Below are 144179 nucleotides of genomic sequence, written 5' to 3'. Positions count from 1 at the left end.
AAAAAGACCTTGGCGCCCACAGAAGGCAACAGTGGTGGATGATCGCAGAATAATCTCCATGGTGAAGAGAAACCCCTTCACAACAGCCAACCATTTGAACAACACTCTCCAGGAGGTCGGCGTATCAATATCCAAATCTACCATAAAGAGAAGACTGCATGAAAGTAAATTCAGAGAGTTCACTGCACGATGCGAGCCACTCATAAGCATCAAGAATAAAAAGGCTAGACTGGACTTTGCTAAAAAAACATCTAAAAAGGCCAGCACAGTTCTGGAAGAACATTCTTTGGACAGATGAAACCAACATCAAGCTCTACCAGAATGATGGAAAGAGAAAAGTATGGCAAAGGCGTGGTACAGCTCATGATCCAAAGCATACCACATCATCTGTAACACACGGCGGAGGCAGTGTGATGGCTTGGGCATGCATGGCTGCCAGTGGCACTGGGTCACTTGTGTTTATTGATGATGTGACACAGAACAGAAGCAGCCGAATGAATTCTGAGGTATTCAGAGACATACTGTGTGCTCAGATCCAGCCAAATGCAGCAAAACTGATTGGTAGTTGTTTCATACTACAGATGGACAATGACCCAAAACATAAAGCCAAAGCAACCCAGGAGTTTATTAAAGCAAAGAAGTGGAATATTCTTGAATGGCCAAGTCAGTCACCTGATCTCAACCCAATTGAGCATGCATTTCACTCGTTAAAGACTAAACTTCAGACAGAAAGGCCCACGAACAAACAGCAACCGAAAACCACCGCAGTGAAGGCCTGGCAGAGCATCAAAAAGGATGAAACACAGCATCTGGTGATGTCCATGAGTGCAACACTTCAGGCAGTCATTGCCAACAAAGGGTTTTCAACCAAGTACTAAAAATGAACATGAACATTTTATTTAACCCTGCTGTTCTGCTGGTCAAAAATGACCGACTTTGAACTTCAATATTCTTTAAAATATTCAAGATGCGGCTCTGAAACCCGTGGCCGACCGACCCATCCTCATTTAAGTCAATCAACCACAAGTTTCAGAACCACATCTTGAACACCCCAAAAAATACCAAAGTTCAAAATTGGTCTCCCCAGACCAAACAGAACAGCAGGGTTAAAATTATTTAATCTGTCCAATTACTTTTGGTCCCTTTAAAAACAGGGTGGCACAGGTTAAGGAGCTGAAACTCCTAAACCCTTCATCCAATTTTAATGTGGATACCCTCAAATGAAAGCTGAAAGTCTGAACTTCAACTGCATCTGAATTGTTTTGTTTAAAATTCATTGTGGTAATTTCAATAACCAAAATTAGAAAAATGTTGTTTCTGTCCAAATATATATGGACCTAACTGTATGTGGAATGTATGTATATAAAGGACGACCACTGGAAAAGTAGAGTAGAAGAGATGATGCAAAGTAGAATAGAAAGCTCACTGAAATATTAAAGCAGTCCAGAGGTGTAGCAGAGTCCAGAGATGTGTCAGAGTTGAATATGTCAAATTACATTAACCCCTTTCTGACCTCGGACGGGATAGTACGTCCGAGGTCAGATCCCCTGCTTTGATGCAGGGCTCCGCGGTGAGCCTGCATCAAAGGCGGGACATGTCAGCTGTTTTGAACAGCTGACATGTGCCCGTAATAGACACGGGCAGAATCGCGATGTGCCCGCACCTATTAACTAGTTAAATGCCGCTGTCAAACGCAAACAGCGGCATTTAACTACCGCTTCCGGCCGGGCGGCCGGAAATGATGTCATCGCCGACCCCCGTCACATGATCGGGGGTCGGCGATGAGTCAGGATGGTAACCATAGAGGTCCTAGAGACCTCTATGGTTACTGATCACCGGTGGCTGTGAGCGCCACCCTGTGGTCGGCGCTCACAGCACACCTCCATTTCTGCTACATAGCAGCGATGAGCAGATCGCTGCTATGTAGCAGAGGCGATCGTGCTGTGCCTGCTTCTAGCCTCCCATGGAGGCTATTGAAGCATGGCAAAAGTAAAAAAATAAAAGTGAAAAAAAATGTGAAAAAAATAAAAAAAAATATAAAAGTTTAAATCACACCCCTTTTGCCCCAATCAAAATAAATCAATAAAAAAAAATCAAATCTACACATATTTGGTATCGCCGCGCTCAGAATCGCCCGATCAATTAAAAAAAAGCATTAACCTGATCGCTAAACGGCATAGCAAGAAAAAAATTCGAAGCACCAGAATTACGTTTTTTAGGTCGCCGCGACATTGCATTAAAATGCAATAACGGGCGATCAAAAGAACGTATCTGCACCAAAATGCTATCATTAAAACATCATCTTGGCACGCAAAAAATAAGCCCTCAACTGACCCCAGATCACGAAAAATGGAGACGCTACGAGTATCGGAAAATGGCGCAATTTTTTTTTTTTTTTTTTAGCAAAGTTTGGAATTTTTTTTCACCACTTACATAAAAAATAACCTAGTCATGTTAGGTGTCTATGAACTCGTACTGACCTGGAGAATCATAATGTCAGGTCAGTTTTAGCATTTAGTGAACCTAGCAAAAAAGCCAAACAAAAAACAAGTGTGAGATTGCACTTTTTTAGCAATTTCACTGCACTTGGAATATTTTTCCTGTTTTCTAGTACATGACATGCTAAAACCAATGATGTCGTTCAAAAGTACAACTCGTCCCGCAAAAAATAAGCCCTCACATGGCCAAATTGACGGAAAAATAAAAAAGTTATGGCTCTGGGAAGGAGGGGAGTGAAAAACAAACACGGAAAAACGAAAAATCCCAAGGTCATGAAGGGGTTAAGGAAAGCTGTAGCAAAGTTGAGAGTAAAAGCAAAGCTGAGGACATCAAGAGGTCTGTTGTCGAAATGTTGTTGAACTGTAAATGTTTAGAGGCACATAGTAACAAGAAAGAGAATCAGGCAGTGTAGAAGAGCTAATTATGTTTGATTAGAGCCAGCTGTCAGTCATAGTAAACATAGTAACATAGTTAGTAAGGCCGAAAAAAGACATTTGTTCATCCAGTTCAGCTTATATTCCATCATAATAAATCCCCAGATCTACGTCCTTCTACAGAACCTAATAATTGTATGATACAATATTGTTCTGCTCCAGGAAGACATCCAGGCCTCTCTTGAACCCCTCGACTGAGTTCGCCATCACCACCTCCTCAGGCAAGCAATTCCAGATTCTCACTGCCCTAACAGTAAAGAATCCTCTTCTATGTGGGTGGAAAAACCTTCTCTCCTCCAGACGCAAAGAGTGCCCCCTTGTGCCCGTCACCTTCCTTGGTATAAACAGATCCTCAGCGAGATATTTGTATTGTCCCCTTATATACTTATACATGGTTATTAGATCGCCCCTCAGTCGTCTTTTTTCTAGACTAAATAATCCTAATTTCGCTAATCTATCTGGGTATTGTAGTTCTCCCATCCCCTTTATTAATTTTGTTGCCCTCCTTTGTACTCTCTCTAGTTCCATTATATCCTTCCTGAGCACCGGTGCCCAAAACTGGACACAGTACTCCATGTGCGGTCTAACTAGGGATTTGTACAGAGGCAGTATAATGCTCTCATCATGTGTATCCATACCTCTTTTAATGCACCCCATGATCCTGTTTGCCCTGGCAGCTGCTGCCTGGCACTGGCTGCTCCAGGTAAGTTTATCATTAACTAGGATCCCCAAGTCCTTCTCCCTGTCAGATTTACCCAGAGGTTTCCCATTCAGTGTGTAATGGTGATATTGATTCCTTCTTCCCATGTGTATAACCTTACATTTATCATTGTTAAACCTCATCTGCCACCTTTCAGCCCAAGTTTCCAACTTATCCAGATCCATCTGTAGCAGAATACTATCTTCTCTTGTATTAACTGATTTACATAGTTTTGTATCATCTGCAAATATCGATATTTTACTGTGTAAACCTACTACCAGATCATTAATGAATATGTTGAAGAGAACAGGTCCCAATACTGACCCCTGCGGTACCCCACTGGTCACAGCAACCCAGTTAGAGACTATACCATTTATAACCACCCTCTGCTTTCTATCACTAAGCCAGTTGCTAACCCATTTACACACATTTTCCCCCAGACCAAGCATTCTCATTTTGTGTACCAACCTCTTGTGCGGCACGGTATCAAACGCTTTGGAAAAATCGAGATAGACCACGTCCAATGACTCACCGTGGTCCAGCCTATAGCTTACCTCTTCATAAAAACTGATTAGATTGGTTTGACAGGAGCGATTTCTCATAAACCCATGCTGATATGGAGTTAAACAGTTATTCTCATTGAGATAATCCAGAATAACATCCCTCAGAAACCCTTCAAATATTTTACCAACAATAGAGGTTAGACTTACTGGCCTATAATTTCCATGTTCACTTTTAGAGCCCTTTTTGAATATTGGCACCACATTTGCTATGCGCCAGTCCTGCGGAACAGACCCTGTCGCTATAGAGTCCCTAAAAATAAGAAATAATGGTTTATCTATTACATTACTTAGTTCTCTTAGTACTCGTGGGTGTATTCCATCCGGACCCGGAGATTTATCTATTTTATTCTTATTTAGCCGGTTTCGCACCTCTTCTTGGGTTAGATTGGTGACCCTTAATATAGGGTTTTCATTGTTTTTTGGGATTTCACCTAGCATTTCATTTTCCAACGTGAATACCGTGGAGAAGAAGGTGTTTAATATGTTAGCTTTTTCCTCGTCATCTACAACCATTCTTTCCTCACTATTTTTTAAGGGGCCTACATTTTCAGTTTTTATTCTTTTACTATTGATATAGTTGAAGAACAGTTTGGGATTAGTCAGTGCCAGGGGCGTGGTTACAGACACCACTTACTATACACTGAGCAGTGACTGAAGTCACTCTGGCCGACCCCTATGACTGACAGCGTGAGACTGAAGGGAGAACTAAAGTTAATTTCCTCCAGGCAGTGTGGGCACTGGGTAGCTTCAGAATGCTATTAAACTGCAGATTAATAACATATCCGCAGGTTCATAGCTTTTTTTACATGACAGGTTCCCTTTAAAGAGATGTAGAGGTTATTGCCAGAAGACCTTTAGGTTCAATGACATGGGAAGGCATAACCACTGAGATGCCTCATGGAACAAAGGATTTAGAGAGAGTGTCTGCCCTGTTATTGTTTCATGCTGGTTGGTAGGTGAAGATAATTCAATCCTTGAAAAACAGAGCAATTATCAAGCCTTATCATCTTTGAGAAATTTGTAAATATTCAAGATTAAAAGTATTCAAGATGCTTGTGCTCACCGGATACTTAACTACCTCCAGAAGAGGACAACTGTTGTGAATTCTGTTATCGAACTCCCTCCTGTGGTCATGAATGGTACTTCGGCGAGTTCTGTCCATGGACTCCCTCTGGTGGTTGTGAGTGGAGCTGCTGCTTCTGAGGTTCCTTCCACAGGTGACGTAGTTTAGTCTTTGGCTGACTGCTCTATTTAACTCCACTCAGATCGTTACTCCATGCCAGCTGTCAATGTTCTTGTACTGGTTCAGTTCGCTCTTGGATCTTTCTGGTGACCTGTCTACTACAGCAGAAGCTAAGTCCCTGCTAGTTAATTATTTGTTCATTGTTTCCTTGTCCAGCTTGCTATCATGATTTTACTTTGCTAGCTGGAAGCTCTGGGATGCAGAGTGGCACCTCCGCACCGTGAGTCGGTGCGGAGGTCTTTTTGCACACTCTGCGTGGTCTTTTTGTAGTTTTTTGTGCTGACAGCAAAGATACCTTTCCTATCCTCAGTCTGTTTAGTAAGTCTGGCCTCCCTTTGCTGAAACCTGTTTCATTTCTGTGTTTGTGACTTTCATCTTTACTCACAGTCAATATGTGGGGGGCTGCCTTTTCCTTTGGGGAATTTCTCTGAGGCAAGGTAGGCTTTATTTTCTATCTTTAGGGCTAGTTAGCTCTTAGGCTGTGAAGAGGCATCTAGGGAGTGTTAGGTACGCTCCACGGCTATTTCTAGTTGTGTGATAGGATTAGGGGTTGCGGTCAGCAGAGCTCCCACTTCCCAGAGCTTGTCCTGTGTGAGTTTAACCATCAGGTCGTTCCGGGTGCTCCTAACCACCAGGTCCATAACAGACAACATTTTTCCCAAACTAAGTTATTGGTTAATAGTTCCCAGTATCTACTAGAATAGTTCTCGCACAGAGAAGACTGTCAAAAAAGAGCTTTTACCCATATAGAGAGGTGGTAACCTGGGTCAAGAATGGCTTTAAGAAGCAGGCACAGGAAAAAAAAGTTGACCTGTGAGAGATTTGGGTGTGGACCCACTGTGCCATTTGCCGGACTTACCTTGGAGGGGCTTAACTAAGTGGCTACCTGGTGTTCGATAGAACCTCTGATGGTGAGGATAGGCTTGGGCCATTAGGGTAACCAACAGGTGCCACTCCAAGGGAGTCCCAAACCTGCACCAGCTAACTGAAGGGTCAGAGGCAGAACACAAAATACAGAGGGCAAAGACAGAGATGTGGTCAGACAGTCCAAGGTCTGGGCAGGCAGCACAGAATTAGAATATGAAGCCGGGCTCAAGAGTGGAGAGGTCAAGCAAAACGAGAGAACAAGCTGGATTGTTATCAGGAGAATCCAAACAAACAAACATGCACCTTAACAGATTTCTAAAGAAAGACTGCAACTAGGAACCTAAGTTCAGGCAAGGTGTGGACAGAGAATGCCTACTATATCCCTTGCTGGTAGGGGATAGACCAGTATAGAAAAACTCTGCAGGACACAACAGGGTTAAATACCTGCAGAATCCTCCTTATAGCCAGGAGGAAGCAGCAGTGTGGGGAGTACTGCAAGAAGTGGCTCAACAAAACTGCCTGACATCGAGAAGGAGCAGAGCTATTGGAGGAGACTCTCACATGGATCCTTGACTTCCTAATTCACTGATTTACCTTGATAAAGGCATGAATGGCCGAAACGTTGGCTTGTTTGTTTATCTCTGAACACATGAATCTTTTTTTAAATAAATCGCATATAATTATTTTACTTGCTATCTTTGTGTGCTGAAGTATTTTTTGGATATAATTGAGAGTAAAGTTCTTTCCTAATGACACAAAACTGTACTAGTAATGGTTCATGTAAATAACATAGGGTACTTAAGTAACACTATCATGCTAAAAAAACATAAAAGTCATCCCACCACCTCACGGTGTACCCAATGGGATGGACCTAACCTATCTAGTATTAAAACCTTACCATGTGTCATATGATGTCAATATGAATAAGGGCAGAGCAGGATAGAGCCCTGAATATAACACCCATCCATCGGAAGCTATGCAGATGAAATTGTTAGCTCAGAAACAGGAGCCATGCCCTGTGCTTTTACAGAGTACAAAAAATTACAACAAAATCAAAAACCTTAGTCAGACTATAAGCTGGTATACCTGCAAAGGATAACAGCATGATCACACTGTGGCCATTTCACAGACAACACCCAAGAAAAAAAAATGAGCATAGAACCTACAACAAGTGAATGAGTAAATAGTATCAGTACATGTCAATAACATAGGGTACTTATGATCAAATAACATAGGGTACTTTGATCAAAACAGCATAAAAGCCATCCAACCATGTCACAGTGTACCCAACAGGACAATCCTAGCCTGTCTAGTATTAAAACCTTACCATGTGTCATAAGACATCAATGTGAATAAGGGCAGAGCAGGATAGAGCCCCGAATAAGACACCCATCCATGGGAAGCTATGCAGATGGAATAATTATCTCAGAAAGGGGGCCATGCCCCGTGTTTTTTGCTGCATTTTAATTTGAAAGGGTTGCAGGGATACTGTGGAATGCTCTACCATATCAGGTAGTAATGGCAGATATCATAACAGCATTTAAAAAAGGGCTAGATGCTTTTCTCACAGCAAATGGCATTGTGGGTTATAAATAATCCAGTGGCAAAAAATTTGTAATTTTAGAAAGGTTGAGCTTAATGGATCTGTGTTTTTTTAATCAACTTATCTAATTATGTATCTATATGTAACTATGTATGTATGACATCAGAATGAGGCAGAATAGTGACAGATTAAAAGTGAGTTTTGAAAAGTCTGAAACTTGGATTGCAGTATCTTGCCAGTTCTGAGAATTTGTGCCATTCCGAGTTAGGGTGGTGACAGGAGAAACTACTTTGTAGTAGTTCTTGATTAATTAGCTGGTAGAAATTGGTAAAAACAAAAAAAAACTTTATGGGGCTTTGAGGCCTGTCGGCTGTGTCTAGTCCAGGAAACCTCCATAGGAGTTAATATATCCTAGAAATGGTAACTCGTAATGTTCAAAGTTCAGAGTTTTGCAAATAGAAAATTTTGTGGAAATCTCAGTAACACAGAGCAGACATGCTGGGTGATTAAAGAAGATCTTGCAAGAAGATTAGAATATCATCTGGATATATTAGAATATATCTGTTCAGTATGTTGTGAAAAATCTCATTGATGAAATGCTGCAACACAGTAGAAGCATTATGCAGTATGAAGGGAATGACCAGATATTCATAATGACCATAATGAGTAATGAATGTTGTTTGCCACTCATCACCTTCTTTAATATGGATCAAATCTTCGACTCCAGTGAGATCCCGCTTAGACAAAATAATCTAGTCGAAGAGCTTGGAAATGAAAGGCAAAGGATTGTGATTTTTTTTTGTCATGATCTTGTTCAGACCTTACTAATCAATACAAGGGCTAAGTGAACTATCCTTTTTCTTCATTAAAGAACAATCCTGCTCCAGCAGGTGAAGTTGATTTTCAAATAAAACCTATTTCCAGATTCTCTTAAATATAGAGAGACATGACTTCAGTCTTCAGTTGCTCGGTAATTGGAAGGAGAGGATTAGCTCAGACATACAAACAATGATGAGGCAGACCCTGCTTTTTGTTTAGAAAAGACATTGCTAAATCACAACATTCAAGTGGAATATTGGAAATTAATTAGATGGATTGGAGAGACACAAGAAAATGGCAAATATATTTAGTATGTCACTTAAAGCAAGAAGAAACTCAATGAGTTAACTGGCTAGAACAATCAAAAATAGGTGAGTGCTGTTTCTACCATAGCAGCCCAAAAATTATAAGAGCAACCATCAATAGAAGAACCAGAAAATAAAGGCCTGCAAAATGAAAAAATCCCCCTTGAAGTCTCACCATCTTGGTGTGAAAATGAACTCTGCAGGACAGCCCATACACAGGTAGAGCAAAAGAGATGGTTAAAATAGAAAGCAAGAGGTTCACTGATTCAATGAAGGCAGAGATATAGCAGATTTGAGCAAGTCAAATGACACACAGTATAGCTGTAAGAGTCCAGAATAACAACAGAATTGAGGATGTTTGGAGGCAAGCTGTGGCAATGTAGAAAAGCTGGAAATGTCTGAAGGGACAAGATAAGGAAAGATATTTATCTTGGTACCGTGATAGCCAGTGGATAGAAAAATATGTAAAATTGAGAGTCCTCAGTGGTTGATACCTTTTAATCGCTAACCGAAAAGATGGTAACAAATCGCAAGATTTCAAGACTACTCAGGTCTCTTCATCAGGCATAGACTAAAAGAAATTCTGAAGAATCACATATTTATGCACAACACTGCGCAGAAAAATGCCATAGACAAGACAGCTGACATGAAGCAGAATTACCATTATGTGAGTGATAAAGTTATGTCCATAAATATTGGAGGCGTTCATAGATAAGGAATGTTTTTTTGTCCTCTGATTGGGGTCTGGTTCTGTTATGATGACCCCACATGGTCTGAGGAGCAAATTCCTTAGTTAATGTACTAAAAAGACATGTATCCATGAGACACATTCATTCCTGCTCTGAGAGTGTCAAAGGTCATCATCTGCTTATATTCCCATAGTCTTCTGTCTCTCTGAGATTTGAAGTTAACTTTTAATACAAGTAATTTCTGTTATGATCTGGTGGTTTAGGAGCAACATGGAACGAGCTCTGAAGGAAGTGGTATCTGTACTGACCGCAGTCCCTAAGCTCAACACAACACTAGAAGTAGCCGTGGGATGCTCCTAACTCTCCCTAGGCATCTCGTCACAGCCTAAGAGCTAACTACCCCTAAAGATAGAAGCAGGAAAACTATCTTGCCTCAGAGAAAATCCCCAAAGGATAGATTAGCCCCCCACAAATAATGACTGTGAGTGGAGAGGGAAAGGACATACACAGAATGAAACCAGGATGAGCACAGGAGGCCAGTCTAGCTAGATAGATAGGACAGGATGGAATACTGTGCGGTCAGTATAAAACACTACAAAAATCCACGCAGAGATTACAAAAATCTCCACACCTGACTAAAGGTGTGGAGGGTAAATCTGCTTCCCAGAGCTTCCAGAAACACAGAGTTAATTCATACTGATAAGCTGGACAAACATAAAAAGCACAGAACGGATAAGTCCACAATCTGTGGACAGAAAAGAGCAAGCAATAACTTAGCTTTGCTGAACTGGTCAGGAAAACAGGGAAATCCAAAGAGATGTGAATCCAACCAGGAACCATTTACAAGTGGCACTGGCTGAAGGAAAAAGCCAGGCATAAATAGCCGACCAGAAAAGACAATCAGTAGAAGCAGCTGCTGACAGCTAAATCCAAGGAGCAGCCATACCACTTGAAACCACAAGAGGGAGCCCAAGAGCAGAACTCACAAAAGTGCCACTTAGAACCACCGGAGGGAGCCCAAGAGCGGAATTCACAACAAATTTCATGTCCATAATGTTATGATTGGGGAGACAAAAATGTATTGCCACAGGTAGATCCATTCTTTTTTCTCTTATTGTATGGATGATGTGAGTTCATCCTTGTTCTCAGTTTTTGCCCTGTCTCCATACATACACACCCACAGTTTGACATTTAGTACAAATAATTAGGTACACCACATTAGAAGTGACGCAGCTGAAAGTACCTGGCATCTTGTACTCCTGATGTGAATTGGGGATCTTTATCTTGTCCGTGGTCATTATAAATGGATAGGTTTTACATTTTTTCTGGTTGCAAGGAAAGGTTCCTGCAGCTGTTGGGGAGAACAGCGAGCTTCTGACAATGATGCTTCTTAGATTTGGGGGCTGCCTAAAACACAGTAGTGGGGGGTCTGGAAAAATGGATTGTTGTCGGGCATCTTTTTGTAGTAAAGGTTGTAATTTCCATGCAGCTCCCCTTAGCCCTTGTTTTCTTCTTTAGCTTTGTAATGTAGCAGGTGAATCCTTAATATTCTGGTTGCTCTTGTAATCTGGTTTTCAATTATTTTTGGATGGTAGCCCTGATTCAAAAAGGTCTTTCTGAGGCGACCAAGGTGTTCATCTCTATCCATGGGGTTGGAACATATATGATTGTATCTGATGGCTTGGCTGTAGACAATAGAATTTTTTATGTGTTTTGGATGGAAACTGTCCTATTTAGTGTATGTTGGACGGTCGATTAGATTCTGATAAAGGGATGTTTCTATTTTATTGTTCTGCAGCTTAATGATGGTGTCCAAAAAGTTAATTTCAGTGCAGGAGTAGTTGAGTGTTAAATTGATGGTAGGATGAAATTGATTAAACTGTTCATGGAACGTCTTTAGCTGTGGCTCAGACTCCGTCCAGATGATTAAAATATCATCAATGTAGCGGTAGTAGGCCAGAGGCCTGATGGGACATGAGGACAAATAGTCGCTTTCAAGCTTGGCCACGAAAAGATTTGCATACGGCTCGGACATTTTACTTCCCATTACTGTGCCAGTCTTCTGTAGATACTGTATATGTTGTTGTCAAATTCAATGTAATTGCAGGTGAGGATGAATTTTATGAAGGGACAAGAAGCAGAGTCTGTCAGCATGGCAAATTTGAGTATGGATATATCTAGTGGCTACTTTTTACAGAATAGCAGAGTGAGATTTATTTGAAGGATCAATGTGGTGAAAATGCAGGGCTGGGTATGTTGTTGGAAGGTTCATCGTGGAAGAGCAGCAGAGTTGGCTTTTGGTGGCAGGAGGGTACAGCTGAAAATATGTGGAGGCATTGAAGGAACAACACTCAGAGGGGCAGCGAAAAAACTGAAAAAGGACAGAGTACTCGGAAATGCATCCAGGAGCACTCTGTTCTTTGACATAAGAAAATTTATAATCCAAAAGATCACAAAACTTTAACCCCTTTCCCCCCGAAGGTGGTTTGCACGTTAGTCACCAGGCCAATTTTTACAATTCTGACTATTGTCAGTTTATGTGTTAATAACTCTGGAATGCTTCAAAGGATCCTGTTAATTCTGAGACTGTTTTAATGTGACATATTGTACTTCATGATAGTGGTAAAATTTCTTTGATAAGACTTACGTTTATTTGTGGAAAAAATGGAAATTAGACGAAGATTTTGAAAATTTTACAATTTTTCCAACTTTGAATTTTCATGCCCTTAAATCACAGAGATATGTCACAAAAAATTCTTAATAAGTAACATTTCCCACATGTCTACTTTACATCAGCACAATTTTGGAAACAATTTTTTTTTTGCTAGGAAGTTATAAGGGTTAAAATTTGACCAGCGATTTCTCATTTTTACGACAAAATTTACCAAACCATTCTTTTTAAGGACCACATCACATTTGCAGTCTAAGTCTTTGAAGAAGTTTATTAACCCTTCAGGTGCTTCACAGGAATTTTTGGAATATGAAAAAATTTAATCATTAGCGGACGTCATGTCCCATTTGGAGAGCCCCTGATGTGCCTAAACAGTGGAACCCCTCATTTGTGACCCCATTTTATAAACTAGACCCCTTCAGGAATGTATTTAGATACTAGCTCAGTATCTAGGCAAGGAAAGACCTACCGACAATCTGCAAAGACTTTGAAGAGTTGGGGAAGAAAGTAAAGGAACTGGATGCACAGGTAGTTTTTTCTTCTATCCTTCCAGTAGACGGGCATGGCACCAGGAGATGGAACAGGATCCTTGATGCAAACAACTGGCTAAGACGATGGTGCAGACAACAAGGATTCGGATTCCTGGACCATGGTGTGAATTACTGGTACGATGGACTCCTCGCCAGAGATGGACTACACCTCAACAAACCTGGGAAACACACATTTGCCAGAAGACTCGCTACACTCATCATGAGGGCGTTAAACTAGAAGAAGAGGGGACGGGAAGAAAAACATTAGACTTGAACAAAGAAGACCCAGGAAAACATACTCAGATGGGAGGTAAGAACATTTCTAAAGCAATCCACAGCGAGGAGATTGGAACAAAACAAAATCCTCTAAACTGCATGCTCGCAAACGCCAGAAGCCTGACAAACAAGATGGAAGAACTAGAAGCAGAAATATCTACAGGTAACTTTGACATAGTGGGAATAACCGAGACATGGTTAGATGAAAGCTATGACTGGGCAGTTAACTTACAGGGTTACAGTCTGTTTAGAAAGGATCGTAAAAATCGGAGAGGAGGAGGGGTTTGTCTCTATGTAAAGTCTTGTCTAAAGTCCACTTTAAGGGAGGATATTAGCGAAGGAAATGAGGATGTCGAGTCCATATGGGTCGAAATTCATGGAGGGAAAAATGGTAACAAAATTCTCATTGGAGTCTGTTACAAACCCCCAAATATAACAGAAACCATGGAAAGTCTACTTCTAAAGCAGATAGATGAAGCTCCAACCCATAATGAGGTCCTGGTTATGGGGGACTTTAACTACCCGGATATTAACTGGGAAAGTGAAACCTGTGAAACCCATAAAGGCAACAGGTTTCTGCTAATAACCAAGAAAAATTATCTTTCACAATTGGTGCAGAATCCAACCAGAGGAGCAGCACTTTTAGACCTAATACTATCTAATAGACCTGACAGAATAACAAATCTGCAGGTGGTTGGGCATCTAGGAAATAGCGACCACAATATTGTACAGTTTCACCTGTCTTTCACTAGGGGGACTTGTCAGGGAGTCACAAAAACACTGAACTTTAGGAAGGCAAAGTTTGACCAGCTTAGAGATGCCCTTAATCTGGTAGACTGGGACAATATCCTCAGAAATAAGAATACAGATAATAAATGGGAAATGTTTAAGAACATCCTAAATAGGCAGTGTAAGCGGTTTATACCTTGTGGGAATAAAAGGACTAGAAATAGGAAAAACCCAATGTGGCTAAACAAAGAAGTAAGACAGGCAATTAACAGTAAAAAGAAAGCATTTGCACTACTAAAGCAGGATGGCACCATTGAAGCTCTAAAAAACTATAGGGAGAAAAATACTTTATCTAAAAAACTAATTAAAGCTGCCAAAAAGGAAACAGAGAAGCACATTGCTAAGGAGAGTAAAACTAATCCCAAACTGTTCTTCAACTATATCAATAGTAAAAGAATAAAAACTGAAAATGTAGGCCCCTTAAAAAATAGTGAAGAAAGAATGGTTGTAGATGACGAGGAAAAAGCTAACATATTAAACACCTTCTTCTCCACGGTATTCACGGTGGAAAATGAAATGCTAGGTGAAATCCCAAGAAACAATGAAAACCCTATATTAAGGGTCACCAATCTAACCCAAGAAGAGGTGCGAAACCGGCTAAATAAGATTAAAATAGATAAATCTCCGGGTCCGGATGGCATACACCCACGAGTACTAAGAGAACTAAGTAATGTAATAGATAAACCATTATTTCTTATTTTTAGGGACTCTATAGCGACAGGGTCTGTTCCGCAGGATTGGCGCATAGCAAATGTGGTGCCAATATTCAAAAAGGGCTCTAAAAGTGAACCTGGAAATTATAGGCCAGTAAGTCTAACCTCTATTGTTGGTAAAATATTTGAAGGGTTTCTGAGGGATGTTATTCTGGATTATCTCAATGAGAATAACTGTTTAACTCCATATCAGCATGGGTTTATGAGAAATCGCTCCTGTCAAACCAATCTAATCAGTTTTTATGAAGAGGTAAGCTATAGGCTGGACCACGGTGAGTCATTGGACGTGGTATATCTCGATTTTTCCAAAGCGTTTGATACCGTGCCGCACAAGAGGTTGGTACACAAAATGAGAATGCTTGGTCTGGGGGAAAATGTGTGTAAATGGGTTAGTAACTGGCTTAGTGATAGAAAGCAGAGGGTGGTTATAAATGGTATAGTCTCTAACTGGGTCGCTGTGACCAGTGGGGTACCGCAGGGGTCAGTATTGGGACCTGTTCTCTTCAACATATTCATTAATGATCTGGTAGAAGGTTTACACAGTAAAATATCGATATTTGCAGATGATACAAAACTATGTAAAGCAGTTAATACAAGAGAAGATAGTATTCTGCTACAGATGGATCTGGATAAGTTGGAAACTTGGGCTGAAAGGTGGCAGATGAGGTTTAACAATGATAAATGTAAGGTTATACACATGGGAAGAAGGAATCAATATCACCATTACACACTGAATGGGAAACCACTGGGTAAATCTGACAGGGAGAAGGACTTGGGGATCCTAGTTAATGATAAACTTACCTGGAGCAGCCAGTGCCAGGCAGCAGCTGCCAAGGCAAACAGGATCATGGGGTGCATTAAAAGAGGTCTGGATACACATGATGAGAGCATTATACTGCCTCTGTACAAATCCCTAGTTAGACCGCACATGGAGTACTGTGTCCAGTTTTGGGCACCGGTGCTCATGAAGGATATAATGGAACTAGAGAGAGTACAAAGGAGGGCAACAAAATTAATAAAGGGGATGGGAGAACTACAATACCCAGATAGATTAGCAAAATTAGGATTATTTAGTCTAGAAAAAAGACGACTGAGGGGCGATCTAATAACCATGTATAAGTATATAAGGGGACAATACAAATATCTCGCTGAGGATCTGTTTATACCAAGGAAGGTGACGGGCACAAGGGGGCATTCTTTGCGTCTGGAGGAGAGAAGGTTTTTCCACCAACATAGAAGAGGATTCTTTACTGTTAGGGCAGTGAGAATCTGGAATTGCTTGCCTGAGGAGGTGGTGATGGCGAACTCAGTCGAGGGGTTCAAGAGAGGCCTGGATGTCTTCCTGGAGCAGAACAATATTGTATCATACAATTATTAGGTTTTGTAGAAGGACGTAGATTTGGGGATTTATTATGATGGAATATAGGCTGAACTGGATGGACAAATGTCTTTTTTCGGCCTTACTAACTATGTTACTATGTAGGTGAGCACCTTGAATCCCCAGGTGCTTCAGAGAAGTTTATAACGTTGATTCATGCAAATATAAAAATCAAATTTTCCTACAAAAATGTTATTTTGACCCAGATTTTGCACTTTCATAAGGGTAACAGGAGAAGTTGCACCATACAATTTGTTGTGCAATTTCTCCTGAGTACACCGATACCCCATATGTGGGAGAATACTACTTTTGAGACACAGTGCAAAGCTCAGAAATGAAGAGGCGCCATATTGGAGTTCAAATTTTGCTGGAATAGATTGAGGGTGCTATGTCACACTGGTAGAGCCTCGGAGGTGCCAGAAAAACCCTATATGTGAATTCATTTTACAAACTACACTCCCCAATTAATTCATCTAGGGGTGCAGAGATCATATTGACACCACATGTGCACCACAGAATTTTATACCACTGAGCGGTGAAGAAAGAATAAATTACATTTTTAACACTAATATGTTGTTTTAGCCCCAAGTTTTTAATTTTTCTAAGGGCTAATAGGTATTTTTTTACAACAAACTAAAGTCCATTTTTCCTGAGTGCACCAATACCCTACATGTAATCGGGAAATATTTTTCAGGCACAGTGCAAAGCTCAGAAGGCAAGGAGCGTCAGATTTTACTGCTATGGTTTGCAGGTACCATGACCCACTGGGTGAGCCCATGAGGTCCCAGAACAGTATAACCCCCCATAAGTGACCCCATTTTACAAACTGAACATCTCAATTAATTTATATAGGGGATCAATTTAATAATTTATCTACAGGTGTAGTGATGATTTTGACTCCATGGGTATTTTTCAGAAACAAGCAGCAATGAATGTTGCCAAGTGAGAATTGCAAACTGCCGTTGAAGCGACCAGTACATTGCAGTCACCAGTACGTTATGCCCAACCCATGATTCTAGAGGCATGAACCCATAAGTTAGGTGGATTCTCCTTGCTTTAGAAATGACAAGTGCGGAAGCAAAATGTGGTTTACATATACTGTGGGGCTCAGAAGGGAGGGGGCATTTGGATTTTGGAGTGGAGAATTTGCTGAATTTCTTTTGGTGGGTGAGGTGCCATTTAGCTTTTCCAGAGCCTTTTTGCTACCAGTAACGTGGAAGCCCCCTACATTTCCATTAACATATGACAGACCTGAATGAGGGATTGCTTTTTTGTGGTTTGAGTTGAAGCTCTTATTGGGAACATTTTACATAACATTTGGGATCACATTTATCAAGCTTTCTATGCTGAGCACTTACTTTGGGGCTTCCATCTAAATATACGAGTGACATGACAGATGAAACTCCCGAGGGATCCATTCGCTATAATGAAGCAGGAGAATTATTCTGGACTACATCTGGCTTCTGTTTAACGGGGTACTTCATTTCAGAAGTGCACAAAATTGTGGCCGATGGCACTTTTATGCAATACTAAAAAGACGGACACCACTGGATCACAGGTCCTATGACGTCCACAGTGCCTCCATCTGCCTCATTATAGGGAATCTTTCACCAGAGGTTCTGTCTGAATCATGTATTTCAGAGATTTACACAGAAACCCCAGTGCAAGCGCTCAGTACAGAGCGCAGGATAAATGTTCTCCAAGCCTTAGGCTACTTTCACACTAGCATTGGTACGGGCCCGTCGCAGTGCGTCGGGCCGACGTACCGACGCATGCTGTGAAGTAAAATCACAACGGGGCAGCGGATGCAGTTTTACAACGCATCCACTGCCCCATTGTAAGGTCCGGGGAGGAGGGGGCGGAGTTCCGGCCGCGCATGCGTGGTCGGAAAAAGCGGACCCGACGGACAAAAAAACATTGCAAGCAACGTTTTTTTGTCCAGAAGGACTGCAAAAACACGTCGCATCCGTCGCACGACGGATGCAACGTGTGGCAATCCGTCGCAATGCGTCGCTAATGAAAGTCTATGGAGAAAAAAATGCATCCTGCAGGCAACTTTGCAGGATGCGTTTTTTCTTCAAAAGACACATTGTGACGTTACTGCGATCTTTAGGAGGCAGAATGAAAAAATCAACAGCAAATGAAGAATTGGTTTTATTTATTTTTTACGCCGTTCCTCGAGCAGTATAAGTGATTAGGCATCTTTTTTCTTCTGGTCGGTGTAATTACAGCAATACCAGATTTATATCGGGTTTTGATGTTTGGCTGCTGTCACACACTAAAAGATGCTTTTTATTAAAAAAAAAAAGGTTTTGCATCACCACATTTTGAGACCTATAATATTTCCATGTTCTGGCCCACCATGTGATGGCTTGCTTCTGAGTGACGATTTGATGTTTTTATTGGTACTATTTTTGGCACGTGGCATTTTCTGATAACATTCTATTCCAATTTTTGGGAACAAAAAACAGCAATTTAGGATTTATTTTTTTTGGGGGGGGGGGATTTATACCTTTCTATCTGTGGTAAAATTGATAAGGCAGTTTTATTCTTAGGGTCAGCACTATTACAGCGATGCCTCATTTATATCGTTTTGGCGCTTTTACACAATAAAGACTATTTTATAGAAAAAATAATGTTTTTTGCATCGCTTTATTCTGAGAGCTATAACTTTTATATTTTTCCACTGTTGGAGCTGTATGATGGCTTGTTTTTTGCGGGACAAGATAAAGTTTTCAGTGGTACCATGTTTATCTGTCTTTTTAATCGCAATTTATTCCACTTTTTTTGGCAGTATGATGATAAAGCATTGTTTTTTGCCTCTTTTTTATTTATGTTTTATAGTGTTCACTAAAGAGGTTAAATAGTAGGACAGTTTTACAGGTCGGGTCGTTGCTGATGCGGCAATACCAAATATGTGTATTTTTATTGTTTATATTTTTTCCTACACAATTATTTATAGATACAATATCTTTTTTTTTAAATTTTACAATTGTTTAAAAAAAATTACTTTTTTCTTTACTTTTTTTACTTTGTCCCACTATGGGACTATCAATCTTTGCAGGCTGATTGTTTCTACAGCATGGGGATGCAGCAGCATCCCCTTGCTGTAGAAACTGTCAGCTCTGCACTGACAAAGAAACTTGCTGATCATGCATTGTGCATGATCAGCAAATTTCCTAGCTCTGGTGAACCGGATGTCATCATGACAACATCGGGTCACGATGGCAACAATAGGGACCGCGCATCACCCTGCCGGGGTCGCCGATCCAAGGCAGAGGGGCTGTCAGCCCTCTGCCTTTCAACTCATGAGTTAAAGTGCCAGGAGCTGGGTGTGCCCACTCCTGACACTTAGTGCTGGATGTCAGCTGTCAGAATCAGCTGACACCTGCAGCGATCGCCCACGCATCCTTTATGTGCATGAGTGATCGTGATGATGTAATAATCCTTACCTGATCAAATATGCCCAGGGCACATGGAGATTACTACACCTAATGTCAGAAAGATGTTAAATGAAGTCTGTGAGCACAAAATTACTGTTCAAACCAAGTGCAAAATAACTCTGGAATGCATCACACAAGTGATTCTGATTTTTTTTCATGACACATTGTACTTTACGTTAGCGGTATATTTAGGCTGATTTTTTTTGCATTTATTTGTAAAAAAAAAATGGATTTTGGAGAAAAGTTCAAGAATGTATTAATTTTCAAATTTAATTTGTATGCCCGTAAACAAGATAGTTATATCACACAAAATTGTTAATCAATTTGCCACATGTCTACATTACATGAGTATAATATTTTAAATTATTTTATTTAAAAAAATAATAATTTTTTTGTTAGGAAGCTAAAAAGGGTAAAAGTTGTCCAGCACTTTCTCAATTTTCCAACAAAATTTACAAAACCAATTTTTGTAGGGACCACATCACATTTGAAGTGACTTTGAGGGGCCTATGTGACAGAAAATACCTCCAAAAATGCATCCCTCAAAGTATTCAAAGCCACATTCAATAAGTTTATTAACCCTTTAGGCGCTTCACAAGAGTTAAAGAAATGTTGAAGGAAAAAAATATAAATTTTACTTTTTCCCTCAAAAATGTTGGTTTTGCTCCAAAATTTTCATTTTCACAAGGGTAACAGGAGATAGTGGAGCATAGAGTTTGCTGTGCAATTTCTCCTGAGTACGCTGATACCAATATGTGGTGAAAAACTGCTGTTTGGGCAAATGACAGGGCTTGAAACAAAAGGAGTTCCATTTGACTTTTGGAGAGCAAAATTGGCTGGAATAGATAGCGAATACCATGTTGCATTTGTAGAGCCCCTGATGTGCCTAACAGAGGAATCTCCCCACAAGTGACCCACTTTTGGAAACTGCACCACTCAAGGAACTTACAGTATCTAGAGATGTAGTGAGCACCTTGAACCCATGTCACATTTGAAGATGTGCCAAAACAGCAAAAACACACACAATTGGAAACTACACCTCTTGAGGAATTCATCTAGCATTGTAATACAGGAAAGAAATATATCTTGGTACCGTGTTAGCGAGTAGATAGAAAAATATTTAGAATTGAGAGTCCTCAGTGGTTGATACCTTTTAATGGCTAACTGAAAAGATGGTAACAAATTGCAAGCTTTCGGGACTACACAGGTCTCTTCATCAGGCAAAGACTAAAACAAATTCTGAAAAATTACATATTTATGCACAACATGGCATAGATAAAAAAGGGGGGAAAAAACCATGGATAAGACAGGTGACATGAAGCAGAATTACCTGTCTTATCCATGGTTTTCCCCCCTTTTTTTTCTATGCTATGTTGTGCATAAATATGTGATTCTTCAGAATTTGTTTTAGTCTTTGCCTGATGAAGAGACCTGTGTAGTCTTGAAAGCTTGCAATTTGTTACCATCTTTTCAGTTAGCCATTAAAAGGTATCAACCACTGAGGACTCTCAATTCTAAATATTTTTCTAGCATTGTAGTGAGCATTTTTAACCCTCAGCGGTGATTCATAGAACTGTATAACATTGGTCTGAGTCAATGGAATATTATAATTTTTTCCACTATAATGTTACTTTTGCCCCAGATTTTCAATTTTCAAAAGGATAATAGGAGAAAATGGATGATACCATTTCCCCTGAGCACACCAACACCTCATATGTGGTGGAAAACAACTTTTGAGGCACAATGCAAAGCTCAGAAGGGAAGAAACACCATATTATAGTGAACACGTTGCTGAAATGGTTTAAGGGTACCGTGTCACATTGCCAGAGAACCTGAGGTGCGAGAACAGCAGAACCCCTTCATAATTGACCTCATTTTACAAACTACACCTCTCAATTAATTCATCTAGGGGTGCCGTGATCATATTGACACCACATGTGTGAAACAAAATTTTATGTCATTGGGTGGTGAAGAAAAATAATTACACTTTTCCCACAAAAATTTTGTTCTAGCCCCAGATTTTGCATAATCAAACAGGGAAATGGGAAAAATGACAGCAATATTTGTCACACAATTTCTGAATTTCTGCTGAATGTGACAATATCCCATATGTGGCTTTACAGTACTGCTTAGCCAGACGGTGATACAAGGAGAGGGGGAAAAGTACTATTAAACACTTGAAGAAAAAATAATTGTAGAATAAAAAGGAAAAGATGAGCACTAGCGCTAATATACTGTATACTCACTTCATTTAAAGTCGCGTACTCAGAAGCACCCTTTGCCCTGGTGTACACTGGACAATATCCAATGAAAAAATGAGAATAAAACTAAATCTGAGATGCTCACCAGAATTATCAAAGAATATAATATAGGAAAGGATAGCCTGAGTGGCTTCCTTACCTGTTTGCATTATGCTGCGGGGATGAGCCGTCCTAAATGCTTTAACGTCCAGTTAGCTACAAGGGATCCTGCACCACCATTATGGCGAAAAATTCTATTGATCGGGAGAACCCACACTGGGTTTGTGGAACGGTTCCAAATGCCTTGAATGATGTTGCCAATAATGAACTGTGCTGGTATAGTGCCGGCCGGTCACTGTTCTACCAGCACATGTTCAAACAAACTGCCAACTTGGAGGCATGTGATGTCACTGTGAAGTACGAATTCTCTCTGGAAAGAGTGTTCGCTCATACAACGCGTTTCTGCGGTTGTGACTAGAGTTGAGCGACCTTGACCTTTTTAGAGTCGAGCCGGGTTTTGCGAAACCCGACTATGTCCAAAGTCGGGTCGAGTGAAATCGGCCGATTATGACGTAAAGTCGGGATCGACCGAAACACGAAACCCAATGCAAGTCAATGGGGCAGCATAGTCGGCAGTGAGTGGGGGCCAGGAAAACACCTAGAGTGGCCATTTTAATGTCAAAACCATCCATTCTTCTTAATGAAGCTTGTCAAGCGTAATTTACCTTATAATAATTGGAAGGCATTTGAAATTGGGGGTCATTTGGCTAAAGTTGTGGGGGGTAGGGCTGGTTCAAGTAATTAGTGGGCCCAGGAAATCTGGACCACGTCACGGCAGTGGAGCAGGGAGAGGTAAGTATTTCAACTTTGCAAGTGCTGTGAACCTGAGCAAGCAGGGGGGGCCCACTCGTTGGCATTGGCACTGGCACAGGGCCCCTCAAAGTACAGCGGTGTGTTTGCACGGCGGGGGCGCCTCCCACCGGCAGCAACACTTTTGCGTACTATGAGAGGCCCTGTGCCAGTGACGTCGCCAACTAGTATTCCTCCCCCCACCTGATGAAGGAACCTGCACTTTCATCTGCACCTTCCTCTTTGTCCCCGTGTAAGGTGGTATGGTATGCGGGAAGAGCAACCTGACTTTCAGCAGGGTCACAATGTTGTTGTGTAGCGTGCACGGGGAATGTTGCGTTATGGGTCAATGTACCAGCAGACTCATCTATCACTGGCTGGGCAATGGGCACGATGAAGTGGAAACACAGATATAGGCCCAAAGAAGAAAGTGGGCTAAATGCAGTTCAAAATTGGTAACACAGGAATAACCAGGGGGCATTGCAGTGGAGGACAACTGGAATGAGAGGCTGACACAGAGAGTAGGGCCAAATCAGTAAGTAGTCGAAATGCAGTTCAAAATTGGCAACCGTAGTAAACAGGCGGCACAGCTTTGTTCAGTGGAGGAGAACAGCAAGGAGTGGCAGACACCGATAGTAGGCCCCAAACCAACTAGTACGCCAAATGCAGTTGTTCCATTTAACCACAATTTAATGAGAGCCTGAAGATAGAAGCTCAGGAAAGGCAACCTGGGGAACACCTTGGAGTGTAACACACCATCTCTCTCCACCCCATACCCATTTTGTATGGCCTAATGCAGTGTACTTTTCTACAACTACTAAACGAGAGTCGGAAGACCGAAGCAATGGCAAGGAAACCTGGGGAACACCTTAGAGTGTAACACACCCTCTCTCTACACCCCATACCCAATTTGAAGGCCTAATGCAGTGTAGTTTCCAAGAACTACTAAACGAGAGCCGGAAGATCGAAGCTCAGGAAAGGCAACCTGGGGAACACCTTGGAGTGTAACACACCCTCTCGCTACACCCCATACCCAATTTGAAGGCCAAATGCAGCGTAGTTTCCAACAACTACTAAACGAGAGCCGGAAGATCGAAGCTCAGGAAAGGCAACCTGGGGAACACCTTGGAGTGTAACAAACCCTCTCTCTACACCCCATACCCAATTTGTAGGCCTAATGCAGCGTAGTTTCCGACAACTACTAAACGAGAGCCGGAATATCGAAGCTCAGGAAAGGCAACCTGGGGAACACCTTGGAGTGTAACACACCCTCTCTCTACGCCCCATACCCAATTTGTAGGCCTAATGCAGCGTAGTTTCCGACAACTACTAAACGAGAGCCGGAATATCGAAGCTCAGGAAAGGCAACCTGGGGAACACCTTGGAGTGTAACACACCCTCTCTCTACACCCCATACCCAATTTGAAGGCCTAATGCAGTGTAGTTTCCAAGAACTACTAAACGAGAGCCGGAAGATCGAAGCTCAGGAAAGGCAACCTGGGGAACACCTTGGAGTGTAACACACCCTCTCGCTACACCCCATACCCAATTTGAAGGCCTAATGCAGCGTAGTTTCCAACAACTACTAAACGAGAGCCGGAAGATCGAAGCTCAGGAAAGGCAACCTGGGGAACACCTTGGAGTGGAACACACCATCTCTCTACACCCCATACCCAATTTGAAGGCCTAATGCAGAGTAGTTTCCAAGAACTACTAAACGAGAGCCGGAAGATCGAAGCTCAGGAAAGGCAACCTGGGGAACACCTTGGAGTGTAACACAACGTCTCTCTACACGACGGAAGGGCTGATTCTTAGGAAGGAAGGCTGTTGGAAATAAGCATTGCGCGTCCGAGGGTGATTATATTCTTATTAGGTATATACTCACCCTCGGACGCGCCCTGCTTCTTTATTTGGAATGAATGTTTATTTGCAATGTGGTGTTGACTTTCTCTATTATTTTGGTAATTAATGATTTTATTATTTTCATTATTTTGCATCTTCTCGGCAATAATATAAAGAAGACGCGACAGGACAACACTCGGTGGATGCCATATGTGTGTTTTCAATTTAAAAAAACTTTCAGTTAACTACTTGCAGGAGAAAGTAATTGTAGCTGGTGGCCATTTTTAGTACTGTACCAGATTAGAGTTGTGTGTTTGTTTTTAATGTTAAAATGTCTGCATTTGATATCTCACCAGTATTTTCTTTTTTATAAGCAAAATACTTATTTTTATATTTTCTGATGTTGGTTCCAGGGGTACACGGCCAGCAGTGCCCTGGTCAGTGTAGTAGTAGTTGAAAGAATGGACCGCAGACAGGCATCGAAGGCCTAAAATAATAACACATGGCTGTAGGCAATTTTAAATTGGTTCCAGGGGTACACGGACAGCAGTGGTGTGGTCAGTGGAGGCCTAGTGGAAGGAGTGACCGCAGACAGGCATCGAAGGCCTAAAATAATAACACATGGCTGTAGGCAATTTTAAATTGGTTCCAGGGGTACACGGGCAGCAGTGACCTGGTCAGTGTAGTAGTAGTTGAAAGAATGGACCGCAGACAGGCATCGAAGGCCTAAAATAAAAAAATTGGGCTGGCTGTAGGCAATTTTAAATTGGTTCCAGGGGTACACGGGCAGCAGTGGTGTGGTCAGTGGAGGCCTAGTGGAAGGAGTGACCGCAGACAGGCATCGAAGGCCTAAAATAATAACACATGGCTGTAGGCAATTTTAAATTGGTTCCAGGGGTACACGGGCAGCAGTGACCTGGTCAGTGTAGTAGTAGTTGAAAAAATGGACCGCAGACAGGCATCGAATGCCTAAAATAATAACACATGGCTGTAGGCAATTTTAAATTGGTTACAGGGGTACACGGACAGCAGTGACCTGGTCAGTGTAGTAGTAGTTGAAAGAATGGACCGCAGACAGGCATCGAAGGCCTAAAATAAAAAAATTGGGCTGGCTGTAGGCAATTTTAAATTGGTTCCAGGGGTACACGGGCAGCAGTGGTGTGGTCAGTGGAGGCCTAGTGGAAGGAGTGACCGCAGACAGGCATCGAAGGCCTAAAATAATAACACATGGCTGTAGGCAATTTTAAATTGGTTCCAGGGGTACACGGGCAGCAGTGGTCTGGTCAGTGGAAGTCTAGTGGAAGGAGTGACCGCAGACAGGCTTCCAAGGCCTAACATAACAAACTTGGGCTGGCTGTAGGCACTTTTAAATTGGTTCCAGGGGTACACGGGCAGCAGTGGTCTGGTCAGTGGAAGTCTAGTGGAAGGAGTGACCGCAGACAGGCTTCCAAGGCCTAACATAACAAACTTGGGCTGGCTGTAGGCACTTTTAAATTGGTTCCAGGGGTACACGGGCAGCAGTGGTCTGGTCAGTGGAAGTCTAGTGGAAGGAGTGACCGCAGACAGGCTTCCAAGGCCTAACATAACAAACTTGGGCTGGCTGTAGGCACTTTTAAATTGGTTCCAGGGGTACACGGGCAGCAGTGGTCTGGTCAGTGGAAGTCTAGTGGAAGGAGTGACCGCAGACAGGCTTCCAAGGCCTAACATAACAAAATTGGGCTGGCTGTAGGCACTTTAAATTGGTTCCAGGGGTACATGGGCAGCAGTGTATGGTCAGTGGAAGTCTAGTGGAAGGAGTGACGGCAGACAGTCTTCGAAGGCCTAACATAACAAAATTGGGCTGACTGTAGGCACTTTTAAATTGGTTCCAGGGTAACACGGCCAGCAGTGGCCTGGTCAGTGTAGTAGTTGTAGAAAGAAGGGACCGCAGACAGGCTTCGAAGGCCTAACATAACAAAAATGTCAAAACAATGGTATTGTCAGTGCCAGGCATTGAAGGATGTCAGCGGCTAGACTACACATTGGTGAAGCTGTGAGAGATAATTTTGCTAGTGGTAGAGCACTGTTTGAGCTGGGGGGGGGAACTGTCTTGTGGCCGGCGGTACAGGCACAGGGCCCCTCATATTACAACGGTGTGTCTGACGTTGGGTGCGCACCACCACCGCCAGAGACACTTTATTGTACTATGAGGGACCCAGTGGCAGTGCCGTCGACCAAAAGCGGCCACACCCACCTCTTCAGACAAACAGCACTCTCAAGGGTCCAATCGCAAAGTGGCGATAGCACGGCCCCGTGTGGGGAGTTTGGCCATTTCGTGAGGTGGAAACATGTCGTATGCTGGACAATCAGGTGAAGAAAATTACGAGATTGGAAAAGTCATTCAGAATAGTCCACAGGCAAGACCTTTTCATAGGAAAGCTAGGTGTCAGCCGGGCAGGGTGGGGCAAAAGATTTTGAAATCCAGTTGTGGTTCATTTTAATGAAGGTTAGATCATCTACATTTTGGGTAGCCAGACGAGTCCTTTTTTCTGTTAGTATTGAACCTGCAGCACTGAATACTCTTTCTGATAGGACACTAGCTGCCGGGCAAGCAAGCTCCTGCAATGCATATTCTGCCAATTCTGGCCAGGTGTCTAATTTGGATGCCCAGTAATCAAATGGGAATGACGGTTGAGGGAGAACGTCGATAAGGGATGAAAAATAGTTTGTAACCATACTGGACAAATGTTGTCTCCTGTCACTTTGAATTGATGCTGCAGTACCTGTCCTGTCTGCGGTCATAGAAAAATCACTCCACAACCTGGTCAGAAAACCCCTCTGTCCAACGCCACTTCTGATTTCTGCCCCTCTAACACCTCTGGTCTGCTGGCCCCTGGAGCTCGTGTGAGAACGATCACGGGCGCTGTGTGCAGGGAATGCCAGAAGCAAACGGTCAACAAGAGTTGATTGTTTTGTTGCTAATATTAGTTCCAAGTTCTCATGTGGCATAATATTTTGCAATTTGCCTTTATAGCGAGGATCAAGGAGGCAGGCCAACCAGTAATCGTCATCGTTCATCATTTTTGTAATGCGTGTGTCCCTTTTGAGGATACGCAAGGCATAATCCGCCATGTGGGCCAAAGTTCCCGTTGTCAAATCTGCGGTTGTGCTTGGTTGAGGGGCAGTTGCAGGAAAATCTACGTCACTTGTGTCCCTCAAAAAACCAGAACCCGGCCTTGCCACGCCACCAATTTCCCGTGCCCCCGGGAAAGCTTCCTCATTAAAAATATACTCATCCCCATCATCCTCCTCATCCTCCACCTCCTCTTCGCCCGGTACCTCGTCATGTACACTGCCCTGACCAGACAATCGCTGACTGTCATCAAGGCTTTCCTCTTCCTCTGGTGCAGACGCCTGATCCTTTATGTGCGTCAAACTTTGCATCAGCAGACGCATTAGGGGGATGCTCATGCTTATTATGGCGTTGTCTGCACTAACCAGCCGTGTGCATTCCTCAAAACACTGAAGGACTTGACACATGTCTTGAATCTTCGACCACTGCACACCTGACAACTCCATGTCTGCCATCCTACTGCCTGCCCGTGTATGTGTATCCTCCCACAAAAACATAACAGCCCGCCTCTGTTCGCACAGTCTCTGAAGCATGTGCAGTGTTGAGTTCCACCTTGTTGCAACGTCTATGATTAGGCGATGCTGGGGAAGGTTCAAAGAACGCTGATAGGTCTGCATACGGCTGGAGTGTACAGGCGAACGGCGGATATGTGCGCAAAGTCCACGCACTTTGAGGAGCAGGTCGGATAACCCCGGATAACTTTTCAGGAAGCACTGCACCACCAGGTTTAAGGTGTGAGCCAGGCAAGGAATGTGTTTCAGTTGGGAAAGGGAGATGGCAGCCATGAAATTCCTTCCGTTATCACTCACTACCTTGCCTGCCTCAAGATCTACAGTGCCCAGCCACGACTGCGTTTCTTGCTGCAAGAACTCGGACAGAACTTCCGCGGTGTGTCTATTGTCGCCCAAACACTTCATAGCCAATACAGCCTGCTGACGTATGCCAGTAGCTGCCCCATAATGGGAGACCTGGTGTGCAACAGTGGCAGGTGCGGATGGAGTGTTTGTGCGACTGCGGTCTGTGGACGAGCTCTTGCTTCTGCAGGAGGACGAGGAGGAGGAGGAGGAGGGGGTGCGAACGGCTACAGACAACTGTTTACTAGACCGTGGGCTAGGCAGAACTGTCCCAAACTTGCTGTCCCCTGTGGACCCTGAATCCACCACATTTACCCAGTGTGCCGTGATGGACACGTAACGTCCCTGGCCATGCCTACTGGTCCATGCATCTGTTGTCAGGTGCACCTTTGTGCTCACAGATTGCCTGAGTGCATGGACGATGCGCTCTTTAACATGCTGGTGGAGGGCTGGGATGGCTTTTCTGGAAAAAAAGTGTCGACTGGGTAGCTCGTAGCGTGGTACAGCGTAGTCCATCAGGTCTTTGAAAGCTTCGCTTTCAACTAACCGGTAGGGCATCATCTCTAACGAGATTAGTCTAGCTATGTGGGCGTTCAAACCCTGTGTACGCGGATGCGAGGCTAAGTATTTCCTTTTTCTAACCATAGTCTCATGTAGGGTGAGCTGGACTGGAGAGCTGGAGATCGTGGAACTAGCGGGGGTGCCGGTGGACATGGCAGACTGAGAGACGGTGGGAGATGGTATTGTTGCCGCCGGTGCCCTAGATGCAGTGTTTCCTACTACGAAACTGGTGATTCCCTGACCCTGACTGCTTTGGCCTGGCAAAGATACCTGCACAGATACAGCAGGTGGTGCGCTAAATGGTGGTCCTACACTGCCGGAAGGGATGTTGCGTTGATGACTAGCTTCATTGGCCGAGGGTGCAACAACCTTAAGGGACGTTTGGTAGTTAGTCCAAGCTTTCAAATGCATGGTGGTTAAATGTCTATGCATGCAACTAGTATTGAGACTTTTCAGATTCTGACCTCTGCTTAAGGAAGTAGAACATTTTTGACAGATGACTTTGCGCTGATCAATTGGATGTTGTTTAAAAAAATGCCAGACTGCACTCTTTCTAGCATCGGATACCTTTTCAGGCATTGCAGACTGAGCTTTAACCGGATGGCCACGCTGTCCTCCACCAGGTTTTGGCTTTGCCACGCGTTTTGGGCAAGATACGGGCCCGGCAGATGGAACCTGTGGCGATGTTGATGCCTGCTGCGGCCCCTCCTCCTCCTCTGCTTCAGAACTGCTGCCGCCTGCACCCTGTTCCCCCAATGGCTGCCAATCGGGGTCAAGAACTGGGTCATCTAATAACTCTTCTTGTACCTCCTGCGCAACTTCGTCTGTGTCACCGTGTCGTTCGGTGGTATAGCGTTCGTGATGGGGCAACATAGTCTCATCAGGGTCTGATTCTTGATCAGCACCCTGCGAGGGCAATGTTGTGGTCTGAGTCAAAGGACCAGCATAGTAGTCTGGCTGTGGCTGTGCGTCAGTGCACTCCATGTCAGATTCAATTTGTAATGGGCATGGACTGTTAACTGCTTCACTTTCTAAGCCAGGGACGGTATGTGTAAAGAGCTCCATGGAGTAACCCGTTGTGTCGCCTGCTGCATTCTTCTCTGTTGTTGTTTTTGCTGAAGAGGACAAGGAAGTGACTTGTCCCTGACCGTGAACATCCACTAACGACGCGCTGCTTTTACTTTTACCAGTTTCACGAGATGAGGCAAAAGAGCTAGAGGCTGAGTCAGCAAGATAAGCCAAAACTTGCTCTTGCTGCTCCGGCTTTAAAAGCGGTTTTCCTAATCCCAGAAAAGGGAGCGTTCGAGGCCTTGTGTAGCCGGACGACGAACCTGGCTCCACAGCTCCAGACTTAGGTGCAATATTTTTTCCCCCACGACCACCTGATGCTCCACCACTACCACTACCCTCATTACCAGCTGACAATGAACGCCCCCGGCCACGACCTCTTCCACTAGACTTCCTCATTGTTTTAAAAACGTAACCAAACTAACGTTATTTGTTGCAGTCACACAACTTACACGGTGAGCTATAACTTCAGTATGATTTAGCTACCCCTTTACAGGTTGGTGAGACCACAGCGAAAATCAGGCCCAATGTTACACACTCTTTTTTTGGTGGCTGCAAATTAGAGAGATGCCCCACACGCAGGACTGTCACTGAAGCACAAATGTTAATATTAATGTCACACTATTATTTTTTTTTTATTTTTATTTTTTTCAGGAACACTTTAGAAACCCCCCAAAAAAAAAAAATAGATTTTTGCAGGGAGAATTTAGAAAACAAATGTAACAAACTATATGCTTTCTATGGGCCACTGAGTGAGAGATGACGCACACAGGAATCAGGAGTGGCACACAAGCCCAGAGGCCAATATTTTTCTACCAATGATTGATGGAGTTATTTTCTCTGGTAGATTTTGGAACCCAAATCAAGGAAAAAAAATGTAGGCTTTCTATGGACCACAATTGGAGAGAGAGAGAGAGAGAGAGATGGCACACCCAGGAGTCAAGACTGGCACACAAGCAGAAAGGCCAATATTAATCTCCCACTGTTTTTTTTTTGTTTTTTTTTTTTTTTTTTTTTTTCAGGGAGACTTTAGAAAAAAAAATAATAAAAAAAATATGATTTTATCAGGAAGAATTTAGAAACCAAATAAAATAAAATGATTTTTTCAGGGAGAATTTATAAAACAAATAAAAACAAAAATAGGCGTTCTATGGCCCACTGACTGAGAGATGACGCACACAGGAGTCAGGAGTGGCACACAAACCCAGAGGCCAATATTTTTCTACCAATGATTGATGTAGTTATTTTCTCTGGTAGATTTTAGAACCCAAATCAAGGAAAAAAAATATAGGCTTTCTATGGACCACAATTGGAGAGAGAGAGAGAGAGAGAGAGAGAGAGAGAGAGAGAGAGAGAGAGAGAGAGAGAGAGAGAGAGATGGCACACCCAGGAGTCAAGACTGGCACACAAGCAGAAAGGCCAATATTAATCTCCCACTGTTTTTTTTGGTTGTTTTTTTTTTTTTTTTTTTCAGGGAGACTTTAGAAAAAAAAATAATAAAAAAAATATGATTTTATCAGGAAGAATTTAGAAACCAAATAAAATAAAATGATTTTTTCAGGGAGAATTTATAAAACAAATAAAACCAAAAATAGGCGTTCTATGGCCCACTGACTGAGAGATGACGCACCCAGGAGTCAAGACTGGCACACAAGCAGAAAGGCCAATATTAATCTCCCACTGTTTTTTTTGGTTGTTTTTTTTTTTTTTTTTTCAGGGAGACTTTAGAAAAAAAAATAATAAAAAAAATATGATTTTATCAGGAAGAATTTAGAAACCAAATAAAATAAAATGATTTTTTCAGGGAGAATTTATAAAACAAATAAAACCAAAAATAGGCGTTCTATGGCCCACTGACTGAGAGATGACGCACCCAGGAGTCAAGACTGGCACACAAGCAGAAAGGCCAATATTAATCTCCCACTGTTTTTTTTTTTTTTTTTCAGGGAGACTTTAGAAAAAAAAATAATAAAAAAAATATGATTTTATCAGGAAGAATTTAGAAACCAAATAAAATAAAATGATTTTTTCAGGGAGAATTTAGAAAACAAATAAAACCAAAAATAGGCGTTCTATGGCCCACTGACTGAGAGATGACGCACACAGGAGTCAGGAGTGGCACACAAACCCAGAGGCCAATATTTTTCTACCAATGATTGATGTAGTTATTTTCTCTGGTAGATTTTAGAACCCAAATCAAGGAAAAAAAATATAGGCTTTCTATGGACCACAATTGGAGAGAGAGAGAGAGAGAGAGAGAGAGAGAGAGAGATGGCACACCCAGGAGTCAAGACTGGCACACAAGCAGAAAGGCCAATATTAATCTCCCACTGTTTTTTTGGTTGTTTTTTTTTTTTTTTTTTCAGGGAGACTTTAGAAATAAAAATAATAAAAAAAATATGATTTTATCAGGAAGAATTTAGAAACCAAATAAAATAAAATGATTTTTTCAGGGAGAATTTAGAAAACAAATAAAACCAAAAATATGCGTTCTATGGCCCACTGACTGAGAGAGAGAGAGAGATGGAACGCTTAGTACTGGCACACAAGCCCAAAGGGCAATATTAATCTCCCTTTTTTTTTCCAGGGAGAATTTCTGAAACCCAAAAAAAAATAAAATAGGCTTTCTATGGCCCACTATTTGTGAGAGAGATGGGACGCTCAGGACTGGCACAGATGGCACGCTCAGGACTGGCACAGAAGCCCAGAGGCCAATATTAATCTCCCTTTTTTTCTGGGAGAATTTATAAAACCAAAAAAATATTTAAATAGGCTTTCTATGGCCCACTATTTGTGAGAGAGATGGCACGCTCAGGACTGGCACAGATGGCACGCTCACAACTGGCACACAAGCCCAGAGGCCAATATTAATCTCCCTTTTTTCAGGGAGAATTTCTAAAACCCAAAAAAAAAATAAAATAGGCTTTCTATGGCCCACTATTTGTGAGAGAGATGGGACGCTCAGGACTGGCACAGATGGCACGCTCAGGACTGGCACAGAAGCCCAGAGGCCAATATTAATCTCCCTTTTTTTCTGGGAGAATTTATAAAACCAAAAAAATATTTAAATAGGCTTTCTATGGCCCACTATTTGTGAGAGAGATGGCACGCTCAGGACTGGCACAGATGGCACGCTCACAACTGGCACACAAGCCCAGAGGCCAATATTAATCTCCCTTTTTTCAGGGAAAATTGATAAAACAAAAAAAAAAATTAAATAGGCTTTCTATGGCCCACTATTTGTGAGAGAGATGGCACGCTCAGGGCTGGCTGGCACAGATGGCACGCTCAGGACTGGCACACAAGCCCAGAGGCCAATATTAATCTCCCTTTTTTTCTGGGAGAATTTATAAAACCAAAAAAATATTTAAATAGGCTTTCTATGGCCCACTATTTGTGAGAGAGATGGCACGCTCAGGACTGGCACAGATGGCACGCTCACAACTGGCACACAAGCCCAGAGGCCAATATTAATCTCCCTTTTTTCAGGGAAAATTTATAAAACAAAAAAAAAAATTAAATAGGCTTTCTATGGCCCACTATTTGTGAGAGAGATGGCACGCTCAGGGCTGGCACAGATGGCACGCTCAGGACTGGCACACAAGCCCAGAGGCCAATATTAATCTCCCTTTTTTTCAGGGAGAATTTATAAAACCAAAAAAAAAAATAAATAGGCTTTCTATGGCCCACTATTTGTGAGAGAGATGGCACACTCAGGACTGGCACACAAGCCCAAAGGCCAATATTAATCTCCCACTGTATTTTTATCAGGGAGAATTTATACACCCCACAAAAAAAAATACAGAAAAATGAAAAGGCTTTCTATGGCCCACTATGTGAGAGAGATGGCACACACAGGGATGGCACTCTAGCAGAAATGCCAAATTGCCAATCTTAATCTCCCACCAAAAAAAAAAAAAAAAAAAAAACAGGGAATGTCCTACAATTACTATCTCCCTGCCTGCAGTAATCTCAGCCAGGTATGGCAGGCAGCTACTATCTCCCTGCCTGCAGTAATCTCAGCCAGGTATGGCAGGCAGCAATAAGGAGTGGACTGATGCACAAATGAAATAAAAAGTGTGGACAAACAAAAAAGATAGCTGTGCAGAAAGGAAGGAACAAGAGGATTTGTGCTTTGAAAAAAGCAGTTGGTTTGCACAGCGGCGTACACACAGCAATGCAGCTATCAGGGAGCCTTCTAGGGCAGCCCAATGAGCTACAGCGCTGAGGGGAAAAAAAAAAAAAAAAAAACTTCCACTGTCCCTGCACACCGAGGGTGGTGTTGGACAGTGCAAATCGCTGCAGCACAAGCGGTTTTGTGGTTAATGGACCCTGCCTAACGCTATCCCTGCTTCTGACAAAGCGGCAGCAACCTCTCCCTAAGCTCAGATCAGCAGCAGTAAGATGGCGGTCGGCGGGAACGCCTCTTTATAGCCCCTGTGACGTCGCAGACAGCAAGCCAATCACTGCAATGCCCTTCTCTAAGATGGTGGGGACCAGGACCTATGTCATCACGCTGCCCACACTCTGCGTTTACCTTCATTGGCTGAGAAATGGCGCTTTTCGCGTCATTGAAACGCGACTTTGGCGCGAAAGTCGCGTACCGCATGGCCGACCCCGCACAGGGGTCGGATCGGGTTTCATGAAACCCCGACTTAGCCAAAAGTCGGCGACTTTTGAAAATGTTCGACCCGTTTCGCTCAACCCTAGTTGTGACCGCCTTCATCGGTAATTATATCGGGAGTCCATGGCAGTGTTTGTATACGTAAGTGTCTCTTCTCAGGAATTGATCTTACTTCTTTGTTTTTTAATTATGGTGATGACAAGGCAGATTTAGTTTTATTATCGTAGAGTAGTTTGCGGACTCCATACAAAGAGACCCTAAGTGCAAGAAGAGAGGAATTCCCCATCAAGTGACCACGTTTTGTAAATTATACCTCTTTGGGAATTATTTCTGCAGGTGCAGTGACGATTTTGACTCCTTAACTGTTTGACCGGAAACAAGCAGCATTGAATGTTGCTGAGTGAATATTGTAAATTTGCCATTGTAGTATCCATGCAATGTTCCCAGCTTGTGCTTCTGGACACATGCACCCAAAAATATAGTGGGCTTTCATCGCTACAGAAATGCCAAAAATGTTCTTGGTTTAGGCACATTGTGGTCTCAAAATGTAAGGGACATTTTGATTTGGGAGCACAGAATTTTCTGGATATCTTTTGAGGGACGAGGAGCCTCAGCGATTTTCCAGAGCCTTTGTACTAGCAGTAATGTGGAAAATTCCAATATGTCCATTGAGAGATGATGTATCTGAGTAGGGACTTGTTTTTTTGTGGATTTAGTTGAAGCTTTTATTGGGAACATTTTACATAACATTCTGGATCACGTTTGTCCTGTGCTCTACGCTGTGCATTTAAGCCTCATTCACACTTCCATCTTTCAGCTTCCATCACAATCCATCGATTTTTGAGAATGCAGGATCCTGCAAAAAAATATGCAGGATCCTGCATTTTCCCATATACTTGTATTAGCGACAGATTGTGACGGATGGCCATCCGTTTCATCCTTCGTGCACTGTATCCGTCGGAAAATGGCGGTCCGTCGTGCGGAGAAACCGTTCTGAAGAACGCTTTTTCTGCACGTCGGAAAATCGGTCAGCGACGCATCCTGAACTGCCCGTCATCGGCTATACTGGAAGCCTATGGACGCAGGATCCGTCGCTGACCATCATACACAGGAATCCAGCAATTTATCATGGTTTTCCCCTCTGAGCTTGCCCGGAAGGATTTTCAAATCCGGGAAAAAGTCAGTCTCTTTCTCTCCGGACATTTGATTCCCTGAAATTTCTCCATTGAAATTGTGGAAACAACACAAATAACGCATCCGTCATTACACTGAATGCATCACACACATTTTTCACTATTTTCATAACGTCCGTCGAGACGTCATTTTACTGCAAAACGACGCACAGCAGAAGATGGAAGTGTGAAAGAAGTCTTACATCAAAGTTTCCATTTAAATCTCCAAATCACATTATTCAAATGAAATCCCCAAGGGATTCATTCACTGCAATGAGGCAGCAGAGTTACTCTGGACTCTTGTCTGGCCTCTTGGTAACCTTCTTTTTCAGAGGTGCACAAAACTCTGGTCGACTACACTTTTATGTACGCTTAAAAAGATGGACACTGCTGGGTCATAGACCAAAATGTATCCACAGTGCCTCCATTTGACTCATTATAGGGAATTTTCCGTCTGGCGTTCCATCTGAATCACGTATGACAGAGATTTGCACAGAAACCCAGGTGTCAGCAGTCAGCATAGAGTACAGGATAAATGTGAGCCAAGCCTTGTTGCGATGTTTGGGAGGCAGAATGAACAAATCAACAGCAGGTGAAGAATTGGTTTTACTTATTTTTTTACACCGTTCCTCATGTGATGCAAGTGATAATGGCTTTATTCTTTGAGTAGCTGGGATTACAGTACCAGATATATATTTTTTTATGATTGGCTGCTGTCACACACTAAAAGATGCTATTTATTGCAAAAACATGTTTTTGCATAGCCATATTGTGATAGCTATAATTTTTCCATATTTCAACTGACAGAGTAATGTGAGGGCTTGTTTATTACTCTATGAGTCAGTCACATAGCGCTTTTTATTCTAATTTTTGGGAGGCAGAATGAACACAAACCTGCAATTCAAGAATTGTTTTGGGGGCAGTTGTTATGCCATTTAACGTGTGGTAAAAGTGATAAGACAATTTAATTCTTCTGGTCAGCACTAGTGTTGAGCATTCCGATACCGCAAGTATCGGGTATCGGCCGATATTTGCGGTATCGGAATTCCGATACCGAATTCCGATACTTCCCGCGTATCGGATACCGGAATCGGAAGTTCCCAGAATTCAAACTGAACGCAGCAGCCAATGAGGAATGATTGGAAGTGTGGGCACATCCTGTTTAGCATGGTGGGCATGTAACTACTGGCAAGGCTGTGATGGGCTGCTGAAATGATGTCACTCTGCACTATAAAAAACGCTGCCGCCATTTTGCGCTCACTCTGCTGTGATTTCAGTTAGGGACAGGACGCTGTGTTCTAACTGAGGGCCAGTTGAGATAGCTAATTGCTTTATTTTCCTTTCCAAAGGCTAATTTAGCAAAACGCTTTGTGTTCTTCACTGTTCACCTTGCTCTTGCCTTGCAGCGCTGTTTTAACAGTTCTGCAAGGTCTCTGTGTGTGTGTGTGTGTGTGTGCAGCTCACTCTGTAGTCTGTGTGCAGCCATATACCAGGTTGTATTCAGCTCAGGGGGGTTCACACTGCCTCACAGTTGTCCTTTTTTGCTTATAGTGCAGCCTGCTGCACATTTTTTCTCAAATTTCCTATTAGTGTTTTTCCACCCGTCTCCAGCTAAATTGTGGAAAAACACTACATAGGATAACCTAGAGGGTGGTTTTTGGGCCTTGCAGCGCCGTTTACGGCTGTCTGCACGGTCTCCGTGTGAGCCCAGCTCGCCCTGTAGTCTGTGTGCAGCCAAAGGCGGTTGGATTCAGCTCAGGGTTCGTTACTGCCTCATACCTTGAAAAAAATTTTCCTTTTTTTCAAATAGTGCAGCCTGTTTAAAATTAAAAAAAAAAAATTCCTATTAGTGTTTTTCCACCCGTCTCCAGCTAAATTGTGGAAAAACACTACATAGGATAACCTAGAGGGGTTTTTTTTGGCCTTGCAGCGCCGTTTACGGCTGTCTGCATGGTCTCTGTGTGAGCGCAGCTCGCCCTGTAGTCTGTGTGCAGCCATAGCCGGTTGGATTCAGCTCAGGGTGCGTTACTGCCTCATACCTTGAAAAAACATTTCCTTTTTTTCAAATAGTGCAGCCTGTTTAAAATTTAAAAAAAAAAAATTCCTATTAGTGTTTTTCCACCCGTCTCCAGCTAAATTGTGGAAAAACACTACATAGGATAACCTAGAGGGGTTTTTTTGGGCCTTGCAGCGCCGTTTACGGCTGTCTGCACGGTCTCTGTGTGAGCGCAGCTCGCCCTGTAGTCTGTGTGCAGCCATAGCCGGTTGGATTCAGCTCAGGGTGCGTTACTGCCTCATACCTTGAAAAACAATTTCCTTTTTTTTCAAATAGTGCAGCCTGTTTAAAATTTAAAAAAATAATTTCCTATTAGTGTCTTTCCACCCGTCTCCAGCTAAATAGTGGAAAAACACTACATAGGATAACCTAGAGGAGGGTTTTTGGGTCTTGCAGCGCCGTTTACGGCTGTCTGCACGGTCCCCGTGTGAGTTAAACTTGCTCTGTAGTCCGATCTGCAGAAAAAAAAAAAAGTAAAGTTCACCAAACACAACTTAACACTTGTGTAGGCCACATTTGAAAAATAATAAAGTTTAGTCCACACTTTACAACATTAGTGTTTCTTACACCTGTTAGGAGGAGCATTTCAGGAATAAGCACACTAAGGCCTTAGTACTTTTCTGCTTATCTTTATCTGTCAAGCAAGATGAAGAGGGCAGGGAGTAAGGCACGTGGGCGTGGGCGCGGAGCAGGGAGAGGAGCAGGGAGAGGACGTGGTGATTCTGTGCCTGCTGCGGGCACCGGTGACTCGTCGTCACTCAGTTTCAGCAGGGAACAGTCCTTCATGCGCAGCTTTGTCGGAGAGCGCCGTGCACCGCTGCTGCGTGAAGACCAAATTGAAGCCGTTGTCGGGTGGATGGCAGCTAACGCCTCGGCATCGACTTCAGTTAGTGCCACATCCTCTCAGGCACAGAGCACTGGAGAGCAGCCATATGTCTCTTCACCACCTGCCATATTGGCCAGGCAGTCAGAGAGCCCAGGACAGGAGCCGTCTCTACTTTTGTTCTCTGAATCTCTTGGCTTGGAAACAGGGGGCCAGCCAAGCAGCATTGGAAAAATGGAAGAAGAGGCAGTGTGCAGTGATGCCCAACAGCTTTGTCTCTCTGACTCTGAAGAGGCGTGTGGGCCAGTGCCTCCGGTGACCACAGCGCAGTACGCATCTGATGATGAAACTCAGGTGCCGCTTTCTGGTGCGTACTGTGCTGCCGAGACTACCCAGGAGGAGCAGTTGGTGGCAGAGGGTAGTGGAGATGATGAGGTCGTTGACCCATCGTGGCGTGAGGAACAGGAAGGTGGTGGGAGCAGCTCTGAGATAGAGATTCCCCTTACGGGCCAAAGAGGGAGAGGGAGGGGGAAGACTGCGGAGCCTGTAGCCTCCACTTTGGCACCCGTTAGGAGCCTGTCTCTTTCCAAAGCCAAAAAGGGCGCTCCCAAGACTTGCAGTGCCTGGTCCTTTTTTGACACAGTTGCAGATGACATTTGTTTTGTCAAATGCAAGCTGTGTCATCAGAAAGTAAAAAGAGGGAAAAATGTCAGCAACCTCAATACCACAAATATGTGGAAACATGTGCGAACCAGGCACGCGGTGGAGTTACAGAAACACACTGAAGATGTAGGCCAACCAACAGCGGCAGGTACCACCTCTTCAGCTCGTGTTGCCTCTTCTTCCAGCTCACGCACAGCTGGTTTGGCTTCCTCCCAGGATCGCCATGGAAGAACCTCTGGCACTGTTGTCCAGAGACCTTATGTAATTCCACCCACAGCACCACCTTCCCAGTCATCCTCACACTCCCAGTCTACTCTACAGCCATCGGTAGTACAGGCATGGGAGAAAAGGCGGGCATTCTCGGCCAACCACCCCCGAGCAGGCTCTAAATGCAGGCATTGCCAAACTGTTGTCCCTGGAAATGCTCTCATTCAGGCTGTTGGAGACTGACAGCTTCCGTGACTTGATGGCATTGGCAGTCCCACAGTACAAGGTGCCCAGCCGCTTTTACTTCAGCAGGCAAGCTATCCCTGCCCTGCACAGGCATGTTGAGGGAAACATAAAACATGCGCTACTGAACGCCGTCAGTAGCAAGGTCCACCTCACCACCGATGCGTGGACCAGTCAGCATGGACAGGGGCGATACGTTTCCCTCACTGCCCATTGGGTTAATGTTGTTGAGCCAGGTACAGATCGTGCGAGTGGCGCAGGACGTGTCCTGCCCACTCCAAGGATTGCAGGAATCCAGTCTGTACGCATTGACTCCTCCTCTTACACAAGTTCCTCAGAATCATCTCTGCAGGAGCCGTCACAGTCCACCTCCACATGGACCCGTGAACGTTTACCTATGACCGACATGAGCACAGCCGTGGCCAAATGTCAGCAGGCCGTCTTGAAACTAGTTTCATTGGGGAATCAAAGCCACACAGCGCAGGAGCTCTGGAATGCCATCAAGCAGGAGAGCGATGTGTGGTTACTGCCATCGAATCTCCAGCCAGGCATGGTAGTGTGTGACAATGGCCGAAATCTGGTGGCAGCTTTGGCCCTTGGCAACCTCACTCACATCCCATGTCTGGCACATGTGCTCAATTTGGTTGTGCAGAGTTTTCTGAGGGACTATCCGGATCTTGATGCCCTGCTGCACAAGGTCCGCCTAGAGTGTGCTCACTTGCGGCGTTCCAGCTTGGCAAGATCCCGCATTGCTGCTCTGCAGCGCCGATTCCGCCTTCCGGAACACTGCATCATATGTGACCTACCTACCCGGTGGAATTCCACGTTACATATGTTGGAGCGGTTGTGTGAGCAGCAGCAAGCAGTTATGGAGTACCAGCTGCATCAGGCGCAAAGAAGTCGCAGTCAGCGCCGATCAGACTTCACAACCACAGAGTGGGCCACTATGAAGGACGTCTGCCAGGTTTTGCGTCCTTTTGATTATTCCACGCGGATGGCAAGTGCAGATGATGCACTAGTCAGCATGACTGTCCCCCTTATCTGCCTGCTTCAGCAAACTTTGCAAGGGTTAAGGGATGAAGTTGTGGAAGAGGTGGAGGATGAGGAGTCACCTTTTCCATCAGCTTCTGGAGAGTCAGCGCCATGTGGTTCCTCACAAAGGGGTACGCAGGGGCCACTTTGTGAGGAGGATGAGGAGGAGTCAATGGAGGAGGAAGAGCTCCGTCCAGAGGAGGGAGCGACACAATTGTCCAGTGGTCAGTGTGTACAGCGAGGGTGGAGTGATGACGAGCGGGCAGAGATCATGTCTCAAGCAGGGGACAGCGTTTCTGGGCCAGTTGGCAGTCTGCAGCACATGGTGGATTTCATGCTGCAGTGCCTGAGAAACGACCGCCGCATCGACCACATTCTCAACATGCCTGATTATTGGGAGTTCACCCTCCTCGATCCTCGCTAACGGGACAACGTCCAAAACCTCATCCCAGCGTTGACCCGGGAGCGTAAATTGCGGGAGTACCACGACACACTGGTGAATTCCATCATCTTCTCCTGTTCAACTGAGAGGAGTGCTGCTAGTGCTTTACAAAGCAGCTCAGTGCGTCGAGGCAGTGGGGGAGGCTCTGCCCAAAGGGGGAGCAGAAGCAGTGCCTCTGCCCAAGGCAAGCCCAGTATGGCACAACTCTGGCACACTTTTGTGTGCCCGCCCCAAATGTCTACACCATCACCGGCGGCTCCAGTCAGCAGGAGGCAACGGTTCCGTCAGATGGTGACAGACTACATGGCTTGCCCTCTTACTGTACTCCCAGACGGCTCTTCCCCGTTCAAGTTTTGGGTCTCTAAGCTGGATACATGGCCAGAGCTAAGCCAGTATGCATTGGAGGTGCTGGCTTGCCCTGCGGCTAGTGTCTTATCGGAACGTGTCTTTAGTGCCGCAGGTGGTGTACTAACAGACCGTCGCATGCGACTATCCTCCGATAACGTTGACCGGCTTACTTTCCTGAAAATGAACCAGGCCTGGATCTCGCAGGAATTTGCCACTCCTCTGCCTGATTAAGTAATTGGGTGTCATCCAGGTCTCCTGCTGTGCTCATCTTTCTACCACCTGAACTGCTATTCCTGGGCTCCAACACCGCCAGTTGCGGCTCAGAAGTGCAGGCTGCACAGTAAAAACATACGACCCAGTGTTATTGGGTTTCAGTAACGTCAGCTGATCCCCAGCTGTGTAGCCGGCAATGTGTCCTGCGACCGCTACGCTGGCACAACAACCTAAATGTAAGGGAACCTGTCCCCCCCCCATCGTTTGTTACTGAAAGAGCCATCTTGTGCAGCAGTAATGCTGCACAAGGAAAAGGTAGCTCTTTTAGTTTAGCTCCTTGCACACGCAGAACTTAACACTTATAAAATATGTTCACTGATACCGTTATACCGTCCCGGAGCTGGGACTTTCCTTCGTAATGTGACGCAGCACAGCCGTCATTCCTACCCCCTTGGTGCCATGCGCTGCCTCCTCAGCGTTGTTTTAAGCTGTCACGGAGCCTGCGCTGTTCTGTTATCCCTTGGGCATGCCCTATTTGCGCTGCCTGTCTTCTGACATAATTTGGTGTCAGGCTGGCTGCGCCTGTGCGGCCGCGCTGCCCGAGATCCCGCCTCGCAGTGTCTTCTGATTGAATCACACTGCGGGCCTGGGATCCATGGGCATGCGCAGTGCATATCTTCCCCTCGGGCTCTCGCTCATCTCCCTCCGCCTTCTTTAGACTGTGCGCCGTCAGCTGATCCCTAATAGCATGCCACGGCCGTGACACCGCACAGTCTGAAGAAGAGGGAAGGAGGGGAGTGAGAGTCGAGGATATGCACTGTGCATGCCCATGGATCCAAGGCCCGCAGTGGGATTTCATTAGACGACACTGCGAGGTGGGATCTGGAGCAGCGTGGACGCACAGGCACTGACAGCCTGACACCAAATTATGTCAGAAGACAGTCAGCGCTAATTGGGCATGGCCAAGGGATAACAGAACAGCGCAGGCTCCAAGACAGCTTAAAACAACGCTGAGGAGGCAGCGCACGGCACCAAGAGGATAGGAATGACAACTGTGCTGTGTCCCATTACGAAGGAAATTTGCACCTCCGTGACGGTTTAACGGTATAAGGGGACACATTTTTAGTGTTTACTTCTGTGTTTGCAAGGAGCATAATTAAAAGAGCAACCTTTTCCTTTTGCATCCTTAGTGCTGCACAAGATGGCTCTTTCAGCTACAAACGTCTTGGGGGGGGGTTAAAGGTTCCCTTTCAACTTGCTCCAATCAGGCTTCGGCCTACACTCTGTTCCTCTGCTCCTCCTGCTGTCCCTGTGCTCTAACACCGCCAGTTGGTGCCTGGAAGTGCTGTCTGCACAGTCAACAGTCGCTCCTCTGTTATTGGGGTTCAGTAACGTCAGCTGATCCCCAGCTGTGTGTGCGGCAATACCTCCAATCTGCTCCTCCTGCTGTCCCTGGGCTCTAACACCACCAGTTGGTGCCTGGAAGTGCTGTCTGCACAGTCAACAGTCGCTCCTCTGTTATTGGGGTTCAGTAACGTCAGCTGATCCCCAGCTGTGTGTGTGGCAATACCTCCAATCTGCTCCTCCTGCTGTCCCTGGGCTCTAACACCGCCAGTTGGTGCCTTGAAGTGCTGTCTGCACAGTCAACAGTCGCTCCTCTGTTATTGGGGTTCAGTAACGTCAGCTGATCCCCAGCTGTGTATCTGACAACGTGTCATGCGACCGCTACGCTGGCACAACTAAAATGTAAGGGGACCTGTCCCCCCCCCCAGGCGTTTGTTACTGAAAGAGCCACCTTGTGCAGCACTAATACTGCACAAGGAAAAGGTCGCTCTTGAAATTATGCTCCTTGTAAACGCTGAACTACACACTCATGTAATGTGTCCCCTCACACCGTCCAACCGTCCCGGAGGTGGGACTTTCCTTTGTAATGTGATGCAGCACAGCCGTCATTCCTACCCCCTTGGCACCGTGCGCTGCCTCCTTAGCGTTGTTTGATTCCGTCATGGACCCTGCGCTGTTATGTTATCCCTTGGCCATGCACAGTTTGCGCTGCCCGTCCTCTGACATCATTTGTTGTCGGCCTGGCTGCGCCTGTGCGTCCACGCTGCCCGAAATCCCACCTCGCAGTGTCGTCTAATGTGATCCCACAGTGGGCCTGGTATCCATGGCCATGCGCAGTGCATATACTAGCCTCTCACTCCCCTTCTTCACGCTTCTTCAGACTAGGCGGCGTCAGCTGATCCCTAATAGCATGCCACGGCCGTGACGCCGCACAGTCTGAAGAAGCAGGAAGGAGGTGAGTGAGAGGCGATGATATGCACTGCGCATGCCCATGGATCCCTGGCTCGCAGTGGGATTACATTAGATGACACTGCGAGGTTGGATCTCGGGCAGCTTGGACGCACAGGCACTGCCAGCCTGACACCTAAGTGATGTCAGAAGACGGGCACCGCTAACTGTGCATGGCCAAGGGATAACATTACAGCGCGGGCTCCGTGACAGAACCAAACAACGTTGAGGAGGTGGCGCACGGCACCAAGGGGGTTGTAATGACGGCTGTGCTGTGTCACATTACAAAGGAAAGTCCCACTTCCGGGACGGTTTGACGGTGTGAGGGGACACATTATATGAGTGTGTACTTCAGCGTTTGCAAGGAGCATAATTTTCGGAGACACCATTTTACATGTGCAGTATTACTGCTGTACAAGATGGCTCTTTCAGCAACAAATGCCTGGGGGGGGGGTTAAAGGTACCCTTTCAACTTGCTCCACTGCAGGCTTCGGCCTACACTCTGCTCCTCTTTGATTCCCTGGGTTTCAACACTGTCAGTTGCCTCCTGGAAGTGTTGTCTACACAGAAAAAACACTAGGTGATGTGTCAGTGGGGTTCAGCACCGCCAGCTGTTCCCCTGCTGTGTAGTCGGCAACGTGTCCAGCACAAGCCATGCTGGCACAACAGAACAAAAGCTGCCACCAGTGCAGGCTTCGGCCTACACTCTGCTCCTCTCCTCCTGCTGCTGCCCCTGGGCTCAAACACCGCTAGTTTTTGCCCGGAAGTGCTAGCTGCACAGAGAAAAACACCAGCCAATGTGTTAGTGGGGTTCAGCACCGCCAGCTGTTCCCCTGCTGTGTAGCCGGCAACGTGACCTGCAAACGCCACGCAGGCACATGAACTGAAATTAAAGGGACCCTGCCACCCACCCCAAGGTGTTTCTATGTATATCAGCTACCTTGTACAGCAGTAATGCTGCATTTGTACAAGGTGGCTGATTTTTTCTCCTTGCCCACGTTGAATTAAACACGTAAAATATGTGTCTCATTACAGACCATTACAATGTCCGTGAGGTGTGACTTTCCTTATTAATGACACACACCACCCCCCTTGGTAGCGCTGCCCATCTTCTGACATCATTGGTTGGCTGCCTGTGCCTGTGCGTCCGCCCTGCCTGACACAACCCCCCTCGTTGTCTCATATATTTTTGCTGCGAGGGTGTGATTGATGGGCATGTGCAGTGCATATGTTCGCCTTTCTTAACTCATCTCCTTCCGCCTTCTTCAGACTGTGCGGCCTCATGGCCGTGGTAGGCGATAAGGGATCAGCTGAGGCCGTCCAGTCTGAAGCAGGTGTAAGGACATGTGTGAGCGGCAAACATATTTACTGCACAAGGCCACGAATCCCAGCCACGCAGTGTGATTTTTTGAAAACACACTGCGGGTCTGGGATTCATGGCCATTGCTAACCGCACCGGCCAACATGAAATGAGGTGAGAAGACAGGCAGCGCTCACAGCGCATGGCCAAGGGTTCACAATAGCGCAGACTCCTGTACAGCAAATAACAACGCTCAGGAGGCTGCGCCCAGCACAAAGGCGTTATTTATGTGCACCTGTGCTGCGTCTCCTTAAAAAAAAAATTCACGCCTCCAATACAGTTCTACTGTTCAATGGGCTAAATTGTGTACGTCTTTCATTCTGCGTGTGCAATGAGCAAAACTTAAAGAGCAACCTTTAACTTGTGGAGTTTTACTGCTGCACAAGGTGTGGCTCTTCAACATTGTAACACCTGAGGGTGGGTTAAAGGTTACCTTTGAAATTGGTTCAATTAGGCTTCGGCCTACACTCTGCTCCTCCTGCAGACCCTGGGCTCTAACTACGCCAGTTGGGGCCCGGAAGTGCTGGCTGCACAGAGAAAAACACCCGCCAATGTGTTAGTTGGGTTCAGCACCGCCAGCTGTTCCCCTGCTGTGTAGCCGGCATCGTGTCCAGCACAAGCCACGCTGGCACAACAGAACAAAAGCTGCCACCAGTGCAGGCTTCGGCCTACACTCTGCTCCTCTCCTCCTCCTGCTGCCCCTGGGCTCAAACACCGCTAGTTTTTGCCCGGAAGTGCTAGCTGCACAGAGAAAAACAGCCAATGTGTTAGTGGGGTTCAGCAACGCCAGCTGTTCCCCTGCTGTGTAGCCGGCAACGTGACCTGCAAACGCCATGCAGGCACATGAACTGAAATTAAAGGGAACCTGGCCCCACCCCCCCAGGTTTTTCTATGTATAACAGCCACCTAGTACAGCAGTACTGCTGCATTTGTACAAGGTGGCTGATTTTTTCTCCTTGCCCACGTTGAATTAAACACGTAAAATATGTGTCTCATTACAGACCATTACAATGTCCCTGAGGTGTGACTTTCCTTTTTAATGACACGCACCACCCCCCTTGGTAGCGCTGCTCGTCTTCTGACATCATTGGTTGGCTGCCTGTGCCTGTGCGTCCGCCCTGCCCGACACAACCCCCCTCGTTGTCTCATATATTTTTGCTGCGAGGGTGTGATTGATGGGCATGTGCAGTGCATATGTTCGCCTGTCTTAACTCATCTCCTTCCGCCTTCTTCAGACTGTGCGGCCTCATGGCCGTGGTAGGCGATAAGGGATCAGCTGAGGCCGTCCAGTCTGAAGCAGATGTAAGGACATGTGTGAGCAGCAAACATATTTACTGCACAAGGCCACGAATCCCAGCCACGCAGTGTGATTTTTTGAAAACACATTGCGGGCCTGGGATTCATATCCATTGCTAACCGCACCGGCAAACATGAAATGAGGTGAGAAGACAGGCAGCGCTCACAGCGCATGGCCAAGGGATCCCAATAGCGCAGACTCCTGTACAGCAAATAACAACGCTCAGGAATCTGCGCACAGCACCTAGGTGTAAATTTTGACACCTGTGCTGCGTCTCCTTAAAAAGACAAGTCACGCCTCCACTACTGTTTGACAGTATAATGGGCTAAATAGGGTACGTGTTTTATTCAGCGTGTGCAAGGAGCAAAATAAATAGAGCAACCTTTTACTTGTGCAGCATTAATGCTGCACAAGGTGTGGCTCTTGTACCTTGCAACACCTGAGGGGGAATTAAAGGTTACCTTTGAAATTGGTTCAACTAGGCTTCGGCCTACACTCTGCTCCTCTCCTCCTCCTGCTGACCCTGGGCTATAACACCGCCAGTTGTAGCCTGGAAGTGCTAGCTGCACAGAGAAAAACACCCGCCAATGTGTTAGTTGGGTTCAGCACCGCCAGCTGTTCCCCTGCTGTGTAGCCGGCATCGTGTCCAGCACAAGCCACGCTGGCACAACTGACCACAAGCTGCCACCAGTGCAGGCTTCGGCCTACACTCTGCTCCTCTCCTCCTCCTGCTGCCCCTGGGCTCAAACACCGCTAGTTTTTGCCCGGAAGTGCTAGCTGCACAGAGAAAAACACCAGCCAATGTGTTAGTGGGGTTCAGCACCGCCAGCTGTTCCCCTGCTGTGTAGCCGGCATCGTGTCCAGCACAAGCCACGCTGGTACAACCGACCAAAAGCTGCCACCAGTGCAGGCTTCGGCCTACACTTTGCTCCTCTCCTCCTCCTGCTGACCCTGGGCTCAAACACCGCTAGTTTTTGCCCGGAAGTGCTAGCTGCACAGAGAAAAACACCAGAAAATGTGTTAGTGGGGTTCAGCACCGCCAGCTGTTCCCCTGCTGTGTAGCCGGCAACGTGTCCTGCAAACGCCACGCAGGCACATGAACTGAAATTGAAGGGAGCCTGCCCCCCACCCCCAGGTGTTTCTATGTATAACAGCCACCTTGTACAGCAGTACTGCTGCATTTGTACAAGGTGGCTGACTTTTTCTCCTTGCCCACGTGGAACTCAACACGTACAAAATGTGTCTCATTAGAGACCATTACAATGTCCCTGAGGTGTGACTTTCCTTTTTAATGACACGCAGCACCCCCATTGTTAGCGCTGCCCGTCTTCTGACATCATTGGTTGGCTGGCTGTGCCTGTGCGTCCGCCCTGCCCGACACAACGCCCCTCGTTGTCTCATATATTTTGACTGCGAGGGTGTGATTGATGGGCACGAGCAGTGCATATGTTCGCCTGTCTTCACTCTCCTCCTTCCGCCTTCTTCAGACTGGGTGGCCTCATGGCCGCGGCATGCGATAAGGGATCAGATGAGGCCGCCCAGTCTGAAGCTGGTGTAAGGACATGTGTGAGTGGCAAACATATTTACTGCACAAGGCCACGAATCCCAGCCACGCAGTGTGATTTTTTGAAAACACACTGTGGGTATGGGATTCATGCCCATCGCTAACCGCAACGGCCGACATGAAATGAGGTCAGAAGACAGGCAGCGCTCACAGCGCATGGCCAAGGGATAACAAGAGCGCAGACTCCTGTACAGCAAATAACAACGCTCAGGAAGCTGCGCCTATGCACCAAGGTGTTATTTTGGACACCTGTGCTGCGTCTCATTAAAAAGACAAGTCACGCCTCCACTACTGTTTGACAGTATAATGGGCTAAATAGTGTACGTGTTTTATTCAGCGTGAGCAAGGAGCAAAATAAATAGAGCAACCTTTTACTTGTGCAGCATTAATGCTGTTCAAGGTGTGGCTCTTGTACCTTGCAACACCTGAGGGGGGGTTAAAGGTTACCTTTGAAATTGGTTCAACTAGGCTTCGGCCTACACTCTGCTCCTCTCCTCCTCCTGCTGACCCTGGGCTATAACACCGCCAGTTGTAGCCTGGAAGTGCTAGCTGCACAGAGAAAAACACCCGCCAATGTGTTAGTGGGGTTCAGCACCGCCAGCTGTTCCCCTGCTGTGTAGCCGGCATCGTGTCCAGCACAAGCCACGCTGGCACAACCGACCAATAGCTGCCACCAGTGCAGGCTTCGGCCTACACTTTGCTCCTCTCCTCCTCCTGCTGCCCCTGGGCTCAAACACCGCTAGTTTTTGCCCGGAAGTGCTAGCTGCACAGAGAAAAACACCAGCCAATGTGTTAGTGGGGTTCATCACCGCCAGCTGTTCCCCTGCTGTGTAGCCGGCAACGTGACCTGCAAACGCCACGCAGGCACATGAACTGAAATTGAAGGAAGCCTGCCCCCCACCCCCAGGTGTTTCTATATATAACAGCCACCTTGTACAGCAGTACTGCTGCATTTGTACAAGGTGGCTGACTTTTTCTCCTTGCCCACGTGGAACTCAACACGTACAAAATGTGTCTCATTGAGACCATTCCACTGTCCCTGAGGTGTGACTTTCCTTTCTAATGATACGCAGCACCCCCCTTGGTAGCGCTTCCCATCTTCTGACATCATTGGTTGGCTTGTTGCGCCTGTGCGTCCGCCCTGCCTGAAACAATGCTCCTCATTGTCTTACTTATTTTGACTGCGAGGGTGTGATTGATGGGCACGAGCAGTGCATATCTTCGCCTGTTTTAACTCATCTCCTTCCGCCTTCTTCAGACTGTGCAGCCTCATGGCCGCGGCATGCGATAAGGGATCAGCAGAGGCCGCCCAGTCTGAAGCAGGTGTAAGGACGTGTGTGAGCGGCCAAAATATTTACTGCTCAAGGCCACGAATCCCAGCACCGCAGTGTGACTTTATGAAAAGGCACTGTGGGTCTGGGATTTATGGCCATCGTTAACCGCACCGGCCAACATGAAATGAGGTCATAAGACGGGCAGCGCTAACAGGGCATTGCCAAGGGATAACACAAGAGCGCAGACTCCTGTACAGCAAATAACAACGCTCAGGAAGCTGCGCCAAGCACCAAGGCATTATTTGGGACACCTGTGCTGCGTCTCCTTAAAAAGCCAAGTCACGCATCCACTAGAGTTTGACTGTAGAATGGGCTAAATTGTGTACGTCTTTCATTCAGCGTGTGCAAGTAGACAAATTAATAGAGCAACCTTTCACTTGTGCAGCATTAATACTGCACAAGGCGTGTCTCTTGTACTTTGTAACACCTGAGGGGGGGTTAAAGGTTTCCTTTGAAATTGGTTCAACTAGGCTTCGGCCTACACTCTGCTCCTCTCCTCCTCCTCCTGCTTCACCACGGGCTCTAACATCGCTAGTTTTTGCCCGCAAGTGATAGCTGCACAGAGAAAAACACCCGCCATTGTGTTAGTGGGGTTCAGCAACGCCAGCTGTTCCCCCACTGTGTAGCCGGCAAAGTGTCCTGCAAACGCAACGCAGACACAAAGCTGCCTACAGTGCAGGCTTCGGCCTACACTCTGCTCCCCCTGCTTACCCTTTGCTCCAACACCGCTAGTTGGGGCTGTAGGAAGACAATCTTTAATAGGCAACGCATCCGGATTCCAGCACCGCCAGCTGGTTCTCGGCAGTGTTTTTGTCACAGGTACTCCCTCGTGCCAAGCCTGGTTTCAGCACCGTCAGCTGTTTCCGGGTTGTGTCAAGCTCACTGAGACGCCTATGCTTGCCCCGTCGTGTTGCGGTCGGGTTAGCCAACTCCAGGGTGCCTCCAGTTTAGGAGCTTCCTATGTGGGCTGCGTGAACTGGTAGTCAAGGCTGGTTCTGTAGTGCCAGTAGGCCCAGCTCCCCCTGTAGGACTGTTGGGGTTCGGTAACTGCGGCTGCCTCGCGGCCTAGCTGTTCTCTCCTCTCCTGTGGGCCTTCGGGTCCACCTCCTGGTTCCAGCACCGTCAGCTGGTTCCGGGCCGAGCCTTTGGCTTAGGTGCCTCCTCCTGGGTATCCGAGTTCCGCCAACATCAGGCGGTCCTTGGTCGTGCTTTTAAGCGCAGGCACCTACAGCTTAGTAACCGGGTTCCAGCACCGTCAGCTGGTCCTCGGTCGTGCCATTGGCTCTTGCACACTGGGGCAACGCATCCGGGTTCCAGCACCGCCAGCTGGTTCTCGGCAGTGTTTTTGTCACAGGTACTCCCTCGTGCCAAGCCTGGTTTCAGCACCGTCAGCTGTTTCCGGGTTGTGTCAAGCTCACTGAGACGCCTATGCTAGCCCCGTCGTGTTGCGGTCGGGTTAGCCAACTCCAGGGTGCCTCCAGTTTAGGAGCTTCCTATGTGGGCTGCGTGAACTGGTAGTCAAGGCTGGTTCTGTAGTGCCAGTAGGCCCAGCTCCCCCTGTAGGACTGTTGGGGTTCGGTAACTGCGGCTGCCTCGCGGCCTAGCTGTTCTCTCCTCTCCTGTGGGCCTTCGGGTCCACCTCCTGCTTCCAGCACCGTCAGCTGGTTCCGGGCCAAGCCTTTGGCTTAGGTGCCTCCTCCTGGGTATCCGAGTTCCGCCAACGTCAGGCGGTCCTTGGTAGTGCTTTTAAGCGCAGGCACCTACAGCTTAGTAACCGGGTTCCAGCACCGTCAGCTGGTCCTCGGTCGTGCCATTGGCTCTTGCACACTGGGGCAACGCATCCGGGTTCCAGCACCGCCAGCTGGTTCTCGGCAGTGTTTTTGTCACAGATACTCCCTCATGCCAAGCCTGGTTTCAGCACCGTCAGCTGTTTCTGGGTTGTGTCAAGCTCACTGAGACGCCTATGCTTGCCCCGTCGTGTTGCGGTCGGGTTAGCCAACTCCAGGGTGCCTCCAGTTTAGGAGCTTCCTATGTGGGCTGCGTGAACTGGTAGTCAAGGCTGGTTCTGTAGTGCCAGTAGGCCCAGCTCCCCCTGTAGGACTGTTGGGGTTCGGTAACTGCGGCTGCCTCGCGGCCTAGCTGTTCTCTCCTCTCCTGTGGGCCTTCGGGTCCACCACCTGGTTCCAGCACCATCAGCTGGTTCTCGGCAGTGTCTTTTGCTCTTGTACCTTCTGCTCCCCATCCTGGTTCCAGTACCGTCAGCTGGTTCCGGGCAGAGCCTTTGGCTTAGGTGCCTCCTTCTGGGTATCCAAGTTCCACCAACGTCAGGTGGTCCTTGGTAGTGCTTTCAGGCACGGGTACCTCCTGCTTAGTAACCGAGTTCCAGTAACGTCAGCTGGTCCTCGGTAGTTCCATTGGCTCTTGGACCTTCGGCTACCCATCCGGGTTCCAGTACCGTCAGCTGGTTCTCGGCAGTGTCTTTTGCTCTTGTACCTTCTGCTCCCCATCCTGGTTCCAGTAACGTCAGCTGGTTCCGGGCAGAGCCTTTGGCTTAGGTGCCTCCTTCTGGGTATCCGAGTTCCGCCAACGTCAGGCGGTCCTTGGTAGTGCTTTTTAGCACGGGTACCTCCTGCTTAGTAACTGGGTTCCAGTAACGTCAGCTGGTCCTCGGTAGTTCCATAGGCTCTTGTCTTGAACCTTCGGGTAGCCATCCGAGTTCCAGTTCCATCAGCTGGTTCTTGGCATTTTCTCAGCCTTCTTGTACCTTCTGCTACATTTCCAAGTTGAAGACCCTAATGTCGACGACCCGGAAGACCACCCCGATGACGACGACGGCGGAGACGACGACGGCGGAGACGACGACGGCGGAGACGACGACGGCGGAGACCCTGGAGACGACGACATGGAAGACCGAGATGCAGAAGAACAAGAGGCTGCAGAACAAAGAGCAGAAGAACATTAAGCATAAGACTTAATATCAGAGCAAAAGATATTATCTAAATTATATGCAGAAGAAGACTAAGCAGTGTATGGGGGTGAGTCCGTTCCTCCTCGTGGTGCCCCTGGATAAAGCCTGATGCTGCAGGCCAAACTGAACGCGGACAAATGTAACTTTTGTGACTGGCAGAACGGAAGGTGTAATCTTCCAACTTTTATAGATAACAACTACGGGAATGCCGGTCACAAATGAGAATATGATGAAGAAGTAGAATAGGAAGAATAATAACAGTTGAATAAAATGAATACCGTATATACTCGAGTATAAGCCGACCCGAGTATAAGCCGACCCCCCTAATTTTGCCACAAAAAACTGGGAAAACTTATTGACTCGAGTATAAGCCTAGGGTGGAAATGTAGCATTTACCGGTGAATTTCAAAAATAAAAATAGATCATTATTTCCCCATAGCTGTGCCATATAGTGCTCTGCACCGTTCATATTGCCCCATAGATGCTGCACAGATGCCCCATATAGTGCTGTGTGCCGTTCATACTGCCCCATAGATGCTGCACAGATGCCCCATATAGTGCTGTGTGCCGTTCATACTGCCCCCATATAGTGCTGTGTGCCGTTCATACTGCCCCCATAGATGCTGCACAGATGCCCCATATAGTGCTGTGTGCCGTTCATACTGCCCCCATATAGTGCTGTGTGCCGTTCATACTGCCCCCATATAGTGCTGTGTGCCGTTCATACTGCCCCCATATAGTGCTGTGTGCCGTTCATACTGCCCCCATATAGTGCTGTGTGCTGTTCATACTGCCCCCATATAGTGCTGTGTGCCGTTCATACTGCCCCCATAGATGCTGCACATAAATCTGTGCTGCCGCTGCTGCTGCTGCAATAAAAAAAAAAAACCACATACTCACCTCCCTTGATTGCTGCTCCCAGCGTCCGGTCCCGGCGCCTCCATCTTCCCGGCGTCTCCGCTCTGACTGATCAGGCAGAGGGCGCCGCGCACACTATATGCGTCATCGCGCCCTCTGCCTGAACAGTCAGAGCGCAGACGCCGGGAAGATGGAGGCGCCGGGAAGATGGAGCGGCGCCCGGCGGCTGGAACGCGGACAGGTGAATATAACATACTTACCTAGTCCCAGCGATCCTCGCGCTGTCCCTGCCTTCCTCCCCGTCTTCTGTGCTGCAGCATCTTCCTGTCAGCGGTCACCGGCACTGCTGATTAGAGGAATGAATAGGCGGCTCCGCCCCTATGGGAGGTGGAGCCGCTTATTCATTTCTGTAATGAGCGGTCCCACGTGACCGCTGAAGAGGGGAAGACGCTGCAGCACAGAAGACGGGGAGGAAGGCAGGGACAGCGCGAGGATCGCTGGGACTAGGTAAGTATACCTCAGCGCTCTCTCCCCCTCACCCGCCGACCCCACCACTACCGTGACTCGAGTATAAGCCGAGGGGGGCACTTTCAGCCCAAAAATTTGGGCTGAAAATCTCGGCTTATACTCGAGTATAAGCCGAGATTTTCAGCCCAAATTTTTGGGCTGAAAGTGCCCCCCTCGGCTTATGTAGAATAGGAAGAATAATAATAGTTGAATAAAATGAATATGAAGAATGTAATCAAAAAAAAAAAGGTAAAGGATGAAGAAGAAGATGAATAAGGTGAAGAAGAAGTTGATGTCAAAGATGCTGATGATGATGAAGATGAAAGTGTGGGAAAAGTAAAAAAAAAGAAGGGGAAGGGCGTGGAATAGTGAAACATCAATATCTGACAAAATAAAAAAAAATTTACATAGTCAATATCTTTGTCACTCCGAACATCTTTAAAAAAAAAAAAATCATGCTATTCAATTTGATTGGGCTAAACCTCTATGCCTTTAATGTCTCCGCCACCTCCCCAAATACATCCTGCATTATTCTTAGTTGTTTTCCTTGATGTAGAATGAACCTACAAGGAAAGAAAGGGTTTATTTTAATTCCGATATTTTGGTCCCATTGACTTGCATTGGGATCGGGTATCGGTATCGGCGATATCCGATATTTTTTGAATATCGGCCGATCCTATCCGATACCAATACTTTCCGATACCGATACTTTCCGATATCGGAAGGTATCGCTCAACACTAGTCAGCACTATTACAGCGATGCCACATTTATTGAATTTCTTTATGCTTTGCTGCATTTAGACAATAAAAACAATTTTATAGAAAAAATAATTGTTTTGGCATCGTTTTATTCAGAGAGCTGTAGCTTTTTTACTTTTCAGCTGATGGAACTGTACAGTGGCTTGTTTTTTGAAGGACAATATGAAGTTTTCAGAGATACCATTTTTATTCACATTCAACTTTTTATCGCATTTTATTACATTTATTGTTCAGTGGTATGATAAAAAAGCATTGTTTTTGCGACTTTTTTACTGTGTTTCATGAAGGGGTTAACTAGTGGGACGGTTTTATAGGTCTGGTCATTGCCTATGCGGCGATACCAAATATGTGTATTTTATTGTGTTTATTGTAATTTTTATGTATTAGATTAATATTTTTTTTGTTCTCTATTTTGTGATTTTTTTTCTTTTAGATATTTTTACAATTTTAAAAAACTTTTTTTTTTTTTTTATACCTTGTCCTCGCCTTGCCCTGATCGCTGATCTAATACTCAGCAGTGCTTTTGCATTGCAGGGTATTAAATCAGTGTCTTGCACTCAAGAAGGAGGCATCATTGGTAAACGATGTAACAAGTTAGAAATTCAAAACTCCAGAATTACGTGTAAGATTGTATCTACCCCAAAATAGTACAGATAAAAACATCAGCTCAGTGCACTCAAAAAATAAGCCTTTAGCTAGCCCCAGATCTCAAAAATTGGAAACTCTACGGGTCTCAGCAACTGGCATCAATATTTTTTTTTATTTTTTATTTTTTATTTTTTTTATTTATTTATTATTATTTTTTTTACAAATTTTGGATTTTTTTTCAACACGTAAAAGAAAAAAAATAACCTATACATGTTTGGTATCTGTAAACTTGTAATGACATGGAGAATCATAACAGAAGGTCAGTTGTAGCATTTAGTACACATGGTGAAAAAAACCAATTGTGGAATTGCATTGTTTTTGCAATGTCACCGCACTTGGAATTTTTTTCCAATTTTGCAGTACATTTTATGGCAAAAATCAATGGTATCATTCAAAATTACAACTCGTCTCGCAAAAAAACATGCCATCACATGGCCATATTGATGGAAAAATAAAAAAGTTATGGCTCTGGGAAGAAGGGGAGAGAAAAATGAAACATAAAAATGGAAAATGGCCAGAGGGTGAAGGGGTTAGATGGTTGCTGGTAGAGGAGCATGTGACCAAACCTGACCATCATCCTTGTTCAAATGAAAACCTCACATGAGAAAATTGCTTTTCTATTGGACAAAGCTGATAGACAGGGGCTTCTCACATGCTCCTCCACCAGCAGCCATTTTATGGACCAGAGAGCTGTGCAATCTGTGAATAAAGTTGCATTCAAAAGTGCATGATAAGATATTGTCATACCTACATAATAATAAGTGCCATAAAATCACGTCCTCAATACATCTGGTCCCATTCCATGAATTAATTCTGCAGCCAGCAATAGACAATGTAAGGGCTCAGTCAGACAGCCGTATGAGACCAATGACGATCGCAACACAATGGTGGGACTGGCCAGCTGCACTCCTGACTCGAGCATGAGAGCTGCATTGAAATACATTCTGTCACGCTCGGGTCAGAGATGTTGGCCAGTCGGAGCATTGCAATGCGATAGTCATCTGTGGTATATGGCCATCTGACTGCGTCCTAATACAGAGGCTAAAGGAGGCAAAATTTTTAGTGAAACCCAAGTACAAAATAATATTTTTAGTCCCAATTACATGTATTTAATAAATAAAATCCTCAAAGAGGACAGCCCATTTAAGATATAAGGCAAAAATGTACCTCTATATATCTGTGGAAGATTAGCTGTGTAACAGTAAGCAAATTGGGATCCAATTAAGGAAGTGTCACAGAAGCTCAGTTTAAAGAGAATCTTTCAATATGATCAACCCTGTTAAGCTGTCTATATGGACAACTAGGTGATAGAAAGTTGAATAACATGATCAGGACTGCCACCAGGAATTTCACGAACCTGTACTGGCAAAATTTTCAGACCCCTTGAGACTCTGCCCCGGCTCCACCCCTTGAACATTCCCTCCACCCACTCTTGGAAAAACTTCACTTCTGCATCCACCAATCACACATTAACAGTTCCCATTGATCACCATATCACATACATAGCCATCAGCTTTTGTTTTAGCCAAAATATTTTTTTCGCTGCCACCATGACAAGGAGACTCTTCTGGTCTGGCCCTACTCTAACCTATTAAACATTTGTTAAAATATCCAATATTCTTTTTAGGTATAGTTGTATTAATTTTTATTTTTTTAAATGACCAATAATATCATATACAAGGGACAAATACCATCACACCATGGCCTAACCAGATATTACCACCACATAGTGATTGAATAATACCACATACAAGGGAGAAGTACTGTCACACCTTGACCTGACCACATATTACCACTTCACAGTGACCGAGTAATACCACATGCAAGGAACAAAACACCAGACCATGACCAAACACACATATAACCACCACACAGTGATCGAATAATACCACATACAAGGGAGAAATACTGTAACACTATGAGCAGATCACATATTAACACCACAAAGTGACCGAATGCTGATTATTAATTAAAAAAACACAATACTAATAGTACCATAAGTGTCATTATACACAGGCGCTCTGTACATAGTATACAGTGTATAGTGTCAGTGTACAGGTAATGCAGTGATCACCAGTGACTTTATACACAGGAGCTATGCATATAGTGTATAGTGTTCAGGTAATATAGGGACCAGTGATATTATCCACAGGAGCTCTCTATATAGAGCTCCTGTCAGTGTACAGGTAATACAGGGATCACCAGTAACACTATACACAGGAGCTATGTATATAGTGTACAGGTAATAGTGATCGCCAGTTACATTACACACAGGAGCTCTGTGTATAGTGCACAAGTAATAAAGAGATCACCAGTGACATAACACACAGGATCTCTGCATATACTAGGGCAGCACGGTGGCTCAGTGGATAGCATTGCAGTCTTGCAGCGCTGGAGTCCTGGGTTCTAATCCCACCTTGGACAACATCTGCAAGGAGTTTGTATGTTCTCCCCATGTTTGCATGGGTTTTCTCCGGGTACTCTGGTTTCCTCCCACATTCCAAAGACATACCGATAGGGAATTTAGATTGTGAGCCCCATCGGGGACAATGATGATAATGTGTGCAAAACTGTAAAGCGCTGTGGAATATGTTAGCACTATATAAAGATTATTATTATACTATATAGTGTATAGGTAACAAAATGACTCACCAGTGATGTCTCTAGTAGACGTCCTTCAGCTTTGCTTTTCTTCCTTATCCAGCTCAGAACACCAACACTTCTTCTATCCTGGACTCATCTCTGCAGAAAATAACACAGTTATCTAAAGTACTGCTTCCAAAGCACATTCCCCGATTTTCTTCCCAACTTCTACTCTACACTAGATGAAGAAAAAATGTGACATAGTGCCACCCTGCCCAGTAACAGGACCCTTTGAAAAGAGTATCCTCAAAAATAAAAAAAAATCACAGCAGTAATAATACCTCTTAATTAGCCCCTACAGTAATAATCTCCCATTCTGGCCCTCATGTGTCTCATTCTTGGCCATAGCCATATGTTCTCCCATCCTGGCCCCATGTGTCTCCATTCTTCCCCATATGTTTCCCCATTCTGCCCCCCATGTGTCTCCAACCTGCTCTATGTGTCTCCAAATTGCCCCATTTGATCTCCCATCCTGATCCATCTGTCTCCATACTGACCTAGCTGACGTCTCCATGCTACCCCATCTGACATCTCCATACTGCCCCATTTGACATCTCCATCCTGCCCAATATGAAGTCTCCATCATGCCCCATGATCCTACCCCATAGGTTTCCATCCTGCTCAATGTGTTGCATGATCCTGTCACGTGTTCCATGATCCTGCCCCATACGGCCCATGATCCTGCTCCATGTGGCCCATGACCTTTCCTCATCTGTCTCCTTCCTGCCCCATGTGTCCCATACCTCCATATTGTGGCTTGCCGATTTTTGTACAAAAAAGTTAAAAAAAAAAACAGTTTCTCCTTACCTGGTCCAGTGTCTTCATCTCCCCCATCTATTTGAGGCGTGAACTCAACAGCGCATGACAGTGATGTCATTCGCCGGTGACATGTGTGCTGATGTCAGCTGCCAACCTGTAATTGGCTGGCAGCTTTTTTAGTTTTTAAATGATCTGGCAGGATCCTCCTCCTGGGGCCCAGTGACCAGAGGGGGACCCAGTCCGGGACCCCCTATGCTGGCCAGGCCACATACGTCAGTAAGGGCAGTAATGCCCTGATGGCGGCCCTGAATTTGATACCTTAATATCTGTGATCCTATGTCTCACTCCAGAGATATCCGTGTTATTCTTATATATAAACAAACTGTTAAGGACTGGACATATATTATCTTGAGAATTTGCCTGCAGAGATTTCTATAAATGCAAGGGGGAGTTACTAGTATGAGAAATGTAGATCAGAAGAGTTGACTGTCAGTCATTAATGTGCTGATGCCATAGTAACCTTAATTTGTCTTTGCTCTTATGTGTGTTGACCACAATAGTGTTTGCAGTAATTCTTGACATGCTTGCCTTTATTCCTTGGCTCTATGCTTCTGAAGAAGTTTCAAAATAGTGTTCATCTTTATTGCGGTGATTTCACAGTAGTGATATATTCCTTGGCTGTGTTCTAAGTATTTATTTCTTACTTTATTTCTTCACTGACCTATTAGGTAATGGTCTTGGGAATATATGACAACAATAACTTGGACATCAAGCTACACTATGGTTTGTCTATATTGCTTAGCTACGTTTTGTTATAATAATGTCACAGTAATGTTAGTATTTGTTTATTTCTTTTTAAACAGACCGGCTTGAATAAAAATGATTACGTACTAGTGATTGCTTTTTATTTCTATGTTGTATTCTATCATGATGATATTGCAATCAATAATTTGCCTATTCATTTATTGAACGTGTTTTATTGTTTTCTGTTAAATTTATAACATTATTTTTCTTTTTTTATTGGCAAAGCTTGATTTTGCTGTGTTTTAGTGTGATAATGTCAAGATGCCTATGTATATATTTTTGGGCTATGTACAAATGTAAAGACACCCCATTTTCCTTGTCAAAAATGTACCTGATCATGGAAAATATATCCCTGCTCGGTGTAGCTGCTTCAGTCCATTAGGGACTAGAGATGAGCGAACTTGTTCGGAAAACGTTCACCAATATCAAATTCGACATGAACGTTGCACATTCGGATTCATGTTGGAATTCCTGAGCAGTTTCCTCAAAATTGAGAAAGCTCGGTAAATGATCGAGTTCCCACTAATGCTTTTGTAATGACTTTGGCTAGGATAGTGGTGCTCTATGATGAGCGGGGGGGGGGATGTGTTTGATGAGGTAGGGGATGGGGAGAGGTCCGAGGAGCGGCAGATGGTTATTCTTTTTTTTTTTTTTAATTAACTTAATGTGTGGAGATTACGGCAGCCAATCAGGGCGCAGAACCATCCACAACGTCCAGACTCAAAGGCTTGTGTCATTCGCTGCAGAAGTCACATGCCCCTCTCCATTATAAAAAGAGTAGTAGTCTGTGTAGTAGCACAGAGAGGCTGCTCCTGCTGCAACTAGTCAGATAGTTCAGATAGATAGGGTCCTGTGTGAAATCGACCTTCCATCATCTAAATTGTTTGTGCTAACAGTGTGGGCAAGAGAACAGGCCACATTTCAGAATCTAAATTGTTTGTGCTAATAGTGTGGGCCAGACACCAGGCCACATTTCAGAATCTAAATCATTTCTGCTAATAGTGTGCATCATACACCAGGCCACATTTCAGAACTAAATCGTTTGTGCTATCAGTGTGGACCAACCAGGAGTCCACATTTCAGAATCTAAATCCCTTCTGCTAATAGTGTGGGCCAGACACCAGGCCACATTTCAGAATCTAAATCGTTTGTGCTAATAGTGTGGGCCAGCCACCAGTCCACATTTCAGAATCTAAATCGTTTGTGCTAATAGTGTGGGCCAGCCACCAGTCCACATTTCAGAATCTAAATCCTTTCTGCTAATAGTGTGGGCCAGACACAGTATCTCAGTAAATAAATAGTGATTGTTAATTTATCGACAGGTGACTGACAGGTGTCGGCCTGGGGTTGTGAAACAGCTGGTTAAAAGAGGGGAAGGGTACATCCAACATGAATGGGAAAAAGCGAGGTCATGGTATAAGGGTTAATAGGCTTGGTGTTCAAGGTGTACCCTATCTTATCCTATCCAAAGACAGCTGACAACATCTGTTACTGGACAGGCTACTCAACCCCTGTCTTTGGCAGCCGCACAACTGTATGCCTTGTAGATGAGGGCCAGAAAGTGCAATAAATAATAATAATAAGTGTGTAGTAAGATGCTAAATAATGTTCTGATGTTAGTGTAATGTGTTAGTTATGCATCTTTATGGACTAGGGATAGAGATAGGAAGATACAGAATAAGAGTAAGGTCTAGTAATAGTAATGGGTAATATATGGTTTAGTATAGTGAGAGGCACTGTAGATCAGGAGATGAGATAAGGTTAGGATGAGAACTGGTTAAGAAATAGCGGATTAATGGGATAGGAGGGGCCAGAGTAGTGATAGTTGAGACACTTCGTGGGTTTAGTAAGTTAGAGAGTAGGATGAAGAACAGTGAGGTTGTTGCAGGAGCAAGTTTAAGAGGAGCCCAGCAGTCTAGAACGTCGGGGCTGAAAGTCACACGATCACAAGGTACAAGAGCAGCATGAGAGTGACAGTGGCTAGGTTTAGTGGGGAATCCCTGAACGTCCGAGTCCTACGGTCTGGAAAAGGTTGGAAAACGGGAAAACGGGTGGGGAACCCCAAGCACGAACTATTCTGGCTAGTCAGGATGCTGCAGTACTGGAGGGTATGGTACGGAACAAAGAATTTCATGAGAGCAAGGGACAGCACAGAGGAAATGATCACTGAGAATTACTGTGTGATGCCTGTGACTGAACTGGACGTGCTGAGAAAAGTTGTTTTGTTAAAAACTTGGACTCTGTCAATCAGTGTGTGATGATGTCTGAAACCGGAACCCTGCAACCTGAGGAGGACTCTAACATAAAAGTGAGTGATTTGCACTGCACACACATCACACAGCAGTTAAGACTTTGTAATATCTTTGTGTGGTGCCAGGGTGTGCCGCAACAGCAGCCCCTCACAATGACTACAATTTTTTGAAATGTGGAGACTCAAAGTTGGGTCTCCACCTAGTGGGTTGCCTGTAGTGGAAGGGGTGTCAGAGGGCCATTATACTATTTCTACTCTGTGGAAATTGATGCAACTTTAGTGGTATGTGGCAATCATTTTTGGAAATGTGGAGACCCCAAGTTGGGTTTCCTTCATGTGTGTTACCTGTAGCAGTAGGACTCCCAGACTGGCAGACCTGCACTTACTTTCAGTCAACTACCTGTGTTACTATCCTTAAATGTTTCTAACAATAGTAGTCTACAAAGCTGATATTTATGAAACCTGAGTGTGGCTGAGCAGAAAAGCAGTTTGAGCTGTTAAATGAGGTATTATTGCTCCCAGCACAGCAGGCCTACATCCGTCCCTTACCCACCTCATCTTAATTTAAACTTAAATTCAAAGCTGTAAATGCTGGCCCAGACCCTGATACCTCATGCATGGCCCATGGCTGACCGCTGCTGTGACATTATACTGTGGGTAAATTGATTAGTCAGCTACCTGTGTTACAATCCTTAAATTTTCCTAACGTTAGTGATCTATCAAGCTGATATTTGTGCTACCTAAGTGTAGCTGAGCAAAAATAGGAACAAAAAGAGAGGGGAGCGCACATGAATGGTACCAGCAAATAACAGAAGGTTAAAATAATCAAGGACCTACTCACCGTTGGAAGTTATGCTAAGCAAGCATAACTTTGTTGTATAGTTAAAAAAGATCCCCTGTCCTGTGGGGCAGGTAAGTGGCAGCTTGAAGACGTCAGCCCAATCTATCCAGGGCACTGATAAGAAAGAAGCTGGCATATCCAGAATGCTGCTGGCGTGTAGGAGACGCCAAGCGGTGTACACCACGTGATCGAAGGACCTGCCGGTCACGTGGTGGAAGGTCCTGGAGCGGAGAAGGTAAAATGTCTTGTCTGCTGCAGTTCCCGCTGTGGGCCCCCATCAGAGGGATAGGCAATAGAGTCTGAAAGAATGAAGTGGTCTAAAGGGAGCACTGAAGAGAGGTCTCTGGGGCAGCACTGGTAATAATAAGGACTTTAATCACCAATTTAGTGACTCAAGTCCTTATTATTGCCAGTGCTGCCCCAGTGACCTCTGTCTTTAGAGCTCCCTTTAGACCGCTTGATTCTTTCAGACTCTATAGCTGAACAAAAAAGCAGTTTGACCTGTTGCATGAGGTATCAGGGCTCCCAACAGAGCAGGCATACACCGGTCTCTCATAGTTACATAGTTACATAGTTATTAAGGTTGAAGGAAGACTTTAAGTCCATCGAGTTCAACCCATAGCCTAACCTAACTTGCCCTAACATGTTGATCCAGAGGAAGGCAAAAAAAACCCATGTGGCAAAGAGTAAGCTCCACCTTGGGGAAAAAAATTCCTTCCCGACTCCACATACGGCAATCAGACTAGTTCCCTGGATCAACGCCCTATCAAGGAATCTAGTGTATATACCCTGTAACATTATACTTTTCTAGAAATGTATCCAATCCCCTCTTAAATTTAAGTAATGAATCACTCATTACAACATCATACGGCAGAGAGTTCCATAGTCTCACTGCTCTTACAGTAAATAATCCGCGTCTGTTATTATGCTTAAACCTTTTTTTCCTCCAAACGTAGAGGATGCCCCCTTGTCCCTGTTTCAGGTCTATGATTAGAAAGATCATCAGAAAGGTCTTTGTACTGTCCCCTCATATATTTATACATTAACATAAGATCACCTCTTAGTCTTCGTTTTTCCAAACTAAATAACCCTAAGTGTAATAACCTATCTTGGTATTGCAGACCTCCCAGTCCTCTAATAACCTTGGTCGCTCTTCTCTGCACCCGCTCCAGTTCAGCTATGTCTTTCTTATACACTGGAGACCAGAACTGTGCACAGTATTCTAAGTGTAGTCGAACAAGTGACTTGTATAGAGGTAAAATTATGTTCTCCTCATGAGCATCTATGCCTCTTTTAATGCATCCCATTATTTTATTTGCCTTTGTAGCAGCTGCCTGACACTGGCCACTAAATATGAGTTTGTCATCCACCCATACACCCAGGTCTTTTTCATTGACGGTTTTGCCCAGAGTTTTAGAATTAAGCACATCATTATACATCTTATTACTTCTACCCAAGTGCATGACCTTACATTTATCCCCATTAAAGCTCATTTGCCATTTATCAGCCCAAGCTTCTAGTTTACATAAATCATCCTGTAATATAAAATTGTCCTCCTCTGTATTGATTACCCTGCAGAGTTTAGTGTCATCTGCAAATATTGAAATTCTACTCTGAATGCCCCCTACAAGGTCATTAATAAATATGTTAAAAAGAAGAGGGCCCAATACTGACCCCTGTGGTACTCCACTGCTAACCGCTACCCAGTCCGAGTGTGCTCCATTAATAACCACCCTTTGTTTCCTATCCCTGAGCAGCTCTCAACCCACTTACACATATTTTCCCCTATCCCCATTATTCTCATTTTATGTATCAACCTTTTGTGTGGCACCGTATCAAAAGCTTTTGAAAAGTCCATATACACTACATCTACTGGGTTCCTTTGGTCCAGTCCGGAACTTACCTCTTCATAGAAACTGATCAAATTAGTCTGACATGAACGGTCCCTAGTAAACCCGTGCTGATACTGGGTCATGAGGTTATTCCTCTTCAGATACTCCAGTATATCATCCCTTAGAATGCCCTCCAGGATTTTACCCACAGTAGAGGTTAAGCTTACTGGCCTATAGTTTCCGAGTTCAGTTTTTGTTCCCTTTTTGAATATTGGCACCACATTTGCTATACGCCAGTCCTGTGGTACAGACCCTGTTATTATGGAGTCTTTAAAGATTAAAAATAATGGTCTATCAATGACTGTACTTAGTTCCTGCAGTACTCGAGGGTGTATCCCATCCGGGCCAGGAGATTTGTCAATTTTAGTGATTTTTAGACGCCGCCGCACTTCCTGCTGGGTTAAGCAGGTGACATTTAATGGGGAATTTTTATCACTAGTCATTTTGTCTGCCATGGGATTTTCTTGTGTAAATACTGATGAAAAAAAGTCATTTAGCATATTGGCTTTTTCCTCATCCTCATCCACCATTTCACCCAGACTATTTTTAAGGGGGCCAACACTATCATTTTTTAGTTTCTTACTATTTATGTAGTTAAAGAATATTTTGGGATTATTTTTACTCTCTCTGGCAATAAGTCTCTCTGTCTCAATCTTTGCTGCCTTGATTTGCTTTTTACAGAATTTATTTAATTTTTTGTATTTATTTAATGCCTCCTCACTACCTATTTCCTTTAATTCTCTAAATGCTTTCTTTTTGTCACTTATTGCGCCCCTTACAGCTCTATTTAGCCATATTGGTTTCCTCCTATTTCTAGTATGTTTATTCCCATACGGTATATACTGTGCACAGGTCCTATCCAGGATGCTAATAAATGTCTCCCATTTTCTTTGTGTATTTTTGTGTCTCAGGATATCGTCCCATTTAATTGCACCAAGATCCTCTCTCATCCGTTGGAAATTTGCCCTCCTGAAGTTTAGTGTCCTTGTAACCCCTCTATTACACATCTTTTTAAAGGATACATGAAAACTTATTATTTTGTGATCGCAATTACCCAAGTGACCCCCAACCCTTATATTTGCTATGCGGTCTGGCCTGTTGGTTAATATTAGGTCTAGCAGTGCCCCCCTTCTTGTTGGGTCCTGAACCAGCTGTGAAAGGTAATTGTCTCTCACAGTTGTCAAAAACCGATTACCTTTGCTGGAACTGCAGGTTTCTGTTCCCCAATCTATTTCAGGGTAGTTGAAGTCCCCCATAATAATGACTTCTCCTTGAGTCGCAGCTTCATCTATTTGCTTTACGAGGATATTCTCCATTGCTTCCATTATTTTTGGAGATTTATAACAAACCCCTATCAGTAATTTATTATTTTTCCCCCTCCCCTTATCTCCACCCACAGGGATTCTACATTTTCATTAAATTCACCTATATTATCACGCAGGATGGGTTTTAAGGACGATTTTACATATAGACACACCCCTCCCCCTTGCTTATCTGTACGGTCATTTCTGAACAGACTATAGTCCTGCAAGTTAACAGCCCAGTCATGGCTCTCATCCAGCCACGTTTCAGATATCCCCACCATGTCATAATTATGCTCCAACAACATTAGTTCTAATTCGTCCATTTTGTTGGCGAGGCTTCTGGCATTAGTATACATGCACTTGATGTTCCTCTCTGTACCTCTACTCTTTCTAAAATTATTAACTGTTCTAACCCCACCCCCATGCCACCGCCACCCCCAACTTCCTTATTTGTGCCCAGGTCTCTGTCTGCACTATATTCCCCTCCTATAAATTGAATACCCTCCCCCCCAATCCCTAGTTTAAACAATCCTCCAACCTTCTAGCCATTTTCTCCCCCAGCACAGCTGCACCTTCCCCATTGAGGTGCAGTCCATCCCTAGCGTAGAGCCTGTAGCCAACTGCACCCACCTCAACTTAATTTAAACTTAAATTCAAAGCTGTAAATGCTGGCCCAGAGCCCGATACCTCAGGCATGGTCCATGGCTGACCATGGTAGCTCGCTTTGATCAAGCAGGCTGTTACAGATGCATTTTATTTTAAGTCATAACAGCATTTATAACATCTATTGCAGATGTTGGCAACCTTAGTGAGATGCTTTTTTCTATACTTTGCAACATTCTTCTATTGGTAACTACATACAAATTTTAAATCATAAAATACAATTCACATTATAAAATACGGTATATGAACTTAAAGTGAATCCAGCAAACGCCATCACCCTCTCTCTCACACTTCGGTCTCTGATTTCATTTCCTTAGTTAACCCCTTTACCCCCAAGGGTGGTTTGCACGTTATGGACCGGGCCAATTTTTACAATTCTGACCACTGTCCCTTTATGAGGTTATAACTCTGGAGAGCATCAACGGATTCTGGTGATTCTGACATTGTTTTCTCGTGACTTATTGTACTTCATGATAGTGGTAGCATTTCTTTGATATTACCGTTTATTTGTGAAAAAAATGGAAATTTCGCAATTTTCCAACTTTGAATTTTTATGCAATTAAATCACAGAGATATGTCACACAAAATACTTAATAAGTAACATTTCCCACATCTACTTTACATCAGCACAATTTTGGAACCAACATTTTTTTTTTGTTAGGGAGTTATAAGGGTTAAAAGTTGACCAGCAATTTCTCATTTTTCCAACACCATTTTATTTTAGGGACCACCTCTCATTTGAAGTCATTTTGAGGGGTCTATATGATAGAAAATACCCAAGTGTGACACCATTCTAAAAACTGCACCCCTCAAGGTGCTCAGAACCACATTCAAGAAGTTTATTAACCCTTCTGGTGCTTCACAGGAATTTTTGGAATGTTTAAATAATAATGAACATCTAACTTTTTTTCACAAAAAATTTATTTCAGCTCCAATTTGTTTTATTTTACCAAGGGTAACAGGAGAAAATGGACCCCAAACCTTGTTGTACAATTTGTCATGAGTACGCCGATACCCCATATGTGGAGGTAAACCACTGTTTGGGTGCACGACAGAGCTCGGAAGCGAAGGAGCGCCATTTGACTTTTCAATGCAAAATTGACTGGAATTGAGATGGGACGCCATTTTGCGTTTGGAGAGCCCCTGATGTGCCTAAACATTGAAACCCCCCACAAGTGACACCATTTTGGAAAGTAGACCCCTTAAGGAACTTATCTAGAGGTGTGGTGAGCACTTTGACCCACCAAGTGCTTCACAGAAGTTTATAATGCAGAACCGTAAAAATAAAAAATCATATTTTTTCACAAAAATTATCTTTTCGCCCCCAATTTTTTATTTTCCCAAGGGTAAGAGAAGAAATTGGACCCCAAAAGTTGTTGTACAATTTGTCCTGAGTACGCTGATACCCGATATGTGGGGGTAAACCACTGTTTGGGCACATGGGAGAGCTCAGAAGGGAAGGAGTGCCGTTTGACTTTTCAATGCAAAATTGACAGGAATTGAGATGGGATGCCATGTTGCATTTGGAGAGCCACTGATGTGCCTAAACATTGAAACCCCCCACAAGTGACACCATTTTGGAAAGTAGACCCCCTAAGGAACTTATCTAGAGGTGTGGTGAGCACTTTGACCCACCAAGTGCTTCACAGAAGTTTATAATGCAGAACCGTAAAAATAAAAAATCATATTTTTTCACAAATATTATATTTTCACCCCCAATTTTTTATTTTCCCAAGGGTAAGAGAAGAAATTGGACCCCAAAAGTTGTTATACAATTTGTCCTGAGTACGCTGATACCCCATATGTGGTGGTAAACCACTGTTTGGGCGCATGGGAGAGCTCGGAAGGGAAGGAGCGCCGTTTGACTTTTCAATGCAAAATTGACAGGAATTGAGATGGGGCGCCATGTTGCGTTTGGAGAGCCCCTGATGTGCCTAAACATTGAAACCCCCCACAAGTGACACCATTTTGGAAAGTAGACCCCCTAAGGAACTTATCTAGATGTGTTTTGAACGCTTTGACCCACCAAGGGCTTCACAGAATTTTATAATGCAGAGCCGTAAAAATAAAACAAAACATTTTTCCCACAAAAATTAATTTTTAGCCCCCAGTTTTGTATTTTCCCAAGGGTAACAGCAGAAATTGGACCCCAAAAGTTGTTGTCCTATTTATCCTGAGTACACTGATACCCCATATGTTGGGGTAAACCCCTGTTTGAGCACACGGGAGAGCTCGGAAGGGAAGAAGCACTGTTTTATTTTTTCAACGCAGAATTGGCTGGAATTGAGATCGGACGCCATGTCGCGTTTGGAGAGCCCCTGATGTGCCTAAACAGTGGAAACCCCCCAATTATAACTGAAACCCTAATGCAAACACACCCCTAACCCTAATCCCAACAGTAACCCTAACCACACCTCTAACCCTGACACACTCCTAACCCTAATCCCAACCCTATTCCCAACTGCAAATGTAATCTAAACCCTAACCGTAACTTTAGCCCCAACCCTAACTGTAGCCTTAACCCTAGCCCCAACCCTAACCCTAACCCTAGTCCTAACCCTAGCCCTAACCCTAATGGGAAAATGGAAATAAATAAAAAAATTTAATTTTTCCCTAACTAAGGGGGTGATGAAGGGGGGTTTGATTTACTTTTATAGCGGGTTTTTTAGCGGATTTTTATGATTGGCAGCCGTCACACACTGAAAGACGCTTTTTATTGCAAAAAAATATTTTTTGCGTTACCACATTTTGAGAGCTATAATTTTTCCATATTTTGGTCCACAGAGTCATGTGAGGTCTTGTTTTTTGCGGGATGAGTTGACGTTTTTATTGGTAACAATTTCGGGCATGTGACATTTTTTGATCGCTTTTTATTCCGATTTTTCTGAGGCAGAATGACCAAAAACCAGCTATTCATGAATTTCTTTTGTGGGAGGCGTTTATACCGTTCCATGTTTGGTAAAATTGATGAAGCAGTTTTATTCTTCGGGTCAGTACGATTACAGCGATATCTCATTTATATCTTTTTTTATGTTTTGGAGCTTTTATACGATAAAAACTATTTTATAGAAAAAATAATTATTTTTGCATCGCTTTATTCTCAGGACTATAACTTTTTTATTTTTTTGCTGATGATGCTGTGTCATGGCTCGTTATTTGCGGGACAAGATGACGTTTTCAGCGGTACCATGGTTATTTATATCTGTCTTTTTGAATGCGTGTTATTCCACTTTTTGTTCGGCGGTATGATAATAAAGCTTTGCTTTTTGCCTCGTTTTTTTTCTTCTTACGGTGTTTACTGAAGGGGTTAACTAGTGGGCCAGTTTTATAGGTGGGGTCGTTACGGACACGGCAATACTAAATATGTGTACTCTTATTGTTTTTTTATTTAGATAAAGAAATGTATTTATGGGAATAATTTTTTTTTCCATTATTTAGGAATATTTTTTTTTATTTTCTTTTACACATTTGGAAAAAATTTTTAAAACTTTTTTACTTTGTCCCAGGGGGGGACATCACAGATCGGTGATCTGACAGTTTGCACAGCACTCTGTCAGATCACCGATCTGACTTAGAGCAGTGCAGGCTTCACAGTGCCTGCTCTGAGCAGGCTCTGTGAAGCCATCTCCCTCCCTGCAGGACCTGGATGCCGCGGCCATCTTGGATCTGGGCCTGGAGCAGGTAGGGAGACTCTCGCAGCAACGCGATCACATCGCGTTGCTGCGGGGTGCTCAGGGAAGCCCACAGGGAGCCCCCTCCCTGCGCGATGCTTCCCTGCACCGCCAGCACACTGCGATCATGTTTGATCGCGGTGTGCCGGGGGTTAATGTGCCGGGAGCAGTCCGTGACCGCTCCTGGCACATAGTGCCGGATGTCAGCTGCGATAGGCAGCTGACACCCGGCCGCGCTCCCCCCGTGAGCGCGGCCGATCGCGTATGACGTACTATCCCGTCGGTGGTCATACGGGCCCACCCCACCACGACGGGATAGTACGTCTAATGTCAGAAAGGGGTTAAGTAAATTGAATTGATTTTAGATAAAATTTTATTTTCTCTTTCAAGATCAGTTTACTAACTTCCCAAAGTAAGGCAAATTAGTAGGTCCACCATTAGTTCCTGGTGTATCTAGCCACATCCACCAGAAGCCAATTCTATGATATAGCTGGCATCTGCTTGCAACAGCTGCAGCTTGCTTTGACCACTGCTTGATCACTGCTTTTTACCATTTAAATGCTGCTGTCAATCACTGAAAGAGACATATAAATTATGTGATGTGATTATTGAGTGCTAATGGGTTGTCATGACTAGAATTGAGCAAATTTGCTTGGGTCCCTGCTTATTCGGCATGCTATAGCGCTTAACGAATAAGCTGCAGAGGGAACCCAGCTTCCTAAATCGCTCCAGTCGATCAGCTGCATGACTGCATGTATCGCGGCTGTATAACAGTCACAACACATGCATGCAGAGCCTTATGAATATTGAATTTCAGGAAAATAACATCTAGCCAACCATTAAGCATGGGGATAGATTAATCATGCTTTGGGGTTGTGTTGCAGCCAATGACACAGTAAACATTTCTCAGGTAGATGGAAGAATGGATTAAATAAAATTTCACCAAATTCTTGATGCAAACATAACACCATCTGTAAAAAAAACACTGAAGATGAAAGATGGCTTCTAAAAATGGATAATAATCCTAAACACACATCAAAATCCACAACAGAGTACCTCAAAATGAGCAAGCTAAAGGTTTTACAATGGCCCTCACAGTCCCCTGGTGTGATCATTGAAAATCTGTGGCTAGACCTCAAAATAGCAGTGCATGTAAGATGATCTATTAATCGCACAGAACTGGAAGAATTTTCCAAGAAAAGATGGATGAAAATTCCATAAGCAAGAATTGAAAGACTCTTGGTTGTTTACAAAAAGCATTTCCAAGCTGTGATACTTTCAAAAGCGGTTGCTACTAGGTACTAACCCTGTAGGGTGCCCAAACATTTGCATTGACCCATTTTCCTTTTTCTAATTCTAAAATGTAAAAGATGACAAAACAAACATATATATATATATATATATATATATATATATATATATATATATATATAAATATATATATATATATATATATGTTTTGTCATCTTTTACAGTTAAAATGACACAATTTCTTTTTTTTTTGGACATATATATATATTTATATATTGTGTCATTTTAACTTTTAGGCCTTTTAGATATCATTTAATCCTTAACTTGCTTAACTGTTCACAATAACAGTAATTTTGACTATGGGTGCTCAAACTTTTACATGCCACTGGATATATGTTCCATGTGTTGGAATCGGATGTGTATATATTTTACGCTCTCTGTGAGTTCAACAATAACTGAATGCCACCAAACATTGAGCGACATACTCCGTGTCTATTTTTAACAATCCAAATTTACTCAACAAATTAAAGGGTTTGTCCAACCTGAGCTTTCCCTTTGTTTATTATTATTATGATTTATTATTATTGCACCATCTATTTCATGGCACTTTACATGTGAGGAGGGGTATACATAATAAAAACAGGTACAATAATCTTGAACAATGCCAGTCACAACTGGTACAGGAGGAGAGAGAGGACCCTGCCCGCGAGGGCTCACAATCTACACGGGATGGGTGACGATACAGTAGGTGAGGATAGAGCTGGTCGTGCAGTGGTTTGGTCGATCGGTGGTTACTGCAGGTTGTAGGCTTGTCGGAAGAGGTGGGTCTTCAGGTTCTTTTTGAAGGTTTCGATGGTAGGTGAGAGTCTTATATGTTGTGGTTGAGAGTTCCAGAGTAGGGGGGATGCGCAACGGGGACAGCGATGATAATGTGTGCAACCTGTAAAGCGCTGCAGAATATGTTAGCGCTATATAAAAATAAAGATTATTATTTCCTTGCAACACAACATATACCACTGCCCCTTACCACCTCACTCATATTAATGACTAGAGGTGCCCCAGATGTTCAGATTGATGTTCCAATTGATTATATATTCCTTTAAGAGTGGCAGCAATTTTACACCTATATTTCAGCATACCAAATGTGTTGCAAATTTAACTTGTATGAATTAAATCCACAATAATAATATTATTTAAAATAATAATAATAATAATAATAATAATAATAATAATAATAATAATAATAATAATAATTAAATAATTAATCTTTAAATAAACAACTAAAAGTCTTTTAAGGGAATTTTTATATGTATGTTGCAATGTGGCTTAATGTAAGTGTACAATATGTTCAGGCATTTTGACCAATTTATAAGCGGTTATATACCTATAGGCGACCCATTTACAATACATTTAGGTGTATGTCAAAAGAGCGTATCTTTAGCCTCCATTTCACAGGTGTGCATCTGCATACCATTTACTTACCTTTAAATTCTAAAAATAACCTCTCACAAAAAAATCTGGGGAACAGTTGAATTCTCCGTGGGCAGTACTTGGGACAATACACTTGATTCATTATATATAGGCAAAGTCAGGTAAATTTGTGAATGTGGGTAATGTATTTGCATGTAGCTGAACAGTGGGCCCTCAGAGTCAATGATACTGGTAGGCCCTTGGCACCCCATTCCAACACTGATCAGAGGTGAATTAAATTAAGCTTAAATGTCACATAATCGTTATATTTATTTTAGCCCAAATTTTTGGTGAATCACTTTGTGCAAATCCAACAAAACTGTTGCCAACTAAATTCAAAAGGGCTGGGAATTGGTTAAAAGAAAGGGAAAAAACTACTCTCCTCTCCCTTTTCCAATCTAGTCTTCAGTCACAGCAAATCTTTGGTCTTCTTCATAGATGCACTGTGGTCCTTGACTAGTCCTCATTTCATAAAATTGTGAGCCCTAGTTAGTACTAAAAGACCAGATGGGGCCTGCTAAAAAAAATAAGGCAGAAAGATGCACTGAATAGTCAACAGCCATGCAAATAATATTTTTGTTATGCCACAATTATGCCCTGAGGTCTCTCCAAATGTGAATCAAATTTCTTGGAAAAATTTGTGTAGAGTCCTTATGGTAGATGGATTCATTTTGTGGCAACTGTTTGATGTATATCTTATGTAAGCTCAGGCGTTTGCCTCCTAATGAATCAGGCAAGAAGCGACATGTGCCTCCAGGTGTACCTCATCATAAATCTTACTCCAGTCAAGAACTGGAGTAAGATTTGTGGCATAAGGTATGCCACCGTTTGTCATCAATTTGACTAGCAGGAGTCACCAAGCAACATCACATAGCTGTCTCTCTCCAGCTCCCCCCATTTTGGCATAGCTGTGAAAATGGCGAGAAACACCAAAAGTCACCAAATTTCTGTGCAGCCTTGCATTGTGCAAAAAATGTTGTAACTTTTCGAAGCTTTTTGAGCCCCAGTTTTCTGGAGTAAAAGCTTTGATGAACTGGGTCCAATGTGTACTTATCTTAAGAAAGTTTAATCATCTTGGTTAGCCTTTCATGAGGCTATTTCATAGTTTCCTCTTTAAATTTGCCATTTTGTTGTTGATTTTGTATTAGGACGTAATGAGCAGGTCTAAACATTTCAGAAATACACCAGCAACATTTTCAGTTTAGTTTGTGGTCATTTATGAAGTTAACATTCTGTGCAAACTGTAGCTTAATAGACACAAGCCAAATGCTTTATGGCACCTGAAATGTAATTAACTATATTGAATTTAAATTAGATTTGCAACTGAACTTAAATGTGAACTTATCTGCTACTAGATCCTACTGCCAACTAATCCAAACCATTTACTATGTGCAATATCCATTAAACACCCTTTTTATAGCTCACAACATTTGCTTACCTATTAAAGAAAGTGTTTAATCAGGATTATGCTAAAACATAACTGGCGTTACTTAAAGCACTTCAATTCATATGCTATCGAGCTGTCGAAATCCGATCAAATATAATATTGCGATATTGCATAATAGGAACCCATGGGAGATGAAAGGAGGAGACAATGGTGCTAACACTTCAATAACTCATCTAAAGGAGAGTAGCTTCCTCCACACTGACATATATTATGCAAAAATTACGGTATGTACTTTTTAAACGCTAGAGAACAGCAATTGGCATTGTCATTAATAGATGTGATTGCCAGAACGCTACCACGCCTGCGGGAGTTGTCTTTTCACTAGGAAAACGTTCACTTAGCTTAAAGCAAATAGCAGTAGTTATGTGATTTACAGAGAGAGAATATAGCAAAGAGCATAAAATGGCAAACTTGGCTGACTTCATAATTAGTTTGGAGATCTAAGCCTGTGATGGATGAAAAGATACAGCACTTGTAGCAGAAGGCCTTTGCCTATTGACAACTCAGCTATGGATATATCATTTTCTCTGTGTCATCTTGCCAGGCAATTTGGTCTGTTTCCTGAATAAAGTCCAGAGCCCATCTGGAGTAAAGGCTGTGAAGTGTGATGATTGATGTCAGATAGCTTTTGTTGGGTGGCCTAATGCCCACTCATTTAACAAACGATGTTCTATCAAGCTATACATAAAACTTTAATCTGTATATTCAGAGAAAATATTAAACCGAAGTGTGGAGGCTTAACAAATACAGGGAACATGCCATGCCAATTAAATTGTGCTGAGAGGTCAACAGACCACTGCAAGACAAGGTAAAAACAAAAATAACTTTATGCCTGCAGCAAGAATATAAGGGGAATGCTTACACAATGAAAGACTGTTAGAACATGTCATTTACTCTATGGAATGCATCCAAATCTGAGGATCATGTCGCGGGCCATGATATTTACATTTTTATTTCCTAACCATAAATCAGAGCTCATAGGCAGCAATTAGCCCTGATTCGTAATATATATAATGAACTGAGAATGATGAGGTAACTGAAATGAATGACAATAGACAAGTTTCATGGACAAATACAGAGCTGATTGTCCTTGTTATTTCATATTTGTCACATTGTATGGCTGCTGATCTTTAAAGCGTACCTGTAATTTCAGGCTACTTTTCAGAATAAGCTGTTATGAGGAATAACACTATTTTTGGCCATTATAACTGCATTTTTTGCCAAGTTGTCCATCTGCCAACTCTATCTCCAATTTTCAGTTCTCTCTGTGCTAATGGGTGGAGATGTCTCCTATGCTCGCCTCCCTTCTCCATAGGCTTCCATAGGCATCTGTAATCTGATACCTCAGTGAGCATGCAATTAAACTTTTTTTTACTGCTGCCACCTGAAAAGGTGTGGATAGAGGCAGAGCACGGAGAAGGAGCGGCCCTATGTGGAGAGAATTAAACGATAATAGCATGAAACATGGAACTTAAGAAAATCAGAGGTGGCTAGGTACAACAACTCCATGGAGTACAGAGTCCAATACACTCTAATAAAAATTCAGTAATTTTATTAATAATACAAAAAATAAACAATAACAAAACATAACTACATAAAAATGACACAGACTTCAGACATGATGCTTATACAGAGAAAACAGGACAACTGTAGTAACACTCGGGGAAGATAAAGCAGATAACCCGTATAATATATGGTACAGCGTATACTGAGAAAAGTGCTTAGTGCAATCTAAAGTGCTTAACAAGTATGAAACTTACTCCCAAGCTGGGGAACATGATTCACTACACACTGTATAACCTACGGGACCAGAAGATAAATATACATGCCAAATCCGCCGCTTCTCTTACCCATGTGCCAGTGCCTGTCTCTGCAGCAGCCCCGACGCGCGTTTCGCGTTGGGCTTCCTCGGGGGGCTGTAGGGATATGTGTGTGGAGGGTCTATTTAAATCACAGGGGCACCTGTGCGTAATAATCAGCGCTCTAGATGGCGCATGTGCGGCGTCACACAGCCCCGTATAGGGCACAACAACCTCCGCCCCACCTGCGACGAGACGAGGGGAGGGAAATCCCTCCCGACGTCACTACCTCGTCTCGTCACATCCTGTGGGCGGAAAGCGATGCACATCGGGACCCGCCGCACCGCGCATGCGCACACGTGCCGCAATGGCCATTTTGAAAGTGGGCAAGTACGCTGGAGAATGGGCAGCCACTGTGCTACATAGGAGAGTAAGAACAATATAATAAGAGTACGTATATCTAATTGCCGTCGCGTGTACATATAGGAGTTGTATTCATATATTAGGGCAACGCACAGGGAACCAAAAATAAAGGGACAAATAAACATATAATCAAAAGACGGGGGAAGTCATTCCGGACATAAATATCCCATCTCATCGCATCCAGTATGCGGGGAATAGTGCATAACAAAGGCTGCCACATCGCACATGCGCGCACGTAAATGTGGCCAATATGGAGAAGGGTAAGGACATTAGAAAAATGAATTAACACCGTGCTACGTGTAAGAGAGAACTAAATATATGATACAAATAAGTGTACATGATCACCATCACATAGCTATATAGCAACGGTGATCATATTCTAACTTAGTGTATAAGAATCTAATATGGATATCTTACTAGGCTCCTCCCACTATTATACATATCTAGAACCACCAAAAATAAGCTAGATAGGGGGAGCAAAGTGCCATTGTGCACAAAATAATACATATGTAGTGGGACAATAAGCACCAACCATAAATAACCCAAATACAGAAGAGGTGGAATAACCACTCCTATATATAGAGCATGCTAATATAACACAACACTTCGTAATTATAGAAAACAGAAAAAGACAAGAAATATCACATAATATACAAAAAAATATATATAATGAACAAAAAAGAGCCACAAGTAGCACAGAAGACTTGTCCAATTTCATTCCAGAAGCCGATCTTGAAAGATGACCATATAGTATCACGCTCACGGTGCCTCCTGGTGCCAAACCGACAAACTCTCAGAGGTAGTTTACAGACGGGAATGTAAAAGTGAAACACAAATACAGAAACTGGAAAATGAAAAACACACATAATTAAAATCCAGAACCAATTACAAAAGACCATATTCTGACCATAGTATGCTAAAGGAAAGATGAAAAGCTAAGCTGTTCATTTAGACCATGTGGGGTCATCGTTCCTAGGGTTGTTATCCAGCGGCATTCGAGTTGTGCCAGAATGCGTTTGGAATCACCCCCTCTGATCCCACATCTCACATGGTCGATGCCAAAAATCCTCAAATCCTTGGGGTTACAGTTGTGGTGCAGCCTGAAATGGCGGGGTATAGTTTTTAAGGTTGCGATGTCATCAACTCTGCCAGCCGCCATGATGTCCCTTATATGCTCTCTTGTTCTAATCCTTAGTTCACGTGAAGTGAGGCCTACATATGCCAGGTTACACGAGCATTTAGCCATATACACCACAAATGTGGTGCTACAGCTGATGTAATTAGTGATTTTAAATTCTTTCAGGCCATCGGCAGAGGTAAATGACATGGCCCGTATATGGTTCCGGCACGCCAGGCAATCACCACAAGGATAGAAGCCCCATCTTGGTTTGCCTGTTCCAAAAATGGTCGAGGTCTTAGTTGTATAATGGCTTCTGACCAACATATCTCTCAGATTCTTCCCTCTTCTAGCCGTCATCAGTGGTTGATCTGAGAGATATTTTGTGAGTGTGGGGTCAGTTTTTAATATAGACCAATGTCTACTCAAGATTTTTCTCATTAATCCCCATTGATGGTTGAATGTTGATATATAACGGACTTTACCGTCCTCCTCCTTCCTACTCTTTTGGGACTGAGACAACAGGTCACATCTCCTCCGGCTTCTGGCTCGACCCAAACCTCGTCTGATACTCCTATTACTATATCCACGTATGCGGAATCTCTCCCCAAGGTCCACAGATTGTCTGTCAAATGCCTCCTCTGTAGAGCAAATCCTCCTCATCCTTAAAAACTGGCCAATAGGTATAGCCCTGATCGTAGAATCAAGATGGGATGAGGAGGCATGGAGGAGTGCATTGACTGAGGTTTCTTTTCTAAATACATCTGTGTGTATCTCTCCATTCTCCTGAACAAGCAGCATGATATCTAAGAATGATATGTTCTTACTACTATAGTTGTAAGTGAGCCTGATATTGAGGCTGTTGCGATTCAGATCCTGCATAAACAATTTCAGTTGTTCCTCCGAACCATGCCAAATAAACAAAATGTCATCAATATACCGATACCACCCCAGAATCTGTGGGGCGGCGTGGGCGCCCCCCTGAAAAATGCCCCTCTCCCAGTAACCAAGGAAGGGGTTAGCATAGGAGGGCGCACACGCCGCCCCCATGGCAGTGCCACGACTCTGGAGGTAGTACCGGTCCTTAAAAGTAAAAAAATTATGTGTGAGGATGAATCGCAAAAGCCTCAATACCAGGCCACAAATATCATAATCAATGCTGCTCGATCTGAGGAAGAAGTTAGCTGCCTCCAAACCATCGTCATGGCTGATAGAAGTGTAGAGAGTCTCTACGTCCGCCGTGACTAGGAGCATATCCGATTCCAACGTAAGGCCATCCAATCTCCTCAGGATGTCCGTAGTGTCCCTGACATAGGAGGGTAGGGTCTCAACTTGTGTTCTCAAATAGTGATCAATGTATTTACATATAGGATCACACATCCCTCCTATGCCAGAGACAATCGGACGTCCAGGAGGATTGACAGAGTCCTTGTGGACCTTGGGGTGAAGATAAAAAGTGGGTACTACTGGAAACTTGACCACCAGTCCATCAAATAGTTTTTTGTTGATGGTCCCCGCATAAAATGCTTCTTCAAGTATCTCAACCAGTTCTGTCATGAAAACTGGGAGGGGGTTCCCAGCAAGCAGAGTGTAAGTTTCCTTGTTTCGTAATTGCTTAAACGCCTCCCTCTCATATTTGTCAGAGGGCCAAATCACCACGTTTCCCCCCTTGTCAGATGGTTTTATAACCACACCTTCTAGTGCCTGAATCTCACGTAGGGCTAACCTCTGACGCCCTGTGAGATTATCTTTTTTGTATTTGTTGTTGATTGTTTTCAAATCAGCGGCAACTAGATTCGTGAAAATCTCCACTTGTGGACAGAGAGACAAGGGAGGAAACGTGGTGGATTTAGCTGAAATAGGCGGAGGGGGGATACCTGTGGGTGGGCCAGCTGACTCACTCTCCAGCTCCTCCAAGATAGAAATTGCTTCTTGCTCGGTGATATAAGTACTCTCCGTTACAGAACGGGAATGGAGCTTTTTCAGAACAAGTTTTCTTGAGAATAGGTGCAGGTCTTTCAACGCTGTGAAGTAATCATAATTATTACAGGGAGAGAAAGATAGACCCAACCCTAACACCTCCTCAAGCTGTGTCTCCGTGAGTGGAATCTGGGAGAGATTAATTACCTCAAGGTTAGCGTTTTTAGGTCTCTTTTCTTTCTGTGGTGAGATGGGGGTTTTCCTTTTATTACCAGAACGAGTAACTTTCTGCCACCTATCTCTATGTGTGTCCTCCTTATCGGGTCCGTTCTTCCCCTTATCGTTTGCAGCCATTCTATCCTCCACCGACGAAACCGATGAAAAGGATACCGACCTTGCCCTTGACAGAGACCTCTTATTGCCCTGGTACGTTCTCCACCTATATACCCTATTATTCTGGGCATCAGACACATCTCTTTGATACTTCTTGGTTTTAGTAGCCACAATCTCTTTCTCCCACTTCTGAATTTCAGTATCCAGATCACCTTTAAAGGTCGTCCCATTCTCAGGGGTTAACAAATTGTTTATTTCTTCCTGAATCTCACCCAGATCTTTATCAATCTCATTCATAGTGGTTTCATTATTTTTAATTAAAAGTGTCATAAAGCCCTTGGAACATGTGGCCGCAATCTCCTCCCATTGGTTCTTAAAAGTATCATCCTCTATATGGAAGGAAGGAAAGACCTGGATACGGAGTCCTCTGGGGATTAACCCACATGCAATATATCTTTCCAAAAAGGATTTATTCCACCATAAGCGGGTCCTTTTTTGTAATAGGTCTTTGTATTTACTAGTGAGGTCGGATAGGTCTCTGGATCTGGAGTCTAAAACTGCACAAGCACCACCGCTGAAAACCTTGTCCAGCTGTAAAAGCCACGTCTTTTCACGTGCTTTGAAGTCCAAGGATTTGAGGATTTTTGGCATCGACCATGTGAGATGTGGGATCAGAGGGGGTGATTCCAAACGCATTCTGGAACAACTCGAATGCCGCTGGATAACAACCCTAGGAACGATGACCCCACATGGTCTAAATGAACAGCTTAGCTTTTCATCTTTCCTTTAGCATACTATGGTCAGAATATGGTCTTTTGTAATTGGTTCTGGATTTTAATTATGTGTGTTTTTCATTTTCCAGTTTCTGTATTTGTGTTTCACTTTTACATTCCCGTCTGTAAACTACCTCTGAGAGTTTGTCGGTTTGGCACCAGGAGGCACCGTGAGCGTGATACTATATGGTCATCTTTCAAGATCGGCTTCTGGAATGAAATTGGACAAGTCTTCTGTGCTACTTGTGGCTCTTTTTTGTTCATTATATATATTTTTTTGTATATTATGTGATATTTCTTGTCTTTTTCTGTTTTCTATAATTACGAAGTGTTGTGTTATATTAGCATGCTCTATATATAGGAGTGGTTATTCCACCTCTTCTGTATTTGGGTTATTTATGGTTGGTGCTTATTGTCCCACTACATATGTATTATTTTGTGCACAATGGCACTTTGCTCCCCCTATCTAGCTTATTTTTGGTGGTTCTAGATATGTATAATAGTGGGAGGAGCCTAGTAAGATATCCATATTAGATTCTTATACACTAAGTTAGAATATGATCACCGTTGCTATATAGCTATGTGATGGTGATCATGTACACTTATTTGTATCATATATTTAGTTCTCTCTTACACGTAGCACGGTGTTAATTCATTTTTCTAATGTCCTTACCCTTCTCCATATTGGCCACATTTACGCGCGCGCATGTGCGATGTGGCAGCCTTTGTTATGCACTATTCCCCGCATACTGGATGCGATGAGATGGGATATTTATGTCCGGAATGACTTCCCCCCTCTTTTGATTATATGTTTATTTGTCCCTTTATTTTTGGTTCCCTGTGCGTTGCCCTAATATATGAATACAACTCCTATATGTACACGCGACGGCAATTAGATATACGTACTCTTATTATATTGTTCTTACTCTCCTATGTAGCACAGTGGCTGCCCATTCTCCAGCGTACTTGCCCACTTTCAAAATGGCCATTGCGGCGCGTGTGCGTATGCGCGGTGCGGCGGGTCCCGATGTGCATCGCTTTCCGCCCACAGGATGTGACGAGACGAGGTAGTGACGTCGGGAGGGATTTCCCTCCCCTCGTCTCGTCGCAGGTGGGGCGGAGGTTGTTGTGCCCTATACGGGGCTGTGTGACGCCACGCATGCGCCATCTATAGCGCTGATTATTACGCACAGGTGCCCCTGTGATTTAAATAGACCCTCCACACACATATCCCTACAGCCCCCCGAGGAAGCCCAACGCGAAACGCGCGTCGGGGCTGCTGCAGAGACAGGCACTGGCACATGGGTAAGAGAAGCGGCGGATTTGGCATGTATATTTATCTTCTGGTCCCGTAGGTTATACAGTGTGTAGTGAATCATGTTCCCCAGCTTGGGAGTAAGTTTCATACTTGTTAAGCACTTTAGATTGCACTAAGCACTTTTCTCAGTATACGCTGTACCATATATTATACGGGTTATCTGCTTTATCTTCCCCGAGTGTTACTACAGTTGTCCTGTTTTCTCTGTATAAGCATCATGTCTGAAGTCAGTGTCATTTTTATGTAGTTATGTTTTGTTATTGTTTATTTTTTGTATTATTAATAAAATTACTGAATTTTTATTAGAGTGTATTGGACTCTGTACTCCATGGAGTTTTTGTAGGATATATGCGTTTGGAGTGTCCAGGTTACTATGTCCTAATTGATATGGGATTTTTTCCCGGAGTATATCTCTAAATTATGTATCAATGGTATTTGTTCTTAGTGGCTAGGTACGACGTCAACTATATTGGTTTGGAGAATTGCAAATAATATCATTCATAAACGTTATTGGTTGAAATCTACCTTCCTTTGTCTGCTAATGAACTACAGTGTCAAAATAGCTCATTTCTGTACCAATGCAACACCATGGTCATCTTCATTGTGCTTTTCTGGCAAAAAAAACCCTTTTCAATGGTATGAGATTATGTTTTTTCAAAACAGGGCTGAAAGTGTCCAACATTAAGCTCTAGTACAGTTGTAGATTTTTATGGTCTAAGGATACCTTCACACTGAGCAACTTTAGAACGAGAACGACAGCGATCCGTGACGTTGCAGCATCCTGGATAGCGATTTCGTTGTGTTTGACACGCAGCAGCGATCTGGATCCCGCTGTGACATCGCTGGTCGGAGCTAGAAGTCCAGAACTTTATTTGTCATCAGGTTGGCGTGATTCGTCATGTTTGACAGCAAAAGCAACGATGCCTGCAATGGTTTTTCATGGAGCTAACAACCAGCGAGAACGATAAGTGCGTCACTGGATCGCTCCTGCATCGTTGTGGAGTTGCCGTGTTTGACATCTCCTAGCGACCTAAACAGCGACGCTGCAGCGATCGGCTCGTTGTCTATATCGCTGCAGCGTCGCTTAGTGTAACGGTACCTTTAGGAAGATGAAGATAAGCAGTCTCTGGACATCCTTATCAGTATCTACACTGTGTGCAGAATTATTAGGCAAGTTGTATTTTAGAGGATTATTTTTAATATTGATCAACAACTATGTTCTCAATCATGTGTTTTTTGGTTCTATAATTGTTCTCTTGTTTCTACAAGACTGGGGAGTCCACCACTCCTCTGTGGGCCATTTGCATAGAAGCTGTTCCACACTGGATGTCCACATGGATATTTTTTCTCTGACCCCTGCTTATACAGGTACTATACAGATGATCAGGTTTTTAATACATCAGATAGGGATTATATACATTAGATAGGACTGCTCTATTATGGGTATACCTTGGCGATTGGTGGAGCAGCTTAATATACATTTTTTGCAAAAAACATTAACTAAATACCCTGTGTTTTTTCATTTTTTGACTAGCACTTGCTCATTTACTGTGACTTCATTACAACAGAGTATTTTTGACCTCGCTGTGCTCTTTTTGTGTCTTTATGTTCTCAATCAACCCAAAAGACTCATTAATATCAAAGCTTAATATTTTTGGAAGTTGGAGTGGGTTTTTTTTTTAGATTTGGCTATCTTAGGAGGACATCTGTTTGTGCAGGTAACTATTACTGTGCAACTTAATAAAAACAAAATAACTTCCCATCTCACTTGTTTATTTTCACCAAGTAAACCAATATAACTGCACAAAATTTAGAAATAAACATTTCTGACATGCAAAACAAAACGCAAAAAAATTAGTGACCAATATAGCCACCTTTCTTTACGATGACACTCAACAGCCTTCCATCCATAGATTCTGTCAGTTGCTTGATCTGTTTACAATCAACATTGTGTGCAGCACTCACCACGGCCTCCCAGACACTGTTCCAAGAGGTGTTCTGTTTTCCCTCTCTGTAGATCTCACATTTTATGAGGGACCACAGGTTCTCTATGGGGTTCAGATCATGTGAACAAGGGGGCCATGTCATTATTTTTTCTTCTTTGAGACCTTTACTGGCCAGCCACGCTGTGGAGTAGTTGGAGGCATGTGATGGAGAATTGTCCTGCATTAAAATCATGTTTTTCTTGAATGATACCGACTTCTTCCTGTACCACAGCTTGAAGAAGTTGTCTTCCAGAAACTGGCAGCAGGTCTGGGAGTTGAGCTTCACTCCATCCTCAACCTGACAAGGTCCCACAAGTTCATCTTTGATGATACCAGCCCATACCAGTACCCCACCAACGCCTTGCTGGCATCTGAGTCGGAGTGGAGCTCTCTGCCCTTTACTGATCCAGCCTCTGGCCCATCCATCTGGCCCATCAAGAGTCACTCTCATTTCATCAGTCCATAAAACCTTTGAAAAGTCAGTCTTAAGATATTTCTTGGCCTAGCCTTGACATTTTATCTTATGTTTCTTGTTCAAATGTGGTCGTTTTTCAGCCTTCCTTACCTTGGCCATGTCCCTGAGTATTGCATGTCTTGTGCTTTTTGTTACTCCAGTAACATTGCAGCTCTGAAATATGGTAAAACTGGTGGCAAATGGCATCTTGGCAGCTTCTCTCTTGATTTTCCTCAATTTATGGGCAGTTATTTTGCGCCTTTTTTGCCCAACACGCTTCTTGCGACCCTGTTGGCTATTTGCCATGAAATACTTGATTGTTCGGTAATCACGCTTCAAAAGTTTGACAAGTTCAAGACTGATGCATCCCTCTGCAAGACATCTCACAATTTTGGACTTTTCAGAGCCCGTCAAATCTCTCTTCTGACCCATTTTGCCAAAGGAAAGGAAGTTGCCTAATAATTAGGCACCTTATATAGGGTTTTGATGTCATAAGACAACACCCTTCCTCATTACAGAGATGCACATCACCTAATTTACTTAATTGGTAGTTGGCTCTCAAGCCTGAACAGCTTGGAGTAGGACATGTATAAAAAGTATCATGTGATCAAAATATAACTTGCCTAATAATTCTGCACACAGTGTATGTGATTATTGCAGTGAGCGAGGAGGACTGTATTCCTGTCGCTAAGCTTCTGCATGTATATTATTAATTATTGTTATTATTATTATTTTATAGCATCATTAATTAAATGGGAAAACAGGGTTTACAGTACATACAAAAAATGATTGCCAATACATAACATGGTCAAGTGATCGACAAGTACAACAGGAGTGAGGGCCCCTGCTTGTGGGACTTGCAATCAACTGGGAGGGGGAAAGAAGACAGTAGGTGAAGGTAGAATCTGCTGATATGGAAGTGTGGTGGCAGCAGGGTTTTTGTAGGGAGTAAGTTTTCTTGAAGATGAAGGTTTTTAGGCTGTATTTATAGGTTTCAAAAGTAGAATAGACTGATCAGTTGGGGGAGTGACTTCCAGAGTATGGGCAAAGCACAGGAGAAATCCTGAAGATGATTGTGTGAGGATCAGACAATAGGAGAGCAATGGAGGAGATTTTGTGAGGACATGAATTAACCCCTTCATGACCTTGGGATTTTTCGTTTTTCCGTGTTCGTTTTTTACTCCCCTCCTTCCCAGAGCCATAACTTTTTTATTTTTCTGTCAATTTGGCCATGTGAGGGCTCATTTTTTGCGGGACGAGTTGTACTTTTGAGCAACATCATTGGTTTTAGCATGTCGTGTACTAGAAAACGGGAAAAAAATTCCAAGTGCGGTGAAATTGCAAAAATAGTGCAGTCCCACACTTGTTTTTTGTTTGGCTTTTTTGCTAGGTTCACTAAATGCTAAAACTGACCTGCCATTATGATTCTCCAGGTCATTACGAGTCCAAAGACACCTAACATGACTAGGTTATTTTCTACCTAAGTGGTGAAAAATTCCAAACTTTGCTAAAAAAAAAAAATTGCGCCATTTTCCGATACTCGTAGCGTCTCCATTTTTCATGATCTGGGGTCGGTTGAGGGCTTATTTTTTGCGTGCCGAGATGACGTTTTTAATGATAGCATTTTGGTGCAGATACGTTCTTTTGATCGCCCGTTATTGCATTTTAATGCAATGTCGTGGCGACCAAAAAAACATAATACTGGCGTTTCAAATTTTTTTCTCGCTACGTCGTTTAGCGATCAGGTTAATGCTTTTCTTTAATTGATAGATCGGGCGATTCTGAACGCGGTGATAACAAATATGTGTAGATTTGATTTTTTTTTTATTGATTTATTTTTGGGGGGCAAAAGGGGGTGATTTAAACTTTTATATTCTTTTTATTTTTTTCACATTTTTTTTAACTTTTTTTTTTTTTTTACTTTTGCCATGCTTCAATAGCCTCCATGGGAGGCTAGAAGCAGGCACAGCACGATCGGCTCTGCAACATAGCAGCGATCTGCTGTTCGCTGCTATGTAGCAGAAAATCAGGTGTGCTGTGAGCGCCGACCACAGGGTGGCGCTCACAGCTACCGGCGATCAGTAACCATAGAGGTCTCAAGGACCTCTATGGTTACAATGGAGAAGCATCGCCGACCTCCGATCATGTGACGGGGGTCGGCGATGCCGTCATTTCCGGCCACCCGGCCGGATGCAGTAGTTAAATGCCGCTGTCTGCGTTTGACAGCGGCATTTAACTAGTTAATAGGTGCGGGCAGATCGCGATTCTGCCCGCGCCGGTGACGTCACCGCTGTGCTCTGCTTTACGGCCGGCCGGCGCTGACACAGTCAGTGCGGGAAGCTGACGCCGGGGGACGTGACAGACATCGGAATGTGAGTATGTACTGTTTTTTTTTTTTTTAACTTTTACAATAGTAACCAGGGTAAATATCAGGTTACTAAGCGCGGCCCTGCGCTTAGTAACCCGATATTTACCCTGGTTACCAGTGAAAACATCGCTGGAGCGGCGTCACACATGCCGATTCAGCGATGACAGCGGGTGATCAGCGACCAAAAAAAGGTCCTGATCATTCCCAGCGACCAACGATCTCCCAGCAGGGGCTTGATCGTTGGTCGCTGTCACACATAATGAGATCGTTAATGATATCGTTGCTACGTCACAAAAAGCGTGACGTTGCAACGACATTATTCCTTATTCTGGGTTTAACTGTTTTTGCATTCTTAGAATACAGATACAGCTTAAAGTAACTCTTGACTGGGAATCTAGTACACAAAAAATAAAAATCAAAGACATATGGCCCAGATGACATGTGCTAGGGCTAAAGCAAAAGAATTTACCATTTTCCCAGTCTACCTCTACATCACCAATACTTGTGCAAGAAATGGAAGGACACAAAATATGTTGATTAATAACATTCCTATCAGCACTAAATCTAAAACAGAATTTCAGAAGTGATTGTGATTTTTGTTTTGTAGCAATAGTTACACTTTCACAATATATATCATTTTCAGTCTTAAAGGGACCCTGTAAGAAAGTTTAGGCGCAGACAGAATTATTACACTGCTGATAGGATAATAAAAGTTTTGACTCAACTTATGTCTTTTTTTTAAATTGCTGCACTAGTTGACTTATGTGGGTCAGTGGACTCATATATATCAACCAGTGCTGCAATTTTTTTTTTTAAAGACTGGGTGAGTCGAAACATTATATCCACATTCTAGACACATTGATGGAATTCTATCACTTGTGCCAATTATTGTAAGAAACTTCACTATTCTGCAAGACTTCTGAGTGTACAGTGAAAATTCCTTACAGGTTTACTGGGAAACATCCCCCGTCCACTGGCACCTCACATATCTCCGCCAGTGAGTGCACTCCATTATGGTCAACAATATGGTAGGATAATAAGAGACAAGCTCAAACATACCTTCCCGACTGCAAATCGATATTCCTTCAAGGAGCAAAGAAACTTTGAATCCTAATATAAATGAGGAAGCAAGTGCACAGTGTGGGCTGATTCCCTCCTAGTGCGTTCGACTCTCTGTCAATGCTCTTGCAGCCTCAGTGATATAAAGATTCAAAGTCAACATGCTCAGTGATGGAATATCCAACAAGTTTGTATTTTACTGTTCTATGCAGCAATCTAATTAGTTTGAAGACCCGAAAGCTCTTGACAAGTTCCCTTTAAGCTAAACATTAATAAAACTATGTGAGGTTCAGGATTTAATTCTGTTGCAGAGGTTGATTATTCCATCACTCACACAACAAAACAATTTACAGCAGACTAGCATATGCCTTTTATGCAAGGATAGAAAAATCAATGTGTTACCGGTTATTATTCCTTATCTCTGCTCGGTAAATAAATAAGGCTTACAATCACAGATAAATCTTTGCATTCATCATAAGCATCCATTCCTATGCTTGCATTGTAAGAAGCTTTAGAACAGCAGAAGTAACAGCAGTTACCCAGCAGAGCAGCAAGCAAACAACAAAACCAGGCCAATACCCCATCCATCAGTATCTATTCAACAACTTGTGCTACACTTCACTGGACTCACTAACGCCTCCACCATCCTCTCTACCTTATTAATTATTCTTTTCTCCAGCTGATCCTTTCATCACTATCAATAAAATCACAGACTAGAACCACTGTGCTTCTTTTCTTTATTGTATACTTCATCCACTTTGTTCAGGTTTTTCTTTACTTCTGCTCCTACTTTCCATCGCATTTTCTTAAACATTTTTGCTATTTTTGCTTCTATACTAAAGAAAATCGAGATGAGACATTGAGTAACTAACTCTAATATATTTCTCATTGGTATTAATATTCATGAACCTTTAAGAATGCACCAGGGTATTGTTTAACAGAAATTCCTAACTATTTTACTATTACCAGATTCAGTGTCTATAGGTTAGGAAGGGTTCCAATTATACAGCATGGCAGCCAGGGGACTGTAACATCCCTGAGGTCTTCATGGCATCCCAATGGAAGATACAGGTTATTTTTTGACAGTTTCTTCTCCTGTACAGAGGTCTATTTTGTGTGTACTGGTGGATAACAGGGTGAGAACTGCAAATGTGGGATCTTTGACCCTTCAAGACTAAATGAAGTATTTGATGCTTTCTCTGGAAAAGGAAGCTGTTCCTCCACCATTATTATCCTTTTAACATGCAGTGCTGTAAAGTTTTAGGCAGGTATAGAAAATTGTTGCAAGGTACGATTGCTTAAAAAATAGAAATTCTAATATTTTGTATTTATCATCTAACAAAAAGCAAAGTGAATGGAAAAAAAAATATTTCACGTCAATTGGTGTGACCTGACCTCCCTTTGCCTTCAAAACAGCATCAAAGCATCAATTCTTATAGGTGCACTTGCACACAGTTAGAACAAACAGAGAAAAGACTATGCATAGATATAGAACGCACTCCCAAACTACAATTACATAGCAAAAATACAAAATTTATTTAGAAAAGACAAAAGCCACAAATAAAAAACATATACAGTGGGGCAAAAAAGTATTTAGTCAGTCAGCAATAGTGCAAGTTCCACCACTTAAAAAGATGAGAGGCGTCTGTAATTTACATCATAGGTAGACCTCAACTATGGGAGACAAACTGAGAAAAAAAATCCAGAAAATCACATTGTCTGTTTTTTTAACATTTTATTTGCATATTATGGTGGAAAATAAGTATTTGGTCAGAAACAAAGTTTAATCTCAATACTTTGTAATATATCCTTTGTTGGCAATGACAGAGGTCAAACGTTTTCTGTAAGTCTTCACAAGGTTGCCACACGCTGTTGTTGGTATGTTGGCCCATTCCTCCATGCAGATCTCCTCTAGAGCAGTGATGTTTTTGGCTTTTCGCTTGGCAACACGGACTTTCAACTCCCTCCAAAGGTTTTCTATAGGGTTGAGATCTGGAGACTGGCTAGGCCACTCCAGGACCTTGAAATGCTTCTTACGAAGCCACTCCTTCGTTGCCCTGGCGGTGTGCTTTGGATCATTGTCATGTTGAAAGACCCAGCCACGTTTCATCTTCAATGCCCTTGCTGATGGAAGGAGGTTTGCACTCAAAATCTCACGATACATGGCCCCATTCATTCTTTCATGTACCCGGATCAGTCGTCCTGGCCCCTTTGCAGAGAAACAGCCCCAAAGCATGATGTTTCCACCACCATGCTTTACAGTAGGTATGGTGTTTGATGGATGCAACTCTTTTTTTTTTTTCCTCCAAACACGACAAGTTGTGTTTCTACCAAACAGTTCCAGTTTGGTTTCATCAGACCATAGGACATTCTCCCAAAACTCCTCTGGATCATCCAAATGCTCTCTAGCAAACTTCAGACGGGCCCGGACATGTACTGGCTTAAGCAGTGGGACACGTCTGGCACTGCAGGATCTGAGTCCATGGTGGCGTAGTGTGTTACTTATGGTAGGCCTTGTTACATTGGTCCCAGCTCTCTGCAGTTCATTCACTAGGTCCCCCCGCGTGGTTCTGGGATTTTTGCTCACCGTTCTTGTGATCATTCTGACCCCACGGGGTGGGATTTTGCGTGGAGCCCCAGATCGAGGGAGATTATCAGTGGTCTTGTATGTCTTCCATTTTCTAATTATTGCTCCCACTGTTGATTTCTTCACTCCAAGCTGGTTGGCTATTGCAGATTCAGTCTTCCCAGCCTGGTGCAGGGCTACAATTTTGTTTCTGGTGTCCTTTGACAGCTCTTTGGTCTTCACCATAGTGGAGTTTGGAGTCAGACTGTTTGAGGGTGTGCACAGGTGTCTTTTTATACTGATAACAAGTTTAAACAGGTGCCATTACTACAGGTAATGAGTGGAGGAAAGAGGAGACTCTTTAAGAAGAAGTTACAGGTCTGCGAGAGCCAGAAATCTTGATTGTTTGTTTCTGACCAAATACTTATTTTCCACCATAATATGCAAATAAATTGTTAAAAAAACAGACAATGTGATTTTCTGGATTTTTTTTTCTCAGTTTGTCTCCCATAGTTGAGGTCTACCTATGATGTAAATTACAGACGCCTCTCATCTTTTTAAGTGGTGGAACTTGCACTATTGCTGATTGACTAAATACTTTTTTGCCCCACTGTATATTAAAATTCAGCCAACACACCACTGGGCCTGTAATCAAACAGTATGTATAGACGACCTAAAGTACAATGCATCATAAATAATACCACTGACACACAGCTGGTTTCATAATACATGAATATGCAGGGACGGCCTAATATGCAGTGATATGCAGCTAGTGACACTACACATATACATACATAAAAGATGGCTAAATCCTATTATACATAGAGCAGAATAATAGGTAAATTCTGGGCATCCCCAGAGAACCATATAATGTAAGAGAGCCCCACTGTGTGTAAAGGGGCTGACGCTGACTAGAGGGCCCCAATAGGCCTATTATATAGCAGCAAAAGGTGAGCATAGACCCCTCAATCAGAAAGTCTACGCCACTACACCAAGTAGACTTTCTGATTGAGGGGTCTATGCTCACCTTTTGCTGCTATATAATAGGCCTATTGGGGCCCTCTGAGGGAGACCCAGCTTTCTCACACTGGGCCCTACATTATGCTGCAAAATTTGTTGGTAGTCTTCAGACTTCATAATTCCATGCACACGGTCAAGCAGTCCAGTGCCAGAGGCAGCAAAGCAACCCCAAAACATCAGGGAACCTCTGCCATGTTTGACTGTAGGGACCATGTTCTTTTCTTTGAATGCATCTTTTTTTTCTCCTGTAAATTCTACAGTATGTTGATGCATTTGCCGAAAAAGCTCTACTTTTGTCTCATCTGACCAGAGAACATTCTTCCAAAACGTTTTAGGCTTTTTCAGGTAAGTTTTGGCAAACTCCAGCATGGCTTTTTTATGTCTCGGGGTAAGAAGTGGGGTCTTCCTGGGTCTCCTACCATACAGTCCCTTTTCATTCAGACGCTGACGAATAGTACGGGTTGACACTGTTGTACCCTCAGGCTGCAGGGCAGCTTGAACTTGTTTGGATGTTAGTCGAGGTTCTTTATCCAACATCCGCACAATCTTGCGTTGAAATCTCTTGTGAATTTTTCTTTTTCGTCCACATCTAGGGAGGTTAGCCACAGTGCCATGGGCTTTAAACTTCTTGTTGACACTGCGCACGGTAGACACAGGAACATTCAGGTCTTTGGAGAGGGACTTGTAGCCTTGAGATTGCTCATGCTTCCTCACAATTTGGTTTCTCAAGTCCTCAGACAGTTCTTTGTTCTTCTATCTTTTCTCCATGCTCAATGTGGTATACACAAGGACACAGGACAGAAGTTGAGTTAACTTTAATCCATGTCAACTGGCTGCAAGTGTGATTTAGTTATTGCCAACACCTGTTAGGTGCCACAGGTAAGTTACAGGTGCTGTTAATTACACAAATTAGAGAAGCATCACATGATTTTTCGAACAGTGCCAATACTTTTGTCCACCCCCTTTTTTATGTTTGGTGTTGAATTATATCCAATTTGGCTTAAGGACAATTCTTTTTGTGTTTTTTCATTTAGGACAAATTAAATGAAGATAATAATACCAAAGAATTTGTGTTTGCAATCATTTTCAGGAAGAAACTGAGTATTATCTGACAGAATTGCAGGGGTGTCAATACTTTTGGCCACAACTGTATCTTTAGCGTAAAAAAGCAGCAAGGAGTCCTGGAAGTTATGATATGGCTATCACAGATCACTGATCTCAACATTGAGTCTGAGTGGGATTAAATGAAGAGACAGAAAGAATTATGCAAGCCTATACCCACAGAAGATCTGTGGTTTGTTCTCCAAGATGCTTGCAACAACCTCCTTGCTGAGTTCCTTCAAAAAAGTGTGCTTAGAAGAATTAATGCTTTGATTCTTATTTGAAAGCAAAAGGAGGTCACACCAAATATTGACTTGATTTATATTTCTCTTTTGTTAATTCACTTTGCATTTTGTTAATTGATAAAAATGAACTATTGATTTTATTTTTGTATTTTTGAAAGCATGCTTACTTTGCAGATTTTAGTACAAATCCGCCTAATTCTTTTTCACATACTGTATACTCAGAATATACCATAGTCTAAATAAATTCATTAAACATTTTATATATTTAAGGAAGAAATGGACTTTATATAGAATTAAGGCTTGCTTCCTTCTGTAGAGAGATAACAGGAAATTCCTTTAATGTATATATCGTATTTTCTTATAAAAGTCACAACCTACTACCTTCTACCTGCAGATTTACTCCTTTCTGTATTATCCACATACAATATGTTGACAATGTTCAAGAGCATTTGCCACGAACATAAAGAGCAGTCCTCTTCTGTCAAGTTGTTACCAATTATCCCAAGTCATATCTTCGCTATATTCGGTATGTTTTGGAATAGCCAGTATTGCTCACGAGTTGTCATCTTGATTTTCTATATCTTACTCCTGCTACATGGATTGGTACTATCTTAATTTCAGAAAGTTTAACCCCTCAGTGCCACTTTCAATATCAATATTGTAATTTAAGGGGATTCTGTCAGTAGTATCAATCCTCCTAAACTGTCTATATTGTCATGTGGGTCATAGAAAGTTGAATCAATTGATACCTTTATAGCTGCAATCCAATGTTTTATTCCAGAGTAATCCACATTTTTTAATAAGTAAATGAGCTGTTGAGATCTATTGGCCAGACATAGATCTCCAACTGAGAATCTACTTCCAGAACTAATTTTAACCCCTTTACCCCCAAGGGTGGTTTGCACGTTAATGACCGGGCCAATTTTTACAATTCTGACCACTGTCCCTTTGTGAGGTTATAACTCTGGAACGCTTCAACGGATCCCAGTGATTCTGACATTGTTTTCTCGTGACATATTGTACTTCATGACAATGGTAAAAATTCTTTGATAGTACCTGCGTTTATTTGTGAAAAAAACGGAAATTTGGCGAAAATTATGAAAATTTCGCAATTTTCCAAATTTGAATTTTTATGCAATTAAATCACAGAGATATATCACACAAAATACTTAATAAGTAACATTTCCCACATGTCTACTTTACATCAGCACAATTTTGGAACCAAAATTTTTTTTTGTTAGGGAGTTATAAGGGTTAAAAGTTGACCAGCAATTTCTCATTTCTACAACACCATTTTTTTTTTAGGGACCACATCTCATTTGAAGTCATTTTGAGGGGTCTATATGATAGAAAATACCCAAGTGTGACACCATTCTAAAAACTACACCCCTCAAGGTGCTCAAAACCATATTCAAGAAGTTTATTAACCCTTCTGGTGCTTCACAGGAATTTTTTGAATGTTTAAATAAAAATGAACATTTAACTTTTTTTCACAAAAAATTTAATTCAGCTCCAATTTGTTTAATTTTACCAAGGGTAACAAGAGAAAATAGACCACAAACATTGTTGTACAATTTGTCCTGAGCACGACAATACCCCACATGTGGGGGTAAACCACTGTTTGGGCGCATGGCAGAGCTCGGAAGCAAAGGAGCGCCATTTGACTTTTCAATGCAAAATTGACTGGAATTGAGATGGGACGCCATGTTTCGTTTGGAGAGCCCCTGATGTGCCTAAACATTGAAACCCCCACAAGTGACACCATTTTGGAAAGTAGACCACTTAAGGAACTTATCTAGATGTGTGGTGAGCACTTTGACCCACCAAGGGCTTCACAGAAGTTTATAATGGAGAGCCGTAAAAATAAAACAAAAATTTTTTCCCACAAAAATTATTTTTTAGCCCCCAGTTTTGTATTTTCCCGAGAATAACAGGAGAAATTGGACCCCAAAATTTGTTGTCCAATTTGTTCTGAGTGCGCTGATACCCCATATGTGGGGGGGAACCACTGTTTGGGCGCATGGGAGGGCTCGGAAGGGAAGGAGCTCCATTTGGAATGCAGACTTAGATGGAATGGTCTGCAGGTGTCACATTGCATTTGCAGAGCCCCTAATGTACCGAAACAGTAGAAACCCCCCACAAGTGACACCATTTTGGAAACTAGACCCCCTAAGGAACTCATCTAGATGTGTTGTGAGAGCTTTGAACCCCAAGTGTTTCACTACAGTTTGTAACGCAGAGCTGTGAAAATTGAAAAAAAAAATCTTTTCCCCCAAAATTATTTTTTAGCCCCCAGTTTTGTATTTTCCCGAGGGTAAGAGGAGAAATTTGACCCCAAAAGTTGTTGTCCAATTTGTCCTGAGTACGCTGATACCCCATATGTTGGGGGGAACCACCGTTTGGGCGCATGGGAGGGCTCGGAAGGGAAGGAGTGCCATTTGGAATGCAGACTTAGATGGAATGGTCTGCAGGCGTCACATTGCGTTTGCAGAACCCCTAATGTACCTAAACAGTAGAAATCCCCCACAAGTGACCCCATATTGGAAACTAGACCCCCATGGAACTTATCTAGATGTGTTGTGAGAACTTTGAACCCCCAAGTGTTTCACTACAGTTTATAACGCAGAGCCGTGAAAATAAAAAATCTTTTTTTTCCCACAAAAATTATTTTTTAGCCCCCAGTTTTGTATTTTCCCAAGGGTAACAGGAGAAATTGGACCCCAAAAGTTGTTGTCCAATTTGTCCTGAGTACGCTGATACCCCATATGTTGGGGTAAACCCCTGTTTGGGCACACGGGAGAGCTCGGAAGGAAAGAAGCACTGTTTTACTTTTTCAACGCAGAATTGGCTGGAATTGAGATCGGACGCCATGTCGCGTTTGGAGAGCCCCTGATGTGCCTAAACAGTGGAAACCCCCCAATTATAACTGAAACCCTAATCCAAACACACCCCTAACCCTAATCCCAACAGTAACCCTAACCACACCTCTAACCCTGACACACACCTAACCCTAATCCCAACCCTATTCCCAACTGTAAATGTAATCTAAACCCTAACCGTAACTTTAGCCCCAACCCTAACTGTAGCCTTAACCCTAGCCCTAACCATAGCCTTAACCCTAACTTTAACCCCAACCCTAACTGTAGCCTTAACCCTAGCCCTAACCATAGCCCTAACCCTAGCCCTAACCCAAACCCAAACCCTAGCCGAAAAATGGAAATAAATACATTTTTTAAATTTTTCCCTAACTAAGGGGGTGATGAAGGGGGGTTTGATTTACTTTTATAGCGGGTTATTTAGCAGATTTTTATGATTGGCAGCCGTCACACACTGAAAGATGCTTTTTATTGCAAAAAATATTTTTTGCGTTACCACATTTTGAGAGCTATAATTTTTCCATATTTTGGTTCACAGAGTCATGTGAGGTCTTGTTTTTTGCGGGACGAGTTGACGTTTTTATTGGTAACATTTTCGGGCACGTTACATTTTTTGATCGCTTTTTATTCCGATTTTTGCGAGGCAGAATGACCAAAAACCAGCTATTCATGAAATTCTTTTGGGGGAGGCGTTTATACCGTTCCGCGTTTGGTAAAATTGATAAATCAGTTTTATTCTTCGGGTCAGTACGATTACAGCGACACCTCATTTATGTCATTTTTTTATGTTTTGGCGCTTTTATACGATAATTATTTTTTCTATAAAATAGTTTTTATTTTTGCATCGCTTTCTGCTCAGGACTATAACTTTTTTTTTTTTTTGCTGATGATGCTTTATGGCGGCTCGTTTTTTGCGGGACAAGATGATGCTTTCAGCGGTATCATGGTTATTTATATCTTTTTTTGATCGCGTGTTATTCCACTTTATGTTCGGCAGTATGATAATAAAGCGTTGTTTTTTGCCTCGTTTTATTTTTTTTTTTCTTACGGTGTTTACTGAAGGGGTTAACTAGTGGGCCAGTTTTATAGGTTGGGCCGTTACGGACACGGCGATACTAAATATGTGTACTTTTATTGTTTTTTTTTTTATTTAGATAAAGAAATGTATTTAGGGGAATAATATTTATTTTTTTTTCATTATTTAGGAATATTTTTTTTTATTTTTTTTTACACATTTTGAAATTTTTTTTTTAACCTTTTTACATTGTCCCAGGGGGGGACATCACAGATCAGTGATCTGACACTGTGCACAGCACTCTGTCAGATCACTGATCTGACATGCAGCGCTGCAGCCTTCACAGTGCCTGCTCTGAGCAGGCTCTGTGAAGCCACCTCCCTCCCTGCAGGACCCGGATCCGCGGCCATCTTGGATCCGGGGCTGGAGGAAGCAGGGAGGGAGGTGAGACCCTCGCAGCAACGCGATCACATCGCGTTGCAGCGGGGGGCTCAGGGAAGCCCGCAGGGAGCCCCCTCCCTGCGGGAAGCTTCCCTATACCGCCGGCACATCGCGATCATCTTTGATCGCGGTGTGCCAGGGGTTAATGTGCCGGGGGCGGTCCGTGACCGCTCCTGGCACATAGTGCCGGATGTCAGCTGCGATAAAAGGCTGACACCCGGCCGCAATCGGCGGCGCTCCCCCCGTGAGCGCCGCCGATCGCGCTGGACGTACTATCCCGTCCATGGTCATGGGGGCCCACCCCACCTCGACGGGATAGTACGTCCCATGTCAGAAAGGGGTTAAAAAAATAAGTCATTCACAGTGTGAGACATATAATGACTGCCAGTCTGTTCTCCTAATCCACATGTCTCACACTGGTAATGGTTTGGGCAATAATATACTGTATACGAGATACGACCATCACCTTTCAGGGCTGATATACAGCATTCTATAATGCTGTATATAAGCCCCCAATCCAACTTGCAAGAGAAGAAAAATCACTTTTGTTATACTCACCTGTGAGGTGGTCTGGTCCAATGGGTGTCGCTCTCCTTGGTCCGGCACCTCCCTTCTTCTTTTGATGCCGCCCTCCTGCTTGCTTTGTGTGGATGACGCGTCTCCTTGGCACCGTGCTCCTTCACAGGTGCACTTCTCTGCCCTGTTGAGGGCAGAGCAAAGTACTGCAGTGTGCAGGTGCCGGAAAAGGTGAAAAAGATCCAGCGCATGCGCACTGCAGTACTTTGCTCTGCCCTCAACAGGGCAGAGAAGTGTGCTTGCACAGAAGTGCTGTGCCGAGGAGACTCTGTGGATGAAGAAGGGATGCGTCATCCACATGAAGCAAGCAGGAAGACGAGGATCGTAAGAAGATGGGAGGCACCGGACCAAGACCAGTAACGCCCATCGGACCGGACCACCCCGCAAGTGAGTATAATAAAAGCTATTTTTCTTCTCTTCCAAGTCTGGTTGGGTGCTAATATACATCATTATAGAATGCTGTATATCAGCCCTAAAAGGTGATGGCCGTATCTCTAAGTGGCCAAACCTAGTGACAGGTTTCCTTTAAAATAAGCCCCAGAGGAAGATTATCAGGGAGACCTATGTTCGGCCCATAGATCTTAACCGCTCATTAACATATTGAGGAAAAACATGGATTTCTCTGGAATAAGAAATCAGAGAGCAGATATCAAGGTATTGCTTTATTCCACTTTCTATTAGCTACATGCCTATATAGTCTGTGTAGGGGTTCAGTTTCTCAGGTAGTACCATGAAAGCCACAGGGTTTTTATTTAAAAAACAGAATAATATTTATTTCCATTGGTGGCACGGTACTGAAAACAAAATCTAAAACCTAAACTAGCTTTGTCCAGGTGCTATCTAAGCAATACAGACCCTGGCTACTGATACACAGCTGAGCTAGTCCCAGTTCGGTCACACAAAACAGATATTGTCAGTAGCAACCTCGGATACTGACAGTTTGGTGCACATGATCTGTACAGACTGTTATCTGAGAGATTCTGGCTTATGTCTCTCCAGATCCAACTCAACATACTATTTTCAGCTTCCCACAGCTGACAGACCAGTGAACACATGGCATGGTTCTAGTCATGTTTGTCCAGGTGTACCTAACTAGTAGCTGGAGTGCTAGGATTTAACCCTAGCCTATCTGACTTTCCTACAGCAGCTAAGGAGGCTTGATTCTGATAGATTCCCTTTAAAATGTTAGATAGAGAAAAACTGCTACCTCTGTTACAGCTTTGGGAAATCACAAGCAAATCCATCAAGTTCAAGCTACAGTATAAACTGATTTGTTGTTTGTTATGTTAGGCTGATTTCACATTTGTGCACAGCGTTTGATCCGCATACATCATGCATACATATATAACATGGTGTACGCATGGACATGCGTTTGCATGATTTTGCGTACACGTGTCGCTTCGTGGTGTGGTGAACGCAACATGTTGAATTTTTGGAGGCATCAAAAATTTGTCAAATATGCATTAATGTCTATGGGAATGCATGCATACACAAGCGTTTGATGCGCTTGCGTACTTCAGACTGCACATGTCCAGGAACTGTTTTCAGACATGCCCATTGAGACACGCCCTCCTGGAAATATCGAATGCATGCGCATAAACAATGCAAACGCAGGAAAAAGCGCATGCACTCGCAGCGTTTTTTTGCCGTCATGTGTAAGCTGATGCAGATAAAAAACGCTGCGTAAAAATGCGTTTGCAAGCGTTTTGGCATACAGATGATTTGCTGCGCACATATACGCAAATGAGAACTTAGCCTTACTTAGGCTACGTTCACATTTGCGTTGTTGGGCGCAGCGTCATCGACGCAACCAACAACGCATATACACAACGCTGCATTATTTGACGCATGCGTTGGCAAACTAGTAATCTTCATGAATTTTGGTGCAGGGAAAATGCTACAAGTAGCGTCATCCGCACCCTGTCTGGTGCATCAACTTGACGCATGCGTCGTCAAATGCAATACAACGCATACCGGAGCATGTCCATGCGCCCCCCCCATGTTAAAGATAGGGGCGCATGACGCATGTGTGTCGCCCAAGAGACCGGGGTACCCAGCACCGGACCAATGGGGTCTGTCTCTTGAGGGGGGTGTCACGGGTGGCTTGACCCGGTGCTGTGGCCTCAGGCAATGCACAGTGTAAAGGGTATCGTGAGGGAACAGGCACTTACTTGATCAGCAGCAGGTTCTCCCAGCGGTGATGATCCCAATCCTGGATAGATGGCTATTGTCCAAATGAAAGACTGAGGCACTGAAACGTTTAACCAGTTTACTTTAACATAAAAGGATTTACAACCAGTCCTGTCACCGGAGTCTGTATGGGAACTCTGAGTTACTTTGACCCTGCCGGGGTCTTCGCCTCTTATTGTACGCAATATCTGTGTGGCCCTGCTGCTGTATGTGAACTGGCTGCCGGCCCAATCTGTCCCCTCCGGGTCCTGGTTCGACGGGCAACCCGAGTCCTTTTATCGGCTTACCCCCTCCGGGAGTACCGCTGAACTCTGTGTCTGTTGCTGCGTCCGACCCTAGTGAAGCTGATATCACCTCACGTTTTTCCGGTTGCTGTATTATATGTAATGAATACAGCCACGGATCCGGTATCCGTCTTTGCGCCTGTTCTGGGTAGTGATTAATGCTACCCGGTTCTCACAATGTCCTTTTTCTCTATCCCTCTTCTCCTCAGGCCGGTGATTTAGGCCTGGAAACAGTCACAGGGCTGTTAGAGATTCAACTGTATGACCTCTCACTTTCAGCTCCTTAGCCCAACTGCCAGTTCTTCTCTCAGACCAGAATGGATCAAGGGGAGTCTCTGGAGCTCCCCCTTCTGGCCGGAGGTGGTAGTGCAGTCTTGCTATTTTAGTATTTGCATTTACTGTCAGTAACTATTTTTGTGGCAAATACCCCTAGGGGTGCCACATTCCCCTTTAGTTAAGAACAGTACTCCGGGACTGTGGGACAATAACATTTTGAAATAACAAATTAATATGTACAGAGTCTTAAAAATGAAAAGTTACAAAAACCACTCGAGGAAACAAAAATATAGTTCTGTACAAAGTCACTTCAAATAGCGTCCATTAATACAGTTCTATCCTTGAAGGTATTAGGAAAGGCACTGTACTTAGTGTCCAGGAATTTAGTTCCATTTTTCCAACGGAGTTATCAATATAAAGTCTAAAGAAAGTTCAAAAAGAGCGAGGAGCAAAGTTCAAAAAGCAGTCTTTCCAGAGCTTTGATTTAGTGCCTCCGGGCTGATAAAAAGTTCAAGAATATGCAAGAAGTTCATACAGACAAGTCTCTGTAGGCACTGGGCTTAAACGTTGCAGACTGATAACAATGACTATTCTACATTTTCTGTTTAACTATATACGGCATAACATATATACAATTCACATTATGAGCTTTATAGTTGGTAATCTGCATACCTGGCCGGTAATTGACCCTGGGTACTACGCTGTGATCTACGTAATAGCGGTGTCTCTTCATGTGGTGTACTACTGTCTACTGCGGATGTAGTATCTGCCCGCTCTGCTAAAGATAATTCCACGACTATGGAGTTGGCAAGTCCACCGTGAATGGGATTACTCTGACCAGGAATCTGTTCTTCCTGGCCTGGAACCTCCTGTAGTACGGGGTCAGCCTCTTCCTGTCTTGGGACTTCTGGTATTGGGTTTGGTGTTGGGTAAAAGGCCACCATGGGAACCACTACTGCACCATGGTATGTTAGTAGGGTTTTGGGAAAGTCTCCTATACAGGTGTGATACACTTCCTCTTCTTTTTCCTTTACTGGTTGAACCTGTATGGGTTGAATAACTTCTGGTTCTGGCTGGACAACGTCTGGCTCTTTCAATGCTTCCGGACATAATTTAAGATTGTCTCTTGACACTAGTACAGATGTTAAGCCTCCGTTTTTGCTAATGAGACACATTTTAGGATTATCCACTCTTGTTGGTAAAACTGTGTAGGGTACGGCTTCCCACTGATTGTCCAGTTTATTGGTTCGACGATTTCTCTTGAGCACTTGGTCACCTGGTCTTAATGGGGTCGCTAGAGCATTCTGGTTGAAAGTTCGCTCTTGTCTTTCTCTAGTTTGCTGAAGGCTTCTTTCCACACTCTCTTGCACTTGGCGATACTGCTTTTGCCGTATGATATCCCAATTGGAGTCTTGGACTTCTGCGTCTGGTTTCAGAATTCCCATTTCTAGATCGATTGGTAATTGGCCGGGTCTTGCACGCATAAGGTAAGCTGGGGTGCAATTGGTGGAACTCACCGGGACATGATTATACAGATCCACCAAGTCAGGCAATTTCTCTGGCCATTGATTCCTTTCTGCCTCAGGTAAAGTCTTTAGTAGTTCTATTACAATATGGTTCATCTTCTCGCATAAGCCGTTTGTTTGTGGATGATAGGCCGTCGTCCGGATCTTTTTGCAACCATACATATTACAGAATTCTCTGAAGATCTCTTATTCAAAGGCTGTACCTTGGTCGGTGAGAACCTGTTCCGGATATCCATGGGGTCTACAAAAGTACGTTTGGAACGCTTTGGCTGCTGTTTTTGCTGTCAGATCTTTTACGGGTACTACTACCAAGAAGCGTGAATAATGGTCCACGATGGTCAAGGCATAGACATAGCCAGACCAGCTTGGTGTCAACTTCACGTGGTCCATGGCTACAAGTTCAAGTGGTTGTTTGGTGATTATGGGCTGCAGTGGTGCTCTTTGGTTCTTTTGATTGTTTCTTCTGAGGTTGCACGGGCCACAATTTCTGCACCACTGTTTGATTGATTTTCTCATCCCGACCCAATAAAATCTTTCTCTTAGAAGTACTTCTAACTTTTTCCAACCGAAGTGACCAGCACCATTATGGTAAGCTTCGAGGACCATCTTGACATCTTGTTTAGGCACGATAATCTGCCAAACCAATTCATGTGTTTTCGGATTGGTGTACCTTCTACAGAGCTTCCCTTGATACAGGAACATTTTGCCTCTCTCTTTCCAGAGTTGATGCGTCTCTTCTGGGGCATCCTCATCGGGATATGCACTTTGCTCAGTTAACAGTTCCTTCACCAACTTCACAGCTGGATTGCTGTCTTGGGTGTCAGCCCATCTATGGTGTGCTAACGGATTTAAATTCACCTCTTGTTGTTTCTGATAGGTACTTGACTGATGATGTTTTGCCTTGGGATGATGGAAGGCTGGTAGTTCAATTTCTTCAAGCTCCCCTGTTGTGAATTCTGTGGCTGAATTCACTCCTGTGGTTACAAGTGGTATTGCAGCCTCTGGGCTTCCTCCCTCAGGTGTTTTGGTGAGCTCGTTGGCTGCCTTGCTATTTAACTCCACATGAGTCTGTCTTCCTTGCTCCTTGTCAATGTTCCAGTGTTGGATCTGAGCTACTGCATCTTTCCTGTGGCCTGCTGCTCTGCTAGATAAGTGTTACTTTGTTTTTGTTTCCGTTTTTTTCTGTCCAGTTGTGCTATTCTCTTTTGCTGGAAGCTCTGAGACGCAAAGGGTGCACCGCCGTGCCGTTAGTTCAGCACGGTGGGTCTTTTTGCCCCCCTTTGCGTGGTTCTGCTTTAGGGTTTTTTGTAGACTGCATAGTTCTCTTTGCTATCCTCGCTCTGTCTAGAATATCGGGCCTCACTTTGCTGAATCTATTTCATTCCTACGTTTTGTCTTTTCATCTTGCTAACAGTCATTATATGTGGGGGGCTGCCTATTCCTTTGGGGTATTTCTCTGAGGCAAGTCAGGCTTGTATTTCTATCTTCAGGCTAGTCAGCTCCTCAGGCAGTGCCGAGTTGCATAGGTAGTGTTAGGCGCAATCCACTGCTGCTTTTAGTTGTGTGAGGATAGGTTTAGGTATTGCAGTCTGCAGAGATTCCACGTCTCAGAGCTTGTTCTATTGTTTTTGGGTTATTGCCATATCACTGTATGTGCGCTGATTACTGCACACTGTGTTGCCTGATAGCACAGCATAACAGTACAAGGAGCCAAAACCAATGATTCTCAATAGAGGGAAAAAAGAAGTCCTGACATCATTTTTTTTTCCTCAGCTCTGTCTTCAGTTTTTTTTTGTTTTTTTTTTCCCCTAGACATTAGAGTGCTTCAGGACACAGCTGTGGACATGGATATTCAGGCTCTGTGCTCCTCAATGGATAATCTCGTTATAAATGTACAAAAGATTCAAGATACAATTGATCAGAAATCTATGCTAGAACCAAGAATTCCTATTCCTGATTTGTTTTTTGGTGACAGAACTAAGTTCCTGAGCTTCAAAAATAATTGTAAGCTATTTCTGGCCTTGAAACCTCATTCTTCTGGTAATCCTATTCAACAGGTTTTGATTATTATTTCTTTTTTGCGCGGCGACCCACAGGACTGGGCGTTTTCTCTTGCGCCAGGAGACCCTGCATTGAGTAATGTTGATGCGTTTTTCCAGGCGCTTGGATTGCTTTACGATGAGCCTAATTCAGTGGATCAGGCTGAGAAAAATTTGCTGGCTTTATGCCAGGGTCAGGATGATGTAGAAGTATATTGTCAGAAATTTAGGAAGTGGTCAGTACTCACTCTGTGGAATGAATCTGCACTGGCGGCTTGGTTCAGAAAGGGTCTCTCTGAAGCTCTTAAGGATGTCATGGTGGGATTTCCTATGCCTGCTGGTTTGAATGAGTCTATGTCCTTGGCCATTCAGATCGGTCGTCGCTTGCGCGAGCGTAAGTCTGTGCACCATCTGGCGGTATTGTCTGAGAGTAAACCTGAGCCTATGCAGTGCGACAGGACTATGACTAAAGTTGAACGGCAAGAACACAGACGTCTGAACAGGCTGTGTTTCTACTGTGGCGATTCCACTCATGCTATTTCTAATTGTCCTAAGCGCACTAGGCGGTTCGATAGCTCTGCCGTCATTGGTACTGTACAGTCCAAATTCCTTCTGTCCATTACCTTGATATGCTCTTTGTCATCGTATTCTGTCATGGCGTTTGTGGATTCAGGCGCTGCCCTGAATCTGATGGTTTTGGATTATGCTAAACGTTGTGGATTTTTCTTGGAGCCTTTGCGGTGTCCTATTCCGTTGAGAGGAATTGATGCTACACCTTTGGCCAAGAATAAGCCTCAGTACTGGGCCCAGCTGACCATGTGCATGGCTCCTGCACATCAGGAAGTTATTCGCTTTCTGGTACTGCATAATCTGCATGATGTGGTCGTGTTGGGGTTGCCATGGCTACAAACCCATAATCCAGTATTAGATTGGAACTCTATGTCGGTAACCAGCTGGGGTTGTCAGGGAGTACATGGTGATGTTCCATTTTTGTCTATTTCGTCATCCATTCCTTCTGACATCCCAGAGTTCTTGTCTGACTTTCAGGATGTATTTGAAGAGCCCAAGTCTGATGCCCTACCTCCGCATAGGAATTGTGATTGTGCTATCAATTTGATTCCTGGTAGTAAATTCCCTAAGGGTCGTTTATTTAATTTGTCCGTGCCTGAACACACCGCTATGCGCAGTTATGTGAAAGAATCCCTGGAGAAGGGACATATTCGCCCATCGTCATCACCATTGGGAGCAGGGTTCTTTTTTGTAGCCAAAAAGGATGGTTCGCTAAGACCGTGTATTGATTACCGCCTTCTTAATAAGATCACTGTTAAGTTTCAGTATCCCTTGCCATTGATATCTGACTTGTTTGCTCGGATTAAGGGGGCTAGTTGGTTTACTAAGATTGATCTTCGTGGTGCGTATAATCTGGTGAGAATCAGGCAGGGAGATGAATGGAAAACGGCATTTAATACGCCCGAGGGTCATTTTGAGTATCTGGTGATGCCGTTCGGACTTGCCAATGCTCCATCTGTTTTTCAGTCTTTTATGCATGACATTTTCCGTGAGTATCTGGATAAATTCCTGATTGTTTACTTGGATGACATTTTGATCTTCTCTGATGATTGGGAGTCTCATGTGAAGCAAGTCAGAATGGTTTTCCAGGTACTGCGTGCTAATTCCTTGTTCGTGAAGGGATCAAAGTGTCTCTTCGGTGTGCAGAAAGTTTCATTTTTGGGGTTCATCTTTTCCCCTTCTACTATCGAGATTGATCCGGTTAAGGTCCAGGCCATCCAGGATTGGACTCAGCCGACATCTCTGAAAAGTCTGCAGAAATTCCTGGGCTTTGCTAATTTTTATCGTCGCTTCATCTGTAATTTTTCTAGCATTGCCAGACCATTGACCGATTTGACCAAGAAGGGTGCTGATTTGGTTAATTGGTCTTCTGCTGCCGTGGAAGCTTTTCAGGAGTTGAAGCGTCGTTTTTGCTGTGCCCCTGTGTTGTGTCAACCAGATGTTTCTCTTCCGTTCCAGGTCGAGGTTGATGCTTCTGAGATTGGAGCAGGGGCGGTTTTGTCACAGAGAGGTTCTGGTTGCTCAGTGTTGAAACCATGTGCTTTCTTTTCCAGGAAATTTTCTGCTGCTGAGCGTAATTATGATGTGGGCAACCGAGAGTTGCTGGCCATGAAGTGGGCATTCGAGGAGTGGCGTCATTGGCTTGAGGGAGCTAAGCATCGCGTGGTGGTATTGACTGATCATAAGAATCTTACTTATCTCGAGTCTGCCAAGCGCTTGAATCCTAGACAGGCCCGTTGGTCGTTATTTTTTGCTCGTTTTGATTTTGTGATTTCGTACCTTCCGGGCTCTAAAAATGTGAAGGCGGATGCTCTGTCTAGGAGTTTTGTGCCCGACTCTCCGGGGTTATCTGAGCCGGCGAGTATCCTCAAGGAAGGAGTCATTGTGTCTGCCATCTCTCCTGATTTGCGGAGAGTGTTGCAGAAATTTCAGGCTAATAAACCTGATCGTTGTCCGGCCGAGAAACTGTTCGTCCCTGATAGGTGGACTAGTAAAGTTCTCTCTGAACTTCATTGTTCGGTGCTGGCTGGTCATCCAGGAATCTTTGGTACCAGAGAGTTAGTGGCTAGATCCTTCTGGTGGCCATCTCTGTCACGGGATGTGCGTGCTTTTGTGCAGTCCTGTGGGATTTGTGCTAGGGCTAAGCCCTGCTGTTCACGTGCCAGTGGGTTGCTTTTTCCCTTGCCGGTCCCGAAGAGGCCTTGGACACATATTTCGATGGATTTCATTTCTGACCTTCCCGTTTCTCAAAAGATGTCGGTCATTTGGGTGGTCTGTGATCGCTTTTCTAAAATGGTCCATCTGGTGCCCTTGGTTAAATTGCCTTCCTCCTCTGATTTGGTGCCTTTGTTCTTCCAGCATGTGGTTCGTTTGCATGGCATTCCTGAGAATATTGTTTCTGACAGAGGTTCCCAGTTTGTCTCGAGGTTCTGGCGAGCCTTTTGTGGTAGGATGGGCATTGACCTATCTTTTTCCTCGGCCTTCCATCCTCAGACTAATGGCCAGACCGAACGAACCAATCAGACCTTGGAAACATATCTGAGATGTTTTGTTTCTGCTGACCAGGATGATTGGGTGTCATTTTTGCCGTTGGTTGAGTTCGCCCTTAATAATCGGGCCAGCTCGGCTACCTTGGTCTCTCCATTTTTCTGCAATTCTGGGTTCCATCCTCGTTTCTCTTCAGGACAGGTTGAGTCTTCGGACTGTCCTGGTGTGGATTCTGTGGTGGACAGGTTGCAGCAGATCTGGACTCAGGTAGTGGACAATTTGACCTTGTCCCAGGAGAAGGCTCAGCTTTTCGCTAATCGTAGACGCCGTGTGGGTCCCCGACTTCGTGTTGGGGATCTGGTTTGGTTATCGTCTCGTCATATTCCTATGAAGGTTTCCTCTCCTAAATTTAAACCTCGTTTTATTGGTCCGTATAGGATTTCTGAGATTCTCAATCCGGTGTCTTTTCGTCTGACCCTCCCAGACTCCTTTTCCATACATAATGTATTCCATAGGTCGTTGTTGAGAAGATACGTGGCACCTATGGTTCCATCTGTGGAGCCTCCTGCCCCTGTTTTGGTGGAGGGGGAATTGGAGTATATTGTGGAGAAAATTTTGGATTCTCGTGTCTCTAGACGGAAACTCCAGTATCTGGTCAAATGGAAGGGTTATGCTCAGGAGGATAATTCCTGGGTTTTTGCCTCTGATGTCCATGCCCCAGATCTTGTTCGTGCCTTTCATGTGGCTCATCCTGGTCGGCCTGGGGGTTCTGGTGAGGGTTCAGTGACCCCTCCTCAAGGGGGGGGTACTGTTGTGAATTCTGTGGCTGAATTCACTCCTGTGGTTACAAGTGGTATTGTAGCCTCTGGGCTTCCTCCCTCAGGTGTTTTGGTGAGCTCGTTGGCTGCCTTGCTATTTAACTCCACCTGAGTCTGTCTTCCTTGCTCCTTGTCAATGTTCCAGTGTTGGATCTGAGCTACTGCATCTTTCCTGTGGCCTGCTGCTCTGCTAGATAAGTGTTACTTTGTTTTTGTTTCCGTTTTTTCTGTCCAGCTGTGCTATTCTCTTTTGCTGGAAGCTCTGAGACGCAAAGGGTGCACCGCCGTGCCGTTAGTTCGGCACGGTGGGTCTTTTTGCCCCCCTTTGCGTGGTTCTGCTTTAGGGTTTTTTGTAGACTGCATAGTTCTCTTTGCTATCCTCGCTCTGTCTAGAATATCGGGCCTCACTTTGCTGAATCTATTTCATTCCTACGTTTTGTCTTTTCATCTTGCTAACAGTCATATGTGGGGGGCTGCCTATTCCTTTGGGGTATTTCTCTGAGGCAAGTCAGGCTTGTATTTCTATCTTCAGGCTAGTCAGCTCCTCAGGCAGTGCCGAGTTGCATAGGTAGTGTTAGGCGCAATCCACTGCTGCTTTTAGTTGTGTGAGGATAGGTTTAGGTATTGCAGTCTGCAGAGATTCCACGTCTCAGAGCTTGTTCTATTGTTTTTGGGTTATTGCCATATCACTGTATGTGCGTTGATTACTGCACACTGTGTTGCCTGATAGCACAGCATAACACTCCCCCATTTCTTCTTCTACATCTCTCAAGTGTGGCATCCGGGATAGGGCATCGGCATTTCCATTCTTGCGACCTGCTCGATACTTGATCTTGAAGTTGTAATTAGATAACCGGGCTATCCATCGCTGTTCTAACGCACCTAATTTGGCTGTGTCCAGGTGGGTCAACGGATTGTTGTCAGTATAGACAATAAATTCTGCAGCGGCCAGATAGTGTTTGAAACGTTCAGTCACAGCCCAAACTACTGCCAGTAGTTCCAATTTGAAGGAGCTGTAATTTTCTGAATTTCTTTCAGTAGGCCGGAGCTTTCTACTTGCAATGGCGATGACTTTCTCCCGACCTTCTTGCTTTTGTGACAGCACCGCTCCTAGTCCCACATTACTGGCATCGGTGTAGAGGATGAAAGGTTGATGGTAATCTGGGTATGCCAGAACCTCTTCTCCGGTTAGTGCCTTCTTTAGTTGTTCAAAGGAGTCTTCCCTTTCGTCGTTCCACTGAAAAGGAGGGTTTCGGTTTGAAGGTTTCTTCGTCTGCCCTACCAAGGTGTCTTGCAAGGGTGCTGCCAACTTGGTAAATCCATTTATAAATCTGCGATAGTAACCCACCAATCCCAGGAATTGTCTCACTTCTTTTGCGCTGGTAGGTCTTGGCCAATCCCTTATGGCGCTTATTTTCTCGGGATCTGGTGCTACTCCCTCCGAACTCACGATGTGTCCCAGGTACTGTACCTTTGGCTTGAGAAGGTGACATTTGGATGGCTTGACTTTCATGCCATACCTGGATAAGGCTTCGAACACTTCTGCCAGGTCTATTAAGTGTTGTTCGTAAGTCTTTGAGTAGACGATCACATCATCTAGGTACAGGAGGACGGTCTCGAAGTTCTTGTGTCCGAGGCAGCATTCCATCAGCCGCTGGAAGGTACCGGATGCATTGCAGAGTCCGAACGGCATGCGATTAAATTCACATAGACCCATTGGTGTGGTGAATGCCGTCTTTTCCTTATCTCGCTCAGCCACAGGGACTTGCCAATACCCGCTTGTTAAGTCTAAGGTGGAAAAATAATTAGCAGATTTCAAAGCAGTTAAGGACTCTTCTATCCTAGGCAAGGGGTAGGCGTCTTTATGGGTGATGTTATTAATCTTCCGGTAGTCTACGCACATTCTCATGGTTCCGTCCTTTTTTTTGACAATCACTAGAGGGGCCGCCCAGGGGCTACAGCTGTCTCTTATTACCCCGGCCTGTTTCATCTCCCTCAGCATATCTTTTGCACATTGATAGTGAGCGGGCGGTATGGGTCTATATCTTTCTTTTATTGGGGGATGGTCACTGGTGGGGATTGTGTGTTCTACCCCTTCTATCCGTCCGAAGTCCAATGGGTGTTTACTGAAGACTTGTTCATATTCCGTCACTAGCCTATACACCCCTTGTTTTTGATGGGTAGGTGTTGAATTTATGCCCACGTGTAGCTGTTGGCACCAATCCTCCATTTCTCCATCTGAGCCATTGCCTTCCACCTGACAGGTTGGTTCTAAGGGCTCAATGGTTGTGATGGCATTGTTGTCAACAGTATATAGCTTTGCCATTGTAGCATACCTTGGCAAAGTGACCTCTTCCTCTCCACAGTTCAAAAGTCGTACCGGCACTCGTCCCCGGTGTACCTCGACTATCCCTCGTGCTGTGAGTATAGTGGGCCTGCTGTCGGTGTACACTGGTTCTATTAAGGCTTGATAATCTCGTCCCTTAGTACCAATGGCTGCTCTACACCATACCAGCATTTCTGTTTTTGGTGGGATTACAATAGATGTTGGATCACTTACCCTCACACTGCCGATTTCGCCACCTGCAACTTCTACCTGTTGCCTTAACATCAATACTTTTATTTCCCTCCGGAGAACTCTCTGCTGGCAGGATTGGGCAGTTTCAGCAATTTGCTGTAAGACAGAAATGACTTCGGAAAAGCAGTTCTCTAACACATTCATTCCTATCAATACAGTTGGTTCACAGTTCCGCCGGTCAACATCAACAACAATTATACCCTGTTTCTTCAATTCTACTTTACCAATCTTTATGGTCATCTCCCTGAATCCTAGTTTCGGTACCAACTTACCATTACTGGCCCATATATCTAGTTCAACATCAGAGGGCCCTTTATCAATATCTGCATCAGCCCAGTACCTCTTATAAAGGATATACGGTATAGATGAAATCTGGGAACCTGTGTCCAGCAAAGCGTTGAGGGGCATTCCGTCCAGCACGATAGGGATAATGGGTCGTTCTCCGATGTACCTGTCGTGCCAGGGTGTTGGGCCTTGAAAGTTCATTCCTGCGAAGCGGCCCGCATTCCCAGGGGATTCCCGTTTAAATCACAATCTCGTGCAAAGTGGCCTGGCTGCTGGCAACGGCGGCAAATGGGCTGTCCATCCGGTTGGTAGCGGTCGCGGGGTCGTCCTCTCCATGTCGGGTATCTCCGGGGTCTCATCCATGGAACACCTTCTCTACGGTTTGCCAACTCCATCTTGTGTCCTCTCATCTCCTGCATGGTTTTAGCCATTGAAGCAACAACATCAGTTAAAGAGTCAAGCTTTTGTTGAAGAGCCTCATTAGTACTGGGCCCCAGGGGCTTAGCAATGGCCCCGGACATAGCTGATGTCACTGGTACTCCATGTTGTTGAGGAGCCTCTGCCATGAGTTGCGCAGGATCCTGATCCCGAGGTGCCTCTGCCAGCTGGAGACGTATAACGCTCTCCTTTAATTGGGCAAATGTCAATTCAGGGTTCTTAAAAACAAGCATGCTCACATGCCCCCGGTGAGAAGGGGTGTAGAGTCCCTCAATAAATTGATCTCTTAGCAGTTTATCCGCTCCGGTCTTAAAAATGGGTTCAGCCAGTGTAAGTGATTTAAGGGCTTCCTGCAGGTTTAAGGCAAAGTCTCTCACGCCCTCATTAACTTTTTGTTTGCAATTAAAGAATCGTACTTTAGCTTTGCTGCTGGCAGTGGTTTCAAATGTAGCTTTTAATCCAGCAAATATGCGTTCAACAGTGCCTTTTAGATCAGCTGCCCATGCTGTGACTTCTCGCTTAGCATGGCCACTTAACTGCATCATCAGGAGACTAACACGCTGAACTTCACCCACAGGGAACATGTCAAAATGGGCCAGCATCTTTTCTCTGAAATCGTCAAGGGTATTAGGCTCACCTTCATACATTGGAAGCCATGGGCCACCCGGGGTATATGGCATCAGCACCGGCATGATGGGCACCACTCCTTGCACCACTGCGCTACCGGACTCTCTATCGACACTCTGTCTTTCAGCTGCATTAGCATCGCCGGGTGCTGCGGCGTCTCCGTGCTGCGACATACTGTGCCCCCTTAGTTAATCCGGACCCTTCCGGTCCTCCGCTTCCGTCGGGATAGTGTAGATTCGTTCCGCTGTGCAGCAGGATCGATTTTCCCCTTGCTCTGATGTCAGAGCGCTCAGCTTGGTGCCGCCCACAATGACACGCCCCCTGCTGCTCTCACCCACCGCGCTCTGTAATGGCGGATTCTGAAGTTTTTCAGTTAGACTGGGGCTCAGGTGATGGCGTAGCTCAATTAACAGTCTCGTGCCTAACGGTTATGAAGTGATTACCTCAGGGGATGGCGGCCATCTTTACTCCATTATAACCAATGGAGAAAAGTCACTTTCAATAGTTTTCAATGGAGAATGGATTTTTCTTTAATAAAGTCAATTTTCAAGATTTTTCATCCAAGTTTTCACAGTTTTGGGCTCCAATCACGGCACACAATACCCGGTATACGGGCTGGCTAGATCCTGTTCGTGACGCCAATTATGTCGCCCAAGAGACCGGGGTACCCAGCACCGGACCAATGGGGTCTGTCTCTTGAGGGGGGTGTCACGGGTGGCTTGACCCGGTGCTGTGGCCTCAGGCAATGCACAGTGTAAAGGGTAGCGTGAGGGAACAGGCACTTACTTGATCAGCAGCAGGTTCTCCCAGCGGTGATGATCCCAATCCTGGATAGATGGCTATTGTCCAAATGAAAGATTGAGGCACTGAAACGTTTAACCAGTTTACTTTAACAAAAAAAGATTTACAACCAGTCCTGTCACCGGAGTTTGTATGGGAACTCTGAGTTACTTTGACCCTGCCGGGGTCTTCGCCTCTTATTGTACGCAATATCTGTGTGGCCCTGCTGCTGTATGTGAACTGGCTGCCGGCCCAATCTGTCCCCTCCGGGTCCTGGTTCGACGGGCAACCCGAGTCCTTTTATCGGCTTACCCCCTCCGGGAGTACCGCTGAACTCTGTGTCTGTTGCTGCGTCCGACCCTAGTGAAGCTGATATCACCTCACGTTTTTCCGGTTGCTGTATTATATGTAATGAATACAGCCACGGATCCGGTATCCGTCTTTGCGCCTGTTCTGGGTAGTGATTAATGCTACCCGGTTCTCACAATGTCCTTTTTCTCTATCCCTCTTCTCCTCAGGCCGGTGATTTAGGCCTGGAAACAGTCACAGGGCTGTTAGAGATTCAACTGTATGACCTCTCACTTTCAGCTCCTTAGCCCAACTGCCAGTTCTTCTCTCAGACCAGAATGGATCAAGGGGAGTCTCTGGAGCTCCCCCTTCTGGCCGGAGGTGGTAGTGCAGTCTTGCTATTTTAGTATTTGCATTTACTGTCAGTAACTATTTTTGTGGCAAATACCCCTAGGGGTGCCACACATGCGTCGATGACGCTGCGCCCAACAACGCAAATGTGAACGTAGCCTTACAGTGGTAGTAAAAGTTTGGGCACCACTGGTCAAAATTACTATTATTGTCAGCAGTTAAGCACGTTGAAGATGAAATGGTCTCTAAAAGGCCTAAAGTTAAAGATACAACATTTCCTTTGTATTTTAGGCAAAAAAATATATATTTTCATCTTTTTACATTTTAAAAATTATAAAAAGGAAAATGGACTGATGCAAACGTTTTGGCACCCTGCATGGTTAATACCTAGTAGCAGCACCTTTTGAAAGTATCACAGCTTGTAAATGCATTTTGTTGCCAGACAAGAGTCTTTCAATTCATGTTTGAGGGATTTTCATCCACTCTTCATTGAAAATTTCTTCCAGTTCTGTGATATTCCTGGGTCGTCTTGCATGCACTGCTATTTTGAGGTTTAGCCACAGATTTTCAATGATGTTCAGATCAGAGGACTGTGAGGGCCATTGAAAAACTTTAGCATGTGCTTTTTGTGGTAGTCTATTGTGGATTATGACATGTGTTTAGGATCATTATCCATTTATAGAAGTCATCCTCTTTTCAACTTCAGCTTTTTTACAGATGGTGTTATGTTTACATCCATAATTTGTTAAAATTTTCATTGAATCCATTATTCCCTCTACCCCTTATTTTAAGTTACATTTCAAGGCTTGTTAAAGGGTTGATAGTGACTTGTAGGATTGCTGCTTCCAACAGATGATGCTATAGAGTTCAAGTTCTCTTGCTTTCTAAATAGACAATTTGCATATTACATTTCCCTCTATCAGTGAAATGTTTCCGTGCAACACAAGCCCAAAGCATGATTGATCCACCCATGGATGGTAACTTAAAAATGCTTTGCTATCTTATTATAACCATGCCTTCTCGATCTTTGTAGGCCTCCAAAAGAGCATCATTTTCATCTTCAGAGCGCTAGGCAGCTTAGAAGAACTCATGGCTGCTGGTTTTTGGCACAAGGTTAAAGGTGGCTAGATTTTAAAGCTGGGAAATATGCATCACCTTTCCTTTCTTAATAATGATAGTGAGTAAGCTATAACCCTAACATGCTAATTAAGATCTGAAACTTTGGTCAAAGTTATCTGAGCACACAAATTTCCAAGGGTGCCCAAACTTTTGCATTGGTCCATTTTCGTTTTTCTAATTTTTAAAATGTAAAAAAAATGAAAATGCATTATTGTTTTTGCCTAAAATGGAAATGTGTATTGGTAATGACCAGGCCGAACGTTCCCTGCTATCCACCCCCACACGGTGTCCGCAGCTGAAGGAATTATGACAAACACCGGTCTCGGGAATAACCGTTGCTTTTACTTCAGCAGGAACGGGAATTATAACTTGGAACAAATAAGAAACAGTCTCTCATGGATAGTCCATGGCAATTACAGTTCAAACTTAGATGCTGAGATGTGATTGGGGTCTGGAGCTTTAAGAGCACTCAACAATGTCTTTTGATAACTTAGAGAAGGAGGTAGACGCAGCAATTAGGGGTTACAGACCTATACTCGGGGTTAACTCCACAGTGTGTCACGACATGTGCACAAGTACTTATAGGTGAATGTAAAAACTGAAGTGATTCCAGTCAGAAAGACTTTAGAATGATGTCACTTATAGGTGAATGTAAAAACTGAGGTGATTCCAGTCAGAAAGACTTTAGAATGATGTCACTTATAGGTGAATGTAAAAACTGAGGTGATTCCAGTCAGAAAGACTTTAGAATGATGTCACTTATAGGTGATTGTAAAAACTGAGGTGATTCCAGTCAGAAAGACTTTAGAATGATGTCACTTATAGGTGAATGTAAAAACTGAGGTGATTCCAGTCAGAAAGACTTTAGAATGATGTCTGTACAGGTTAGAGAGGAAACACAGGCTCTTAGGCCTGCAGGAGATCTTGTAGTGAAAACAGCCTCAACGTGTGTTCTGCTCTCCATCAGGGCATCCCTCAGTCTAAAGAACATTCTGACTTGCCTGGAAAACAGCTCCTCCTATTGACCATGTGACTAGGAGCTGGCCAATTGGACACCGAATTCACATTTCAGATCCTTACAAAACAATTATGAGCCATTGTACACTTTCACCATTAGATGACGCCAGAACACAGCAAATGAGAAATGCATTGCATCTAAAATGGAGGTGACTAGATATGGAGAATTACAGCTCACAAATGCAGGGAATAATGTAGAGGGGCAGTTAGAGAGTGAGCTGTAGTGTAAAGAAGCTACTCACAATCCAGGATTACTTAAAGGGAAGAACAAACCCTCAACTGTTTCACTACACATTGTTAACTTTAGACCTTTCAGAGATCATTTAACCTTCAACTTGCTCAATCGTTCACGATAACACTAATTCTGACCAGGTGTGCCCAAACTTTTAAATGCCACTGTAGCAGTCATTTGCCTGTAACTACAGTAACCAGAGCTTGCACTAATCGCTGTAGTTTAACTGCTTAATTTGTCAGCAGGATTTTACATTCCAAACTATATGCACATGCAGCTCTTTCAAAAACTAGCCAAGTAAAAACATTACATTGACAGTCTGTTCCTCTATTCCAAAGAAACCAGCATTTTATTCGATATGCAAACAAGGCTGTAAATCTGAAGCTTCTGTCACTCCAGCTCTATTCCCCACCCAGCTCCTCTTGCTTGACTGACCACCTGTATGTTGTGTCATTTCATGCAAGGAAGCTGTCAAGCAATCAGGAGAAAGCAGTACTAGGCATGGAATAGAGCTGGAGTTACACAAGTTTCAGATTTACAGATATTTGCATATTAATTCAAACGCTGATTTTTTTCAGGAATGGAGTTAAGGACTGTCCGTGTAAAGTTATTGCCGGACATGCTTTTGAAAGAGCTGTGTGTCGATATGCATAGTTTGGGGTATGGAATCCTGCTAACAGATTCCCTTTAAATGCCACTGTCAATCTCTGCAAGTGGCATTTAAAGGATGCACATGATGATGATGTGTGCTCCTAATGGCTCCAATGAGCCTCCTTGACACGGCCTGTTGAACTCTTGCCTGACTGCCATCTTGGTCCATCTATGAAGCTCAGCCACTGGCTGAACTTCACAGGAGAAATGCGATTTCACCATATATTGCATACTGTTGTGCTGAAGTGTTTAGTATAAGCAGTCAAATGAAGATACAAAAATAAACACCTATAAAAAAGTTTAAATTATCCCTTTTTAGCCACCCACAAAATTATTTAAAAATAACAAATTTAGTATTGTCGTGTTCAAAAAAGTCAAAACATAAAATTAATGCAACTGATCATTCTACACAAAAAAAATCAGAACCCCTCAATTGCTATTTTCAGTTACTGCCCTTCCCGCAAAAAATGCATTAAAAAGCTATCAAAATGTAATATGTACCCTTAAATGTGAGATTAGGACACAGAAAAAACCGTCGCATATATTTACTCATTGAAAAATTCAAAAAATTACGAGTCTCAGAATATGGCGATGGAAATTTTTGGATTCTTGCAAGTTCCAATTTTTTTTTTCACCATTAAAATAATTTTTTTAAAATGGACCTAGTTTGAAATTACTGCATTGACTGAGAATTATGTTGCCAATTCATTTTTGCTACAGAATAGTGATGAACAAGCATGCTCGTCACTACTCGGTACTCGCCCGAGTATCACGGTACGCGGTGTACTTGGCAGGGAACCGAGCATTTCCGGGATTTCTCGTGTCTCCGCCCTGCAATTTTGGTGCTCTTTAGAATGCCAATGAACATGCAGGGATTGTCAGCCATACACTGTAATATCGCAGCCATCTTTTTTGTTGTATTACAGTGATTGGCTGGCCACACAGCATTATCTGGTCTATAAGAGACCTGATGCCACCCTGCTCTGCACATTCTGCTCTGGACTCAGCTAGTATAGGGAGAGCTGCTGCTGCTGCGATAGGGTCAGATTCGTTCTTTTATCAGTTAGTGTGGGTGTACTATCACAGAATCCACAAATCCTGATAAACCAACAGTATTTTTTAGGGCTAATTAGGGGGTATATTGATTGCAGTGCTAGGTAGGCAGAGGACTCTATGTGTGCAAATCCACATCGGTGCAAGGCATGCAGGCACTGTATGTGAGTAAATAGCTCTCACTGCATGCATCAAGAGGGCCCATTACTGTCTGCTGCTGCCTGTTATATATATACTGCTCAAAAAAAATAAAGGGAACACTAAAATCCCACATTCTAGATATCACTGAATGAAATATTCAATTTGTAAATCTTCATTCATTACATAGTGGAATGTGTGGAGAACAATTAAACGTAAAATTTATCAACGTAAATGACAACTAATATCCCATGGAGGACTCCACGGCATCTCCAGACTCTGTCACGTCTGTCACATGTGCTCAGTGTGAACCTACTTTCATCTGTGAAGAACACAGGGCACCAGTGGCGAATTTGCCAATCCTGGTGTTCTGTGGAAAATGCCAAGCGTTCTGCATGGTGTTGGGCTGTGAGCACAACCCCCATCTGTGGATGTCGGGCACTCAGACCATCCTCATGGAGTGTCTTGATAATTGCCAATAATTTCCATCTGTTGTCTATTCCATTTGCACAACAGCATATGAAATTGATTGTCAAACAGTGTTGCTTCCTAAGTGGACAGTTTGATTTCACAAAAGTTTGATTTACTTGGAGTTATATTCTGTTGTTTAAGTGTTCCCTTTATTTTTTTGAACAGTGTATGTGGATTGTATTTTTTTTCCCTTTCCAACACGCCTATTTCCCTTTCCACCAGCAGCAGGCCTTTTGCCACTCATTTTAGTGCTTAACTAATTGGCAACTCTGTATGGTGATGGTGAGCGGTGATGACGCCATAATTAGCATCACAATCCCGCTTCTCAACATTCTGAAAAACACTCTGCTCACAATAAAAGAGGATGCATTGCAGGCGGAACACAAGGGCATGGAGCAAGGAACCATGCAGGGTGATTACACACAGCCCAGCCTCATGTCATCCCAATGTGGATTGCTTGACAATGAGGAAGAGGAGGAGGAAGAACAGGAGCTACTTTCATGTGGTTTAGATGGTACTAAAAGCACAACTGTCATATCGTCTGTTTAGCGTGGATAGCCTGAGGACAAGGAGGAGGAGGACACCGAAGGCTTTCTTGTTACCATTTGGGCACACATGGCTGACTTTATGCTGCGATGCCTTTTTGGGTGACAGTCATTACTTGGTAGTGATACTTTTAGACCCACGCTACAAGAAGAACCCGTCAATCTCTTGTTCCAGAGGCAGACAGGTGTACTAAAATGGTGCAGAACCAGAGGGCCATTGTTGAGGAATTAGTAAAAAAAATTCCCATCTGAAAACGCTGGTGGCAGACATCACAGTGCGTTGGACAACCAAGGTGTACAGGCTTGAGAGACACAACTCCAATCCAGCAGTGGCAGCGCAACACTGGCAAAGTTCTGGGACAGTTTTCTCAGGCCCTCCCATCGCCCTGGCCCAGAGGCGAGGGGTAGTTTCACAAGGAAAGGAATGTTTGGGAAGATGGTGAGGGAGTACCTTGCTGACTGTACCAACGTCCTCCACCATTCCTCTGTGCCTTTTAATTATTGGGTATCCAAGCTGGACACATGGCATGAACGGGCTCTCTGTGCTTTAGAGGTCCTGGCCTGCCCTGCAGCTAGAGTTTTGTTAGAGTGGGTTTTTAGTGCCGCTAGTGGAATTATAACAGATAAGCACATTCACCTGTCAACTGAAAATGGAGACAGACTGATTCTTATAAAAATGAACAAGGCCTTGACTGGGTCAGACTTCTCTACACCACCAAATGATAACAGCGAAACATAACCTCCAATACAGTGTCGTTTTGGGAGGTATATTCCCATGCGCATCTTCACACCCACACATGGGTATACACTTCCTGATTTTAGCTATTTGGAGTCCTCCTCCTCCTTCTCCTCATCATCCACCATCACACGAACGCCAGGGTAAATGTGTTCTGTGATGCTACAGCCAGGCAATTTTTTGGCAAGGGTGTCTTTGAGGCCGGAAAAAAATGTAAAACATGTACCCCACATGGGGAAATGTTTGTCAGCCCATGCACTTAGTGTATTGGCATTACAAGTATAGGACACCCACTCCTTTATGTTGGGAAAACATTCATAGGAGGACATCCTCCACGTCTATTCAAACACCACCACTAGAAAACGAGGATGAACATATTCCGTGATGCAACAGGCAAGGGTGTTTATGATGCATTAAAAAAAAGGAGACCCCCCAGGGGGATATGTTTGTCAGCCCTTTCACTTGTTGTATGGGCATTACAAGCATAGGAGACCCAGTCTGTTAAATTGGGAAAACATTTATAGGAGGACATCCTCCATGTCTATTCAGACACCACCACTAGAACATGAGGGTGTCCGTATTCCGTGATGCTACAGTCACTCTAATTTTTGGCAAGGGTGTTTATGATGCCTGTATTTTTTTTTTTTTTTTAAAAGAGACCCCCAGGGGGAATTGTTTGTCAGCCCTTACACTTAGTGTATGGGCGTTACAAGTATAGGAGGCCCGCTCCTTTAAATTGGGAACATATTCATAGGAGGACATCCTCCACGTCTATTCAGACACCACCACCACTAGAACACGAGGGTGAACGTGTTCCGTGATGCTACAGTCACTCTATTTTTTTGCAAGGGTGTATGATGGCCGCAAACACAATTTTTTTTTACATATACCCCCGATGGGGAAATGTTTGTCAGCCCATGCACTTAGTGTATGGGCATTCCAAGTTTAGGTGAAGCGCTCCATTGTAATGTTAAAAAATGTTGAGACCCTCCTCCACGTTTCTTCCAAGGGGGATTGTGGTGCATGCAAATTACGGCAAGGCCTTGCAGCATTCACTTCCTGGACAAGATTTATGGTAATAAAAATAATAGCAACTTTTGTTTCATGTGGCCATCCAGTATGTGGTTTCAAAAGGTTATTGGAGTGCATGTAACATTGGTGCAGGGCAGGCCTTGCATTCACTGCATAAGCAAACAGTATGGGAGACGCACTTTTTTCTAATGGGAAAAATGTTGTCTTGAGGCCCTCAAGTACATCTGCTGAAAGGATTATTGGGGTGTATGTAACAGGTGCAGCGCAGGCCTTGCATTCAATGCAACATTTTTTCAGGAGGCCATCCTGTACGTCTCGTGAAAGGGGTATTGGGAGGTGTCCTAATTTTTGGCAACCCAGCTACTCACTGCATAGACAATAACAGTACAAGAGACCCACTGTTTAACCCCTTCATGACCCAGCCTATTTTGACCTTAAAGACCTGGCCGTTTTTTGCAGTTCTGACCAGTGTCCCTTTATGAGGTAATAACTCAGGAATGCTTCAACGGATCCTAGCGGTTCTCAGATTGTTTTTTCGTGACATATTGGGCTTCATGTCAGTGGTAAATTTAGGTCAATAAATTCTGCGTTTATTTGTGATAAAAACGGAAATTTGGCGAAAATTTTTAAAATTTCACAATTTTCACATTTTGAATTTTAATTCTGTTAAACCAGAGAGTTATGTGACACAAAATAGTTAATAAATAACATTTCCCACATGTATACTTTATATCAGCACAATTTTGGAAACAAAAATTTTTTTTGCTAGGAAGATATAAGGGTTAAAATTTGACCAGCGATTTCTCATTTTTACAACAAAATTTACAAAACCATTTACCCAAAAGTGACACCATTCTAAAAACTGCACCCCTCAAGGTGCACAAAACCACATTCAAGAAGTTTATTAACCCTTCAGGTGCTTCACAGCAGCAGAAGCAACATGGAAGGAAAAAATGAACATTTAACTTTTTAGTCACAAAAATGATATTTTAGCAACAATTTTTTTATTTTCCCAATGGTAAAAGGAGAAACTGAACCACGAAAGTTGTTGTCCAATTTGTCCTGAGTACGCTGATACCTTATATGTGGGGGTAAACCACTGTTTGGGCGCACGGCAGGGCTTGGAAGGGAAGGAGCGCCATTTGACTTTTTGAATGAAAAACTGGCTGTACTCTTTAGCGGACACCATGTCGTGTTTGAAGAGCCCCCGTGTGCCTAAAAATTGGAGCTCCCCCACAAGTGACCCCATTTTGGAAACTAGATGCCCCAAGGAACTTATCTAGATGCATAGTGAGCACTTTAAACCCTCAGGTGCTTCACAAATTGATCCGTAAAAATGAAAAAGTACTTTTTTTCACAAAAAAAATTTTTAGCCTCAATTTTTTCATTTTCACATGGGCAACAGAGGATAAAATGGATCCTAAAATTTGTTGGGCAATTTCTCCTGAGTACACCGATACCTCACATGTGGGGGTAAACCACTGTTTGGGCACACGGCAAGGCTCGGAAGGGAAGGAGTGCCATTTGACTTTTTGAATGGAAAATTAGCTCCAATTGTTAGCGGACACCATGTCGCGTTTGGAGAGCCCCTGTGTGCCTAAACATTGGAGCTCCCCCACAAGTGACCCCATTTTGGAAACTAGACCCCCAAAGGAACTTATCTAGATGCATATTGAGCACTTTAAACCCCAAGGGGCTTCACAGAAGTTTATAACGCAGAGCCATGAAAATTAAAAAAAATTTCTTTCCTCAAAAATTATTTTTTAGCCTGGAATTTCCTATTTTGCCAAGGGTAATAGGAGAAATTAGACCCCAAATGTTGTTGTCCAGTTTGTCCTGAGTACGCTGATACCCCATAGGTGGGGGTAAACCACTGTTTTGGTGCACGGCAGGGCTCAGAAGGGAAGGCATGCCATTTGGCTTTTTACATGGAAAATTAGCTCCAATCATTAGCGGACACCATGTCGCGTTTGGAGAGCCCCTGTGATCCTAAACATTGCAGATCCCCCACAAATGACCCCATTTTGGAAACTAGACCCCCAAAGGAACTAGTCTAGATGTGTGGTGAGCACTTTGAACCCCCAAGTGCTTCACAGAAGTTTATAACGCAGAACCATGAAAATAAAAATAAAAATTTCTTTTCTCAAAAATGATTTTTTAGCCTGCAATTTTTTATTTTCCCAAGGGTATCAGGAAAAATTTGACCCCAAAAGTTGTTGTCCAGTTTCTCCTGAGTACGCTGATACCCCATATGTGGGGGTAAACCAATGTTTGGGCACACGTCGGGGTTTGGAAGGGAAGTAGTGACGTTTTGAAATGCAGACTTTGATGAAATGCTCTGTGGGCGTCACATTGCGTTTGCAGAGACCCTGATGTGGCTAAACAGTAGAAACCCCCCACAAGTGACCCCATTTTAGAAACTAGACCCCGAAAGGAACTAATCTAGATGTGTGGTGAGCACTTTGAACCCCCATGTGCTTCACAGACGTTTACAACGCAGAGCCGTGAAAATAAAAAATCTTTTTTCTTTCCTCAAAAATGATGTTTTAGCAAGCAATTTTTTATTTTCACAAGGGTAACAGGAGAAATTGGACCCCAATAATTGTTGCGCAGTTTGTCCTGAGTATGCTGGTACCCCATATGTGGGGGTAAACCACTGTTTGGGCACATGTCGGGGCTCGGAAGTGAGGGAGCACCATTTGACTTTTTGAATACAAGATTGGCTGGAATCAATGGTGGCGCCATGTTGCGTTTGGAGACCCCTGATGTGCCTAAACAGTGGAAACCGCTCAATTCTACCTCCAACACTAACCCCAACACACCCTAACCCTAATCCCAACTGTAGCCATAACCCTAATCACAACCCTAACCACAACCCTAATTCCAACCCTAACCCTAAGGCTATGTGCCCACGTTGCGGATTCGTGTGAGATTTTTCAGCATCATTTTTGAAAAATCCGTGGGTAAAAGGCACTGCGTTTTACCTGTGGATTTACCGCGGATTTCCAGTGTTCTTTGTGCGGATTTCACCTGCGGATTCCTATTGAGGAACAGGTGTAAAACGCGTTTCCACTCTGTATTTTCCGCAGCATGGGCACAGCGAATTTGGTTTTCCATAGGTTTACTTGGTACTGTAAACCTAATGGAACTCTGCTGCGAATCCGCAGCGGCCAATCCGCTGCGGATCCGCAGCCAAATCCGCACCGTGTGCACAAAGCCTAATTCTAAAGGTATGTGCACACGCGGTGGAAAACGCTGCGGATCCGCAGCAGTTTCCCATGAGTTTACAGTTCAATGTAAACCTATGGGAAACAAAAATCGCTGTATACATGCTGCAGAAAAACTGCATGGAAACACAGGGGTTTACATTCCGCAGCATGTCACTTCTTTCTGCGGATTCCGCAGCGGTTTTACAACTGCTCCAATAGTAAACAGCAGTTGTAAAACCGCAGTGAAATGCGCAGAAAAACCGCGGTAAATCCGCGATAAATCCGCAGCGGTTTAGCACTGCAGATTTATCAAATCCGCTGCGGAAAAATCCGCAGAGAACCAGAATACGTGTGCACATACCGAAACCCTAACCCTAACCTTAACCCTAACCCTAACCCCAACCTTAGTGGCAGAAAAAAAATGTTTTTCTTTATTTTATTATTGTCCCTACCTATGGGGGTGACAAAGGGGGGGTCATTTAGTATTTTTTTATTTTGATCACTGTGAGGTTTTATCACAGTGATCAAAATGCACTTGAAACGAATCTGCCGGCCGGCAGATTCGGCGGGCGCACTGCGCATGCGCCCGCCATTTTGGAAGATGGCGGCGTCCAGGAAAGAAGACGGACGGACCCTGGGAGGCTCGGTAAGTATGATGGGGTGGGGGGAGCACGGGGGGTGGATCGGAGCATGGGGGGTGGATCGCAGTGCGGGGGGGTGGATCGCAGTGCGGGGGGTGGATCGGAGTGCGGGGGTGGATCGGAGTGCGGGGGGTGGATCGGACTGCAGGGGGGTGGGATTGGAGCACGGAGGTGGGATTGGAACATGGGGGAGCGGACAGGAGGATGGGGGAGCGGAGCACAGGACGGAGGGGAGCAGACCACAGATCGGAGGGCTGGGGGGGCGATCGGTGGGGAGTGGGGGGGTACATCAGTGCTTCCAGCCATGGCCGATGATATTGCGGCCATGGCTGGATTGTAATATTTCACCAGTTTTTTAGGTGAAATATTACAAATCGCTCTGATTGGCAGTTTAACTTTCGACAGCCAATCAGAGCGATCGTAGCCACGGGCTAAAGTACAACTCCTCCTGTCCCTGCAAGCCGGGTGAAATTGGAGTTATTATTTATTATTATTATTATTATTTATTTATATAGCACCATTGATTCCTTGGTGCTGTACATGAGAAGGGGTTACATACAAGTTACAAATATCACATACAGTAAACAAACTAACAATGACGGACTGATACAGAGGGGCGAGGACCCTGCCCTTGCGGGCTTACATTCTACAGGATTATGGGGAAGGAGACAGTAGGTTGAGGGTTGCAGGAGCTCCGGTGTTGGTGAGGCGGTAGCTCCGGTGTTGGTGAGGCGGTAGCTCCGGTGTTGGTGAGGCGGTAGCTTCGTTGGTGATGAGGCAGCAGCGGTGTCAGTGCAGGCTGTAGGCTTTCCTGAAGAGATGAGTTTTCAGGTTCCGTCTGAAGGATCCGACTGTGGTTGATAGTCGGACGTGTTGGGGCAGAGAGTTCCAGAGGATGGGGGATATTCGGGAGAAGTCTTGGAGACGATTGGATGAGGAGCGAATAAGTGTGGAGGAGAGAAGGAGGTCTTGGGAGGACCGGAGGTCACGTGAGGGAAGATATCGAGAGATTAGTTCAGAGATATATGGAGGAGACAGGTTGTGGATGGCTTTGTAGGTCAGTATTAGCAATTTGAACTGGATACGCTGAGGGAATGGGAGCCAGTGAAGAAATTTGCAGAGGGGGGAAGCAGAGGAGTAGCGAGGAGAGAGATGGATTAGTCGGGCAGCAGAGTTAAGGATGGACTGGAGAGGTGCAAGGGTGTTAGCAGGGAGGCCACAGAAAAGGATGTTGCAGTAGTCAAGGCGGGAAATGATGAGGGCGTGCACAAGCTTTAACGCTTTCACCCGGCCTGCAGGAGCCCAATCCGGCCATGACGCACATGCTGCGTCACAGGTCGGAATGGCACAGGTTTTCATGACGCATACGGTGCATCAAAGGTCGGGAAGGGGTTAATGACCCTTTAAGAAGATTAATGCTGCCTGATGCCCCCCTAAAAATAGGCTCTATTACTAAGAGTCCCTCCTTCATTAATGAAACAACATGGGTCGGCTTATATGTCACACACCACATGGCCAGCTAGCGTTGTTAAATGTTACAATGACATTATCCACTGAATGCATTTGTATTGGTTGAAAGCAATGCTAAAGTTGAAAAACTCATCAAAAACGCTGCGTGTGAACATAGCCCAAGTGGTGGAGGAACATTTTTGTTTGGAGTTAATTATTTTGCCTTATATACAAGTTATTACCTTGGAAAGGATGTTCCTTAACATATTTCTCAGCAAAATCCATTTTCGTTTCGGTTTTGTATGTTTTTTGGTGCACCTGTAAAAATGGCGTGAAACTCTGACAGCATTGTTTACAGCTGTGACCTAGGAGTCAAATGCTTGCAGGGACATTTGCCATTATGTTCCTGTGTCATTTGAGCAATGTTTCCATCATTTTCAGATGTTTTTAGACCTTAAAAGGACCCCCGGGGTAAAAATGCTCAGGTCTCCCATAGACTTACATTGGGCTCGTTGTTCCCAATGTATTACAAATTGCTCGACTCGAGCTATGAGCACCTGAGCATTTTAATGCTCGACCATCACTACTACAGAATAAATACTGTAAAAACAAAAAAATTAATGGCAGATTTACGTGGTTTTTTTTTCTGCAGTTTCACAGCACTTGAATAAATGTTGTCATTGTCACTCGAATTTACAGCTCATCCCACAAAAAATAAGCCTTCATATGGCTACAATATGTCGATCGAAGAAAAAAAAGTTATGGCTCTAGCAGCAAGAGGAATAAACTTCTTAGGGGGTTAACTCAAGAGTTTCTATTAAAAAATTGTTAATTATTTTGTTTTTCATGTTTTTTTGCTCATGTGACTACAATGAACTGTTCCAGGTTTCACATTCACTACAATATTTGTCTACTACATGCTCACATTTATTTAATAAAACTAAAGTTACCTCTATGTGCACACGTTGCAGATTATTTGCGGTTTTCTAGCGTTTTTGCGCTATAAAAACGCTATAGAACCGCAAATAATCTGCATACATTAAGCATCCTATCATTTTTAATGAAATCCCAATTTCTGTGCACATGATGTGCGTTTTTCCGCATGAAAAACGCATTGCGGAAAAATAATGAACCTGCTCATTAATTTTGCGTTTTTTTCGCGGTTTTCCCACTGTCTAATGCATTGGGAAATGTCCGGAAAAAAACATGCAAAAAATGCATCAAAACCGCGTCAAAACCGCGCACAAAAACGCATGCGGATTTCATGCGGAAATCTGGCAGAAATGTCCGGATTTTCACAGGAATTTTCTGCATGAATTCCTGAACGTGTGCACATAGCCTTAGGGTATGTGCACACGTCAGGATTTCTTGCAGAAATTTTCCTGACAAAAACCGGACATTTCTGCCAGAAATCTGCATGCGTTTTTTTCGCGTTGTTTCATGCGTTTTTTATGCATTTTTTGTGCGTTTTTTCCCAAATGCATAGAATAGCGGGCAAAACGCAGAAAATCCGCAAAATTAATGAACACGCTGCTTTTTTTACGGCGATGCGTTTTTTGCGGGAAAAAAACGCATCATGTGCACAAAACATCCCGGGGGGAGTCGTCCGTGACAACCTGACCAGAGATGAGCGTGCTAGATTGGACGTCCTGAGGGCTCTCCCGGAAGTGGTATTTAAACCTGCCGATAAGGGGGGAAATATCGTGATTTGGCCTACAGCTCTTTATGAAAAAGAGGCATTCAGACAACTTAATAATCAAGATTGCTATAAGCGCCTCACTTTAACCCCCTTTCGGCATTTTCTGGGCAACTAGTTAAAATCCTTAATACTGCGGTTGATGGTGAGGTTATCACAAAAGAACTTGCCCTGGCACTTCAGGTGCAAGAACCTCAGGTATCTACCATGTATTTGTTGCCCAAGATACACAAGAACCTGGAGAGTCCCCCAGGGCGTCCGATCATCTCAGGGCCAGGTAACTTCTTGGAAAATGTCAATCGTTGGATTGACTCTAAATTGAAACCCTTGGTGGAAAGCCTTCCTTCATTTTTACTGGACACCGGTGAGTTCTTGAAGAGGATTGATGGTCTTTACTTGGAGAATGACATGGTTATGGTTACAGGGGACATTGAGTCCCTGTATACCAGTATTAAGCACAGTGATGGGCTGATGGCAACTAAATATTATCTTGATATGTCCAGCCTACCAAGAGGGATCATCTGTCTTATCCTCGAACTCCTGGAGTTTTCACTTACCCATAATTTTTTCGTATTCAAGGGGTCCTTCTTCCTACAGCTCCAGGGCACCGCTATGGGGACTTCATTTGCGTATGCCAACTTGTTCCTGGGGCTGTGGGAGAGGGACCTCCCCCTGCTGGATCAGTCGTCGATGTGCCGCATCCCACTCTGGATGCGGTACATCGACGATATTTTTCTGATCTTGCAGGGTACTTCTGAATCCTTGCAGGAGTTTATCAGCCTGATTAACATTAATGACCAGAACATTTATGTGACCTATCAGGCTGATAAAGAGAAAATTAATTTCTTGGATGTTACGGTATGGAGAGATGAGAATGATATGCTACAGACCACAATTTATAGGAAGGAGACCTCCACCAACAGTCTGCTCCATGTCTCATCTGCCCATCCAAAATACATGATTGATTCCATCCCCACCGGACAATTCCTCCGATTACGTAGGATTTGTTCCAATAATGAGGACTTCGAGGAGAAAGCAAAAGATCTTTGTGAGAGGTTTCATGAGAGAGGGTATGGTAGACGTACTATTAAGCGGGCCTATCATAGGGCTAAGTATTCGACGCGACAATCTTTACTCTATGCCCATAATGGACAGAGAACCGCATCTAATAAAATACGCTACATTACGAACTACCATTCTCAATTCTCTCTCATGAAACAATGCCTTGGGAAAGCATGGCCTATACTTTTGGCTGACCCCATTCTTAAGAATATCCTTCCAGGGACCCCGAGTGTGGTTATTCGACGGTCACAAAACCTGAGGGACTGCCTTGTTAGGAGTTATTATCAGGGGAGCATTCGCCCCAGATTTATTGATGGTGTGGGTCCGAGGTGTGGATGTGTGCCTTGTGGCCGGTGTGTCGCTTGCCCCAGCATAGACCGCACGGACACATTTACGAATTTCTCTGGATTGAGAACATATGAGATTAGGAAGCACATTACTTGTACTACTCGTAATGTGATCTATTTTGCTATGTGTCCGTGCGGTTTGATTTACATCGGGCTCACCACGCGTCAACTCAAAGTACGCGTGCGTGAGCATGTGTTGGGGATTGAGGCGGCAGCCGGCCATGACGACACATCCACGCTTCGTACTCTGCCCCGTCATTTTAAGCTGTATCACAACTGTAATGGTGCCGCACTCAGAGTCCGTGGAATTGATACGGTAGAGCCAGGAATTCGGGGTGGGAGGGTCAGTTCCAGACTGGCACAGAAAGAAACCAGATGGATCTGGACGTTAGATACAGTCCACCCTAAAGGACTCAACGAAAATATAAGTTTTGTACCATTTCTCTAAAATACTCTGATGATAATCCGCATTTGTTCTTGTTTTTAACTTTATATTTTTTAATCAGTCCCTCTAGCTATCCATGCTTCTTGTGGAAATAAGATATCTATGGATGTTTTCAGCAATGTGCCTACCATCAGATAGCTTGAGAACTCTATATTCAAGATTTGGAGTATGTCTACGGTTATCCCTTGGGCCAATAAATCAATATCGAAGGAGCTGGACAATCACTGTTTGTTATTCCATCATGTGTTTAATTTTGTGGTACCAGGACTTTGTTTATAATGATTATAATATTTATTGATTTTTTGTAATCTTACTGATTGTACTTTATATGTGATTATGTTTCATTGTATTCATGTACTCTTTGATACTAATGACTCCTTGATTAGGATTGACTGTTCTGTATTAGTTGTGCACATATTTATATCTAATGGTGCCATCATGAATTGCCACTTGCTATATTTTATCCTATAGTGTCTTTATCTATTCCTTATTAGCAGCAGTGTTACTTTACTGCTTAGATGTAGCGCTCTTGCTATGTTTTTTCTTCAACTTGGAATACAGTTAGTTATAACGCATGTCATAGCGACCTGCTTGCTATATTTACCCTACAGCGTCCTGGTTCATTCTCTATCAGCAGCAGTACGCACGCCGTCTATGGTCCTGGCTCCGTCGTCGGCTTGCGGCGTCTTCTGGTGCCATGGTGACGGTCATGTGATATGACGTCACGTGGTACATGACTTCGCCACCGCCGTGCGATCCGGTTACCATGGTTGTGCGCGCGTCACAGGAAGCTGGCTGTGGGACGTGATGGTAGGCATTAAGCGCAGGTCATACTGACACATGTGTGCTGAAGATTAGTAATCCACATACCAGGCTGTGATAGGCTAGTGGGCCTTTTTAAACTCCCTCTTCCTCTTCCTCTGTCACCCCTTGAGAAAGGCTATAATTGCCGAAACGCGCGTCGGGGAGGACGCCCGCAGGATTCTTTCACCGGCATAGGTAATATATATGACCCTTTGAGGCTATCTTTCATATATACCATCTTAACACTTTATTAATCTCCGTTGGGGGATTACTATGCTACGGATTAATTGGGATTATGTGCAGTAGATTTATACTGTGACTACTGGCACTTTAATCCATTATTGTTTCTTCTGTGGGCGTTTTGTTCTGGACATGTGCGAGTGGGTGTTCTTTGTTCCCCCCCTCTTCCGTGTGTTATCTGTACCTGGTCTTATTCATTAAAGTCATCTTATGTTTATATACTTTATTTTTGGGAGTTTTTTGTCGTGTTTTTTCTTCGTTTTATCATGTGCACAAAACATGCAGAATGCATTCTAAATGATAGGATGCAAAATTTATGCGTTTTAATGAGTTTTTATAGCGTTTTTACAGCGAAAAAAAAACGGGAAAAAACCTGAACGTGTGCACATAGCCTTAAAGCTACTTATGCAGTTTTGTACCATATATAATAAAAAGAAATGCTGTACAAAATTGTATTATAATAAGTTTCAAATTTAGAGTTTTACAGAATCGGGCCTAAAGTCAGGATGTATCTATATTTGAAGAAAGAAGAATATGAATATGGAAGAGCAAGCACTGTAATTTTATCATATTTTCAGAGACAAATTAACAGATTGCTCATTCACTTCCAAATATAAACGGGATGAGTTATGAGCAATGATTATCTCAGGGAAACAGCTGGATTTTTGCAGACTTTTAAAGCTGCTCTTTTTGAAAAACATAAATTTCATTGCAAATGCTTGTTGAATAAAGTATCAGCTGTAGTGATACCAATCTCTCACTTTTTATGCAATGTTGCCATATTTTACCTTTTGGGCTTGTTAATATACTAAGAATAGACAAAGTAAGAATTTTTTTATTGCGCTTTAGGGCTACAGGACATGAAAATAAAACTGTCATGGAGAAAATGCCACTTGGAGAGCAACATGTAAAACATTTTTGTTTTGTTTTGTTTTGTTTTTTACATATGGGGAAATTAATGCTGATGGAAAAAAGAGTTCACACGCCAACCAATCAGGGACTTAACTTTCTTAATACATCCCAAAGTGTAATGTGATTTTAGATTCTATCCTGAGTTAAAAGTGAACCTCCTGTCAGTGGAGTCCTGCTAATGATATAAAGTATATTTTATATGCATTTCAGCAGTCATGTAAAAACCTTATTGTTTCCTTATGAATCTATCTGCTCTTTTAATTAATTTTGATGGCTACTAAAATTTCTTCCAGTATTATCTAAAGAGTAGTCTTCTGAAAAGCTCCATTATGATGTCCAGTAACTGCACACTGAGGTTAAAGGGAACCTGTCACCATGAAAATGCAGCCCAATCTGCAAGCACCATGTTATAGATCGGGGAAAGCTGAGTAGATACAGGATAACAGGAGCTGCTAGGCAGAGGAAGTTCTGGGGAGCGGTGGTCCCAGGTGAGGTGAATATCTGTGGTGGCAAGAGGTGATCACAGCCTATCATCAGTATTAGGGTATGTGCACACGTCAGGATTTCTTACAGAAATTTTCCTGACAAAAACCGGACATTTCTGCCAGAAATCCGCATGCGTTTTTTTTTTGGCGTTTTTTCATGCGTTTTTGATGCGGTTTGGACGTGCTTTTGGTGCGTTTTTTGTGCGTTTTTTCCCCAAATGCATAGAATAGCGGGAAAAACGCAGAAAATCCGCAAAATTAATGAACATGCTGCTTTTTTACCGCGATGCGTTTTTTCGCAGAAAAAAACGCATCATGTGCACAAAACATGCAGAATGCATTCTAAATGATAGGACGCATAATGTATGCATTTTTAATGAGCTTTTATAGCGTTTTTACAGCAAACAAACGCGGAAAAAAAACGCGAAAAAACCTGAATGTGTGCACATAGCCTTACAGTACAGGCAATGATCACCGCTCACCGCCAACATGAACAGAGCACAGCAGGGAGATCACCACACTGCTCTGCTCTGAACACATTGAACAGGACCCAGTGCTGTCTGGGAGCACAGGGAGGGTCGGTACAAGCATTTGGGCTTTTTCTATGTATTAAATATTTGATGCCATTCATACCAGAATGGGGATATATACCAGGAAGTTGAGGCCATGCATACCACAAAAATGGGGTCTACATACGAGGAGGAAGTGCCATATATACCAGGAAAATTGTGCGATATATTATGATGTGTTATTTGGTGTACATTATACTGGTGGGTACTATAGCTGGCCACTAAACTGTGTGGCACTATATGGTGCCATTTGACTGTGGGGCATTATATGGGACCATTATACTGTTGGGCACTATATGGGTCCATTATACTGTGAGGCACTTTATAGGGTCATTACACTGTGAGGCACTATATGGAGCCATTATGCTTTGGGGCCCTATATGGGGCTTGTGATGACAAAGAATTTAGTCTTAATTATCCAGAAGTAAATTCAGAAGACCTAATTATCCAGAAGTAAATTCAGTAGACCTAGAGACATAGGCTATTGCCTGAATGTTGACACTTGAGTTGATGTTTGTTGTAACTTATTGTTTGCTATATTTGAGGGACAAGTAGATAGGGTTATTGAACAATAGATGTTTGTTAATATGTTAATTACACATTGTACCAGGGCCAGCTAGATTGTTGACCTGTAAAACAGAGGAGAAAAAACTAAGAAGATTGTTTCAATGCGAGTTTATCTCAGCACACCTTCCCCTTGACCTGCGGGTGATGGCTTGAAGAACAGTTGTGAACTATGTGGGTATTTGCACACGTTGCAGATTCATGTACGGATTCTGAAAAATCCGCAGGTAAAACACCCTGCGTTTTACCTGCAGATTTACTGCAGATTTTGTGTGGTTTTCGCATGCGTTTTTACACCTGCGGATTCCAATTATGGAACAGGTGTAAAACACTGCGGAATCAGCACAAAGAATTAATATGCTGCGGAAAATAAACCGCAGCTTTTCCACAGCATGTGCACTGCAGATTTGGTTTTCCATAGGATTATATGGTACTGTACACCACATGGAAAACTGCTTTGAATCTGCAGCGTCAAACACACTGCGGATTTGCAGCCAAATCCGCCACATGTGCACATACCCTATAAAGGGGATTTACCTCTATATCAGAGTGACATACACCCACGAGTACTAAGAGAACTAAGTAATGTAATAGATAAACCATTATTTCTTATTTTTAGTGACTCTATAGCGACAGGGTCTGTTCCGCAGGACTGGCGCATAGCAAATGTGGTGCCAATATTCAAAAAGGGCTCTAAAAGTGAACCTGGAAATTATAGGCCAGTAAGTCTAACCTCTATTGTTGGTAAAATATTTGAAGGGTTTCTGAGGGATGTTATTCTGGATTATCTCAATGAGAATAACTGTTTAACTCCATATCAGCATGGGTTTATGAGAAATCGCTCCTGTCAAACCAATCTAATCAGTTTTTATGAAGAGGTAAGCTATAGGCTGGACCACGGTGAGTCATTGGACGTGGTATATCTCGATTTTTCCAAAGCGTTTGATACCGTGCCGCACAAGAGGTTGGTACACAAAATGAGAATGCTTGGTCTGGGGGAAATTGTGTGTAAATGGGTTAGTAACTGGCTTAGTGATAGAAAGCAGAGGGTGGTTATAAATGGTATAGTCTCTAACTGGGTCGCTGTGACCAGTGGGGTACCGCAGGGGTCGGTATTGGGACCTGTTCTCTTCAACATATTCATTAATGATCTGGTAGAAGGTTTACACAGTAAAATATCGATATTTGCAGATGATACAAAACTATGTAAAGCAGTTAATACAAGAGAAGATAGTATTCTGCTACAGATGGATCTGGATAAGTTGGAAACTTGGGCTGAAAGGTGGCAGATGAGGTTTAACAATGATAAATGTAAGGTTATACACATGGGAAGAGGGAATCAATATCACCATTACACACTGAACGGGAAACCACTGGGTAAATCTGACAGGGAGAAGGACTTGGGGATCCTAGTTAATGATAAACTTACCTGGAGCAGCCAGTGCCAGGCAGCAGCTGCCAAGGCAAACAGGATCATGGGGTGCATTAAAAGAGGTCTGGATACACATGATGAGAGCATTATACTGCCTCTGTACAAATCCCTAGTTAGACCGCACATGGAGTACTGTGTCCAGTTTTGGGCACCGGTGCTCAGGAAGGATATAATGGAACTAGAGAGAGTACAAAGGAGGGCAACAAAATTAATAAAGGGGATGGGAGAACTACAATACCCAGATAGATTAGCGAAATTAGGATTATTTAGTCTAGAAAAAAGACGACTGAGGGGCGATCTAATAACCATGCATAAGTATATAAGAGGACAATACAAATATCTCGCTGAGGATCTGTTTATACCAAGGAAGGTGACGGGCACAAGGGGGCATTCTTTGCGTCTGGAGGAGAGAAGGTTTTTCCACCAACATAGAAGAGGATTCTTTACTGTTAGGGCAGTGAGAATCTGGAATTGCTTGCCTGAGGAGGTGGTGATGGCGAACTCAGTCGAGGGGTTCAAGAGAGGCCTGGATGTCTTCCTGGAGCAGAACAATATTGTATCATACAATTATTAGGTTCTGTAGAAGGACGTAGATCTGGGTATTTATTATGATGGAATATAGGCTGAACTGGATGGACAAATGTCTTTTTTCGGCCTTACTAACTATGTTACTATGTTACTATGTTACTATGACTTAACAGAGCAATAGCCAGGACACCATGACTCCATAAAGGAACAACATATGACTCCATCAAGGGGGACACAGATTTGGATTTTACAAGATGCCAGCTTAAGGGACCATGGCCAGAAAGAATACAAATCCGCTCTATTGACTGTCACTGAATACATGGATACATTTGGAGAAACCTGGTTTGGACCATCTGGTCACCTGACTCCATAGAGACATTTGGAGAATCCAGGATTGTGACCCTCTGGTCACAGGGAACCCATGGATACGTTTGGAGAAGCCAGGTTTGGACCATCTGACTCCATGGAGACATTCGGAATGCCTCAATGGACTGTTAGCTTCCTAAGCTTGTCGTTACCTCCTCTCTATGTGTACCTGCCAAAAGCAGGGTGCCACTGCTGGAGGTAGTCGGCCCTGGAAGTCCTGAATTTGCAGCTGCTCTAATCCTGGTGAGTCAGGGAAAGTAGAAAATAGCAAAAAGGGACCTAAAACATAACATTTAATAGACCCATTAAAATGACATAGCACAACATAAAAGACAAAACATGTATATTAACCAACAATTAATCGAACATTTATCTGACTATAAGTCAAGAGACAAAAGATATCAATTTTAAACAGACTAGTTCACTGCACTCCCCTAGCAGTCTTTAAACAAAATAATTCTTGCTCAGGTGTAGCAGACAAACCAATTGCATAAATCCATAACGATATTCATGCTACTGTTAAATACCAGCATACATAAAAAGATATCAGTACCACTGAAGATTACTCCAAGTATGCTAACACAAATAAGGCTACATAAAAATTAGAACGATCTCACCAGTTGATGAAATTGCCACATGGAAGCTGTACCCTCTTATTGTGTTTAGACCGAAAAACAAAACGATCATAACGAATTCCATAGACTGTTCATAATCAGGACCACCTCCCTACGCGTTTCATCCCAAGGGGAATCATCAGGGGACAGGGTAGTCAGTCTGTGGTCTTAGTGATAGAGTGCTCCGCCATCTCTGGCATCTCCATAGAGCCTCTAATACAGTTCCCACAAAAACATCTTTTAAATAAAGAACTCATGCCAGGGGTAATACTCTCATCAAGCACCAGCTGGTCCACAACCTATCACTGCTTGGCGTCCCAGCCTGTGCCCAGTAATTACTCTCACCTCATCAGTGGCTCAGAGAAACGATTCACTGACACGTTGTGTGTAGAATGAAACGCATGCCACAGGAAGGCACGCGCAGTACTTCTGGGTTACCACTCAGGTCACACATTGACTCAGAGACCTGCGTCATTGGAACGCATGATGATCATCCAGGGCTGCAACCGGAAGGGGCATATACCCCACCTATCACTATTTCCGTTTTTTTTCGGCTCATAACTCGGGGATTCAGGCATCACAGCGCTTCACAGATGTCCCGTGCATGAAGAGCTCAATTGCACATGCGCACACAGCTTGGCTAGCTGACAGGCCTCAAGGCTTCACATCACACACTGCTTTTATCACATCACCCACATGCCGCGCACAAAGTACCCAACCGCACATGCGTACACAGCGCTGCTCACTATGGGAGTGAAAGCCAGGTTATGCCAATATATTTTATTTTACATAGATCCAAGAAGCATGACACATGACAGGACTGTGGCCCCTCACATTTCTACATATTGATCACACGCATTTGCGCCATATGATAGGAGGTATAGGGAGTAAAATACTAAACATTGTATTCATGTCCGACTGTATATACTAGCACATATTGCATCTTACAGCCGCATGACAGATCTGTTGCTCATATATTTTCCGGGTGCTCCATATTAACTCTAACTGCGTGCTCCGCACAACATTAGAGCAAAAAGTATATGAAAATAACACCTTAAGAGAATGAGCACATTATTCACTCAAACCTATACACTTCATCCATACTTAATCAAGTTCAGGCATATTAATAGCTTTATACTCAAATAATGACTTAAACTAATGAGGAAAGAGCACTACCGGGCTGTTAATGAGAGGTATTAGATAGTTGTGCCATAAAAAAACATACTCTGGAGTCATCCAAAATATGAATAGACCGCAGAATATAGAAAACACTGATTGAAACAGTCAGTCTTTAATTGGAGTATTTTTGACTGGTCTTCCATATATAACATGAACAGACAAAATTGGCCACAGGATAACAAGGACACCTGAGAGGGAGGGTTCATACAGTGTATTTAAATTGAGGAAACCTGGGCAACAGCTCCAACAGGATTTTATCTTACCGCCACTATTGAGAACAGAAAAAAGAGGGTCAAAGAGACAAAAAAGCCTACAGTTCACCCTGGTATTTTTTCTAAACTTAATGCACCCTAACTGACAGTGGAGGTTGGCACCCTAAACCTGCGCAGTGGCGCCCCAACTCAACGGCGGCTCACCCTCACTAGAACACCCTACAGACACACTCAACCACTTTTAAAGGAGTCAGGGAAAGATTGAGACTCTGTAATTTTAAACCATCTTGGGTATTTTGCTGAGACTGTTCTATATGTTATTGTCTGTTTAGGGGTATAATAAAGTATTGCCAAGCTGTTTTACCATCACCCTGTGTTGTCTGAGTGGTATTATGCCCACAGGAAAAGAGAGCGGGCGTTCAGTGGGATGAGCCCTGGTCCATACAGTCTAGGGCCAGCGGACCCACCAACTCCCATGTCTCCACAGAGCCATTATATTGTAGGGCACTATATGAGATCATTATACTGTGGGGCATTATATGAGGCCATTATACTGTGTCTCACTATACTGGACCATTATACGTTGGAGCAATATGTGGGTCACATTATAGTATGGTGTACTAGATGTGGCTATTATACTGTGGGGCATTTATATATGGGACCATTATACTTTGGGGGCATATTATACTGTGGGTCACTATATGAGGCTGTTATGCTAAGAATGACTATTTAGAGCCATTATACTGTGGTTCACTATATGGGGCCATTATACTGTAGGGCACTATATTTATTATAGCGCCATTTATTCCATGTCGCTTTACATGTGAAAATCAGTGTATATAATAAAAAACAGGTACATTAATCTTGAACAAATAGGTGAGAGGGGAGCTGATTGTGCAGCGGTATGGTGGAGCAAGGGTTATTGCAGGTTGTACACTTGTTGGAAGAGGTAAGTCTTCAGGTTCCTTTTGAAGGTTTCCACTGTAGGCGAGAGTCTGATATGTTCTGGTAGAACATTCCAGAGTAGGTGGGATGCATGGGAGCAATCTTGTAGGCTATTGTGGAAAGAGGAGATAAGAGGGGAGTAGAGAAAGAGATCTTGTGGGGCCATAGGAGCACTATGTGGGCCCATTATACTGTGGGGCACTATATGTGGCCATTACACTGTGGAGTACTATATGGAACCATTATACTGTGGGGCACTATATGGGGCCATTGTATTGTTGGGCACTATATGGGGCCCTTTATAGGGCCATTATACTGTGCGGAATTATATGGGGCCATTATACTGTGGAGCAATATGTGGGCACATTATAGCATGGTACCATTATACTGTAGGGCACATTATACTGTAGGTAACTATATAGGGAGATAAAAATGTGGGGCCACTATACTGTGGGGGGACATTATAATGTAGGTCACTATATTGAGCTATTACACTATGGGTCACTATGTGAGGCCATTATACTGTGGTGCTCTACTGTATATGGGACCATTCTCCTGTGGAGGAATATGTGGGACACATTATAGTATGGTGCACTGTATGTAGCCATTATACTGTGGTGTTTATATGGAGTCATTGTACTGTGGAGGACTATATGGAGCCATTATAATGTGGGCAACATTATATTGCGGGACACATTATATTGTGGGACACTACACTATATGAGGCCGTTTTACTTTTGGGTACTATATGGGGCCATTATAATATGGGGCACTATTTGACGTCATTATACTGTGGAGCACTATATGGGGTCATTATACAGAGGGCTCAATGACTTTGATGAGCGGTGTAGTTACTGACGTCACTTCCCATCACAGCCACCGGGTCTCATGGAGCGCAGCAGGACGTGGAGTGACTGCTGCTGCAGCTTATGGAGCATCGTTCTCTGAACAAGGCTCCATAGCCTTTGGACTTTGGATTCAAGGATCGTCGTGGGAATACCATGGACTACATCGGAACTGCATGTTTTTTTTCAAAAATAAATTGATGAACCAGAGAAAGTGTCAGGGAGTCTTTATTCAAATAAAATGTGTTTTTCTATCTATGCTTTTTTTCATTAATGGATTACTAATGGGGGCGTCTGATAGACGTTTCTCCATTACAAACCACAGGGCTTGATGCCAGATGTACTTTTTTACAAATGACAGCTACCATTACCCTGATTGCCACCACACCAGGGCAATTGGGAAGAGCCAGGTAAAGTGGCAGAACTGGTGCATCTAATCTGATGGGCTAATTCTGGGTCGGCTGCAGCCTGATAGTTTTAGACTGTAATGGGCCCAACAGCCAGGGACCTTTCCAGCCTCATAATACAATGCCCACAGCTGTCTGCTTTACCTTTCCTGGTTACCAAAAATAGGGAGGGGGACCCCACATCCTTTTTTTCAATTATTCATTAGGGTAAACACCCTTTAATATCACATGAAAGGCACAAGAGAGTGCAAGTTTATTATATATAAGGTGCTTGTGAAACTATATATCTACAGCAGGTTTATTCTATTCATCTATTCTATTACACCCTACAACCCTGCTCCCATAGACGTGGACATAGCAGAGTTGCACATTTCTAAGGGAACAGTGGTGTCATGTGTGACACCACTCTGTCCACTTCTATGGGAGCAACGGTGTAATGCGTGACCCCAACTCCGTCCTCTTATATTGGATTAGTGGTGTAATATGTGCCTCACTGCTCTATTTACGTCTATGGAAGTAGAAGTGTAGTAGACAGAGCGAGGTCACACATTACACTAGTACTCCCAAAGAAATGGAAGAATCAGGGTCATGCATAACACCACTGTTCCCTTAGAAGTGGATGAAGCGGGGTCACACATCACACTACTGCTCTCATACAAGAAGACAGAGCAGGGTTATATTTCTATGGGAACAGTGGTGCAATGTGTGACATCACTCTGTCCACTTCTATGGGAGTCATAATATAGTGGACGGAGTGGGGTCACACATTACACCACTGCTCCCATAGAAGGGGACGGAGTGGTGTCACCAGAAGCATAGCTAAGGTTTGGGTTGAGGTGGTGTGAAACTTCTGAGTGGGCCCCTAACCAGGTGACCCTGAGTATAACTACAGTGGTGCCCCCTAATCATTGATGCAGGAGAACCTCAGCAGATGACCACACTGTTATTAAAAATATAAAATACTCTATATACTAAATTGCATCTAACAGTCCTTCATATACTATGAAGCACTCCCCATAGACCTCCATATAGAATAATGCACTCTCCATAGGCTTCTATATAGTATAATGGACTCCCCATAAGCCTCTTTGTAGTGTAATGCACTCCCCATAGGCCTCCATGCAGTATAACGCAGTCCTCATAAGCCTCTATATAGTATAATGCACTCTTAATAGTCCTCTATATAGTACAATGCACTCCCCATAAGCTTCTTTATAGTATAACACACTCCTCATAAGCCTCTACATAGTATAATGCACTCTTCATAAGCTTAATGTACTTCCCATATTACTCTACATAGTTTAAAACTCTACCCATAGGCCTCTATATAGTATGATGCACTCCAAAAAGGCCTAGATATAGTATGCACTCACCATGGGCCTCCCTATACCACAATGCACTCTACATAGGCCTCGATACAGTGTAATGCACTCCCCATAGGCTTTATATAGTATAATGCACTCCCCATCGGCCTCTATATAGTATAATGCACTCCCCATAGGGCTCCATGTGGTATAATGCACTCCACATTAAAAAGGATATACTGTATATACAGTGGGGCAAAAAAGTATTTAGTCAGTCAGCAATAGTGCAAGTTCCACCACTTAAAAAGATGAGAGGCGTCTGTAATTTACATCATAGGTAGACCTCAACTATGGGAGACAAACTGAGAAAAAAAATCCAGAAAATCACATTGTCTGTTTTTTTAACATTTTATTTGCATATTATGGTGGAAAATAAGTATTTGGTCAGAAACAAAATTTCATCTCAATACTTTGTAATATATCCTTTGTTGGCAATGACAGAGGTCAAACATTTTCTGTAAGTCTTCACAAGGTTGCCACACACTGTTGTTGGTATGTTGGCCCATTCTTCCATGCAGATCTCCTCTAGAGCAGTGATGTTTTTGGTTTTTCGCTTGGCAACACGGACTTTCAACTCCCTCCAAAGGTTTTCTATAGGGTTGAGATCTGGAGACTGGCTAGGCCACTCCAGGACCTTGAAATGCTTCTTACTAAGCCACTCCTCCTTGCCCTGGCGGTGTGCTTTGGATCATTGTCATGTTGAAAGACCCAGCCACGTTTCATCTTCAATGCCCTTGCTGATGGAAGGAGGTTTGCACTCAAAATCTCACGATACATGGCCCCATTCATTCTTTCATGTACCCGGATCAGTCATCCTGGCCACTTTGCAGAGAAACAGCCCCAAAGCATGATGTTTCCACCACCATGCTTTACAGTAGGTATGGTGTTTGATGGATGCAACTCAGTATTCTTTTTCCTCCAAACACGACAAGTTGTGTTTCTACCAAACAGTTCCAGTTTGGTTTCATCAGACCATAGGACATTCTCCCAAAACTCCTCTGGATCATCCAAATGCTCTCTAGCAAACTTCAGACGGGCCCGGACATCTACTGGCTTAAGTAGTGGGACACGTCTGGCACTGCAGGATCTGAGTCCATGGTGGCGTAGTGTGTTACTTATGGTAGGCCTTGTTACATTGGTCCCAGCTCTCTGCAGTTCATTCACTAGGTCCCCCCGCGTGGTTCTGGGATTTTTGCTCACCGTTCTTGTGATCATTCTGACCCCACGGGGTGGGATTTTGCGTGGAGCCCCAGATCGAGGGAGATTATCAGTGGTCTTGTATGTCTTCCATTTTCTAATTATTGCTCCCACTGTTGATTTCTTCACTCGAAGCTGGTTGGCTATTGCAGATTCAGTCTTCCCAGCCTGGTGCAGGGCTACAATTTTGTTTCTGGTGTCCTTTGACAGCTCTTTGGTCTTCACCATAGTGGAGTTTGAAGTCAGACTGTTTGAGGGTGTGCACAGGTGTCTTTTTATACTGATAACAAGTTTAAACAGGTGCCATTACTACAGGTAATGAGTGGAGGAAAGAGGAGACTCTTAAAGAAGAAGTTACAGGTCTGTGAGAGCCAGAAATCTTGATTGTTTGTTTCTGACCAAATACTTATTTTCCACCATAATATGCAAAAAAAAATGTTAAAAAAACAGAATGTGACTTTCTGGATTTTTTTTTCTCAGTTTGTCTCCCATAGTTGAGGTCTAACTATGATGTAAATTACAGACGCCTCTCATCTTTTTAAGTGGTGGAACTTGCACTATTGCTGACTGACTAAATACTTTTTTGCCCCACTGTATATACTAGTTGGCCTGTTGTGAATTCTGTTGTCAAGCTCCCTCCTGTGGTCATGAATCGTACTTCGGCTGGTTCTGTCCATGGGCTTCCTCTGGTGGTGGTGAGTGGGGCTGTGGCTTCTGAGGTTCCTTCCACAGGTGACGAGGTTAATTCGTTAGCTGGCTGCTCTATTTAACTGCACCTAGATCATTGCTCCATGCCACCTGTCAATGTTCCAGTATTGGTCTAGTTCACTCCTGGATCGTTCTTGTGACCTGTCTTCCCAGCAGAAGCTAAGTTCCTGCTTGTTTTTCTCTGAGTTGCTATTTTTCTGTCCAGCTTGCTATTTTGATTGTTGTCTTGCTTGCTGGAAGCTCTGGGACGCAGAGGGAGCGCCTCCGCACCGTGAGTCGGTGCGGAGGGTCTTTTTGTGCCCTCTGCGTGGTCTTTTTGTAGTTTTTTGTGCTGACCGCAAAGCTACCTTTCCTATCCTCTGTCTGTTCAGTAAGTCGGGCCTCACTTTGCTAAATCTATTTCATCTCTGTGTTTGTAATTTTCATCTTTACTCACAGTCATTATATGTGGGGGGCTGCCTTTTCCTTTGGGGAATTTCTCTGAGGCAAGGTAGGCTTTATTTTTCTATCTTTAGGGCTAGCTAGTTCCTTAGGCTGTGACGAGGCGCCTAGGGAGCGTCAGGAGCGCTCCACGGCTATTTCTAGTGTGTGTGATAGGTTTAGGGATTGCGGTCAGCAGAGTTCCCACGTTTCAGAGCTCGTCCTATATTATCAGTAACTATCAGGTCATTCCGTGTGCTCTTAGCCACCAGGTCCATTATTGTCCTGACCACCAGGTCATAACAGTACAGGTGGCCCAAATTACTAATGCATCTCAATAGAGGAATAAGAGAAGTTCTGAGACCATTTTTTTTTCTTTGCAGTGTGTTTTGTCTCAATTTTCCCCATTACCTCTGGGTGGTTCAGGATACAGGTGTAGATATGGACATTCAAGGTCTGTCCTCTTGTATGGATAATCTCACTGCAAGGGTACAAAACATTCAAGATTTTGTGGTTCAGAATCCAATGTTAGAGCCTAGGATTCCTATTCCTGATTTGCTTTTTGGGGATAGATCTAAGTTTCTGAATTTCAAAAATAATTGTAAATTGTTTCTTGCTTTGAAACCTCGCTCCTCAGGTGACCCTGTTCAACAAGTGAAAATCATTATTTCTTTGTTGCGTGGTGACCCTCAAGACTGGGCATTTTCCCTTGCGCCAGGAGATCCGACATTGCGTGATGTTGATGCGTTTTTTCTGGCGCTCGGATTGCTTTATGATGAACCTAATTCAGTGGATCAGGCAGAGAAAATCTTGCTGGCTCTGTGTTAGGGTCAGGATGAGGTAGAGATATATTGTCAGAAGTTTAGGAAGTGGTCTGTACTCACTCAGTGGAATGAATGTGCCCTGGCAGCAATTTTCAGAAAGGGTCTCTCTGAAGCCCTTAAGGATGTCATGGTGGGATTTCCCATGCCTGCTGGTCTGAATGAGTCTATGTCTTTGGCCATTCAAATTGATCGACGCTTACGTGAGCGTAAAGCTGTGCACCATTTGGCGGTATTATCTGAGCATAGACCAGAGCCTATGCAATGTTATAGGACTTTGACCAGAGCTGAACGGCAAGAACACAGACGTCGGAATGGGCTGTGTTTTTACTGTGGTGATTCCACTCATGCTATCTCCGATTGTCCTAAGCGCACTAAGCGTTTCTTTAGGTCTGCCACCATTG

The sequence above is a fragment of the Ranitomeya imitator genome, chromosome 3, assembly GCF_032444005.1.
Source record: "Ranitomeya imitator isolate aRanImi1 chromosome 3, aRanImi1.pri, whole genome shotgun sequence".
Lineage (NCBI taxonomy): Eukaryota > Metazoa > Chordata > Amphibia > Anura > Dendrobatidae > Ranitomeya > Ranitomeya imitator.
The sequence above is the reverse complement of the archived record's forward strand: the minus strand, read 5'-3'. Positions refer to the sequence as shown.